This window comes from Apodemus sylvaticus, chromosome X (genome assembly GCF_947179515.1).
Source record: "Apodemus sylvaticus chromosome X, mApoSyl1.1, whole genome shotgun sequence".
In the NCBI taxonomy this organism is placed as follows: domain Eukaryota; kingdom Metazoa; phylum Chordata; class Mammalia; order Rodentia; family Muridae; genus Apodemus; species Apodemus sylvaticus.
This window is the reverse complement of record NC_067495.1, coordinates 101996076-102140254: the sequence shown is the minus strand read 5'-3', so window position 1 is coordinate 102140254 and position 144179 is coordinate 101996076. Positions and strand designations below refer to the sequence as shown.

The 144179-nt window shown below is 43.7% G+C and overlaps 2 protein-coding genes across 2 annotated transcripts; both read right to left on the bottom strand.

Annotated features, from left to right (window-relative positions):
* Positions 1-23054: 23054 nt before the first annotated feature.
* Positions 23055-41106, bottom strand: Prps1 (phosphoribosyl pyrophosphate synthetase 1). Its single transcript, XM_052171401.1, has 7 exons — positions 40857-41106; positions 32172-32355; positions 30157-30255; positions 28611-28735; positions 26832-27005; positions 25469-25628; positions 23055-24008 (listed from the first exon to the last, which is right to left on the bottom strand). The coding sequence occupies exons 1-7, from the start codon at positions 40976-40978 to the stop codon at positions 23916-23918; spliced, it is 957 nt and encodes a 318-aa protein (XP_052027361.1). The 5' UTR covers positions 40979-41106; the 3' UTR covers positions 23055-23915.
* Positions 41107-64367: 23261 nt separating this feature from the next.
* On the bottom strand, positions 64368-133960 carry Frmpd3 (FERM and PDZ domain containing 3). Its single transcript, XM_052171729.1, has 14 exons — positions 133813-133960; positions 130385-130487; positions 127265-127310; positions 112229-112333; positions 107866-107973; positions 105027-105158; positions 102831-102950; positions 97893-98029; positions 97428-97554; positions 95251-95340; positions 93020-93199; positions 79441-79585; positions 69146-69970; positions 64368-67507 (listed from the first exon to the last, which is right to left on the bottom strand). Exons 1-14 carry the CDS (start codon positions 133958-133960, stop codon positions 64368-64370), a joined length of 5406 nt encoding a protein of 1801 aa, XP_052027689.1.
* Positions 133961-144179: the final 10219 nt, after the last annotated feature.

The window sequence follows — 144179 nt, the reverse complement described above, 5'->3', positions numbered from 1 at the left end:
CTCTCTCCCTGACTCCCTTTGTTCTTCCAAATGCCCTTCCTTCTGCTTCCAGGATTTCTAAGCGCTACACATGAGAGATAAAAACATTGAACATTTGCCTTTCTGAATCTGGCTTACTTCACCTGACAATATCTTTGGTTCCATCGGGTTGTCTGACCACACACCATTTTGTTCTTCTCTATGACTGAATAGAAATCTTGTCCCGTATATATACATTTCCTTTATCCATGTATCTGCTGATGACTCCTAGACTATTTCTGTGACTTGGCCATCATAAATATTCCCCAGTAAACATGGACAAATGAGTGTTTCTGTAGTATGCCGACTTAAGTCCTTCTAGTATATCACAAAGAGTAGAGCAGCTGGATCATACGGCAGCTTTAGCTTTGCTTTTAAGTAACCTCCATACTGGCTGCCCTGAATTTATATCCCCCTTTCCTGAATCTTGGCTGGCATTTGCTGTCTTTTTTTCTTGTGCGCCTGCTCATGTGTGTACTTGGATTTTGTGAATTGAACTCAGGTCCTTGTGCATGCAAGGGAAATGCTTTACTGACCGAGCTACCTTTCACCCAGCTTTCCTGATAACCGCCATTGTCATTTGACTGAGGCCGAACCGGACCTAAATGTAGTTTTGGTTTACATTTCCCTGATGAATAAGGATGTTGGGTATTTTCATGTACTTACTAGATTTTGTATGTTTGAGAGGTGTTTACATTCCAAAATTTCTTCCCTTGGTTCTTTCTTTCCTTCCTTCTTTCTTTCCTTCCTTCTTTCCTTCTTTCTTTCCTTCTTTCCTTCTTTCTTTCTTTCCTTCCTTCTTTCTTTCCTTCCTTCTTTCCTTCTTTCTTTCCTTCTTTCCTTCCTTCTTTCTTTCTTTCTTTCTTTCTTTCTTTCTTTCTTTCTTTCTTTCTTTCTTTCTTTCTTTCTTTCTTTCTTTCTCTCTTCTTTTAAAAAAAAACAGATAGGGTTTCCCACAAGAACCAGGTTAGGCTTGAACTTGTTATCTAGCCCAGGGTTATCCTGAACTCTTGATCTTCTTTCCTCCCACTTCTCGGTGCTAGCATTACAAGTGCATGCCACCAAGCCCAACAAAACATATCAATTTAAAATACAACTTGCAGGCTGGTGAGACGGTACTCGAATGTGATCATATGAGTCTGATCCCTGGAACCACATGATAGAAGGGGAGAACCAATTCCCATAGATTCTCTTCTGATTTCATGTACTCCTTGGCACATGCACATTCACACACACACACACACACACACACACACGTGAGAAAATTTTCAAAAGCAATTTTTTTTTCAAGACAGGGTTTCTCTGTATAGCCCTGGCTGTCCTGGAACTCACTCTTAGACCAGGCTGGCCTCGAACTCAGAAATCCACCTGCCTCTGGCTTCCCAAGTGCTGGGATTAAAGGCATGCTCCACCACTGCCCGCAAATTTTCTTAATATAGAGGTTCATTCCCATAATCTCATCAGCACTAGGGAAGCTGAAGCAGAAGGATTACTGGGAGTCTGAGGGCACCTGAGTTACAGGTACAAAGCCAACCACGGCTACACGGAGAGATCCTGTAGATGGAGGGAAAAGGTTGCTGTCATCTTCTCACTTCTGAGCACTGTCAGTCTCTGATGCAGCTGGTGGCTATTAACAGGCAAACAGCGAAACTGCTTCATTGTGAGTCATTCCATCTGCTGTTGCTAATGCTGTTGGAACCTCAGAAAGACAAAGCAAACAGCTAATTGCTGGTCCTATCAGAGCATCGAGCTGGGCTTCCCTTAAACTTCAACTTGAGTTGGGATCTGGGTGAGGTTACCAGTTTGGAAAAGGTATGATTGCACAAAGCTCCCTTCTATGGTCAGGAAACAGAATCATGCAATTGTTCAAGAGCAGCCTGGATTATATGAGACCCTGCCTCAAAAACCCAAAGAATGGTAAGGAGCAGTGACCTGTTCATAAACCGTCAAAGCCAGACGGGCCCTGAGAGATCTTCTAACTTTGTTTTGCTGTGGTGGTTGTTGTCTTTGTTTGCTTTTCTGAATTAAAAACCAAGGGCCAGAGCTGGTGAGATGGTTCAGTTCTGCCTGCTCTTCCAGAGGTACTGAGTTCAAATCCCAGCAACCACATGGTGGCTCACAACCATCTGTCAAGGGATCTGATGCCCTCTTCTGGGTGTGTCTGAAGACAGCTACAGTGTACTCATGTACATAAAATAAATAAGTAATTAAAAAAAACCCCAAGGTCCAGGGACAGAAAGAAATGAATAGAATTGCCTTGCTGCTCAGTGACAGGACCTGGGACAGACAGAAATCCTAATTTTTCAATAGGACTTTCATGCTCTTTTCTGCAGAGTTCTTTGGTTTTTTTTTTTCCGTCCTTCTAACTTTAAGAGTTGTTTTCCCTGGAATATAGTTCCTTTCAAACCTCCGTCTCAGGGTTGCTCTTTTGGATAGATTCTTGTTGTGAAATTCTGCCTGACCTGGAACCTGCAATCCTTCTGCTCCAGCCTCCTGAGAGCTGGCAAGCCATCCTGGCCATTAAATGCATATGGGTTGGGAATTTAAGAAAAAAAAAAATGTCACTTCAACAGAATCTGTGGAAGCTTGACGCAGCTTCACGCTGCCTGCCTTGTCCACTACTGGCCCGGCTGCAGGCTGCAGGCTGCAGGCTGCAACCTTGGGTGGATGGTAAATGATCCTAATCAGTTGGGTGCTAGTGGGATGGCTCGGCAGTTATGAGCACTTGCTTTTTCCAGAGGACCTGGGTTTAATTCCACATGGTGGCCCATATCATTCACAAGTCTAGTTCCCGGGGCTCTGATATCCTCTTCTGACTTCTGTGGGCACCAGGCTCCCATGTGGTGCGTAGACATGCAAGCAGAGCACTCATCTACCTACATCTTTAAGCAAAATTTAAAGAATGATCCTAATGTAGAGCAACGTCCCAGAAGTCTCTTCTACAATGAGGAAAGCAAGCACAATGGTGCACGATGAATGTAGAAGCGTGTACACGGGTAGGGAGGGGACAGTGACTAACACAATATTCCCATCAAAGCCTCGAAGTAGTAAAGGACAATTGAGATAAAGTTTGGAGAGGAGATAACATAGCTAAGCAAGCCAGAGAGGATTGCGAAGAAACCGCTAGAAAGATGCTGTGGGGTTAACAGAGGGGAAAGCAGATAATGGAGACAGACGGCGAACGGGCAGGCAGTCATTTTATTATCCCAACCTCATCTCCCTTCCTAAAGTGCTTCAGATACCTTATAAGGACACACATGATATGGCATAAATTAAAGGGCGGAAACCAGGAGGTGAACTCAGAGCACAGCCAAGCACAAGGCTCTAAATGCATAGCCAAAGGGTGGGCCCAAGACTTGGTTTTTAAGCTTTCTAGCAGCCAACAGGAAAGGGGAAACCTTGCTGTTACACAATTCACAATGTCCAGGAGATAAAAACAAACCTAATTGCTCAGAAGGGCAACTGTTCTCAGTCCTAAGATCAGACAGGAATTCCTCCCAGGGGCCTCGGAGAGGATGCTGTGGGATACAATGAACGACATCCTTGACAACATCCTTCCAATAGTGGCAGCAACAAGTTTCAAAGGACTGTTTTTCATAAGAGCTCTTAGGATCAACTGCTGGTCAGGATCCCAATAAAACTAGGCCGTTAGAAACTAAAAATAGCATGCGAAGGTACAGAACAGGGAATCTAGTGCTCACATGGGTGGGGAAAGGTTATATACAGGCACATGCACACATACAATATCTCTGGAAGAATGAATTGACAATAGTGGTCGCCTGGACAGAGAGAGGAAGTAGAGAACGGTGGTCTGGAACAGGAGAGACTTCCTTTTTGCCCCATACCATCTCATATTGCCTCGATTTCATTAAGCATGGTTTATCTTTTTGTCAATAAGAACATTGATTAATCGTTAAAATAATAATGGCATTCAAGGGTCAGAGGCGTTTTATCCCTGGGCTGCAGGCAGGGTGAAGATGTTCAAATATTAGCTTTGATGTTCAAACAAGGAAAGGAAGTGAGATGGGCTGTCATGCATGCCTGTGTTTTCAACGCTTAGCACTCCGAAGCAGGATAATTGTGAACTCAAAACCAGTCTGGACTGCATGGTGAGATTTTTGTTGAGTAGGGGAGGGGAGGAGACAGGGAGAGAGGGAGAAGGAGAGGGAGGGAAAGAGAAGCAGAGGTGGGAGGAAGGGAGAGAGAGAGAACTCACTGTCCCACTGATTATCTGAGACCCTACACTCAGAAGGCTAAGTCAAAAGTTCCAAAAGTGGATCTTGCCAGAGGTGGGAGAAAAGAAATTGTGATCAGAATATAGTGTGTGAATTTTCAATTAAAAAAGATGCTCCAGAAAAGTCTGGGGCTACAATAAGAAGAAAAACAATATTTATTGAGCAACTTTAGGCATGAGAGGGCTTTTAATCCTTTTCGCTTTATCTCATTTACTCCACATAGTAACCCTGCTAGACGCATTTACCTCAGCAATCTTCCTTGGAGAAGACACAGGAGTTGAGCTGCTTTGTTGTTGCTGCTCTTCAGATAATTGATTTTTTTTTAGATAGATAAGCAAGAAGAAGCCAAACATGCATCTGTGGAGCCTTTTAAAAAGCAGCCGTGAAGGTGGAGGCACCCAGGAACTCCCTGCCTGCTGCTGCCTCCAGAGAAACTTCTTTCCTTTTCTTCACCCAGGCTTGAAGTAGTGAGAGATCACTAGAGTTCAGGCTCTGGATCAGAATTCATTCAAAATTAGGAGAATCCAGCAAAACACTGGATTAAATGCATTTCAAAAAAAAAAAAAAAACAGCAAAGATAATGTTAGCATGGGTGTTGCCTGACCTTGCTACTTAAAAGCTACCTCCATACACAATCTTTGTCTAAAACCTGGTGCAGGTGGAAGAACGGATCCTCATTCCCTGACTAGAATGGAAATCTTTTTTTGTTTGTTTTTTCGACACAGGGTTTCTCTGTGTAGCCCTGGCTGTCCTGGAACTTACTCTGTAGACCAGGCTGACCTCGAACTCAGAAATCCGCCTGACTCTGCCTCCCAAGTGCTGGAATTAAAGGCATGCGCCACTACCGCCTGTCTCAGAGTGGAATTCTTGGTTTGTCATTCCATCTAAGCTGGCCTGGGTTAAGTTGGGGCCATTTTTCTCTGTGCTGCTCGGCGGCTGCAGCCAAGCAGCAGTGTTGAAAGTGCTGTGTCTTGCCAGGGCGCCTCTTTCCTGATCCTTTGCCTAGAGAAGCTGGATCCTTCTTGACATTCTTCCCTTGGCATATCTGGAAAGCTGTCTAGCACCCAAGCCAAGATATATGAAGCAGAAAAAGAGAAGCCGAAGTGCCCGCATATGAAGTCCCAAAGTCCCTACTTAAGTCTTCCTTTTTCTCCCAGTCTTTAAGAACGTGACATTTAAAAATGCATAATGTTCAGTGTCGTTAGCTGTAAGTTCTTTATCTTTATTTTTCAAACCTAGTGACCCTACCCAGGATCCCGACTACTAGCTGAGGTAGTGAGAACAATTTGGAGATTTTAGAAGACTTTTCAAGCACAAGGAGGGGAACAATAAGAACGTTCTGTACAACCCTCATTGTCCTTTTTTTTTTCCTAAACGGAATTGAGCTGACCAGTCAATTTTCTTGCCCAGTTCTGTTAAAGTTTTACTGAGCTTTCAGAACCTTGGCTAACTTCCCTTTTCATGTATTTGCCATCGACACTGAGTTTGTGCTAATGACACCCTCTGCTGTTGGCAGAGGGTAGGGCAGCGCCATAAATCCTGAAGTGGGAGCATTTTTTCCTCTGCAGTAGACCAAGTTTATGAATTATGTCCAATTATTAGGGTAGCTGATGCCCAAAGTCAGGAGATTTCTGACGCCCTGGTGCTACTTAATTTCAGAACACTCTTTTCTTCTTCTCACACACCCTATGTAGTGAGACAGTTTGAAAAGCAACACTCGATTTCAAACTGCATTTTAGACATTAAGTGACAAGCTTTTCCCCTTAATATCCAAATTAGGATCTGGGAACCACCTTGGGGGGGGGGTGTCTCAGTGAAACATGACTGGGTATGGTAATCAATACTGTTGGCCCAAAAAAGAGGAAACCACTCAGAGAAATCAAGCTAGGAAGACAGAGCTCTGCTTGCCTGGACCTTTCTGGGATATTTATTTCAGCATAGCAAGAAGAAAGTGGAATGTTGTTCAGGTTCAAGGGCAGGCCCCAATCTGTTCGGAAGGGAGTGCTCTTCCTATCAGCAGCCCATTCTGATCCCCTAAGGCCTGCCTAGGAGCTGGAGGAAAGCGACGGTAGCTGACCCTGGCCAATCTCAGAGGCCCTGATAAGGACACCAAGATACAGCCACTCTTCCATCCAAGCTTCCGCCCATCTTCTGCCAACCTCCGGAACACAGTTACCACTGGTGTCCACTCCCCATTGTTCCTGAGTAGGGAGGACGGAAGGGAACTAACACTCACTCGGGGGAGGAGTCTTATCGGGTCCTCCACACAATGTTTTATCATTTACCTCAGCCCTAGTAAACAGTACCAAACGACGAGACAAACTCTTCCATGGGCTCTAGGCCCGCTTCCATTCTAGGTGCTTCACCTTAGTTGCATTGAACCCTTACAACCTTAAGAAGGGCCTCTTCTCCCACCTCGGCTTACGGATCTTGAACCGGGGCTTGCGTAGTAGATACTCTTACCTGCTGATGTATCCTGCTTGCCTGCCCGTGTCATTTTCTAACTGGAGTTTAACATGTTGCAATTCTTTTTTGGTTTTTTGAGACAGGTTTCTCTGTGTAGCCCTGGCTGTCTTTGAACTCACTCTGTAGACCAGGCTGGCCTCAAACTCAGAAATCCGAATGCCTCTGCCTCCCAGACTGCTGGGATTAAAGGCATGCGCCACCCCTGCCCGGCCCTCATTTGCCATTCTCACATCATTTTTTACTGAAGTTTCTTTGTGGGGGCTCTTAGCTAAGTCTTGAGTTTTAGCTGACTTTCTCTGACAGTTTCAGTAAGGGAAGTAGGGGATGGAGTACCACTTTATTATCACCCTCTAGGGATAGACATATAGAGTCCCCATTTAGCCTCCACTGACATCCACATTGGAAGCCTCCTCCTTACTCGGGGGTGGGATAAGAGGCCTATGACTAGGTTTCCCATGGCACCTCCCAATTCCTGAAGTGTGTGTGTGTGTGTGTGTGTGTGTGTGTGTGTGAGAGAGAGAGAGAGAGAGAGAGAGTTCCTTGATGCTGTTCCCCACATGGCGTCCACTAGCATAACAGAGTCGGGAGAGTGTAGTGGCCTCTAATGGCAAAAGACACAATGCAATGCTCCAGTTGATGCTCTCCCACTGAGGGAAGGAAACGGTCACCTTATGACTAACTAAGGAAGTTGGAAGTCACAATTCCCCATGTGACCTCCCTTATAGTCATCCTTTGCTACACAACAGGTTCAAGGTCAGCCTGGGTTTTCTTGTAAACCCATGTCCACCTATGGTGGAATGAGCAACATGTAAAAGTCTTCTCCACAGGAGCACTGTGGCACACATCTATATGTGCACACATATGCCATCTCAAGGGATTTAGGGCTGGGAGTGGCGCTTTAGCCGTTAAGAGCACTCCCTGCTCTTCCAGAGGACCCAAGTTTGGTGTCTAGTACGTCTATTGGGCAACGCACAACCTAAATTTCCAATGGATCTGATGTCCTCTTCCGACCTTAGTGAGCAACTGCACACACAAGACATACACTTAGACAAATATATCTACACAAAGGTAACAAAGATTTGTATTATTTGAAAAAATAATAAAAGAAAGAATAACTTGAAAAAAACTATCTCGTTGGCTTTGTCAGTTAGATTGAAATAAATGAATAAGTAAATGTTTAAAATTGAAATAAGCTGAGGATGTAGTTCATGCAGGAAAGTGTTTGCAAGGAGGTGGAGGCAGATCAGGAATCCAAAGTCATCCTTTGTTAATAACCAGTTCAAGGTCAGCCTAGCCTCAAGAGACCTTGCCTCAGAAACCAAAACCAAAACAATGAGTACCATTGCGATGCACAGTTAGTGACCACACCACATAGAGGAGGATGGGAAGAGTCAGGACCATTGTATTGCACAGTCAGTGACCACACCACATGGAGGAGAATGGAAGCAAGAGCAGCAGCCTTTCCTAGCTAGCTGGTAGGATGTGCAATGGTACTTCTACCCTACTAAAGTCCAGCAGTTTCTGAAACCATGCAAGCACCACGGAATCTGTTTTCCTCTGTTGAGACAAGGTCTTGGAATGTAGCCCAAACCATTCTCCAGATCTCAGCAATTCTACTGCCTCAGTCTCCCACCCTGTAATTCTGGGATCATAGGTATGCCCTTCCTTCTTTGGCTTGTGTGTGTGTGTGTGTGTATGTGTGTTATGATGTTACTATCTCTGCCTCCCAGGTTCTGGGATTGTAAGGGTGCATCACCCTAGTTGCCTTATACAGTACTGGGGACTAGTTTCCTCCATGCTAAGTACTCCATCAAGTGAGGTGCATCCCAGACATTGTGGGTTTTAATGTCCAACTCAGTTTTATTCTGGCCATGTGCATGTGTGTGTGTGTTGTATGTACATGTACATACATGTGTGTGTTGTATGTACATGAATATACTGTTCGATCACACTTTACCTTATTCTCTTGAGAAAGGGTCTTTCCCTGAACTTGGGCCTCATTGTTCTAGTTAGGCTGGCTATCAGGAGAACTCCAGGATCCACCTGGTTCTGCCCTCCAGTGCTCTGGACACTAATGTGCTTTTTGATGGAGGTATTGAGGATCTGAATTCATGTTTTCATGCTTACATGGGAAGAACTCTTATCATTGTGCAGTCTCTCCAAGCCCCTTTAAAAATTGGCATATATTCTTTGTACACAGTAATAAGTTCTACAGACATTTATAGAGGCTCTTAAAAAAATAAAATTAAAAAAAAACAAAAACAACTAAAAATGGGCTGGGCAGTTGGGGGTGCATGCCTTTAACCCCAGTACTCAGGAGGGAGACGATCTCTGAATTTGAGGCCAGCCTAGTCTATCTAAACAGCAAGTTACAGGATAGCCAGGGTTAAACAGAGAAAGCCTATCTCAACAAAACAAAACCTAAAAATGAAACTATCATATGACCCAGCTATACAGCTCCTACACCTACCCGAAGGACTCCAAATCAGCTTACTATACAGAGAAACGTGCACCTATCTTTTTAAAAAGATTTCATTTATTTTATGTATATGAGTGTTTTGGCTGCATGTATTTATATATACCACATGTGTTCACGGTGTCCATAGAGATTAAAACAGGGTACCAGATTCCTTGGAAATACTTACAGATGGTTGTAAGCCACCATGTGGGTGCTTGAAATTGAACCCCGGGTTCATTGGAAGAGCAACCTTTAGCCACTAAGCTATCTCTCTCAAGCCCTGGGCACCCAACTTGATTGCTGCACTATTCCCAATAGACAAACCAAGAAATATGTTTAGATATCCTTCAATAGATTGAATAAAGAAAATACAATATGGGAGCTGGAGAGATCAGCACTCACACGGGGTGGCTCACAATAGCTAAGAGCTCCAGCTCCAGGGAATCTGACACTCTCTTTAGACCTTATGAACACCTACTCATAACACACACACACACACACACACACACACACACACACACACACACCCCACAATCTTAAAAATTAAAAGATTAAAAATAAAACATAGTATTTACATATAAGAAAGCTTTGCTTGACTATGAAGAATAATTTTTTTTGTTGTTTTTAGGAAAATGGACTTGAGATCATTGTATTAAGCTGTCATAGTCTTTGTCAACTTCACACAAATGCAGACATACTTGGGAAGAAGGAAATCTCAATTCAGTCATTGCATCGGCCAGCCTGGCCTGTGGGGCATTTACTTGATTGCTGACTCACGAAGGAGGGCCAAGCCCTCTATGGTTGGTGCCCTTGGCTAATAGTCCTGGGCTCGATAGGAAAGCCAGCTGAGCCAACCATGGGAAGCAAGCCAGTAAGCAGCATCCCTCCATGGCTTACCTTTCAGTTCCTGCCTCCAGGTTCCTACCCTGACATAGCTCAATGATGGACTGCAGTCTGGAAATTAAGTCCTCCTAAGTTGCTTTGGGTTAGAGTTTTATCCCAGCAACAGAGACTCAAAGTCAAAGTATAAGCCAAACTTCGAGAAATCCTGCATGTTTTCTCTTATTTGTGGGCCATAGGTTTCGTAGGTACATAAAATCGTGCATGTTTATAGACCATAGAAGTTTTAGTCTCAGTCATCACAAACTGGTAGCATACATGTTCATCAGCAGGTGGATGCTTGGCCAGACTGTGGTGCACTCACATCATCCAGCTCAGCATAAGAAAAGAACAAACAAGGCGGGCAGTGGTGGCACACGCCTTTGATCCCAGCACTCTGGGAGGCAGGGGCAGGTGGATTTTTGAGTCGAGGCCAGCCTGGTCTACAGAGTGAGTTCCAGGACAGCCAGGGCTACACAGAGAAACCCTGTCTCAAAAAAACAAAATCAATAACAAACAAACAAACAAAAAACCAAGAAAAGAACAACCAATATACACAACTACAGACAATCAGGAGCTGGGATGCAGCCTAATGTGAGCAAGGCCCTGGATTGAGTCCCTAAGGTTAAATAAAAACATAAGCAAACAAACAAATAATTCTATCATCAATTTCAATGATTATATTTAGAGTTCAAGAAGTGGGCAGAGGTGGCTCTAAAGAGCGAGACAGGGATCTTTGTATTTTTTTTTATTTTGAGGCAGATTGCTCTTTGTAGTCCTTGGTGTTCTGAACACATTATGTATATTAGGCTGGCCTCAAACCCACAATGATCTGCCTCTTAAATGCCAAGATCAAAGGTGTGCCCCACACTGTCACCCAGCTGTGTCGCTCATTTCTTTTTCTTTTCTTGAGACAGGGTTTCTCTGTGTAGCCCTGGCTGTCCTGGAACTCACTCTGTAGACCAGGCTGGCCTCAAACTCAGGAATCGGCCTGCCTCGGCCTGCCTCGGCCTGCCTCTGCCTCCCAAGTGCTGGGACTAAAGGCGTGCACAACCAGTGTATCGGTCTTTTTTTTTTCTTTTTTAATATTTTAAATGTCTGTATTTTCCTGCCTGTATGTCTGTGTTCCATATGTGCCCGGTACCCACAGAGGCTGGAATAAGGTGCTGGATCCCCCCTGGAACTGGAGTTACAAATGGTTGTGAGGTATCACTATGCGAGTGCAGAAATCAAACGGAAGTCCTCTGGAAAGAGCAGTCAGTACTTTTAATCACTGAGCCACCTTTTTGGTTCAGGTATCTTGTATTTTGCTTATGTCATTTGCATAGTGTACAATAATTCATCAGATTAGTTACTATTTAGCCAAGAGTCGATCAATGGAACTACATAATATCAAAGTTTCCAGACATGGTGGAACATACCTTTAATCTCAGCACTCAGGAGGCAGAGGCAGCTTCATCTACAGAGTAAGTTCTAGAAAGGCCAGGGCTACATAGAGGCATCCTGTTTTGAAAAAACAAACAAACAAACAAATCTTGATCTCAAAGAATAGAATCAGCAGGGCATGATGCTTCCTGCCTGCGACTGAAGCTGGTACAGGAAGATTGTCAGTTTGAGGCCATTCTACACTACATAATCAGGTCTAGGCCAGCCTGGAATACAGGACAAGAACCTGTATCAGAAAAAGAAAAACCCAGAAGAAACCTAAGCCCAGAATGTCTCAAAACCAAGGGTATAAGACAAACAGGACAGATTACCTGGGCCGAGTGTGGGATTAGGAGGGTAGTTAACAAAAAGGGACCAGCACAAGGAGTCACTTCTATTGCTCTGAAGCAAGGCGACTTTGGTTGACAACCATTCACTGACTATTTTTAAAAAGTCAAGAGAGGATTGTAAATGTTCCCAGCTGAAGTGATGCTAAAGCTAAGAGGTGGTAGATGTATATAGCTCAGCCTGCTCTGACCGCCACCCCTGTCTATCACCTCACACCTGATAAATAGGTATGACGATTATATCCCAGTTAAAAAAGGAAAGAATGTCTGTCTTTTGCAATGACTTCCTGTTTGTCAGTCCCCATTTGGTTCCCGGTGGCACCTTCTAAGTGTGGCTCTTGACTCTGTCAAGCTGTTACTTTAGATTATCTTTCATTTCCTTGCTGCTGCCATGACTTCAATCTTTCCTGGCTTCCACATGCACGGAAACCATCGTCACTGTGATGAGATGACAGGTTCTGAGAAAGGCTTCTTAGCCTCCCTTCCCAAATTTCTTTGTGACAGTTAGCTCCAACATTTTGAAAGGAGGGACATTTCCCTTCCTTCAGAGCCTTCTCCATTGGCTTCTGTTTCTCCTTTTCTAGTAAATGTCTCATAACCTCAATTTTTATCATACACACTTAATATATGTATGTACACCTGTGCCCTAGATTCCCTTGGTTTTACAACTTCCCTGTCCTTCCCAGGCACTTTCTGAAGTCCGGTATGGTTGGATACACTCATACATTTGAGAAGCAGAGGTAGGAAAATGAGTGCAAATTCATTCCCAGATATATAGTACATCTCAGGGCAGCCTAGGTTATGTGACATCCTGTCTTTAAAAAGGCACAGAGTTCGGTGATGGCGCAGGGTTCAGGAGCACTGACTGCTTTCTCAGGAGATCTGGGTTGGATTCCTAGAATCTCAATGGGGGCTCACGACCCTCTATCTGTAACTCTAATTCCAGGGGATACTATACCCTCCTCTGGCTACCGAGGACACCAGGCATACAAATGTGCATGCAGGCAAAACACCTGTAAGCATAGAATAAAACAAACCCATAGGTAGAAAAGGCAAAAACAAATAAAACTGATAATCGCTGAGAATACTTAAGGCTGGCCTAGTTCGTAGCTTAACTTCACCTTCATGAATATCTGTCTGTATAAGCTACCTGGGCAAATATGTACAGCTGTGGTTGGTTGTCCCAACACTCTGGATGCACAGGGTTGCTGTCTTTCTCTCTCTTGTCCTTATTAGCAGACTCTAAGTCACAACCTTCTTGACTCGGTTCCCCAAGTGTTGGGACTGCAGGCATACAGTATCATGCTTATTGTTAGCTACAGCTATTGCTCCCTCAGCTCCAATCAATCTCTGGTCCAAAATATTTGGGGATAGAAATTATCCTACGACAATGCTTCTCTACGGAGCACAGTGCCGTACCCTTCTACAATGCCAACACTTGGGAAACTGAAGCAGGAGGCTTGAGGTTTCGGGCCAGTCTAAGCTAGCGGCATGAAAGCCTGACCAATCCAAACCGAACCCACCAAACCAACCAACCAATCCCAAAACACCAGTGGAATGCTGTGTAGCAGTTTTTCCTCTGCCATAAAACCTTCCATCTTTTAGAGAAGGTCCTTAAACGTAGGAAATGAGACACTCAAAGGCATCAGAAGTTCTGGAAGCTGACTAGATATGGCAGTCGGCTCCTCCCTCTGCAAGCAGGACTGCTGAGAGGCACTCTCGGACCAGCTGAGCCGCCTAGATTAGGCTCAGACCAACCTGGCTTCCTTCAAGAGTCAGAGACCAGCTAAACTGTCTACAAGTGTCAAATTAGCCACGCTGCCCGAAAAAGACATTCTCCAACACCTTAAGCTGTGTGCACGCTGTGCAGTGTGCTCCAGAGTTCTAGCTTTCGTGAGCCATGATGCATGCTGGGGTGGGCTTTTGTGACCCAGCTATTTTTTTTTAGCCAGTTCTGTTCCTGTAAGTAACCCCTGACCCTTATTCCTGTAGGTAACCCCAATAAGTCACTGATCCACCAAGTTGAATTTTGGTGTGTCCTTAAGTTGGCCTGTCATTGGTTCCCTTTCTTGGATGAGTAGTTTTTTTTTTCATGTCTCCACAAATATAGTATTATATAAGAGCCAACAAGATGACTCAGCTTATTGCCTGGCAGTGTGATGTGAGCCCCCAAACCCATGTATGCTTGCTAGCTTTAGGCAAACTTGACAACAACCTGGAGTTATGTTAGAAATGGGAACCTCAGGCTGGAGAGATGGCTCAGCAATTAAGAGCAAGGACTGCTGTTCTAGAGGTCCTGAGTTCAAATCCCAGCACCCACATGTAATGGAATCCGAAGCCCTCTTCTGGGTGTCTGAAGACAGCTGCAGTGTACTCACATACATGAACTAAATCTTAAAAACACGAAAGAAAAGGGACCCTCAAGGGTTGGACGGATGACTCAGCAGTTACTTCCTGCTCTTGTAGAAGACACAGGTTCAGTGCCTAGCACCCATGTGGTAGCTCAAACCCATCTGTAATTCTAGTTTTAGACGATTTGATCTTTATGGGCACCAGGCATATGTGTGCCACACATACATGCATGTGAACACTCGTACACATAAAAACAAAATAAAGCTAAAAAGAGAACCTTACAAAAGGCTCCTTTCCGCTCTGTCTCTGTACCCTTTCTTCCTCCCTCCCCACTTCTCTCTCTCCATGGTGACTTCCCTGGTCTCAGTCCTTGGGGCCAATGAACTTGCACGCCCAAGAGCAGCTTCCCAACAACCCTGCATTAAATATAAAAAATAAATAAAAGAGCAAACTTGATAGAGAAAATAACCCCTACCAGATTAGCTTGTTGGCAAGTCTGTGGCATATTTTCTTGATTACGATGTTTGGTATGTGGGAGTGCCCAGCTCTCCATGGATGGTGCCACCCATGGGCTGGTGGTCCTGGATTGAGTAAGAATGCAGGCTGTGCAAACCTTAAGCTAGCAAGCAGCATCTGTCTGTGGCCTCTGCTTTAGTTCCTGTTCTGATTTCCCTCAGTTACGAGCTGTTACCCAGAAGTGTAAGCTGTTCTTCCCCCAAGTTGTTTTGATTTTCAAGACAGGTTTCTTTGTGTAGCCCTGGCTGTCCTAGAATTCCCTCAGTAGACCAGGCTAGTCTCAAACTCACAAAGATGCACCTGCATCTTGTCAAGATTAAAGGCATGTGTGCACCGCTACTGCCCAGCAACCAGGGTGTTTTATGGCAGCAATAGAAACCCTAAGACACCAAGTAGGCAAAAATTATACTCCAGATACACACACCATGCACACACATACAATAAAAATAAATATAAATAATGTGTAAAAATTCAAAGAGAGTGCTCGACTCCTAGCGCTATTGTGAATTCTGAGAGAAAAGGAGTTTGAGGGGGGAAATTAGAAAGGATGTTGACTTGGAAATGAGTCTCTATCACTGATGGAGAGGATCCTCCGAATGGAAAATAATCATGGAATACAGATGAGGTCCAAGGCTTAGATAGGGCGGAGAATCACACAAAAAATGGCAGTGAACAGCAACCCAGAGATAGGGAGGCAGAGCACGGAGGGATGTTGACAAAGTGCCAGCTGATGGAAGACGGGTGTATGTCAAAATAATTGTCTCCAGAAGCAGGAAGTTTTTCCTGATTCCTAAGGTTTAGGTATCTCCTCCAGGGTTCCCATAGCTCCTGGTTTGCCCTTCATCATGTTCCTTATGATGGTTAAGTCCTAATAATCTATTTAGTTATTTGTAGACAATGGCTTCCTAAACTGTGGGTCTTGTGATTAAATTTGGGGTTGTGAAAAGTCTGACAGCAATTGGTTAGGGAACATGCAACAACCCTAAATGAATTCCAACTCAAAAGGCCAGTGAGCCTGAGGTGCTCCTGGTGACACTTGTCTGTGCTGCATTCTGTACCCTGGCTGTAATCTTGGCATAAAGTCCATGAGCGCACTTTCCCGGCTGCACAGGCCATTATGCTACACGGTGCCAGCAAACACTGCCTGAACCATTCTGACTCAAATCTCAGATTACCGTAGGATATGAATTGCAGTGTTTTTACTGGACAGTTTTCTGTTCTTACAGAAATGCAAAGGTATAAGAATGAAGAACAGTGTTTTAATAATTTCCTGCCCTCATTCCTTAGAATATTAAGTATCATATTAGGGTTTCTTTGGATGGTACTGGTCAAAACACTTGATTTAAAAAAAAAAAAAAACAAAACAAAACTCCTCTTTGAGGCTGGAGAGATGGCTTATCAGTTAGGGTCACTGTCTGTTCTTCCAGAGGACTAGGGTTCAACACCCAGCATACACATGGTGCTCAAGACCATGTGTAACTCCAGTTCCAGGGAAGCCAATGTCCTTCTCTGGCCTCAGACTGCACCAGACAAACAAAGAGCACATGGAAATATATGCAGGCAAGCAGCCAGATTGTAAAATCAAATATTTAAAAATTAAAAATTGCTGTCTAAATTGCTGACATGAGTCTTATAAAACCTTTTAAAATAAAATTGGCTTGGAATTAGTACAGAATTTCAGGCAACCTCTGAAGCGGTAGTAAATACAGTTCTATTGTAAATACTACATATTTAAGGAATGTGGCATTCTTAGTGTGACTAATGCAAAGTATAAATATCGATCACTCCTGGAAAACCTTAAAGATACTCTAGATTCTGCAGTACCAAATATTTAATCAAGTTTAATTCATGTAAAATAAATGAGCAATTCATTATTATTTAAATGTTCCTTCATCTTTAATAAATAATACACATGCCTTTGATACCCAGCACTCTGGAGGCAGAGGCAGGCAGATCTTTGTGAGTTCAGGGCCAACCTAGTCAGAACAGCCAGAACTATATATAAAGACCTTGTCTCAAAAATTAAATAAAATTATAAAGAAAATTTGAAATAAATTTGACTTATTCGTAGTAAATATTTGATTTATATACTGATTTATACCTATATATGCAGAGTCACCTAGAACTACTTTTTCAGGGTCCATCAGTGGAAAGGAAGTTTAAATGACCTGCTGTTAAGTCATGCCATCCACCATCCTGCCCAATGGGTAAAGTCTGGGTATAAGTGCACCTGTCAGTCCTTGCCAGAGAAGCTTCTTCTTGCAGTATATAGTGACTAAACACAGAAACTCACAACTGGTCAATGTACAAAACTGAGAGACTGTAGAATACCTTAAGCAGGACATACATATCCTACCTCTCCCCAAAGCCTGTGAATCTTCACCGAAGAGGGGGTCAGAAAGAGTCCAGACACAGGTGGTAGGTAACTTCAAGGAAGCAATGTTTCCAGACCCAACAGGCAGATGCACATAGGAACTTAAAGTGCTTGTGACACCATCAACAGGTGCTGCACAAGCTCAGGGAGGCCAGACAAAATCTTGGCATAGTGTGTGTGTGTGTGTGTGTGTGTGTGTGTGTGTGTTTGTGTGTTGGGGGTGAGTGGGCATGAAACCCTACTAGCTGAAGAGTGGCTGGCATTTTATGGCTGCTGGGAGAAGGAGGAGTCAAGTTTTCATTAATAGTGTGACCCTTGGCATATCAGTCACACACTCCAGGATAGCGCCTACACAGAGGGAAATGCAGTGTTTGATAGTGGACTTGAATTACTTGTAAGTAATAAATTGCACAGCCACTAAAAATGTTTTAGGCCGATTTCTTTAAGTTCAAAGTCAGCCTGTTCTACATACTGAGTTGCAAGACAGCCAGGACTATGTAGAGAGACTCCATCTCTACCATCCCCTTCCAGGAAAGAAAAACTTCAAGATGGGTGGGTAATGAAATGAAGAGTGGTGCCTCACATGCTTATCAGCCAGCACACAGCCTATTTGCGACAATAAGTTGAGCTATTCACCTGGGGTATTCTCACTCAGTGAGCGTGCACTGTGTTGTTACCATGACTACCAGGGCCCTGGAAAGCTAAGAGCCTCTGGCCATAGCAACTCCAAGTTGTTCTGTCTCTTCCTTCTCTAGAGCCTCTGCTTTACTCCCCTAGTGACAGCAGTTTCTGTTGTTTGGTTTGGCTTGTTTGAGACAGGGTTTCTCTCTGTATAGCCCTGGCTGTCCTGGAACTCCTATAGACCAGGTTGGCCTCATACTCAAGAGATCTGCCTGCCTCTGCCTCCCAAATGCTGGGACTAAAGGTGTACACTACCACTGCTCAGCACATCCCTTCAGTGTTGTAAATGTGGCCAATTATGATCTTGAATTCTTCCTGCCTTTACCTCCAAATTGATAGGATGATAAGTGATTTTCCCCCTATGTTCAAAGCCAGGGCCTTGTGCATGCTAGGTAAGCACTGAGCCAACTGAATTATGCCCACAGCCTGGAAGTTTTAAATAAGCAGAATACAGTTGCTCTTGTCACAAAAAGTGTATGGGAGACAATGGATATGTTAATTTGTTACACTCACTACAGTAATTTTATAACATATATATTTTATAACCTATTTCTTTTAAATTAAATTTTTATTTATTTTGTGTGGAAGGACTTATGCTATGGTCTATATGCGGCTGCCAGAGGACAATTTATGGGCACAAAACAGCTTGGGAGCAGATACCTTTACCTGGTGAGCTATCTTGTTAACCCTATAAGATCATTTAAATTTTACATACATTTTGTTTTTGAGACAGGGTCTCACTATATAGCATTAAATGTACTAGAACTTGCTATGCAGACCAGACTAACTCAGAAATCTGCATGTGTCTGCCTCTTTCGTGCATGTATTAAAGGTATGGGCTACCACCCATATTTAAGCTGGCTTAAAAATAACTTTTAAAAGAAAAATTAAGGCTGCGCGGCGGTGGCACATGCCATTAATCCCAGCACTTGGGAGGCAGAGGCAGGCGGATTTCTGAGATCAAGGCCTGCCTGGTCTAATCGAGGCCAGCCTGGTCTACAGAGTAAGTTCCAGGACAGCTAGGGCTATACAGAGAAACCCTGTCTTGAAGAAAAAAAATCCAAAAAGAAAGAAAGAAAGAAAGAAAGAAAGAAAGAAAGAAAGAAAGAAAGAAAGAAAGAAAGAAAGAAAGAAAGAAAGAAAGGAAACAACAAAAAAATTAAGCCAGGCCCTGCAATCCAAACATGTCGGGACCAGAGAAAGGATTGCCAGAATTTGAGATCCTGCCTCAAAAGAGCTACTTCCCCCTAAAGAAAAACAAAGGGAAAATTTTTTATAATAATGAAAAAGCTATAAATAGATAAAGAGATATATATTAACATGGTTCCATTGACCTTCGTGCTTCTACCTGACATATTATTTCCTCTATCACTTCTTCTGTGTCTCTCACTGTGGCTACCTTCTTGCTTCCCCAGCACTGAAACACTGGAATTGCAGGTGTATGTCACCATACCTGGGTATTCTTAAACAAGGACTCTCAGGTGAACACAGATTTACACGAGCAATCTAAAACTCAAGACACGGACGGTGAGATGAATAGACATCTCAGCCATTCAGATGCTTGCTGCTCTGGGCAACCTGTAACTCCAACTCCAGGGGATCTAATGCCCTCTTGTGGCAGCTACGGATATGTGCACGTAAGTATGCAAACCAATGTGCTCCCACAGGTTCTGGCGCCATAAACATCTTGAGTCAAAGGTGGTACCACATGCCCAGAATCATAGTGCTCAGGAAGCTGGAGTAGGCAGATCTCTGGGAGTTCCAAGCCGGACAGGACTACATAGTTAGTAAGACTGTGTCTGAAATAAAATAAAGTTTCAAAAATCTTAAAAAAAAAATCACTAAAGGGAGTTAGGATGTGGAGACCAGTCTGAGCTATATAATGTGTCTTAAAAAAAAAAAAAACCTTCAAAAAATGTTAAAGAGGAAATCATTAGCTGTAGTGCATGTCATTAACACCCCACCCTCCAACCCCACTGTCTCAACACTAAAGTAGCCTCTTGCTAGATGCAGAGGTATCCTGGAACCGACATATATTTTGTGCTACTTGGTTGCAAGAAGCAATTGGGAGAAAGCAGCAAAATACTAATAGGTAGAAGACTATCAATTCTTGGCTTGGAAATGTGACAGGAATTAATGTCAAAGGTGTGCCTGCCTGTCACTGTGTTGTCCGTTCCTTCTCCCACTTGCGGTTATAAGAGGTCAGCACATAGATGACTAAGGTAACATTACCACAGATGATGCCCTGAAGAGGGCTCCAAAGATGCATGACCTTCTTGTATCCAAACTTGAGGCCCTAATATGCATGGGCTGCAAAAACCCTGGGGGGGGGTAATCTTTCATCATAGCAATTTATGAGCAAAACTTCAGGAAGCCAATCAACTGAGGCCTTGGTAAAGATGGAGACAGACTAAGACTTAGGGACTGACTGACTGCACTTCCCCTCCTCAAGTAAGGGTTCTCCACACAGAGCACTGTCTCCCAATGGGCTCTAGCCTGAGCACTGGGCCTGGGTGAGTGCGAAGCTACCTTCGGGATCCCAGTTCATTCTGTGTGGGCATTTGGGAGCACCTATCACTGGATTCCCTTCTGCAGACCACTTCCTTAGCAGGGAGGGGTAGGAAGGAAGCCAATAGAGAGCGCCTTTCCAAAACTCAATTCTAGGTATTTCATAACAGCCCTCAGTTTTAAGAGTCATGTGCTACTAACTGACTCTAATACTTTGAATAGGGAACACCCTTTTTTTCTGTGATAGAAAAGATGGTTCAAATTCATGGCAGCCTTCCTATCTCAGCCTCAAGACTAGGCATGCGCTCCCATCCTTGCCTCCAGCGGAACACTTCCAGACCTGGAAAGAGAACTTGGGAGTAGGAGCCCCCAGCCTTGTCTTCCAGAGGCATTGGCTTTGCAAGTTGTTCAATAGCATAGGCGCCTTTTCTCAGATTCTGGGGATAAAGGTGAGTGAGAGCAGAAAACAGAACCTGGTAAGGCCTCCTGGATCACAGGCTTCTGCAGAATCCACTGCCAAACTAGGAGCAGTAGCTCTTACCTGCAATCTAGTACTCGGGAGGCTGGACCGGGATTGCCACAAAAATTAAGGCAAACCTGAGACACTGTTGTGTTCTAGGCCAATCTGAACTATAGACTCTGTTTCTAAAACCTGAAGCAGATAGATAGCCAGATGGCTCAGTCTCAATGCATGATGACCTAGTTTTTAATCCCCAGGACTTATGGGACAAGAATATATTCATCAGCAATGCATCATTAAAAACAAAATAGACTATAAATTCACTGTTGGGAGCTGGGAACAGGACACATACACTTCATCCCAGCACTCCAGGGACAGATCTCTGTCCAAGTTTATAACTAGCCTGTTCCTGGCCAGCCAGGGCTATAGTGAGATCTTGCCTCAAACATGACAGACCCCCAAAACAGTTGTTGGGGCTAGTGGATATAGGCACTGGCTGAGGAGCCTGGCTGGATTCCTGAGACCCACGAGGTAGAAGGACAATTTTCAAGTTGTTACATGGTGTCTCATACCCACATGAGACATAATTTTAAAATAAATTTAAAAGCCCATCAAACAGTTGAGCACAAATGCTACATGGCTTTAATCCCAGCACTCATGAGGCAGATTCAGGAAGATCTCTATTAAAGGCAAGCCAGGTGACAGCCTATTTGAAAACAAAAACAAACAAATGTCCAAGTCACTGAACTACATGGGAACTACATTTTTCTCCCACTGTTGATGCTTGCTTACAGCATTTTCCTCAATATCCCAGGTGGTAGCATTATTCCAGGCCTAGTTCAAAGTTAAGAATGATGCTTTCTCTAGATTACAGAGTCCTACAGTCTAGGTCTTAGGTCAAAAACCCAGAAATAAAAACGATCCTTAACATTTTAAATTGTGTTGCATGAGATGTAATGCAATTGCATAATCCTGTCCAGGGCAGGCATACTATATATGCTAATAACCTATTATTACATCAGCTGTCTCTTACTTTACTTAATGGTCCCAAGGTACTATATAGTGATCTGGGCAATTTTATTAGTGGAACTGTAATTGTTCTTACCAGTGCCCAGTTTATAAATATCATGGGTATGCTTATGTAGGGGAAAACCTAGTTTATATATGGTTATATAATACCTATGGTTTCAGGTATTCAGTATGGGTCTTGGATAGTATTATTTGTGGCTAAGTAACTACTGTATTCTGAAATGATGAACCTTGACACACTGATCCAATACTTCAGGAAGCAGTAGCACAATTACCTCCCTGGGCTTTTTTCCAGAAAAAAAAGATGTCATATCTTTCTCTAGTCCCTCTTGACTCACTTGTCAAAAGTCTAACTAACTCCGGGCAGTGGTGGCGCATGCCTTTAATCCCAGCACTTGGGAGGCAGAGGCAGGCAGATTTCTGAGTTTGAGGCCAGCCTGGTCTACAGAGTGAGTTCCAGGACAGCCAGGGCTATACAGAGAAACCCTGTCTCAAAAACACAAAAAACAACATCAACAACAACAACAACAACAACAACAACAACAAAAGTCTAACTAACTCAGCTATCCCCATATTCAACAAAAGCATAATGAAATAAAAAGTAGATCCAGAGGTGGGGCGTGGAGTGCATACCTTTAAGCCCAGAAGCAAAGGCAGGAGGATCTCTAGGCCAGCCTGGTGTACAAAGTGAGTTCCAGGTTAACTAGAACAGTAACAGAGAGGAAACCCTGTCTTCAAAAAACAAACAAACAAAAAAACAAAAAACAAAAAACAAAAAAAAAAAAAAACCCAAAAATAAAACCAACCCTCCCCGAAAATAAAAAAAGTAGATCGAGGTTTAAAAGAACAAAGGAGCACTCTCCACAAAGGTCTATAATCAGTGAGTCTCAAAGAAAAATGTACATCCTTATACAGTCATGTACAAAGAAACTCACTTAAAATCTTGGAATGCATTATAATCTATGTTTAAAGTCTGCATGCTTACAATCTCAAGTTTTATTTAGAAATTAAGCACTGACCAAGGAGGGAAATTACCACATAAGACAAAATCAGCTCAAAAGAAATAGGAATTTGGATTTCCAGGAATAAGTAGCAGAAATCCAGAAGGAATTAATTATGCTTCCTATAATTCATGTATACCGCACAGAATTAATTAGTTCTAATTCTCACTAAAGCGCAGATACTTTTAAGTCTTGCTTTTTGTTAACAAGGTGGCTAAAATGGTTCAGAAAGATAGATATGCTGACCAGTGAAACACCTAAGACAAACGGCAGCAGGAAAATCATTAGACTAGCACACCCAAAACTGCACACAGGACAGACATTTTATTAAGTTTCTTCTACACAATACAATAAGTTCAATTGAGAAGTCAAACGGATCCAAAGAAGATAAAAATTAAATACTTAAATTAATCAAAAGGCACTACGACACCACCTAAAACCCACCACCTCAGAGGTAGTAGGCTAAGGAAGATCGTGCTACAGCAAGTTATCTAACGTGAATGTTAGCAGTTACATAGCAAGAAGCAAGTCTGTCTTACAGAAGATTTTGTTACAATGATCACTGAGTCCAAGATATTTGGCCAGGAAAGGGTCAAGATAGCTAAAGGTAAAGCCAACTGGAAAGGAATGGGTATGGAGAATCCAAGCTATAGTTAAACAGATGGCAATGGATCAGGCTTCTTCCTCCCAAAAATTAATTACTGCATTGAGCCCCTGCCTTCATTACAGGGTGCTCAACAGCTGAACTATGCTTAAGGATGCTCAGGGTTCTTGCTATAGACCTCTGAAAATGTATTACACATGGTCTGGCTTTGTTGCTAGTTACTCTGAATGACGAAAACCCCAAGGCATTCACACGCAATGGAGTATGAGCTTTGTCAATCACGTCCTAAGGACCTTGTTGAATACTCTCTAACAGTCTTTCAACAGCTGAGCTCAACTTAAAGCAGTAAGGCTCACAAAATAAACAAGAAAGCCAGGATGCAGGTCAGGCATCCTAGCAGTTAATAGCAATCTGTCTTTCTCCAATTTAGGATCAATTCTAACATAGCTAAGGTGGGATGTAAAAAGCTATACTGGAGCAAGCTGGGTCTTCTGCTGAACTCACCAATACCAAGAAAAACAAGGGGTGGGGTTGATTTATTTTCAAAATGCTTCAGAAGTTATTATAAAGGAACATGGCTGAACAGGTAGGACACAGATTCTCCATTGTGGGTTCTCCTGATGGCTTCTGCAAGGATCATAGAGATGTCAATCACCTAGAAAGGAAAAAAGAATGCACCTAGGTTAGTCTGCAAGAACAGAATTCATGGGCCTAACTGTAGCCTATATGAGCAGCCTGGAAAGCAAACTTAACTAAGGATCTAGCACTCAACTCCTCCCTTTTACTAGAATCATTAGAAAGGAGTTAAGATGCAAACCTTGACTTATTAAAAGAGTGATTCTGTACAGGCCAAGTGCATTCCTAGAGCAGGTGAAGAGATGTTTCGGCAGCTAAGAGCACTCACTGACTGCTTTTCCAGATGCCTAGAGCTCAGTTCCCAGGACATGTCAGGTGGCTCACAACCACCTTCAACTCTAGCTCCAGGGAATCTGATGCTCCTTTGGCCCGCTGCAGGAAACTCCACATGTAATACACACACTCAAACATACATACATACAAACTAGCCGGGCAGTGGTGGCCCACACCTTTAATCCCAGCACTCAGGAGGTAAAGGCAGATGGATCTCTGAGTTTGAGGGCAGCCTGGTCTACAGAGCAAGTTCTAGGACAGCCACGGCTACATAGAAAAACTCTTGTCTCTAAAAACAAATCAACTTACAAAAAGAACATGCCTATTATTCTAGCCCTTGGGACACTAGGGCAAGAGGATTGCAGTAAGCCTTAGGCTACCCTAGTCAACAGTATGCCTTGTTTCAAAAGACCAAAGCAAAAGAAACAGCAACAACGAAATTTGGAATGTAAACAAAGAATATAGAAAATAAAAATATTTAAAAAAAAAAAAAGAAAGAAAGAAAAGAGCCTAGGGGTGTGGCTCAGCATTTAAGACTGCTGCTCTTGCAGAGGGCCTGAATTCAGTTCCCAGCAGCCATATGGAAGCTCACCACTACATTGAGCTCCAGTTCCACAGAAGCAGACACATGCAAATAATTTTTAAAATGGTAATTAAGTTTTACAAATATACAAAGCTGGATGTGGCCTGGCATACTCTTGATCCAAGTACTTAGGAGGCAGAGGCAGCTGGATTGAATTTAAGGCCAGCTGGATCTATAAACCAAATTCTAGGTCAGTCAGGGCTGCATAGTAGGACACTGTATCAAACAAACAAGCAAACAACAACAACAACAACAACAACAACAAAAAACAAAGAAGGAAGCTAGACTTTTAGGCTAAAGCATAAAAGTCCAAGGCCTGCCTGTGCTCCAGAGTAAGTTCAAGGCCAATCTGGATAACATAATGAGACCACATGTTAAACAGTACAAGGTAGGACTCTGGCTCCAGTACTTATTGCCAAAAGAAAAAAAGGAACCAAGGATGGTTTTAGAAATTCAGTGGTAGAATGCTTACCTACAGAAACAAGACTTTGGCTTCGTTCCCAGATCAAAACATAACCAGACAGACAACCCGAAGAAGCTTCAGTATTAACATATCCAACTTAATATGTTACCATCTGCAAAACACTTAATGGAAGTTTGGTTTTGGATCAGTTTCATCTCACCTGGATTTTGGAGCAGTGCTTCATCTTGTCCTCCTGAGGTATGGTATTGGTAACTACTACTGCTTCAAAGCATGCATTGTTGATTCGAGAAATGGCTGGGCCAGAAAAGATTCCATGTGTCAGGATAGCATAAACTCTGGTAGCTCCAGCAGAGAGAAGTCTGGAGGAAAAAGATCTGATTAATCTGACATCCAAATACAGAATCCGAATTAGGAAGAAGGAAGAGTATTAATTTGTCACAACAGAATATCACAGACAAGTGTGACTCACAAACAAGGCTAAGATCATGTGTAGACAAGCATCTTATGTGCTCACAGGACCTTCTAGTATACAGGTAAAGAAAGTATAACAAGCATTTTCTTCTAATAAGGTTACCTTACCTATTGTGAGGGTTCTGCTCTCAAGATCTCACTAAGCCTAAATACCCCCAGAGTAATTTGCAAAACCACACCTGGTTTTACAACATATGAATTTTAGGGGGACACAGTTCTGGCTTATTAAGGAATAAAGTCTGCACTAAACCTTATTGTGATAGAACCTATAAAAAAAATCCCAGGGGTAATCTCTATGTTCTATTTCCTTTCTGGGTGGTAAAAAGAGAAATGCCCTTCAATATGATCTGAAAAACTATATAATAAAAATATGTATGGTACCACAAGACTGAAACTTTACAACCCTGAATGTAAGCTTAACCAGAAATACTTGAATTTGACTGTGCTTGCTGCCCCGGCCTGCTGACCTGAATTTGATCCCTGGGACCCATGGGGTAGAAGGAGAGAGCCATTCTGACTTCCACATGCTTGGCAAGGCATGTGCACATATGCACACATACAAGATAAATATATGTAAAGGAGATCTGGGGATTTCTAACTCACACAACAATGCTAGCAGTGTAGAATATTGTAAATGTAATTAATGTCATTGAATTAAATAGTTAAAAGGGCAAACTTTACCATATAAAAATTGTTCTGACTGTACTTGAACTTAGGATTTTGGACTTTATAACCCAGGTATAGAATTTTGATCTTTCCCTGGTCTAGCAGTGTGCAATCAAAATACTGTCTCACCACAGCTTCCGGGTAGCCATGGAATCAGGAGGGGAGACAACCCAGTTTGTGGTAGATTGTGATACCAAGAAAGGACTTCTAAAAGTGTATGTGATGGACTTAACTTTTGATAACTTGTTCAGGATAGCCTGGATGTAAAAGCAGTGTCTGTTTATAAAAATGAAAAATCTGAAATGAGGAATACTTACTAATCTATTTTAAAATATCCCAAAGCTACTACTTACCCCTCAGTTGTGTTCCGAAAAGAAGCAGCACAGCAGTAGTTTAGCTTTTAATTTCTAACTAGCTGTACTCACTTGTCAGCAGCATGACAGATTGTACCACATGTGTCAGCCATGTCATCCACAAGTATAGCCACACGGTCCTTCACATCTCCTACGAGTACCATGCGGTCCACTTCATTGGCCTTCTTCCGCTCCTTGTGAATCAAAGCAAAATCCACATTCAACCGGTCTGCAATGGAGGTCACTCTGTAAAATAGGAAATGTTGAAAGTTAAAGACAAAATCCAAGGCAAAAGTGGCTTCCAAGGCTGGGATGGGAGTGTCCTTTAGTGGTAGACAGTAGAGCTGGCATGCACGAAGCCCTGGATTCCATCACTCGTGCCCACTTATACAAAATAATGGAATGGTTTTCCTGGGGGAGAATACTCCTTGAAAATAAAACAGATCCCAGAGCTAGGAAAATGCAACTATCATTGACATCCCAAAACACAAACATTATAAACTGGATTTTGTGGATTAATACCTCTGTAATACCAACAGCAGTATAGGAATATGATATTCAAACTTATACCAATTCATTGTGTGGATAGGGTAGACATACCCTTCACCAGTCCTGGGAAACAGTATATACTAAGGTATAGTAGTTAGCTAATTAAAAGCAAAAGAGAGATCTTATTAGCTAGTAGAGGGAGTGCACAGATTGTCCCAATCTCCATCACGGAAGACTTGTGAGTCTAGAAGCAGTGACACGTGAACTGGAGGCTAGGAGGAGTGGAGTAAAGCCCACCCTCTCTCCCATGATGGTGCTCAAGACTGCCACTGATGGGAAATAGCAACTGTACCTGGACACCAACCTTGAGAGTCCTTCTAGAAAGAAAATTAAGCCAATTAACCGGGCAAACAGGGCATGTTATTATATAGCCAAAATTATTATATCAAATAAAGAAAACTTTTTTTCAAAAGCAGGTTAGAAGGCAAATCTGACAACAAAGCACAACATGGTTCACTTATGCAGAAAGTCATTCGGTGGCTTTTGCTCCTCTTCCTCTCTTTCCCCTCTGTCCCTTCTCTCTCCATTCCCCTCCCACTCTCTCTTATATGCTCACAGCTGGCCTCTACTCCTCCCTCCTTCCCTCCCTCCCTCTCTGCCTTTCTCTCTACTGTTCCTCAACTCTCCCCATGCCCTAAATAAACTAAAGAAAGAACATCATTCAGTGTAAATGACAATAGGCTAGCTATGTGACATTTGTGCCCAGGCACCACTGTATAATCCTTGTCATAAAGAAAAGATGGTCTAAGCAACAGCTTTGCAAAGAGTATGTAAAGGTTACTTTAAAAAATGTTAATTATTCCATTCCTTTACATCTCAAATGATATCCCCATTCCCACTTACCCCTCCACAACCCCCCCATCCCACTTACCACTCTGCTTTGCCTCTATGAGGGTGATCCCCACTCATCCGCTCCAGTATCCGCCTATGCTAGGAAGAACAATGTTACCTAACCAGACCACCAGAGCTCCCAGGACTAGACCACCAACCAAGGATTGTATAGCTTACTTATCCATTAATGAATATCATTCATTGCAAATGAAATTTCCTACCCTTCCTGATAAAGTTCAGTAGCTTTGCTTTACTAATGTGATAGTCAAACATAATGCAATGGCTATTTAATTTTTTTTTTTTTGAGACAGGGTTTCTCTGTGTAACCCTGGCCGTCCTCAAATTTGCTCTGTAGACCAAGCTAGCTTTGAAATCAGAGATCCACCTGCCTCTGCCTCCCAAGTATTGAGATAAAAAGCATGTACTACCACTGCCTGGCACAATACATTATTTTTAAGGTAATAATCATACCTCTTGGCTCCACCAGCATCAGGTGAGACAATAGTACAGTTTCTCCACTCAGATATGTTCTCCCTTATCCACTTTAGGACAGCTGGCTCTGCATACAAATTATCCACCGGGATATCAAAGAAACCCTGGAGAAAGAAGCTGGATTAAGTTTCGTCTTATCTTTTCTTTTCTTCCATTTATGAATGTCTAAAAAAATAAAGTGGATCTAGATAGATGGCTCATCTGACAAAGGTATTTGCTGTTGAGTCTGATGCCTTGAGGAGCTTGCCCCCTGGAACTCACATGGAAGAAATGACTACTAAAACTTGTCTTCCCAACCTCCCTAGACATATTTTAGCATATGTGCACCCAATCAACAATCAATCAATCAATATAATAAAGGGGGGCTGGTGGGATGGCTCAGCAGGTAAAGGAGTCCAAGTTTGATCCTGAGGAGCCACTTTGTTAAAAAAGTCATACAAGTTATTTATTCTTTTACCTTCACACAGCATGCATGTATCCATGTGCGCATGCGCACACACACAATACAAATGTTAAAAGAAAAACAGTAACTTATGTAAAAAAATACCTTACTACAATATTCAAAGTATTGGAAAGGTACCCCCAAGGTGGTAACTATGAAAACAGAGCCTCTTTCCAGGCAAAATCAAAAATGTTAGCCCTTAGCCAACTCACACCTGACCATAGGAACAGAAATGAGCCCTGACAAAGTCAAATTCAGTCAAGTACTATGAACTGCCAAGCCAATTAGACTCCCAACTTACATACACTGTTTATGCCACTTGGTGTGTGTGCTGGTCCATCTGGTAAAGCAACTAGAGTTAGTATAGCCCATAAACTCAGGGACAACTATTTATGCTGAATGACTATACAAACTGGAAATCACGAGACATGTGCTTTAATTCTAGCTTATACAAATGAGTTGTATTTCTCAATTAAGTTACATTTTTATAGAATGAGTATACTTCTCTATCCAATGTATGTCACTGTGTTGCCAAGAGATCCAAACGGTATTAACTGGGAGTTTATATTTTTAAAGCAGGTTTTACTCTCTCCTTGCCTAGGGTCTTCCAGATGCTAAGATTATAAGTATGTACTATCATATGCAGCAGAAAGTTTCTTTATGTAGTAGAAAATAAATGTGGCAATTGATTTCCCTTGCTCTGGGCTTGTATGAAAAATCCTTCATATCTGTAGCTCTAAATTAGGAAGACTGATTATTCTGGGGGGCGGGGGGAGATCCTGATAATAGCTACCATTATTATCAGCTACATCAACCAAGTATCATAGACTTAATATTTTATAACCATAATTAACGAACATATATTATGCTCAGAAGTAACCTACCAGGGTTATAAGGTTAATGTGCTAGTATGTTTAAATAGAAGCAAGCAGACTAGTTCTAGTCCTAAAGCCTATACTCTTCCCAATACCAAACTGTCAAACTTCTTGCTTCATCTTTCAGCCTCCAGGCTACAGATGTCCACTACCATGCCTGACTGTCCTCCCACCCTTTTAACTCTCAGCATTTAGCTTTAACTCTTACCTGAATTTGAGATGCATGTAGATCCATGGTGATAATATGATCCGCACCTGCTACAGATAGCATATTTGCAACAAGCTTAGCTGAGATTGGAGCCCGGCTCTGAACAGAAGGAAAGGGAAAAACAAAAATCAAAAAATCAAAATGAAAACAATTCATTTGCTTGAGAAAGTAGCATTATCATGTACTTATATGGCATAGTTTCAGCGGTAACTATTTATATTAAATGATTACACAGAATAACTAGTTCTAACTTATACATACAGTTGTATTTCTCAATTAAGTTGTTTCTCTTTTTATAGGACAAGTAAGTATATCCCTCTCCCCTATGCATGTCATTGTATTGCCAGAAGATCCAAATGGTAGTATAAGCTGGGAGTTAATACTTTAAAATTCATGTATCTGCTAGTTTATTTACAGAATGACGTATATAATAAAGCTTTGCAAGTCTTTTCTAATGAATCATTTTTACAACTGATACATACCTAGGAAGAATGCTAGATTTTTTGTTTATTATGATCAAGTATAAAGAAAAAAGCAGACTTGTCTTATAGTGCCACAGGTATGTTGAAGTTAATAGGAAGCTGACCTTCAGATGAATCAGATTAAACAATTTTTACTGTGATATTGGTCTTTAAACATTGACATGTTAGGTGGCATAAGTACTGAGTATGTATGCATTAAAATGTTTCAATAAAACAGTTTTTAGAGATAGTGTGAGGACTGAGCTTGATTGATCACAGTAAACACTTGAATAGATTGAAAATGTATTCATAAGAAAACAGCCAGGAAGCCAGACAGTGGTGGCACATGCCTTTGATCCTTGTGACAGAGGCATGCAGATCTCTTGTAAGGCCAACCCGGTCTACCCAGAGAGTTCCAGGACAGTCCGAGCTACCTGCATAGGGATACCCTATCATGAAAAATACCAACAAAACAAAATGAAACAAAACAACACAAACTACTAAAGGCATCAGTAGAAGGATGGGGTCACCAACTCACCTTCAAAAACTGACCCAGTATTATTCCTGCCTAAAAGAACTGCAGAGGCAAAAATGGAGTAGAGACTGAGGGAAAGAAGTTCCAGTAACAAGACCAACTTGGGATCTAGCCCATGCACAGGTACCAAACCCTGACACTGTCACTGATGCTATGCTGTGCTTGCATACAGAAGCCTAGCATGGCTGTCCTCTAAGAGTCTCTACCAGCAGCTGACTGAGACAGATGCAGATACTTATTAGCCAACTATTGGACTGAGGTCGGGGACCCCTATGGAAGAGTTAGGGGAAGGACTGAAGGAGCTGAAGGGGATGGTAACCCCATAGGAAGAACAACAGTGTCAACTAACAGAGACATCTGGAAGCTTACTCTCAGACACTCAGCCACCAACCAGGCATACAGGAGATGGTTGGAGACCCCCAGGACATATTTAGCAGAGAGCTGCCTTGTCTGTCCTCAGTGGAAGAGGATGCCTCAGGGTGAGGGGATACCCAGGAGGAGGCACCCTCTCAGGTGAAGGTGAGGGGAGATGGGGAAATAATTTTGCAGGGGGGGACTAGGAGGAGAAGCAACATTTAGGATGTAAAATAATAAAAAAGTAAAGTCATACACTATCCCTCACAATGCCATTTCACAGCATTTACTGACAAATGGATTTCTGTGGAATTTGAATTAAACTATGATACTTTATCTATGAAAATAATATTTGTCTTCTAAATGAAAGCTGAAATACTTAAGTAAAATACATAATATGTATGTACTGCTTTTAAAATCAATTATATGGCATTTATGTAAAGATAGGGAACACTTACGAAAATATCATTTGGGAAGGCACTCACTATTAAACTACCAATGGTGAGAATCTAACAAACATGTAAATATATAACTGATCGCCAAGGATTTGGTGACTTTGGACAATGTTCCTCTTTCTGAGCTGAAGGTATAACTCAGTGGTAAAACACTAGCCTAACACTCAGCTCTAGGTCTGATCAGCACCAATTAAAAAAAACCATTCCTACCTTATCCTTCTTATCTTGGCGGGCATAAGGGAAGCATGGGATGACCGCAGTCACCCGGCTGGCTGAAGCAATCTTGCAAGCATTAATCATGATTAGAAGCTCCATTAGATTGTCATTTATCTCACCACACCCACTCTGAACAATGTAGACATCTTCTCCACGAACACTTTCCCCAATTTCCACACTAAAATAGAAAAAAAATGAATATAAATAATAGATTTTTCTAAGCCACCAGTCATACGATCAGCATTAATATATGCCAACACAGTCCTACGATCAGCATTAATATATGTCACCACCATCCTACGATCAGCATTAATATATGCGATTGATGGATTACATACAGCTACATGTGGATATTGATCACGTCAGACTTTGAGAGAGGACCTAAGGGCTGGAGAGATGGCTCAGTGGTTAAGAACACAGTCTGCTATTTCACAGGTCCTTGAGTTCAATTCCCAGCAACCACATGGTGGCTCTCAACAATCTGTAATGGGATCTGATGCCCTCTTCTGGTATGTCTGAAGACAGCTACAGTGTACTCATGTATATGAAATAAATATAAAAAAAAAAAACAAAACAAAAAGAGCACTGAAGGAATCTGTATACCAGATTGTTCAGTCCATTATAGTTCACTATACAAATATTCTGAGTTTATAAATGTGACACAGGATGAAAAAGATTGGTTGAACTTACTTTAAAGTACTTACAAAGATGTAATTGCACTGTTATTTTTTATGGTGGCCATCAGATACAGTACAAAATCTTCTATTAATTGTAAGTACTATAGTCCACACATACGGAAAGGAAGAAAATCCTCAGAAATGAATCACCACTGTTCTGTAAAGATGCTGTAGAGAAGACAGTACCTTCCTATCATAGTGTAAGTTTGTTAAAGTATCAAATACTCAAGCCAAAGTAAGTATTCTACTAGGAATATGTAAAGATGAATGAAACAGATGTGGGCCCTGCCCTCTTTCTGTGCTAACTACACTCTGAATTAAGCAGAAACTCTTGCTAACTGCTACGGTCTGGAGGGATGAGATTAGTCAGTCTATAAGAACATGAATTGGCTGGGTGTGGTGGCACATGCCTTTGATTCCAGTACTTGGGAGGCAGAGGCAGGCAGAGGCAGGCAGATCTCTTTATGAGTTTGACACTGGCCTGGTCCACAGAGTTCTAGGACAGCCAGGGATACTTAGAGAAACTATGTCTGGAAAAAAACAAAACAAAACTACAAAACTGGGCCAGTGTTGGTGGCAGACATCTGCAATTCCAGGACTAAAGAAACTGAGAAAGGGTGATGGTGATTTTAAAGACAAGATAGCTACACAAAAAGAGACCCTGTCTGAAAAAAAAAATGACAGACTTAAGTGCAAAATGAAAAAAAAAATCAACAAAATAAAAGGCTAGTTTACATGAGTGAGAAAAAAATACCATTGATAACCCTCTAAGATAGATAAGCAATGAATACAACTTTGTAGATAGGGAGGTAGGAGGATATGGGAGGACTTAGGTGAGGAGAAAATATGATCAAAATATATTGTACAGCCAGGCAGTGGTGGCGCACGCCTGTAATCCCAGCACTTGGGAGGCAAAGGCAGGCAGATTTCTGAGTTTGAGGCCAGCCTGGTCTACAAAGTGAGTTCCAGGACAGCCAGGGCTACACAGAAAAAACCCTGTCTCGTAAGAAAAAAGTTAGAAATATATTGTATGAAAAAAATTAGGGCAACAAAACTAGCCCCAGCTTAATCTGAGAAGTCTACCAGCATTTAAACAGAATTAATGCTAATTTTACAGTCTTTTCCAGAAGTGGATAAGAAGGAAACAGGTTCCAACTCAGTTTTAGTGAGGCCAGTGAGTATTACTCAGATACTAAAGCCTGATGAAGGCAGTAAGTATTAAAAGAAAACCACTGAAAGAGGGCACGAGGAAAGCAGATGCAATCATCACAAAGCAAATAGAAAAGACCCTTTCGGAAATCAGATTGCTTGTCAATAGTGGTGCTTTAGACATCTTTTTTGTTGTTGTTTTCTTCTTTGCTTTTTAATTTTTTTATTTATTTTCTATATTTTTTGTTTACAATCCAAAAGCCTTCCCCTTTCCCAGTTCCCCCCTCCCCATATGTCCCATAAGTCCTCTTCTCTCCATCCATTCTCCTATATTTCCCCCTCCCTTTTCTCTGTCCTGGTACTCCCCTACAATGCTGGATCAAGCCTTTCCAGGATTAGGGCCCTCTTGTTCCGTCTTCATGGGAATCATTTGATATGCTAATTGTATCTTCAGTATTCAGAGCTTCAGGGCTAATTAATATCTACTTATCAATGACTGCATTCCATGTGTATTCTTTTGTGATTGCGTTACCTTGCTTAGGATGATATTTTCCAGTTCCATCCATTTGCCTAAAAAATTCATGAATTCATTGTTTTTAATGGCTGAATAGTACTCCATTGTGTATATATACACCACATTTTCTGTATCCATTCCTCCATTGAGGGATATCTGGGTTCTTTCCAGCTTCTGGCTATTATAAATAAGACTGCTATGAGCATAGTGGAACAAGTTTTCCGTCTTGAGACAGGGTTTCTCTGTGTAGCCCTGGCTGTCCTAGACTTGCTCTGTAGACCAGGCTGGCCTCAAACTCAAGAGATCTGCCTGCTTTTGCCTCCCAAGTGCTGGGATTACAGGCGTGCACCATCACTGCCCAGCCTCTCTAGACTTTTATCAGTGTAAATGTACTTATTGTTACATTGTACCATAGCTTTACAGGAAAATTATAGTTTGCAGGAAAAATAAGTCAGAAAGTTATAAAACATCGAGTACAACATATATTTTTCTCATTTTCCCCAACTGCCCATAAATCTACAACTCAAAATTCAGTTTCCTGACACTGGAAATAAAACTCAAATTGATTTATTTTTTAGAGGGGGGGACAATAAAGGACTCATGTAATTCATGATGGCCTGCAATTTACTATTGAGCTGAGGATAAGCTCAAACTTCCGATTCTCCCTTCTGCTACTACCTCCAAAGGCACTACCACACATGCTTCTAAATTCAATTTTGATGGCACACACTTATAATTAAGACAGAGTAGACTGGGGGCAGTTTAGGATAGACAGTGAGCTCCAGGGCAGTCTGGGCCAGTTTATGACCCTGTCTCAAAACTAAACAAATAAATAGTAAAGAAAAGAATATAATTGTGTACCATTATACCTGCATATACTCAAGCAAACCATTACTGCATCTCTCAATTAAAGCTGAGGTAACGGAAGTATAGAAAAAAAAATGAGAGACACTTCTGTGGTCAGTCAAAAGAACCTGCTTTAATTCTCTATTTTCTGAGAAGCTATGTAATGCTATGAGGAAACCTGGGAAACTTCCAATTTCTGTAGTTAGCATAAGAAATTGTCCACTTCTAAATCAGGTTTGGTGGTATACACTTATACTTCTGTCCCTGAGGATATTGAAAGCCAAGGCCACATACCTTGTCTCAATTTTTTTTTCTCCCTGGCTTGTCATACACCATTCAGTCTTTTTATTTTAAATACAATTTTTTAAGAAAAAGATTTATTTATTATATGTAAATACACTGTAGCTATCTTCAGACACTCCAGAAGAGGGAGTCAGATCTCATTACAGATGGTTGTGAGCCACCATGTGGTTGCTGGGAATTGAACTCAGGACCTTCGGAAGAGCAGCCAGTGCTCTTAACCACTGAGCTATCTCTCCAGCCTCCTCCCCCCTTTTAATATTAATATTCCTTGGATATATCCTTTCATTTCCTGGCCTCTATGCTTCTTGACAGTATCTGGAATGGTTTTTTCCCCTATAAATACTTACCCAATTCCTTCTCTGATAGTTTTATTAAATTGTATTCAGATAACCAATAATAAAAAAGAATGTAGCTAAGGTTGTAGCTCAATTCCTAATTTAGGTTGTTTCCCTAGTATTTAGGAAGTCTTGGGTTAGGCCGGGCAGTGGTTGCGCACGCCTTTATTCCCAGCACTTGGGAGGCAGAGGCGGGCAGATTTCTGAGTTCCAGGCCAGCCTGGTCTACAGAGTGAGTTCCAGGACAGCCAGGGCTACACAGAGAAACCCTGTCTCGAGAAAACCTGCCAGAGCCTTACAAATACAGAGGCAGATGCAAACATCCAACTATTGGACTGGGCATAAGGTCCCGAATGGAGGAGCTGGAGGGGTTTACAGCCCCATGGGAAGAACAATGATTTCAGCCACCCAGATGCCCCAAGACTCCCAGGGACTAAACCATCAACCAAGGAGCACACATGGTTCCAGCAAAAAATGTGGCAGAGGAAGGCCTTTTTGGGCATCAGTGGGAGGAATGATTCTTGGTCAGGTAAAGGCTCAACAGGGGCCCCAACAAAGGGAAACCAAGGTGGGGGGGAGGTGGGAATGGGTAGGGTAGAGGGGCATATACATGGAGGCAGGGAGAGAGAGGAGGGGGAGGGGCTAGGGTCTTAGGGGAGGGGGATATCGGGAAAGGTTTACAATTGGCAATGTAAATGAAGAAAATATTCAATAAAAAAAGAGAAAAAAGGGCTTGGGTTAGATCCTATCCAGGTATAAGTGCAGTCTTTAATTCCAGGACGAGACAGGAAAATCAGGTTATAAGGAATTTGAAGACAGCCTGAATTCTGTCTCAACACAAATCCTAGTGTGTGTGTGTGTGTGTGTGTGTGTGTGTGTGTGTGTGTGTGTATATGTGTGTGTGCATTCATTGAGTACCTGAGGCAAGAGGTTCACAAATCTGGAGTCAATCTGTACTAAGCAGGTAAATTTGTCATAAAAATAAAAAGCATTAACCAGGCATGATGACACATACTCCGAGGTATGTGAGACCAGACTGGGCTACATAGTGAGACTCAATAATTATCATCATCATTGTCATCTTTAAATGGCCAGGACAGGTTTAAAGAATGTCAAAGAATTATTTTCCAAGTTACTCAATGTAGAATGCCCCAAAGCAGCAGTGAGTTTTAAAAAATGAGTATTTTTTACTTATTCACTTTATATCCTGCTCACTGTCCCCAAATCACACCCTCCCACAATCCTCCCCCCATTCTCCTCTGGGTGGGTGGGGGCCCCTAGATATTCTCCCCACCCCAGCACTTCAAGTCTCTTTGAGGCTGGGTGAGAAGCAGTGACTTTTGAAAAGGAATTCCTCGGGTCTTTTTGTTTTCCTTTTTAGAGATAGTGTCTCACTGAGAATTCCTGGCTGGCCGGATCTCCCCGTATAGCCCAGGTTGACCTTGAACCCAGAGATCAGCCTGCTTTATCTGGCTGAGACTGGAGGTGTGCTTTGTGTAACTCTCACTTTCCTTGAAAGACTCCCTGATTTTTTTAAAAAGTGTTTCTGTTTTTGTGGCTCATGTAGTCTAGACCAAGTATTTCCAACAATTGAGCAACTTCAAACAAATGGCTAAATCTGTCTGTACTCCTCTAGCACCTCTTTGACCCAGATCTCTGTTCTCCTGGGGGAGAGTAGATGTTGGGGGCACTGATTTCTGAGGTCAGCTTTGTATTATGCGTGGTATCAGAAGTTCATCTCTGGAGGGAGTTTCAGTAAAGGACAGAGTATCAGTATCGTATGCTTCATAGATTCACTTCCTAGTGTCAGGGTGTTTGGTTAGGAGTTAGAACAAATACAGTTTCACAACTGACCCTAGAAAGTCTGATAGACTTCAATTCCTCAAAGCATTTAGACACCAAAGTGGGTGTGGCTTCTCACCTTATACAAAGCTTCAAATGAGTCAATAAAAACCCTACAACATTATTATATTTTGTATTTTCTTCTTTATTACAGTGTAAAGTAAGTACCATGGAAGTCTCTAAAGAGCTTTTATCCACTACTTATGCCTCTATCCCCTAAGCTGCTAGAAGACAAGAGATAAGGTAACTTCTTGGCAAAATTACTATAGTCCTCAGTTCTATAAGACTTATAATATCGATTTTAACAAAGTCCTTGCTTTTGTAACTACAGAATATATATAATACAGTCTCGCTTTGCAGCCTGGATCTACTTCTGTAAATAGGCTGGCTTCCAACTCAGATCCTGCCTGTCTCTGCCTCCCGAGTGCTGAGATTAAAGGTGTACGACATTGCACCTGCTTCAAATCCTTGGACAGCCTGCCTTATCTACTATCTACAGAGCTGGGAGGTCAGCCTTATCTACAGAGTGAGTAGCAGGACAGCCCAAGGCTAAGAAAAATCTTATCTCCAAAAAGCAAAAAGAATCCAAACTATTCGGAAGTCAGGCGTGATGGTGCAGGTTTAATTATACCAAGGAAGCAGAAACAGTTTAGGACAGACATAGTAAGTTCTAAACCACTCAGGTATACTCTCTATCCCGCTAAAAACTCACCAACTCACCCAACTGTTAACAATTTTTATAAATTTTGCTTAATAACCAACATTTCAGCCATTTATGAAAGCTAAGCTTAGAGCTAAAACTTATATTTAGGGTTAGAGAGCCTGTTTAGCAGTTAAGATCACAGGCTGCTCTAGTAGATTCTGATTCCCAGCTCCCACATGGTAGCTCACAACCATCTGACTCCAGTCCCAGGGATCTAACACCTTCTTCAGACCTCAACAAGTACCAGTCATGCACAATATACTTCTATGCAGACAAAATAACCATACCAAAAAATAATTTAAAGAAACCATAAAAAGCATTATTATCCAAGTTGCACTTAATCATGATTAATCAGTAGAAAACTACGTGTTCTCTTCTTCCATGATCACCACCACAAATATAATCCCAGTTTCTGGTATGTTTCATTCTGCAGAAGGCAGAAGGATTAACACACAGACAAAACAGTCCTCACATTCCGCCCCCTGAAAACATAGAAGACTTAATGACCAAAGTGGCTAAAGAAAACCAAATTAAAATACAAAAAAAGCTTTCTTATCCCCTAGCTACACTGGTCTCAAAGTCTAGGGCTGTTGTACTTTCTTTACTGAGGCCCACGAGTACTAATGGTCAGAGAGAAAAAACAGCAGCTTGCACACTTCTTTTGACTAAGGTATTGCCTGGTTACAGAGGCTATCAGTGTTCGAGCTACCATTTGCATCACAATTAACAGCATACTAATCCAGGAAAAAGCCAACATTACAGATGAACTTTAACTAGCTAATACGCACATGCATTCAGAAACCATTTCAAAGTAAAAATACAAAACATTTAGAAATAATCAGAAAGAATAAAGCTTATGTAATTTAACTGATCATTGGTTTAAAAAAATTGGCCCCTAACAAATGACTGTAAGATTGTAGGCTGTGGAGGGAGTGATGGTCCACGTCTGCAACCCCAATACTAAGCAGGTAGAGAGAGAAGCAAGAGGATAAATGTCAGAGTCCTGTAGATTACCCTTCAAAAAAAAAAAAAAAACCCTAAAAACAAAATTAAAATAAGCCAACAAAAAAGCATTGTGGCCAGTGCTCTGGTTTCATCTATTACAGGAAAACATTACAGTTCATGAGATCTAGAGGATTCTGTATACAGCTGGAAGGGACATTGAAAGAAGCAAGTAATCAACCCTCTCACATGGTCCAATAGTGCATATGGACAATGACTGGGGCTAGGAAGAGAGTTTTGTTAGTAATATTTCAGAGACCGTTTCACTATGTAGTCCTGACTAGTGTAGAATTAGCTAGGCAGACCCGGCTTGCTTCAAACTTGTGGTTGGCTACCCACCTGCTTCTTCTGCCTAGTGATATGCGACAGCACACCAGTGCTGGGCGACGAGTTTTAAGAAAAGCATCAAAAAGAAGACATTCAAATTTCACCTCGCTGTTTGAGCTACCTGTTCCCCAGCGTTATTTTGTCACTGAACACTCACGTGTAAGCCGTCCCCTAAATCCTCACGCACTTAACGCTGAGAAGCAGCTACAATGGAGGAGGGCGGAGCGCGTGTATTATCTCTGCTAGTAGCTGCACTGAAAACGGTCAAAACCTCGAATTCTACAACTAAGGCTTCCCTAATTTTTCGGGATGACTTAAACTGAGATGCTGAAGATCAAGGATGCTGAGCTAAAGCAACCACTTTACCCCATCTACTGGATTTAACTTAAGGGTGGTTCGATTCCTCGACAGACGGGATAGGAAAAGCCGACAGTGTGCCAATCTAAGGGACGTGGTATTTTCGCGCCCTCAGAACACAAGGTTTCCCAAGACCAAACCAAAACGCTACCATTTCCAACCAAAAAGCTTTCCAATTCTAGGAAAGAGACCACGATGGAGCTTTGAACGCGATAGGCTCTCTGATGTACACCAGTCGACGCGCCGAAAGCGAACCAAACCCAATCTACTGGCTCCACAGTGAAGCTGACAAGCCACGTGTCCCCATGCCCAAAGGTAAGCCCGTACCCCTCCAGACGTTCCAGGAGGCCATTACCCCCCCGACATTAGGTCCTCCATCCCCAGTCTCCAAACGCAGCGGCCTCGCCTCCCCCCTCCATCTTGGCTCCACCTAACCGCGGGCGGGGAGGATGAAGGAGACCCTCCCGGGAGGTAAAATAACGGAATAACCCGCGGGGCAAGCTAACCTCAGCTGCCCCTTTCTGCCCATCCTCTGCGCCCGGAAAACACCACGGCCACTCCATCTCCCAGGTTGCCATTGCCTGGGCAGGTCAGGTACACTCAAGATGCCAATTGCGTCCTTACCAGGTCTCCTGGTTGCTGAATTTCTTAGTCACCACCTTGCCTAGTTCCAGGCCCAGGCGGTCAGCAATTTTCTGGGATAAGTCCTGGTGGGAGCTCCCGCTGAAGATCTTGATATTCGGCATCTTGGGCAACTACCCAAATGTGCTCAGTGGTCGCCGCCGACACTGGAACGGAAGTCAGCAGGCAGTCTGAACACCAACGGTACCGCGTTGCTACTCCGCCATCTTACATTCCCGCCCAGCGCGCGGCATTAAATTGCCTAGGGGGCGGGATTACAAAGGAAGTTCTCCACCCAGCCTTTCTGGATTGGCTGGGCCGGGGTGAGGGGCGGAGTCTTCCGGTAATGTTGCCGCCCAACCCCTCTCTTTGCTAATTTGTTCAAAGGCATGAAAGGGGTTAAATTAAAGCACGTTTACATCACAAAGATATCCACAACGCAGGCGCATCCCTAGCCTAAGGGCTTGTTTATCGACTCTAATTACCAAGTGTACTTTTACCTGGAATGCAAGCCCCAGGGGAAAGTGACTGAAGGTGAGTCACCCTGGGACAAAGCAAGAGAAAGTTTTGTTCTTATCAGGAATCTAGTTTGCTCAATTAGGGAAGGAGTGTGACTTTTCCCAAAAATCTGGGTGGTAAAAATTCCCAAGACCTGGAAGAAGAAAAAATAAAGTATTATCCATGAACAGCCCTGAATCAGCATAGTGTTTAAGTCTGCCACAATCACAAGGTAATCTTGCTAACGTAGCCTTTTACACACGCTAACTGGTCCAGTGCAAACCTGTATTTTAGACACCGTTTTCTTTAACAGTATTCCAGACAGCCATGAATTAGATGTAAAGGTAAAGTCACACAATTGTAAAATGAAAACTATCAGTACCAAGCTGATGGTGGTGGTGGCGTACACCTTTAATCCTAGCATTCTGGAGGAGGCGGGCAGGCAGATCTATGTCAGTTCTAAGCCAGCCTGATGTACAAAGGGAGTTCAGGGTCACCAGAGATATATAGTGAAATCTTGTCTCAAAACAGCAACAATCAACAAAACCAAAATAATGGATATCGGGTATGGTGGTACATGCTTATCATCTTAACACTGAGGAGACTGAGCCAGGGGGATCATGAGTCCCAAGCTAACCTCATATACACATTGAGACTGACTCTGAGCATGGTGGCTCACACCTTTAATTTCAGCACTCGGGAAGCAAAGTGAGATCCAGGACAGGCAAGGAAACCCAGAGAAACCCAGTCTCTGGGATTAAAGGCATGCAGCACCACTGCCCAGGCAGGTTTTGAGAGGTGGGCCCATTGGAATTATCAGCACTTGTGAATTGGGCTTATCTCTATGAGTTCAAAGCCAGCCTTGTCTAGTGAGTACCAGGACAGGTAGAGCTACATTGAGAGGCCCCTGCTCTCTCTGTGTGTATTATTGCTCTTAAAACTCTTGGCAAGGAGCTAACCCAAACCACTTTTGGAGCTGAAGAGATGGCTCAGCGGTTAAGAACAAGTACTACTCTTGCAGAGGACCTATGTTTGGTTCTCAGCACCCACAGCCAGGTGGCTCATAACTGCCTGTGATGTCTCTGCCCTCCAAGAACATCTGTATTCATATGACACATTCATTGAAAGATAATTTTTAAAAAATAGAATCTTAGAAAAAGTGGGGCTGGGGAGGTGACTCAGTGGTTAAGGGCACTAGCTACTTTTTCAGAGGACCTGGTACTCACATGACAGCTCACAACTGTGTGCAATGCCAGTGTCAGGGGATCTGACAGCCTGACACAGACATATGTGAAGGCAAAACACCAAGGCACATAAAAAAAAAAACAGTATTTTTTTTTAAAAAGAAGACTTTGTGAAGTATAACAGTTATAGGTATGTTATGGTGGATTCTGTAAATTTAACACAATTTAGAATAAGTGCTCTGATTGCCTATATATCAGGCCCTCTGGAGCATGGTGACGTAAAGAGTGAACAAGGCACAATCCTCTTCCCCCAGAAGACATAAGATACAAAAGAAGCTTTAATAGCCTGGTGTGGTGGTGCACCCCCAGAATCCTAGCACCGGGAGGTAGAGAAACAAAGTCAAATTGAGGATCTAGAAAGGATCTTGCAGGAAATGGGTCCCATGAGACCCATGCTGGTATTCTGAAGAGAAATAGCGCAACAAAGCAAAAACCAAAACCAAAGAGGAGGCTTGGCAAAGGGCAGGCATGGTGGATGAATGCATAGAGCAGAAGTGCGGAAGGGAAGGTGTGTTGAGAGCTCAGGAAAGATGAGCAACAGGAGGCTTGTATGACAGCTATGCTGTGCTTCTTGTTACTAAAGCCGATGTAGTCTCAAAACTGAGCATGGTGGCCCATATCTATAATCCTGCAGGCAAGAGGATTATGAGTTCCAGGCCAGCCTTAGCTATATATAGTAGTGGGACCCTGTGTCAGAAGGAAGAAAAGGAGGGAAGCAGCAAAAGAGGAAAGGGAAGAAACAAAAGAGCAGAGTCAAATAAATTAGGTGTGGTGCATGCGCTTAATCCCTGAAGCAGGGGGATCTCGAGTTCTTGGCTTCCTAGCAAATTGAACACCAACTTGAGTTAAATGAGACCTAACTCACAAAAGAAAAAGGGCCAATCAGATGGCTCAGCAATTAAAAGTGTTTGCTATGAAAACCCATGTAATGGCTATTCCTGGTTGTCAAGTTGACTATATCTGGACTGTACTAGAATCCAGAAATGGAAGGCTCACATGTGATCCAGATCTTGAGGCTGGAAGACACAAGTTTCTGGCATGGAGATCTTGAGGCATAGTGGCTATGAAAAGCTTAGGCCCAGGCAAAGGTAGTACATGACTTTAATCCTAGAAGATCAAGGCAAGGAGAGCTCTGAGTTAAAGGTCAGCCTGGAACAAAACAAGTCCCAAATCCAGGGGTAGTACACACCTTTAATCTGGGCCAAACCTTCTGCTGGAGATATACTTACATATGGACATTGGAAGAAGGAAGATTCAATCCTCTTTGCCTGCTTGCATTTTCTTGCAAGCTCATCTGTTGGAATCTACTTCTACAGAAGACCAGCTCAGACAACTAGCTTCATGGAACTGAGCAACTACTAGACTTTTGGACTTCCCACTCTCAGCTGGCCATTGTTGGGGTAGTTGGACTACAGACTGTAAATCCTCACAATAAATACCCTCAAAGGAGAGAGACATTCTGTAAGTTCTGTGACTCTAGAGAACCCTGACTAAGACAACCTGAAACTGCATTTTTATCCCCAGAGCTCGGGGTAGAACTTCCAAAAGTTGTTCCCTGACCCTCACCCCATACAAATATGTCTGGGCATAGGTTTGTACATTGAGCATAGTGCTCATGGAGGTTGAAGACACTGGGTCTCCACGGAGCTAGAATTCCCGGCAGTTGTTAGCTGCCCAGTGTGGGCAGTTCTGGGAATGAGACTCTGGTCCTTGCAAAAGTTCATTTAACATCTAAGCCATGTCTCTAGTTCCTAAAATTAAAAATTAAAAAATAATTATGAAAATAGATATGGGTGTTACAAAGGTAATTTATAAGTATTACTAATGACCAGGGTGGTTGGACATTAAGAAAAGTTTTCCGAGTTGGAGAGTTGGCTCAGCAGTTAAGAGCACCAACTGCTCATCTGGAGGTTCTGAGTTCAAATCCCAACAACCACATAGTGACTCACAACCATCTGTAATGAGAGCGAATGCCCTCTTCTGGTGTGTCTGAAGACATCTACAGTGTACTTACATATAATAACTAAAAAAAAAGAAAAGAAAAGAAAGAAAAGTTTTCCTATTTCTTCTCAAGCCCGATTTAATCCATTGAAAAGCCCTTTTTAAAAAAGAACTAAGGTGGCCAGGCAGTGGTGGCACACTTAATCCCAGCACTTGGGAGGCAGAGGCAGGTGGATTTCTGAGTTCGAGGCCAGCCTGGTCTACAGGGTGAGTTCCAGGACAGCCAGGGCTACAGAGAAACCCTGTCTCGAAAAACCAAACCAAACAAACAAACAAACAAACAAACAAACAAACAAACAAAACAAAACAAAACAAAAAAAACCCAACCAAACAAAAACAAAAACAAAACCAAAAAAACAAAAAACAAAAAAACCTAAGGTTTCCTTGAGGGGTAAAACAAAACTCAGGTCAAGATTGGAGGTACGTGCTTTTAGTTCCAGCACTTGGGACACTAAGCAGAAAGATTGTTAGTTTGAGGCCAGCCAATACTACATCTCAAAAAACAAGGAAGCAGACAAATAAACCAAAAAGCAAGAGCAAAAAAACAAAAAACAAAAAAAATCCTGTAAACCCCGTAATATACATGTCTGTCTCTTGCTGACAGTAGCTCATAAAACTAAGTAGTGAAAGATTTTGGATGGTTTAGATGGTGAGAACGGTTGAGAGCTGGCATCCTTATGAGGGGAGATCTGATCTCTGACCTGGAGGGAAAGGGCAGTGCAACACATTTTATTCTAGAAAATGCCGAGGGGTCCCCTCTAGCCTACATTTCATATTTCCAGCAAAGCACAGGGCCACTGAGAGAATTGTATAAACAGGCTTCCTTGAAAAATCTCTAACCACCCCCACCCAAAGGGGTGTTTTGTCTGCTTTCACTTTCCTCTGAGTGGCAGATACCAAGGAGAGTTTGAATCCCTCCCTCTGCTCCATCATCTCTTTTATAATCTTGTTGCTGCTGTTCTTTTGAAATGGGGGTCTCAATGCACAGCTCTAGCCAGCCTGTAACTTTCTGTGTAGCTCAAACTGACTTTGTACTCACAGAGATCCATCTGTCTCTGCCTCTGGAGCTCTGAAATTAGTGTGGATTATTATGCCTGGGAGTTCTTTCAAAAATATTTCTGTTATACCCTTTAATAATGTGTGTGTCCCTTTGTGTGTATACATCTACATGAGAGCAGGTATCTGTTTGCCAGAGGTGTTGGACCCTCCCCCCTGGAGTTGGAGTTCCAGGAGGTTGTGAGACAGCTGACTCAGGGGTGTGCTGAGAACAGAACTCAGATTCTGTGGAAGTGCTCTTCCAGGCCTAGGCATCTTGTAGGCATCTCTTGAGAAGCTTTGGATAGAGTATAGCTGTCAGCCTCTGGAGTACAAATCCAAATAAAACGTGGCCTTCAAGCTGAGCCCAGTGACACAGGCCTGTGTTCATTCTGCAAACTCGGAAGGCAGAGGCCATAAGATCACAGGTTTAAAGCCACCCTGGACCACATGGTGAGTCCTCATATAAAGCAAACAAACAAAAACAAAACCCCTCTACCACCACCAGAAAACTAACACCAGGGCTGGGGCTATAGAACACTTGCTAAGTATCTGAGAGGCCTGCAAAGTAAAACAAAGTAAAACACCACTAAACATGCCACTAGGGGCTGGGGAGAAAGATGGGTAGGGAAGAGTGTTATCATACAAACAGGAGGATCTGAATTTAAACCCCCATTTTCCATGCAAAAACCTAGACATTTGTGATTAACCCCTACATCAGATGCAGGTCAAATGGCAGAGCTCATTGGCCACACACACAAACCTTACTGGAATGGTGAGATTCCTGTTAAGTGAGGAGAGCCCCTGCCTTAAGGCAGCTAGGCAGAGGGTGATAGGGATAAAGACACCTGAAGCTCCCCCTGGAGTTTACATGTGTCCAGTGATCATATGCACCCACACAATGATGTATATAACCATACACACGCAAACGCAGCTCACATACAGATAATGTTAAGTTGGAAACAATCCCATCAAGTCAGAGCATGGCCCTTTCCCTTACAAAGCTTGCCAAACAGATTTGTAAATGACCAACATTAACAGCAGAGAGTGAAGAAAGCAACTTGTTACACTTTGCAGGACTAGGAGGGGTTATCGAAGAATCTTCCTTTTCTGATGTGGCTGTGGCTCTATGGTACAGTGCGTATCTAGCATGAACAAGGTTCTGGGTTCCATCCCTGAACACATACCCCACCCCACCCCCACACAAGTGTGATGGCCTTCTCCTGCAATCCCAGCATTCAGGTGAAGGATAAGGACATGACAGCTCAGCTTTGGCTCTATGAGATTCTGTCTTTAAAAACAGGCAAACAAATTAAAAATCTTCCTTTTTGGAGTCTGGCTCTTTGGTCCTAACATGCTGGCCTTCTTCCAGAATGTACTGTGCTCGCTGGACTTTGGAGTTACCTTCTGGTGATAATTTCCAGCTTCTTCTGGTATCAGCCTTCTTCCTAGGTTGTTCCCATTTCTAGATCTTGCCTATATCTGATTTCTCTCACTCCTGAGGCTGACCTGACCTGACCATTCTCAGCCATCTTAATTCAATGACCAAACCAAGGCGGATTGTCTTACGTTAGCAAACATCCCAAACTGGATGTGGTGGTACATACCTTTAATTCCAGCATTTGGGAGATTGCAACAGGTGAATCTCTGAGTCCAAAGCCACCCTGGTTTACATAGCAAGTTCCAGGACAGCCAGAGCTACATAGGGAGAGTCTATCACCAAAACAATAAGTAAAACCAAACAAACAAATAACAAAGAAGTAAACATCCCAGGGAGCTTTCAAAGGACAGCGCCACAAACATTTGTGGAAACAAGGGAACTTCGATGACGCCTTTGATTTTGTTTTCTGTTGGTCATCTACTATTGGGCATATAGCCTACACTCGGGAGTAGTTTCTTTCCTCGGTGAGACTCTCTTAGAAAAAAATGAATTTACATTTGCAAGTGGTTATTATATGGAGATAGCTTCTGGTTTAGGGATGGGGGCATATGTCCACTTCTCTTTCAGCCCTAGGACCTATTTTATTTTGTCACTAACTCTCAGAAGCCTATTTGTTTTATCATGAGAGACAGAAAAGGGGTGGAGCTAGATGTGAGTGGGGGTGGGGAGGAACCGGGAGAAGGAGGGGGAGGGGAAACTAATGATGTTTATGTGTTACTTAGCACAATGTCAGGCTCTTTTCCAGAGACCTGAAAGTCCAGGTTCCATCCCCTACAATGGTATGCGTGGGGGAAGTAAAGAAGTCTTTTTCTTGCTGGGTGGTGGTGGCACACTCCTGCGAATCCAGCATTTGGGAGGCAGAGGCAGGCAGATTTCTGAGTTCGAGGCCAGCCTGGTCTACAGAGTGAGTTCCAGGACAGCCAGAGCTACATACACAGACAAACCCTGTCTTGAAAAACAAAAACAAACAAAAGTCTTTTTCTAAATAACAACAAAAATCATGGTCTTACTCTTTTTCTTAAAATTCTTCCTGTTCTGAAAGATTTGTCTCATACACCTAGGTTTTTGTTTTTAAATTAAAAAGTGTTGTATCTCAGTTGAATGCATTTTGTTCTAGGTTTCAGGTGAGTTCATTTCTCATGTGTATGTGAATCATTGTGTGAGGTCAGTTAGTATCACAGGCAGGGAGAAACATCTCAGGATTTAAAAGCTATACTTAGGTGAAAACAGCAGGAACAAGTGAGCTTTGCAGTTTGTTCTGCTGTTTAACTTTTATGAACTGAAGGATTGTCCCGGGATCTTACTGACCTATAGAATGTTTGAATGATGATAGAAGGACTTACTTGCATTAAAAATGCTGAAATGTCCACTTCTCTTTCAGCCCTAGGACCTATTTTATTTTGCCACTAACTCTCAGAAGCCTATTTGTTTTATCCTGAGAGACAGAAAAGGGGTGGAGCTAGATGTGAGTGGGGGTGGGGAGGAACTGGGAGAAGGGGGGAGGGGAAACAGTTGCCAAGTGGGGGGTGTCACAAACCCTTATTTATCCCAGTTCTTGGGAGGCAGAGGCTGGTGGATCTTTGTGAGTTCAACACCAACTTGGTCCATAAATGGAGTGCCAGTCCAGACACAGCCCACAGAGTGAGACCCTAATTCATCAGTCAACCAATCAGTCAGTAAATAAATAAATGTTTTTTTTTTTTAAGTAAAAAAGAAAAGAGAAAGAAAACCAGGCTCTGAAGATTGAATTAAAAAAAAAAAACCTGTTTACAGAAAAATAATTTTTTTTGAAGACAGATCTTTAGTAGTCAAGATCTGTACTGAAATTATTATCTTGCTTAAAATATCTTAAACTTTTGATGTTCCTGCCTCTACAAGTGCTGGGATTATAGGCGTGGGCCACAACATTTGGTTTTCTTTGTGGCTGGGAATTGAGCCCACTGCTTCATGTATGCAAAGCAAATACACCACCAAGTTAGTTTTATCTCCAGCTCCTACTGTGATCAGGGTTTTTGTTTGTTTATTTTAAGCCAACCGAGGGAGGGAAGGAGGGTCGGATGTGTCTATAACCCCAACGTTTGTGATGAGGAAAGATGGTCTTTTTTTATATACATATTTTATTTTCTATATTATTTGTTTACATTCTAAAAGCTTTTCCCTTCCCAGTCCCCCCCCCCCCCATATGTCCCATAAGTCCTCTTCTCTCCATCCATTCTCCTATCTTTCCCCCTCCCTTTTCTCTGTCCTGGTACTCCCCTACAATGCTGGATCAAGCCTTTCCAGGATTAGGGCCCTCTTCTTCCTTCTTCATGGGAATCACTTGATATGCTAATTGTATCTTCAGAGTTCAGAGCTTCAGGGCTAATTAATATCCACTTAGCAATGATTGCATTCCATGTGTATTCTTTTGTGATTGTGTTACCTCGCTTAGGATGATATTTTCCAGTTCTAACCATTTGCCTAAAAAATTAATGAATTCATTGTTTTTAATTGCTGAATAGTACTCCATTGTGTATATATACCACATTTTCTGTATCCATTCCTCCATTGAGGGATATTTGGGTTCTTTCTATCTTCTGGCTATTATAAATAGGGCTGCTCCGAACATAGTAGAGCATGTGTCCTTATTGCATGCTGGGGAATCCTCTGGGTATATGCCCAGGAGTGGTATAGCAGGGTCCTCCGGAAGTGTTATGCCCAGCTTTCGGAGGACCCGCCAGACTGATTTCCAGAGTGGTTGTACCAGTTTGCAACCCCACCAGCAGTGGAGGAGTGTTCCTCTTTCTCCACATCCTCCCCAACACCTGCTGTCTCCTGAGTTTTTAATCTTAGCCATTCTGACTCGTGTAAGGTGAAATCTCAGGGTTGCTTTGATTTGCATTTCCCTAATGGCTAATGATGTTGAGCAAAATCATCAAAAGAGACTCTGAGGGACACTTCTTGCTGGTCAAAGGAAAAACACACCAAGAAGAACTCTCAATCCTGAACATCTATGCTCCAAATGCAAAGGCATCCTCATTCATAAAAGAAACTTTACTAAAGCTCAAAGCACACATTGTACCTAACACAATAATTGTGGGTGACTCCAACACTGCACTTTCCTCAATGGACCTATCAGGAAAACAGAAACTAAACAGGGACACAGTGAAACTAATTGAAGCCTTGGACCAATTCGATTTAACAGATATATATATAGAACATTTCATCCTAAAGGAAAGATGGTCTTGAGTTCAAGGCCAGTCAGCTGGGGCTTCATAATGAACTTCAGGCCAGGGTGGGCTACATAGTGATATCCTTTACTAAAGCAACAGCAAATGTAACCAAACAAAAAGCTAACAGACCCTCTTGTTCAACCCATTATTTATAACTTGTATATTTAGTGAAACCAGCCTGGTCAACAAAGTGAGTTCTAGAGCTACACAGAGAAACCCTGTCTCGAAGAAAAGATTTTTTTAAAGCCTATAATACACCTAGACCACTTATTTTATGGTAATATTGATGGACCTGGTTTGTAGCATAATTGATAGAATGCTTGCTTATCATGTAGAAGGCTCTGAAATTCATCCTTAGTACCATAGAAACCTCGTACCGTGGTAAGAGTCCTGTGATCTCAGCCCTAGGATGTAAAAGCAGGAGAATCAGGTGTTTAATGTCATTCTTGTCTCCATATATGAATTTGAGGCAAGCTTAGGATACAGGAAGCCGTGTCTCAAAAATAATAATCAATCGAGGCTGGAGAGATGGTTCTGCAGTTAAGAGACTTGAAGGGGGGCCAGAGTTCTCAGCATTCACGGGGCTGCTTCAGTTCCAGGGGATCCACCTCTTCTGACCTACCGTGGCCGGTGTGTGAATAAGGTATATCCATACATATAGTCAGGCACCCTAATATATGCATAAAAACAAAATAAGTATTAAAAACAAAACTAAGCACTCAACCAAGCAAATACAAAGATGTTGATAGCCACAGAGAAGGAGCTAATGTCCATAACCACACAGCTAGTCCTTGGAAGAGCTGCAAGGAGAGATGTCTGGGCTTGGAGAGTTAACACAGTGGTTAAGAGTGAGTTCTGAAAGCTGGGTGGCGGTGGTGCACGCCTGTAATCCCAGCACTTGGGAGGCAGAGGGAGGCGGATTTCTGAGTTCAAGGCCAGCCTGGTCTACAGAATGAGTTCCAGGGTTTCCAGGAGAAACCCTGTCTCGAAAAAACCAAATCCAAAAAACCAAAAAACCAAAAAACCAAAAAAAAAAAAAAAAAAAAAAGAGTGAGTTCTGAGCTGGGCGGTGGTGGCGCACGCCTGTAATCCCAGCACTCTGGGAGGCAGAGGCAGGCAGATTTCTGAGTTCGAGGCGAGCCTGGTCTACAGAGTGAGTTCCAGGACAGCCAGGGCTATACAGAGTAACCCTGTCATGACAAAACCAAATAAAAAAAAAAGGGGGGGGGGTCTGTGTAACCCTGGCTGTCCTGGAACCTGGAACTCACTCTGTAGACCAGGCTCGCCTCGAATTCAGAAATCTGCTTGCCTCTGCCTCCCAAGTGCTGGGATTAAAGGCGCGTACTTATCACCCACAATTACCTCTTCTTTCTCTCTCCTCCAGCGAGCAAGATGCCCACAGGAAAGAAGGCCAAGGGGTAGAAGGTGGACCCGGCCCCATGCTGTCATGAAGAAACAGGAGGCCAAAAAGACGGTCAATAGGCATTGAACAGGACATTCAGCCCCAAAGAGATCTAGCGCGCTTAGAGAGTTGGCACCACTACACCAGGCTGCAGCAGCGGCAAAGAGCTTCCTTTAGAAGCAGCTCAAAGTACTCCCTGCAAGCGGCTCAAAGTACTCCCTGTCTTTAACCAGTCCACCCAGGGCCTGGACAGGCAAACAGCTACCCAGATGCTTACGCGTGCGCACAAGTACAGGCCGGAGACAAAGCAGGAGAAGAAGCAGAGGCTACCACTGGCCGGTGCTGAGAAGAAAGCCGCTGGCCCAACTAAGAAACCATGCCTTGGTGGAGAACAAGAAGGCCCAGCTGGTGGCGATTGCCCATGATGTAGACCTCATTGAGCTGGTGGGTTTCCTGCCTACCCTGTGTCGAAAGATGGGGGTGCCCTTCTGCATCATCAAGGGGAAGGCCAGGTTGGGGCACAGGAAGACATGCATCATTGCTGCGGTCACACAGGTTGCCTCGGAACACAAGGGTGCTCTGGCTAAGCTGGTGGAAGCTATTGGGACTAATTACAAGGACAGATAAACAATGAGAACCGCCTTCTCTGGGGAGGCAACATATGTGTTCTAAGTCTGTGGCTCGCATTGCCAAGATGGAAGTGGCAAAGGCTTAAAAAACTCGCCACTAAACTGGGTTAAATGTACACTGCTGTTTTCTGTACGTAAATATAATTACAATTTTTTAAAAAGTGAGTTCTGATCTTGGAGAGGACTTGAATTTGGCCCCTGGCATCAACAAGTGCCCGCTCCCACCTGCCTCTGTGCGTGCCTGCTCTCATGCTCACGAAAACACGTTTCTTTAATATTCAACATGTATACAACAAAATAAAAGAACCAAAGTCTGTTTCTGGTCTAGGGCTCTTCCAGTTCTGTTTCTGAACTAAGCTAGCCATGGGCCAGCACTACAATAGCTGCGAATCAAATGGGTCTCTTCCAGCCAGGTGTGGTCACTCATACCTTAAACCGTGCCTCAAAACAACAGCAACAACAGCAGCAGCAGCAACAACAATAATAAAAATCTGTCTTTTTCACTGCTCCACAAATGAAATCTGTCATTTTCTACCTTGTTCTTTGGGTGGGGGTCGTGTACATATCCACTGTGTTAAGCTAAAGAGAGGGCAGGACTGCCTGTCGGCTTGGTGGCCAAGGGCATCTAGCAATTGAGACTTGTAGGTCATAACTGGAAGTAGGAATTGCATTTGCTTTTGAGCACTGCAAACACCTTGTCCATACTCAAAAGTGGTTGTCAAATATGTACAGTAAAGGGTGAGGCAGACAAGAACATGAAATCATTTTTATTTTTAGGACTTAGCATTTTTGTTATCTTATTTTTTTAATTTTATTTTATGTGTATAGAGGTTTTCCCTGCCTGTATGTCTGTGTATCAGACACAATGTATTTATTGTATGTTAAGTATTTCCTCCTCATGCCCACTCCCTTTCCAAGTAAAAGATTCCCATAGCTCTTGTTACAAAGGTCACAGGGCATGCATATTAGTTAAAACATCAGATTCTAAGCTGGGTGTGTGTGTGTAGGCTAATAATAACAGCTCTAGATAGGCAGAGGCAGAGGCAGAGGCAGAGGCAGATGGATGTCTGTGAATGGGAGGCCAGTGGAGTCTACACAGTGTCAAGTGCTCTACATAGCGAGTTCCAGACCAGCGAGGGCTGTGTAGTTAAAAAAAAAAAAAAAAAAAAAACAAAAAACAAAAAAAAAACAAACAAACAAAAAAAAAACAAAAAACTTCATCTCAAAATAAATAAATAAAATAAATAAAAAAAAAAAACCCTGCACTTTGCTCTTTGTCCCAGTTCCCAAATGTCTTATTTAGTTAATCTTGTGGCTCACAACCTAATGAAAGTCTCTGTTTTTTGGTTTTTGGTTTTTGGTTTTTTGTTTGTTTGTTTTTTTTTGTTTGTTTGTTTTTTGTTTGTTTGTTTTTTTGCTCAGAAAGAGAAAATGCCTATCTTCCCTCTAAGCTGATATCATTTTCTCTCAGAAACTTTCATTAGAATGTTATGGAGAAGTCAGAGGAATGTCGGCAGCCTGGGGAAATAGGAGTAGAGAGAGCAATCAGTGGTCCTGAACTGAAGCTGAATTTGCTTTCTAGGAAACTTGGCAATGATCTTAGAAACAGAATTTTCCCCTTTCCCCCATAATTCCTTGAAAATCATTATCCTGCTAACATTTTGAATAAGGCTATATAGGTTGGTAAAGCGCCTAGATGAAAGTGGAAAAGATTAGAGATAAACCCTGGCAGAGTGGGGAAACTCAAGAAGTTGCCCTCCGGGAAGCTGATACTGAGTTGGAGTTTAATTGGGTACAGTGGTGCATACCTACAATTGGTGAGGCTAAGGGAGGACGGTCACAAGGTTTTTACCCACGTGGTCCAACATTTCCTCTTCTGGGTTTATAGCTGGAGAAGTCAAGTGGCCATACTGTAAGACTACCTGCATTTCTGTTTTGCTTGCAGTCCTGTTCACGATATCCAAGATATGGAGCCAACCTAGATGTCTATCACTAGACAGATGAATAAAAATGCACTGCACAGGCACAATGGAGTCTTATTCAACAATAAAGAATAAGGAAATTGTATTGGCTGATTTCGTGTGTCAACTTGACACAGGTTGGAGTTATCACAGAGAAAGGAGCTTTAGTTGGGGAAGTGCCTCCATGAGATCTAGCTGTGGGCCATTTTCTCAATTAGTGATCAAGTGGGGAGGGCCCCTTGTGGGTGGTACCACCTTTGGACTGGTATTCTTGGGTTCTATAAGAGAGCAGGCTGAGCAAGCCAGGGAAGCAAGCCAGTAAGAAACATCCCTCCATGGCCTCTGCATCAGCTCCTGCTTCCTGACCTGCTTGAGTTCCAGTTCTGACTTCCTTTAGTGATGAACTGCAACGTGGAAGTGTAAGCTCAATAAACCCCTTTCCTCCCCAACTTGTTTCTTGGTAATGATGCTTATGCAGGAATAGAAACCCCAAGACAGAAATTATGTGATTTACAGAAAAATTAATATACACAGAGATCACCATGCTAACTGAAATAAGCCAGACTCAGAAAGACACATGTCACACAGTCATACTCATATGTAGAAGCTAAAACAAGATACTTTACTACTTACTGCCAGCAGTGGTGGAGCACGCCTGTAATCCCAGCAATTTGGAGGTAGAGACAGGCAGATTTCTGAGTTTGAGGCCAGCCTGGTCTACAGAATAAGTTCCAGGACAGCCAGGGCTACACAGAGAAACCATGTCTCAAAAAAACCAACCAACCAACAAATCTCTTTACTACCAAAAGATTAAAAACTGAAACAGTGATTGCCAGGAGTGGGGAGTGAAGCTGAAGGAGAGATGGTGGTTAGAGGTTCCATATAGGTAATATGTAGGATAAAGAAGTTTAGAGATCTTATACACAGTATGAAGCCCATGTAGTTAGTAAAAGTATACTGGGGCCAACAAGATGGGTCAGTAGATAAAGGTGCCTGCTGTCAACCTGAAGACCCAAGTTCAGTCCCCAGGATGCACAAATTGTCCTCTGATTTCTACACATATGCTATGTTATGAGCATGCATGCACATACATGTTTTTAAAACAGTAAATAAGAACTGATACAGTAATAAAATATGCTGTATCAGAGAGGTAGGTTTCATTTACCAGTCACACACTCGCATGCATACACACACACACACACACACACACACACACACACACACACACACAGTGAGTTCTTGGGGCTGGAGAAATGGCTCAACAGTTCAGAACCCTTGCTTGGTTCCTTATTGTTTTGGCCCAAGTTTGAATCCCAGGACCCACACTCGGCCGCTCACAGACACTTATATGCCAAATTTCTTCTGAACTCCCCAGATGCTCACACACACACACACAATCAATTTTTAAATGACTGTTCTCTTTTTATCTAAATTAACACCTCTCCCTACTTTGCTTTTCTTTGCAGTGTTGAGAATAGAACCTAAAGCCCTTCTGTGTGCTCGGCAAGTGCTTTGCCAACTGAGCTACCCTTTTCTTTTTTTAATTGCTTATTTTATTTATTTACATTTCAAATGTTATCTCCCTTCCAGGTTTCTCCTCTGGAAACCCCCTATCCCATCCGCCTCCCCCTGCTTCTATGAGGGTGCTCCCCCACCCACCCACCCACTACCACCTCCCCACCCAGGCATTCCCCTACACTGGGGCATCGAGCCTTCACAGGACCAAGGGCCTCTCTCTTTTTAGTGATGTCCAACAAGGCCATCCTCTGCTACATATGCAGCTGGAGCCATGGGTCCCTCCATGTGTACTCTTTGGTTGGTGGTTTAGTCCCTGGGAGCTCTGGGGGTACTGGGTGGTTCATATTGTTGTTCCTCCTATGAGCTACCCTTTCAACCCACCCTTTTCCTTAAGCATCTGTATTGAAGTAGGTTAAGAGATTCAAGTCTCCGGCTGGAGGCGTGGCTCAGCAGGTAAGAGCACCAGCTGCTCTTCTGAAGGTCCTGAGTTCAAATCCCAGCACCTACATGGTGACTCACAACTATCTACAATGAGATCTAATGGCCTCTTCTGGTGTCTGAAGATAGCTACAGTGTACTTACATATAATAAATAAATAAATCTTAAAAAAAAGAAATTCAAGTTTCCTTTAATTATATAGGCATCTAGCAAACAGCAAGGGAATGAAGAAAGAGCAGGGGTATGGGGGGGGAGGTCAGGGAAACAAGTCAGGGTGTTGGCCAGAGGCCAGGGCAAGCCTCCGGTCTGCCTGCCTGCTCCTGAAAGGTGGTGATACTCCACTGGTCAGCCCCAGAGTCTCTTGGTTTCAGGAGAAAGGCTTGGAGGGTGCAGGATGTGCATGTTCCATTTGAGGGGAACTGACAGAAGCCAGTTTTGCCTGACAGGAATGGATATTTGAAGGAAACAGGCCCTCAGTCTTGTTTGGGCCAAGTTTCTAGTTCCAGGCGCTTAGTGGAAGCTTAATTAGTTTCTATGGACCAACTGCAAACGGGGCAGCTTGATTTGCACTTGTTAAGCTTGCACAGCCAGCAATGAGGATTTTTATAGCTTCTTTTTCTGCACCACCTCATTAATCCTCACAGCCGCAGAGGGAGGCTGAAGACACAGTCATCTTCATTTTAAAGAAGAGTCCCAAAGAGGTGAAATGTCTTGAACCCCATCATAGAGCAAGTCAGCCACTGTGCTGAAAATAGAGCCAAGCTGTGATTCTGGGGTTAGGCTGCAAGTCATCCCTGCTTTGTAGCAAGCTCCGTCTTTCAGGGGACCAGTATCACTTTACTCTCTGCCCAGGCTGACCTCTGCTTAAGTACATTGTAGAGCCGGCATGAAGGCTCCCCAGCATTAGGGAGGCTAAAGCAGGGAGGTCAAGAATTTCATGCTATCCTGGGTTGTGTAGACTAAGGGAGATCTTGTTTCAAAATCAAAAGTGTGTAATAGGTAACACTGGGGTATAGAGCAGTGGTTCTCAACCTGTGGGTGGTCACCCTTTGGGGTATTGAATGACCCTTCACAGGGCTCTCCTGAGACCATTGGACAACACATATTTACATTACTATTCATAACAGCAGCAAAATTATATTAAAATTAAGTAGTAACGAAAATAATTTTATGGTACGGGGGTCAACACAACATGAGGAACTATATTAAAGAGTTGCCACAGCCAGGAGGTGGTGGCACACGCCTGTAATCCCAGCACTCTGGGAGACAGAGGCAGGCAGATTTCTGAGTTCAAGGCCAGCCTGGTCTACAGAGTGAGTTCCAGGACAGCCAGGGCTATACAGAGAAACCCTGTCTCGAAAAAACTAAATCCAAGAAAAAAAAACCCAAAAAACAAACAAACAAACAAAAAACCCAAAACCCCCAAAACAAAACAAACAAACAAACAAAACTACTGGTCTACCTACTGAGTGCAGAGAAAGAGGCTTGCTTTGTCTTAGCCTCTTTCCGGGCTCATCCCTCTAGCCCCTGTATCTCTGAAGTTCTTGCTCTCTACTTGGGTCCAGATTTTCAGAAACAGGTGGCTCAGTCCTAGACAGCCTCGCCTTGGGGTCTTTGCCATGGGCTCATCTCATTCATCTGCTAGAAACAGAGTATATGTACCATTCCTGTCAAAGCATGGCTAGGAGTTGAGAAGGAAGAAGGTGGACGTCAAGTAGTTAGGTAGGGGAAAGTAGCTGGAGTTATGTGACACATTTGGGGTGTATTTGAAATGCTCAGTGTCCTTTAAAAGTTGCAAAGTAACCAAAATGAAAGCAAAGGAAGAAAGAAAGAACAAAATCTGTCATAGTTTATGTCTTTCTCTATGATTTTGTTATCATCATTTTTTAGTATTTGAGGAGTGAGTTGTTAGTGGTGTCAGAGTTTCATGTAGCCCAAGCTGGTGAGCTCCTGCCTCCACACCCTGAGGACTAGATTATAGATATGCTCCACACCCAGCTTTTTGTTTCCTGTTACTTTTGGCATCATGATATCTTTATTTAAAAAATAGTTAATATGTCATACAAATGATATTTCCTTTTCAACTCTTTTGAGATAATCTCTCGTGTTAGGAATAGGAGCCACACTGCGCTGCGTGGATATGACAGCCAGCATACTGTCACATACGGACCCTTGGAGACTCAGAACCTAGGTTGAGGATCATAAGTGTCTCTATAATGGGCAGATGGGACAGGGCAAGGGACTACCTGGAAACTCACACGTGTATTTTGAGTGTGGATTTGGAGGACAGCACTACTGAATTCATGAAAGAGCATATCATAAGCCTGAGCCACCCCTGGCTCTGTGAAAGGCAACTAGCCCAAGCACAGGCTGGTGGAGAGAGGTCAGGGGCACATTGGCTCCCAGCATTCTGCATTTCACACTCTGGCTATCCATACCGGTTGCAGTCTGCCTGGACTCAGGGCATTAATTGCATGCCATTTTCAGACGAGTGTGACTGCAGTTATGACTCAGGTGACTCAGTCCTAGACAGCCTCGCCTTGGGGTCCCTGTATCTGAGGGAAATGCTTCAAAATGTGGGACCAGGCCAGGCATTGGTGGTACACGTCTGTAATCCCAGCACTTGGGAGGCAGAGGCAAGCGGATTTCTGAGTTCGAGGCCAGCCTGGTCTACAGACTGAGTTCCAGGACACAGCCTGGGCTACATAGAGAAACCCTGAGCCAAAACAAAACAAAACAAAACAAGCAAACAAATACACCAGGCGGTGGTGGCACACACCTGTAATCCCAGCACTCTGGGAGGCAGAGGCAGGCGGATTTCTGAGTTCGAGGCCAGCCTGGTCTACAGAGTGAGTTCTACACAGAGAAACCCTGTCTCAAAAAACAAAAAACCCAAAACCCCCCCAAAAACCCCAAATGTGGGACCAGGCTGAGTACTGTGGGTAGTACTCTGTGGAAAGAATAGACTGGGTAGAAAAATTGACTGGATACTATCTTCGGAACCTTGAGATAGTGACTAAACCTTTCTAGGATTCAACTTTCTTCGCTGCAACATGGAGAGAAATGACTGTCGCCTTCCTCATCAGAATGTTGTAGAGACTGAAAGAAAGCATGCATATAAAACACTTAGGTGAGTATCTAGCATATGACAAATGTTCATACACAGTGTTTTTTTTCAGTTTAAGGGGAGCAATAATTTTTGGTGTGTGTGTGTGAGAGAGAGAAAGAGAGAGACAGAGAGACAGAGAGAGAGACAGAGAGAGATAGAAAGAGAGACAGAGAGAGAGAGTACATGTGGGGCATGTCTTCACAAGGGACTTGGAACATGGGTGTGTGGGTGCCTATGGTAGTGACTGGCAGTACCAATGTCAGTGAAACAAGCAGTCTGCCCCTGTGAGAAGGTATACTGTCACCGTCACCATTCCTACCTAATTGTGACTTGCAGCAGGATGGGGCTTTCCACCTGAGAGATCCTTGTAGACCCAGAGCAGAGCCCTCAAACTCACTTCCTCCTGCTTCAGGGAGGATGCCCTCCTAGTTCCAGATGCTCACCCACAATCTGGCTTTCAGGCTGCAGGATGAGGAAAGGGATAGCTATATTTCCCATCCTCTTTGGCTTCCTGGAGGTATTTGCTCCTATGTTATAAAAGTTCACCCCTTTCCAATGCTGGCAATTGATTCTATCCTATCCCTTTGGTGGCAAAAATTCTGGCCGAGGCAGGTCTTTTCAATTCATAGCTGATGAAATTGCCTATTATTCACAATATCTTGACAACAGCTTGAAAAGATGCGACTGTGCCAGCCTCAGCAGCACTCTGGGCTCATGCCAACAGTCTGAACCCATTTTCACACACTTGGCTGAAGTCAGAAAGGCAAGGGTCAGGCTCTGGACGAGTTGCCTTGGGTGGTTGGAACATATCAACCAGAGATGGCTAGGAAGATGCTAGTGGGAGCACGGCCTCTCCCAGTGCTCCATGTTCCTGCAGGGTCCTTGGGTCTCCAGAAAAGTGAGACCAATAGTCATCTCAGGAGAGTTTCCGAACCTTAGGGAAATACTTGCTGAAACTCAGCTGAATTGATGGGACACTTGCTTCCAACACCTGTGTTGTATTTTCAGACAGGGTTAGCTATACATCCCCCAATTCACCATTTAAAACTAGGCTAGCCTTAAGTTTGGGGTTCCAGCTTCCAGAGTGCTGGGTCCCCATGCCTGGTTTCCAGTTCCTCTCCTGTCCTCCCCTCCCCTCCCCTCCCCTCTCCTCTCTTCTCCTCTCCTCCTCTCTCCTCTCCTCCCCTCCCCTCTCTTCTCCTCTCCTCCCCTTCCCTCTCTTCTCTTCTCTCCTCCCCTCCCCTCTCCTCCCCTTCCCTTTCCTCCCCTCCCCTTCCCTCCCCTTCTCTATCTCTTTCTCTGACAAAAGGTCTTATATGTTCCAAGCCTAGCACACACCTACTTTGTCAGGATGACTTTGAACTGATTCTTCTATTTCCATCTCCCAAGTACTGAGTTGAGATGATATGCAGACAACCTCCACAGCCAGTTTTTTAAAAGTTTTTTTTTTTTTTTTTATTTCTCTGCAAGGCTCCCCTCCCCAGACTGTGTGTGTGCCTGTGCGCGCATGACCCCCACACCCCATGCCCCTCCCCACGGCTCTGTACCACTGTGCCCTAATTCCCCCTGCACCCCTATGACTCCCAGACCCCGAGGACATGCAATAGTGTCCACAGAGGCAAGAGGTAGGTGTGAGATTCCTTGCATCTGTAGCTGCAGGTGACTGTGAGCCACCTGACATGAGTGCCTGCAACTGCTCTCAGGTCCTCTGGAAGAGCAGTGTTGTGCTCTTAACTGCTGGGCCAGCTCTCCAGTCCCTATGCCTAGTTTTTATGCGGTGCTGGTGATTCATCAAACCTGGGGCTTTGTGCATACTAACAAGTACTCTACAAACTATAACTCCAGCCATAACTGCAGCCCTCCCCTCTTCTTTTAATATTGTATAGAAGACTGAAGGGGTTCTTTTGTGATCGTCATCTAATTTGGCATCCATTTACACAACAGACCTTTGGAAGACTTACTTTGTGTTTGCTCTTTGTGTGCAAATATCCAAATAAAGAGCCAAGGAAGTTCATCAGGCCCTAGCAGTATAATTGGTGCGCGCGTGTGTGCGTGCATGTTGGGGGAGGGGTCTCAAACTCTGAATTGTTCATTGGGTCATTTTGAGTGTCAACTAGCTTCATTTTATATGAGCATTCCAGGAAACTCAAACCTTGGTTATGGGTTAGTATATCTAAGAGGCAGCATCTAAAGAGTTCTGCTTTTGGGGTCTATAATTTCACGTCCCTATGCATTGGGGGACCTGCATAGTGGCCCAAGCTGACTTTGTAGCCCCTGGCTCCTCCTCTCTCAAGCATTTGATTCCAAGCCTTTTAGCCAGGACCTTTGCAGACATAATGAAAGTAAATCTTTGTGAGAAAGTGACTCTTCCGGGCCACTGTATGTGATGTCAATGAGGCAGAGGGGCTGGATGGAGCTGAAATTTCCAAGTCACATGCCTTAGAGTCATCATTACCCAGGAGGATTTTCTTGTACCTCATCATGAGTGAGTGTGCAGAGAGATAACTTGCCTGCATTTGCACAAAGGCACCTCAGGGACTGCTGGGGACCTGTGTTTGATGGAAGAAATGAAGAGAACAGGAGGAAGTAAGGCATTCTTAATGTAAATAGCTCTGAAAAGCTAGAGAGGTTGACTATGTTTGGAATCCTGATGCTTCTATCCTATCTAAGTCAACCCCACCACCACTGCAAAATCTGTTAGAGACGGTTGCAGGGGATTCTCCATCCCAAAACATCAGAAGACCAGACTAACAGCTGGCTTCAGAACCGGTGCCCTAACTGCCAGACTCTCTGGTACACTAGGAATGGAACACCTTGTCCTTTTTTTCTAGCTTCAACCCTTTAATTTTGAGGTCACCGCTGTGGGGGCCAGGTAACCCAGAGGTCCCATAGCCAATAGAAACCGGTAAACATCTTACCCTACATGGCAGTTAGGTGTTTTCCAAGAGAAGCAAGGAGGATCCTCTGTGTGTCGGAGGGGCATGGGAGAAGTGGGGTTCTTAGCTCCCATCACTTAAGAGCCCCCATGTCCCAGGGGGTGAAGGCGCAGATGGAATAAAGGACTGCTACCAAGCAACAATTAAAGACACAAGGACATCCAAAGAAAGGCACTTCAAAGGCTTATCGGGAGAGTACGATGAATAGATTTATTCATTCTTGTTTGAAAAACAAGACATAAATTAGTGTAATATATAATTTATATATTTATGTAGTATATATACTATATACAGACATTAGAAAATGTATCCTCTCCATGAGGCTGAGGGAGAGGTGAGTGGCAGCGATGAAATGACAACAGGCAGGGTCTGAGTGGCGAAGGTGTAGGATCAAGAAGTTGGGAGAAGAGGAAGACCATGCCAACGCTCTGAGGGCAGTGGTCGTGGGGGACTGGGTTCCCCACTGGCTGCATCTCTGGCCCATTAACCATCTTGGTCCTGGGGTAGGAGGGGCAAGGAAGGGTGGGCTGGCTTCTGTAGAAGGACACGCCTTCTCCTTGCTGGGAGACCTTGCCACTCAGGAGGCTCTATTGCGCTAGGATCACCAAGGCTAGGCAGGGGCTTCGCACAGTGTACATCTTATAAAACTCACATAAGAACGACAGATTTCACACGGGCTTCTCACACAGTGATGGAAAAGAGACCAACTCTGGCTGGGAGGGCGTGGGAAACAAGCAGCTATGGAGGAGAGGACGAGAAGCAATCTATACAGAAGAAACATTGGCTTTCTTTGTTCCCTACAATGGGATAACTGTAGGAACTCCGTGTCTTCACTCCCAGAAGGGCTGGGGAGGAGGGGTGGTGATGGCGGCAGCGGCGGCAGCGGCGGCAGCGGTGGCAGCGGTGGCAGCGGTGACAGTGGTGGTGGTGGTGGTGGTGGTGGTAGCAGCGGCAATACATGAGTGTCAAGGAGGATGCTAAACAGTGTGAATTCCCTTCCAGATGGTTCCAGAGAGGGAGAGAGAGGTACAGGACTGCACCGGGTAAGGCGCTCAGCTTCTTTTCTTAGAGAGACAAATCCACAGGGTCAATACACAGCCAAAAGCATATACTCAGGATTAACATATCACGCTAGCTTCCAGAAGTTTAAGATATAGTCATCAACACCCCACCCCTCCCCCCTCCCCCCCACCCCCCATCCCAATCCATAGCTACATCAAACTCCTAAGGACAGTCTATCTGGTAGAGATGTTGAGAGGAGCCCACGCCTCTGGCAACAGCTCCTGCACAGGGCTGGACTGAGCCGCGCAGGCTCTGATACCTGCGCTGGGTCTTCCCAGAGCAGACATTTTTACCAGGTACCTTACCCAAAACAAGCGAAGTGATCTCAGAGGCTTGCTCCCTAGTGGACTGAGCTACCCTGCCCATCAGTGGCGGGCAGGGCACTTTGGGGATGGCTGGTGTGGAGCTACTGAACCTGGGGGCCGAGGGCTCCCAAGGCTGCCAACCGGTTGAGCCAGCCACTGACAGCCGGACATGGCTGTATTCTGCGCATATCCAACCTGGGCACTGGCCCTTGAGGTGGTGGCTCCTGCCGAGTACAAGGGAGCCCATGGTGGGTGGGCGCATCTGGAATGAGCGCCCTCTCTCTCATTGGCTTGGCGCTGTCTGTCGCCTAGCCTACCGCTACTACCACTGACTGCCCTCCTTGGGGCAGCAGATGCTGGGAGGAGCTAGAGGTCTTGGCTCCCCCCTCCGGTGCCCATCTCAGAGCAGGAGGTGAACTTGATGTCACCTATCAGCCCCAGAGAAGAGATAGATAAAATACAGCTCTGTGGTGGGCGTAATGGCAAGGGACCTTTGTCCTCACAGTGACGCCCAGAGGCCAGGGAAGGGTGAGGATCCTCACCCAGGGCAGCAGCTAAGCCTGCAGCCCTTAATAGAGAGCCCAGTCTAGGGAGTTAGCCTTGGAGACTGAGAGGCTCTTGGACCCTGACTGGCCCAGCAGAAACACACACTCAATCACGAGATACGAAGCTCAAACTTGGGGCCGTGGGTGGGGAGGGGACAATCGTGGGCAAGTGCCTGCCCTACTTAATAAAGGTTTTTAAGGAGCGGGTGAATGTGCTCATAACAGTCGATGATGGGGAGCCCGGTGAATGCCCTGTGGCTGCTGGCAGCGGTGGTGGCGGCAGCGGTTGCTGCTGCTGCAGCTGTTGTTGCTGCTGCAGCTGTTGTTGCTGCTGCAGCTGTTGCTGTTGTTGCTGCTGCAGCTGTTGCTGTTGTTGTTGCTGCTGCTGCTGGTTAAGGTTCCGGGCTGTGGATTCCTCCGCGGCGCGCAGCAGGAAGGTGTAATTCCTCACGACCTCTTCTACTTTGGCCAGCAGCTCCTGGCGCTGGGCCTCAGAGCGCACAATGAACACGAGTCGCACGAAGGTCTCGATGAGGCTGCTCAGCACCTGGAAGCTGCCAGTGATGGCGGCCAGCATGTGAGTTGGACTCTTGTCCACATTGGCTACCCGGCGGCAGGAGGCCCGGAGCTCCTTGAACTTGAGAGCTAGCTCAAGCTTGTACTCAGAAATCTGAGAGACGTAGGGCTTGGGAGCACGGGCCTCGGGGCTGGCCACACACTGCCGCAAGACGGTTAGCAGCTCATTGGTGTCCAGACGGGCAGCCAGGAAGCCGTCAGGGAGGCCATAGGCGTGGGCCCGCAGGGCATTGATCTTAGCCAGGCTCCCCTCAAAGGTGGATACCCGAAGGTCGATCTCCTGGGTGTGGGGGGCCTCGGGGCTGCTGCTGCAGGTGGCGGCATCCAGTACCTGCAGGGTTCTGCTCACCACAGGCACCACCTGCTCATCCAACTTCATGCCAGGCAGAATCTTCATGGGGATTGAATAGGAGAGCTCATCTTTGCCGTCGCTGGCATCGTCGGCCATGTCGCACTTGCGGTAGTAGAAGCAGTAGCGGATGGAACAGCATTTGCTGCTTTCGCTGTCTTCATCCAGATCAGCCGGCCTCCGGTATACCTCCTCTGGCAGGGAAAACACAGCCGTTTGCCTGGGGCCTTTGCTCTCAGGGGCCACTTGGACGTAGGAGGGCTCTCCTAGAGTCGGTGACTCTGCACACTTGCCTTTGGGACCCAAACCTAGTGGAAGGCCTGACTCTATCTCCTTGACCTCTCTAGGCAGCATTCCCAGGGGTGGGTGTGGGTAGACATCTGAGGTCAGCGAGACCGTGTCCCCCTGGTCCAGCTCAGTGATACTGTAGCGGCGCATCAGTTTCCTGTAGTTGGGATCTCCCAAACACTCACCCCCTGAGGCACACGTGGTCAGGCACGAAACCCCACTTTCAGGGTCTGACCGGCACTCACGGGACTCCAGACTGGTGGAGCGGATACGTTGGATGTTGATGGGACTATTAAGGCTCAAGCCTGGGCCAGCCTCTGGCTGCCTCTGGGTAGGGGGGACCCTCTCCCTCTCCCGGAAGCCAGGCGCTGGGGTCTGGGCAGCCTGTGGCCGTCCCCCTCGGCAGATCCGCTTGCAGTCACAGCTGCGTCTCTGCTCACGAGACATGCCAGGTCCCTGTTGCACAGGGCTACTGCGTAGCTGGCAGCTGCAGCGGCCAGGTGCTGGAGGTTGCAGGTACTCTGTGCCTGGAAGTTCCCCCTGGCTTGGTGGCTTTAGAAGTTCCTCAAGGAACTCCAATTCATACTGCTTTACCTTCTGCAGCTGAGCCTGCCGCTCATCTGTCTCTTTCTTCTGGCGGGTAGGGAAGGTGGCAGAAAATAAGTTGCGAAGTCTGAAAGGCCCTCGGGATGACTTGGGCTTGGTGGAGCCTTCCGAGGCCGAGTGGGCTCCATCCAGGGTTGTTTCAAGCTTTCTAGAGGGCATGGTGCTAACCTGCCGGCTGGTGGCCAGAGGCCTCAGGGGGCTCTGGCTTCTAGGTTGGCAGCTGGGGCTCTGGCCTCTGGCCTGGCTGCTGGGGCTTGGCCCACGGGGCAGGCAGCTAGGGCTGTGGCTTCGGGGCTGGTAGCTAGGGCTGTGGCTTCGGGGCTGGCAGCTTGGGCTCTGCAGAGCCATGGGGTAGCCAGCCCGGGGAATCAGGCTGCTCTCTTCAAGCTTGCTGCTTTTGGCTAAGCTCTCCAGCTGCCCTTTCTCCCCCTGGCCAGAGACCATGCTCGGCTTGTTCAGGGGAAGTTTAGCACCCTCTGGCCCACCCTTGCCTGCCACCTCCCCAGTCGCTTGCTTTCCCATGGAGTCTCGATTCACTCTGGATAGATAGCTCTTAGGAGGGAAGCTTTGAACAGGAAACCTGTCCTCCGGTGGGGAAAGGTGGAGGTTGTCAGCCCTGCTGCTGCCTGTGGATGCTCGAGGGCTGGCAGAGACCTCGGGGCCCAGCTGCTGCTGAGAATTCCGCGTGCTCTCTGGAGCACCAGGGCTCATTTTAAACTTCAGATTCTTGCTGGCACCGCTGCCCATCAGGCTAACCTCTGGCCTGGCCATGGTGAGCTCAGGCCTCCCCATGCTAGCCTCTAGCCTTCTCTCCCCCCTGTTGGAGGGTGTGGCCGAGGCTGTACCAGGAGTGGCTAGACTCTTACTGTGGACCACCTGCTGGAGGGCAGCTGAGATTATGGCTGGGGTCACATTGCCTTTTGGGTCCAGGATAAGCTTAGGGCTCAGCCTGACCTCCTTGGGTAGGTTTTCTCTAAGCTCTGAGACCTGCTCTTCACCGAGAGATGGTGTGGCTGACCTCAGTGACATCTCTAGGCCGGCCCTACTGTGACTTGGCCCTCTGTCCTCAGGAACTGGAGGAAGCAGGCTCAGATTTTTCTGCTCACTAAGCTGTGGGGACAGTGCGGGGTGTACAGCCAAGGAGTATGTTCTGTCTCCCTGCACCTGGGCTTCTGACTGAGGTATCTTTCTCCGAGCGCCAGTGGGGGCAGGACTCTGGCCAGTGACAGCTGGCTGGAGGGATGGGTTGGGATCTGGGGGCCCCAGAGCATACGGGGCAGTGAGAACAGCCTGGGCTGCACAGCTCTGAATCCTGAAGGGCAGGTCCTTTCGGGCCAGAAGGCTGTCCTTGTTGAGGTGCTGGGCCAGGAAGTAGGTGGTGTTTTGGTGCTGCTTCATGGCCGACATCATCTCTGACATATCTGTGAGCTCTGATGAGTTGGTTTCATGGCCTGAGTCCAGTGATGACTCAGGAGTGATTGTGGCCAGCACAATCAGACCTAGAAGAACAAGGATGAGGCTTGTGAGGACATCGAGGCCGGTTTTCCAACCGGACCTAGAGTGTTCATGGAGAAATGTTAGGTAGCAGCAGTATTTCAAGCTGGGCAAAAGTGGTCAAGCCTGAGAAAACTCTACGCCTGAAGAGGAGAAGCCAAGAAGAGCACACAAAGAGGAACAAGATGGGAGAAGGGCATGGGAAAGGTTGGAGTCCTAAAGAGGAATACCGAAAAGGAAGAGCTGGGTGGCTTGGTGGGAAATGAACATGCAAACCATCATGCCAATCAACACCATTTTTATATTCAACGGCTAGGAAATTTCTGTTAATTGTCTTGAAGAGAGCTGGCAAAAAGAGGTGCTCTTCTGTTCCGCCTCATCTGGCCAGGCCTGGCTACAGTCCTTGCAGCTGAGGCTATTCAGCTGAGCCTCTCCTCTGGCAGCCACGTGGGCCTTGGACCTGAAAAACGATCAGTTTTGGAGCACCAGATGATGAGGGAAGACAGATGGCAGCCTGGGTTGGGGGCAAACATGCGGGGGTTGCCCATGATAAGGCATCCCTTATGTATAGCAAAGACGGCCTTCCTTTGATCCCAGTCCCTTTTCCTGCTCTGTCTATCCTTGACCCTGACTCACATGCTTGCGAATATTCCTTGTGCTTCTTTATTGATTTTGTCATTCTTGTTGCTATGTGTGTATGTGTGTGTGCTTTTCAGAAAATGGATTTGCATGCCTCTATAATAGAAAACAGCAAGCATATTGCATGGCTCTATTAATTACTAAATATCAGGAAGTTACTGATTACTGAGTTCTCGCTGTGTGTGAGGTAGTGCTTAAGTATTTTGTCTGAGTGATGTCATTTAATCTTCATGCTGTGTGATGCGATTACTGTTACAGGACCAGTTTTGGATGACAACAGCGACCCACAGAAGTGAATGTCTTGCCATGAGTTGCACTGCCTGTGAGCGAAAGAATGTGGCGCATCTGCCCAAGAGTTTATGTGGGGCTGGTGAGATGGCTCAGGAGTTAAGAACACTGGCTGCTCTTCCAGAAGTCCTGAGTTCAATTCCCAGCAACCACATGGTGGCTCATGACACCTATAAAAGGATTTATTGCTCTCTTCTGGAATGCAGGTGTATATGCAGACAACACTCATATATAAATACACTTATAAACATACACATGTACATATACATTTTATATTCTCAGATAGCCTACCCAGCCCTGAGTAGAAGATGGTTCTTGGCTGCTTTGATCACAGGTCACTTTGGAAGTTAGTTGGCCTTTTGGAGGATGCTGATATTCTTTGTCTATTTTCTGTGTCGTGTTTATGTTCCTGTTCCTCAATCCTGACCTTGATTTATAGCTGTTATGGCCCCAGTCCTTGGATTTCATCAACAAGAACTGTCCAGAGATATAGAATCATGAGGAATAGAGCTCTAACTAGAGCCAGATCACTTCTTTGCTCCATAGTTTAGTCCCCCCACCCCCACCTACTGTGAACTATTGCTGCCCATTTATTGCCTTTGATATATATACCAGTCACTTAAACAACTGCTTGAAAAGAAGCAGTGCCGCCTTGTGGCCATTCCTGGACAAGAAGAAGGAAGAGGGTAAGAGGAAGGAGGAATGGGCTAAATTACCTGCAGTCTGTGGCGGTGGTGGGTGGGGTCCATCCTCTGAAGCAGCCAGGGCTTCCAGTGCCTGCAGAGTAGACACGAGAGCATCATCCAGCTCCTGGGCGTGGTCTCGCACTGTCCGAGTCTGTACACTGTCAATCAGCGTTACAGGAATCTCATCATACAGGAGTCCACGCAGGTGACGCCCTTGCTCCTGACTCTGAACAGCTCTGCGCTTGGGATCATCCTCATCAGAGCTGTTGTCTCGGAACCCAGGGGGTGGGGCAGCGATGGCAGGCAACAGAGAAGTTGTCTCATCTTCCTCTTCCTCCTCTTCCTCACTTCCGGGTGGTGGGAGGGACATTAAGTCTACCATGTTGTCCCGTGAGGAGGAACCAGGCCTCCCACCTTTTCGAGGCCCCATTTGCTCCTGGAGTTTGACTTTGCAAGAGTCACAGTAGAAATTCAGAGCTTCAGCCCCGAGGGAATTGTCCAAAGTATAGGACCTGGCTCTGCTGGCACAAGGCTCATGGTCTAGGCTGGCTGCATCAAAGTCATCCGGGATCACCTCGTAACCTTGGCCAGAGCTTTTGGATGTGGGGTCAGATTTGGTCCGGGGCCTGGTTTCTTCAAAGAAGATTAGGTTCTCGTTGACATCCGTCCTACTTTCTTGCTCCTTCCTTTGTTCCCGCATATGAAGGTAGCAGAAGCTGACAAGCTCAGAGTCGGCAGGCGGGGTCGTGCATCGGCTCGACTTCCTAGGGCTGGTGCCCACGCTGCCCACATAACTACTCTCCTTTTTTCCCAGGTGGCCCCCAGTGACAGGGCGGTGGCTACTGTGCATGTGATCTAAACCCAAAAAGAGAATGCACAGATGAGCCTGCTGCGGACGATTGTAGCAAAGCCCCAGTGTGACTGGGTGACAGATACCAAGAGAGAGCTTTGCCTTCGTGCTAGAAATTAGGGGCAGGGGAGCCGGCGGACCACTCCACTGCTGAGACTGAAAGCAGAGTGGATAACAGATGACGGCCAGAGATGCAAAAGCCTCATCACCTCTGAAAAGGGGAAAAGTCTGGTCTGATAATGTCAGGCACCACAGGATTTCCCCACAGATATGTCTGGTTTAAGAGTCATTGTCCCCACCCCTTTGTGAAGCTATACATACTGCCAGTACTCTGAAGCTGCTGTGTTACCTTGAGTCTCTTCTAGTCCAAGAAATTGATATGAGAAATCACTGTGTTTACTGAGAAGGTGTGAAACTGACGAGTAAATCTGAGCATGGCAGCTCACACTTAGAAGATTCATGGCGAAGGACTGCAATGTGTTTGAAGCCAGTCTAAGCTACGCCGCAGACTCCAGCCTGGGGCTATGGTTTGAGCCCTCGTTTCAAACAACAACAACAACAACAACAAAAACAAAACAAAAAACAAAAAACAAAAACACCCCAGACAAATGAAAATCAAAATTAAACAGACAAACCCCCAATCTGGCCAGCACAATTCCTGAGAGTTTGCATTTCCAAAATGCTTATTGCCAGGAGCCCAGAGATCCTAAAAGGATAGTTACCGACTGGTCAAATTTTAGGCATCTGAATTTGTAGTACAAGAGGTATGGTGGATGCGCTATATGGAATGAGCATGGGACCCGATTCTTATGATTCTTCAAAGCTTCCTACTGTCCTGTATCCATGTAAAGTCACTACAGGTGACAAAATGCTCTTATCAACAGCTCTTGATAGTAGATATGTACATCTGAGCCCTGTCCCCAGCAATTTTATCTCCAAGTGGCTTCCCTATCAGGCTGTTTGGGAGCTCATCTCGCATCATCTACGAGACTATATTCAGACAATGCCAGCTTGATGTGCTATTAGCAGACTGACAGACAAAAAGCCAGCACAAAGTTGAGCATACGGGCCTATGCCTGTAATGCCAGTTCTGGTGAACTGTAGACAGGATGATCAGGGGTTCAAGGTAGTTCTCAGCTATAAAGTGAGTTCAAAGCCAGTCTGGGATTCAAGTGACCCTGTCTCAAACAAACACAACAAACAAAATAACAAAATCAGCCATGATAAATTCCATATAATACCATTCTATTTTCACAAATCAGTGTTTGCAAAATAGTATCAGTATGTGGTCAGGTGTCAGTATTCCCATTTAGCAAAGGACGAAACAGACATAAATGGTTATATGATTTCCTTAAGGTCATATAGGTTGCACCTGGGATTGAGTCTAGGTTAGAGAAACTACAGATTTCATATAGTGAATCATCATGGTGGCCAAGATATTGGAAAACAAGACTTGAAATGCTTTCGAACTCCCATTTGACAAGGCCAAATCAATGTGTCAGTGTTACTTTTCACTAGCACTTACAGTTAGGACAAGAACACAGTACTGGCACCCAACAAGGGAGTTCCAGATGCATGATGTAAAAACCAGTCTGAATTGAAAGATGTCTATGCAATTCAACCTTAGTTAGAGCCTCAAGCATACCACTTTCTTGGAGACATAATCTTACCATTTTGCCCTGGCTAGTCTGGAATTCATAATGTAGGCTGAGCTGGTCATAAATTTGTGGTGATCCTCCTTTTCTAAGTGCTGGGGTTGCAAGTCTATAACACCACACCTGACTCTAATGCTGTACCTTTTTATTTGAGATAGGGTGTCTTATAGCTTAGGCTAGCCTCTAACTCACTATGTTTCTGAAACTGGCCTTGAACTCCTGGACCTCTTGCTTTTACCTCCCAGAATTTGACTGAGGCAGGAAGATCACCATGAACCAGAGGACAGACTAGCCTTGGCTACAGCAAGGCACTGTTTTCAAAGCAAAGAAAAAAAGAAAGAAGAGACAAGAATACATTTTATCTCAGGCTGGGACCAGTATTGTCTTAATAGAAGAAAGAAAGACAACACAATAAAACTACAGATCACTATCTTATGACTACAATGTCTATAATAAATACAGGTACAAAATCTTAACTAATCCTAACCCAGAAACCCATAAAAAGTATTCCATACTAATAATTACATATCAGTGGTGGATTTGCTACATTAATGCAAAGTTGCTTTGACATGAAAAATCATTCTAAAATTCTACTTTTATTCTACGTGTACGGGTGTTAGCCTGCATATGTGCCCATGTATCATTTGAGTGCCTGGTACCTATAGAGGTCAGAAGAGGATATTAGATCCCCTGGAACAGATGGTTGTGGGGTATCATATAGCTGCTGAGAATCAAACTTGGGTTCTCTAGAAGGATAGTCATGGTGCTCTTAATCACTGGCCAATCTCTGCAGCCCCAAAACAAATTATTATTATTATTATTACTATTATTTTGGTTTTTTGGATTTTGGTTTTATCAAGGCAGGATTTCTCTGTCTAGCCCTGGCTGTCCTGGAACTCACTCTGTAGACCAGGCTGGCCTCGAACTCAGAAATCCGCCTGTCTCTGTTTCCCAGAGTGCTGGGATTACAGGCATGCGCCACCACTGCCTGGCTCCCCAAATAAATTATTAATTCATGCAATAATAATAGATAATGTAATATATGATAATAGAGGATAAAATTTGCAAGTTCATCTCAATAGGCACAGAAACCATTTGAAAAAAAACCAGGAGCTTATTGTGATTAAAAACTCAACCAAATAAGGATACATGCTCCACTATGTTCATAGCAGCCCTATTTATAATAGCCAGAAGCTGGAAAGAACCCCGGTATCCCTCAACAGAAGAATGGATGCAAAAAATGTGGTACATATACACAATGGAGTACTATTCAGCCATTAGAAACAATGAATTCATGAAATTCTTAAGCAAATGGATGGAGCTGGAGAATATCATACTAAGTGAGGTAATCCAGTCTCAAAAGATCAATCATGGTATGCACTCACTAATAAGTGGATATTAGCCTTGAAAACTGGAATACCCAAAACATAATCCACACATCAAATGAGGTATAAGAAGAATGGAGGAGTGGCCCCTGGTTCTGGAAAGACTCAGTGTAGCAGTATAGGGCAAAACCAGAACAGGGAAGTGGGAAGGGGGTAGGTGGGAGAACAGGGGAAGGGAAGGGGGCTTATGTGACTTTCAGGGAGTGGGGGTCCAGAAAAGGGGAAATCATTTGAAATGTAAATAAAAAATATATCGAATAAAAAAAAAGAAAAATAAACTCAACCAATTGAATCAAAAAGGAAACTTCAACATGATAAATGTTATTGAAAAAGCCCCCACAGCTGGGCTTAGGATATAGATAGTAGGCAATTGCTTTGCATGTGTGAAACCCTAGGTCTGATTGCTGGCACCACATTAAAAAAAGAAAGAGAGAGGGGCTGGAAAGATAGCTTAGTGGTTAAGAGCTCTGCTCTTCCAGAGGTCCTGAGTTCAATTCCCAGCAACCACATGGTGGCTCACAACCATCTGTAATGTGATCTGATATCCTCTTCTGGTGTGTCTGAAGAGAGCAACAGTGTACTCACTTACATAAAATAAATAAATCTTTAACAACAAAAGCAAAGAGGAAAGAGAGTAAGAAATAAAATGTTTATGGCGACACATGGCCTGAAATCCCAGAAGTTGAGAGATGAGAGATAGAAGGATCAGGAGTTCAAGGTCATCCTGTTAACTTTAGCTATCTAGAGCAAGATCAAGGCCATTTTACTATAGATAAGACTCAGTTCTCAAATGAGGTAAATTAAATTACATTTTGTGGTGTTTGTGTGTGTGTGTTTGTGTGTATGTGTTTGAGATGGGGTCTTTCTACATGGCCCTGGCTGTCCTAGACCTCACTTAAATAGGTCAGACTGGCCTCAATCTCAAGAGATTTCCCCCTGCCTCTGCCTTTTAAATGCTGGGATTAAATGTATGAACACCTGGCATGGAAAACAATTTTTAAAAGTAAAATATGTAGAAGTGTTTGGTAAATTATTAAATATTACACATGACCAATATAACCACTGATATCACAAGGCCAGTGGAGGGGGGAAGAGGTTCTTGGGACTTTATAGGTGAGCAAAGAACTCAAGTTAGGAAATTTGGCCTAGGTTGTGGGGTAACTTCAGTGGAGGAAGATTTCACTTCTTTTGTGTTTGTTTTGGGACATGGTTTTGCGTAGCTCAGGCCAAGCATGAACTTGCTGTGTAGCAGAGGATGGCTTTGAACTCCTGGTTCTTCTGCTTCTATCTCGTAAGTATTGAGCTCATTGGCATACATGCCTACTTTTGCTTGGTTTAGGATTTCACTTATCTCTGACTCATAAACCCCTGTGTGTTTACTGTACCCCTCCATCATCCCAGAATTATTGATGATGATATTACTGTTGCCAGTTTGTCATTGTCCGTTATACTTTCTTTTGAGATGAGGTATCATTATCTAGCACTGGCTGGCCTGGACCTTGCTGTACAGGACCACATTGGCCTTGAATTCATGCAGATCTGCCTGCCTCTGCCTTCTGGGCGAAGGCATTAAAGTTGTATCCCACCATGTGGAACCTAAAACATACTGTTTATAAATCCACATCAGTAGAAGAAAATCCTTTTTGAACTCATGGTTCTGTGAAACTCTGAGCTCAAAAGTTCAGAGGATAATTAAATGATGTAATAGCCACAAAAAGAGTATCAAACACTAAATGCAATTTTAAAAAAGAAGAGCAAGACATATATACTGAATTCTGTAAAACATTTGAGAAATATATTAAAGATTCTATGTTCGTGGGCTAGCAGGCTTCATACTGCACACAACTTATGATGGCAATATTTCTCAAACTGATCTACTGGCTCAACATAATCCACATCAGAATCTCAGCTGACTTTGTGGAAAATTGGTAAGTCCATTATAAAATTCATGTAGAATCCCAAGTACCTAGAATAACTAAAATCCTGAATAGGAAGAAAAAAATGAAGATAATTCATGATTTCAAAGTTGGCTGCAAAGCAGTAGTAATAAAGATACTGTAGTATTGATATAAAGATAGGTGTATAGATCAATGCAATAGAATTAAATGTGCAATAATAAACTATCATGTTTATGGGTAAATGGTCCAACTTAAAATGGATTTGAATGGGTATTTCATGAAAGAAGATATACAAAAGGTCAATGAGCACATGAAAGATGTTCAATATCATTGGCCATTCATGAACTGTGAATAAACATCAGGAGTTGCTTCTTCTGACCACTATGATGGATGTAATAAGACAGGTAATAACAAATACTGATGAAGTTATACTTCTCGACAATTGATGGTAAGAATATAAAATGGTGGGGTCATTTTAGAAAATAGGCAGTTCCTCTACATAGATTCAACAGAGATATCATTTGACTGACTGCTCTACACCTAGGATTTTAATGAAAAGAAACTAAAATCCACAAAAATCTTCCCAAAATGGGACATGAATGTTTAACATCATTATTCATAATAAGATAAATGGTAAAAACAACCTAAACGTCTGTCAACAGATGGACTGATAAATAAAATATATTCTATACAGTAGCACATTATATAACAATTAAAAGGAACAATGTATTTCTATATGATATAAAATGAATGACCCTGGTATATTTTTTATAGTGTTGTGTTATTTGGTCATAATCATGATATAGAAGCCTTGTAAGAACTATATTGTCTTTCTGAATCATAAAAAGAAAGAGTGATATGCTCAGTCTAACTTGTTGCTGGGTGTTTTTTGGGGGTGGGTTGGGGCAGGATCTCATTTTGTAGCCTAGGCTGGTCTTGAACGTGTAATCCGCCTACATCAGCCTTCTAGGTGCTGTGATTAGAGACATGAATCATTGTACTCAGCTTGCTGGCTTATATGCACATGAAAACTAGTGAAGTCTGCATATACACATATATGTATATAAAATAAGAGTATTCTCTTCAGCACAGCAAACTATTCCTAAACATGTTAGAATACATAGTTTCTCTAACTGGGGTCCTAACTGGGATCTCCAAAGCCTTATTTTCTTGTGTTACCCAGCAGATACAGGAAGCTCATGCCTGGGGAGAAATTGCAGCTGCTTCTGGATCCTTCTTCCTGTCTTCCTTTTCTGTCCTTATTTCTTCCCACTACTTAGTGTGTGTCTGTGTGTCTGCCTGTCCTTGTGCGTACATGTGTGCATTCATGTATGCATTCATGTATGCCATCATGTGCATAGTGGGAATTGGCTCTCACCTTCCACTCTGTGGATCCTGGAGGGTGTGACTTAGGATTTCTAGCTTGGTGGCATGTGCCTGTCTTTATGGAGCCATCTTGCTGGCCCTGCCTCTGGATTTCTTGCTGCCTCAGTGTCTCTTTGCTTCTCGAATGCAGGTGCTATTATGACTGCTGCACTTTCTCCATGTCAATGACAGGCTACTTTACTATACTGGCACCATCCAGAAATTATCTGTCCAAATTTTCCCCACTAGACTGTAAGCTGTGTGAAGGCAACCTCCCCAAGAATCACAGCTGCTATGCCCAGCTGTATTGCCAATGTCTGTCACCATGGGTCCTTGAGAAACAGCTGTTCAGTGAATATCGTGAAATACTTGCTTTGGGGAAGTACTGTGAGGGAAAGGCTTCCTTCCTTCTCTCCCTCCCTCTCTCCCATTCTCCTGCTTTTCCAGGTTTTCAAGACATGGTGCTCCTTCCATTGTTGCTAGGTTAACAGGATCACTTTGGCCTGGTAGGCTGAGCACTGGGCTGGGCTAGGTGGTAGGCAACAGCTTCCATGAGGCCACAAACAAACAAACAAACAATCAGCCCTGGCCAATCTTCTTCCTTTCCATGGAGGCCATAGCTAGAGTGGATTGTGGCTTTGGTCCCTGGGAAAAACCCAGCTGAAGGTGTGAGCACACCTCTTCTCTCTATAGTCCTGGTGTCAAGGCAGACATTGACCTTGCAATCTTTGTGTCTCAACCTTCCAAGAAGCCAGGACTAATATGCCTGTGCCAGCAGGATGGCTAGATGCCTGTCTACTATGGCTTTAGCTAGAGGACTGGAACTTCTGTTCTAGAATGAAAGTGAGATCGGAAGGAGAAAGTCACCTCAGCCTTGGGTGGTGATCTTAAAGGTCTCCAAGAGCTGGAAGGCACTGGTAACCCACAGCAGCTTGCGCTGAAGCCTCTTTGGAGGCACTCCTCTACCCTTAGGGGGCTCGAGAAAATTCATTAGCCCGGCACTTTGCTGAATTTGGGCCAAGTCAGGAGGGTTACCTTACATAGCAAGAGCATTCTGTTATGGGTTGCTGTCAACCTGGCACACAGCAGTTTAGAAGGCCAGGAAACAGCTCCCAAACACCTAAGCAGCCTCCATGGAAGTAATATCAAACTCAACTTCATATGTTTCTTGTCAGAAGAGGAAAGAGAAACAGATTTTTTCTTGTTGCTATCTGCCTCTGAGCTGATTGGTTCCATTTTAAGGAGAAGCTGTGTAAACTACAGTGGTCCATTTGTCTCCTAAATGGAGACAGAGACCCATTTGCTAGGGGAACCCCGAGCTTCTGCCACTCTGCACGTGTGCAAGGAGCCTCTTGGGGACTGGAGCCTTGGAAACAGGATGTGAAAGTCATGTCTAGCTCCAAGAGAAGCTCACAAAGCAGGCCTAACTTTGAAAAAAACAACAGGGAAGCCATGCAGAAGGCGTTCAGTGAGAACTCAGGAACACGCGCAACCCGTGTCTTGGGTTCAGTGCCACAATCTTCATAGTAAGGGGGACACTTGCAATCATCATTGGCTAGGGTGCAGATGGCATGGCAGATAACTGTCCCACAGAGCAGGACTACATAACCATGCCTACCTTTCTCTCAAAATGGTCTTGCAAATAGCTCTCACTGTTCTGCCTGCTCCTCCTTCCTTGACTGGCTCCAGGTTCGTTCTTCTGACTTCTCCTTTTCTATGCCCCCCCCCCCTCCACGACTCTATTCTGTGCTTGGTAAGAGGTACAATTTACTTGGATGTGATTAGCCAGAAGAGGACCACAGGTGACACTGAGAATGCTAACAATGGTTTTTGTTTCCCCTAACATTTGGCCATCTGTAAGTTTGCAAAGCACAGCTGCCTCTTTGAGTTAATCATCTGGAGCCATGCAAACTCTCACCCCCCTAGTGTCTTCCTGTTCCAATTCAGTTCCTTTCATCTACTATGATGACATCTCTTCCTTTGGGACCACCAATTCTTTCCCAAATCTGCATGGGATGAACTGCCTTTCAATTGCTGTGAACAGTGATGTGAGGTCAAAAGTTGGGCTTGCTGTGCATGTGATTGATTTGTTTGTGATAAAGACCAATGTTTAAAATGGGTGATCCTCAGCTTTCCAAGTGCTGGGTCATCTGCAAGGAGTGTATTTCTACTCATAGATACCATAGTCTCCATCAGGTGCAGCGACCAGAAGCCAAGACAGTCTTGCAGGTTTAATAATATCACCAAGTGGAAAAGGTAAGTGGGTTAAGTGCTCAATTTATGACAAGGGTGAATCCTGGGTGTTGCTCTCATTCTGTCTGTGATGCTTGGGGTTAGGAAGACTTCCTGTGCATAGATGAGCCTGAGGACTATGGCATGAAGGATCCAGTTCTCTGTACCCTCTGGGCAGGAGCACCCAGGCTAGACAGCTCCCCCCCCCAAGATCTCTGTTTGTAGCATCACCAGAATGTCTCTGAGAAGTAGCCACATACTAAATAGCCTAACTGGGAAGCCATTTGCTTGGAGGCTGCATTTGCTTTTACTGGCTTCTCCCTTCTATTTTTAGGCCTTCTTTTATGCATTCCCAGTCTCCCCACACACCCCCAGCCTTCAGTGACAGTCAAATTTCAGACACTCAATCCCGGATGTGACAAAGAGAAAGTCTTATTTTAATTTTCAACCTTACTTCAGCAAAGCTAGAACAGGTAGAAATCTCTCCTAGATCACCAAAGATCTGCCTTAGAAGCAATATAATCCTATTCAAGAAAAGCTTTATTTTAAACGTAGCCTTGACTGGCCTTGAACTCTTTCCGCCTCTACCTCCTTGGTAGCTGGCATTGCAATCTTGTGCCATTACAAGAATGTGCTGTCATATGTGGCCAGTGCAATTCTTTAATTGTCTCTATCATGTAATTGTTATTACATCTTATGTACATCCACTGACTCAATCATAGTGTGTTGTCACAGGCCTCCTGTGTGGAACAGGGACATGCAAATGCTCTGTGTGCTTGTCAGTGACATGTGCCCATAGGGTGTGTGTTACAGTTCTGCCTGCTGCCAAACAGGCTGGCGCTGCTGGCACAAACTAAGCTCTAGGGCAGTAGAGCCCCTTGTTTTATGACTCAGAGTCCAGAAGGTCTCAGACACACCAAAATCCGAGGCTGAGCCCTACCTGCCTTTATCATTGGAGGTGGAAGAGGCTGGCTGGCAGGCCTGGAGAAGACCATCTTCCTGGAATCCAGCAGAAGACGGCAGTATCCCGCAATCAGGCAGGCAAAGTTGGTGGCTTCAGGCCACTCCATCAACAGCACCAGAGGCTGTGGAAGAGATGGTTCAAAACATAAAGACTTGAGAAGGTGGGAGGGAGACATCTCTGGGAGGAGAGTAACAAAGAAAAGACATGTTGAGCAGTTAAAAGAATCCTACATTCCAAACCCTACTTGAGGTCCATGGCCAGGCAGTTTCCTCTGACGTGGATATTCCTCTGTAGTAAACACTTCTTTAGGTATCAGCTTTAAATAAACCTTTACCCACACATTTAATGAAGCACCTTTACTGAAAAAGACTAAAATTATGTAACATCATGTGACTGTTCTATGGCTGTATTTGCATTTGTCAGAGCTCAGCAGATGTGTGGACCAGCTGGGAGAGTGGGGGGGGGGGGGCTGCGAATCTAGGCTAGGCTGAGGGATTGCCTGGAATATCCTTGAGTGTAAGCACCTTGGCCGCATGAAGTATTCTTTGCTCCTCTCCATGTGTCCTGACAACATCCAAATGAGTTTCCTGGATACAACACTCTATACGATGGAGTCCTGTGACTTAAGGGACAAAACTTTTCCGGTCTGAGCCCTGCTTGGAAATGACCACTGATTATTTTTTCTTTTGACATTGAATTCTCACTCTGTATACCTCTGGTTAGCCTGGTGTTTACATTACCTTCTCTCTCTCTCTCTCTCTCTCTCTCTCTCTCTCTCTCTCGGGTTTTTTCGAGACAGGGTTTCTCTGTGTAGCCCTAGCTGTTCTGGAACTCACTCTGTAGACCAAGCTGGCCTCGAACTCAGAAATCTGACTGCCTCTGCCTCCCACGTGCTGGGACTAAAGGCGTGTGCCACCACAGCTCGGGTGTTCCCTTTTCTTGCTCTCTCTCTCTCTCTCTCTCTCTCTCTCTCTCTCTCTCTCTCTCTCCAAGTTTTATTTATGTAACACTGGCTGTCCTGTAACTTACCAACTTACCATGTAGACCAGGCTAGCCTTGAACTCACAGATCTACCTGCCTCTACCTGCCAAGTGCTGTGACTAAATGTGTGTACCACCACTACTTGGCTTTTTACTGGTGCTGCTTCTTCTTCTTTTTTGGGAGGAAGGGGGATTTGGATACAAGGTTTCTCTGTGTGGCCCTGGCTGTCCTGGAACTCACTCTGTAGACCAGGCTGGCCTCGAACTCAGAAATCCACCTGCCTCTGCCTCCCAAGTGCTGGGATTAAAGGCCTGTGCCTCCACTGCCCAGGTGTTCCCTTTTCTGATTCTTTCTTTTTCATTGCTCTCTCTCTCTCTCTCTCTCTCTCTCTCTCTCTCTCTCTCTCTCTCTCTCTCCCAAGTTTTCTCTATGTAACACTGGCTGTCCTGGAACTCACTCTGTAGACCAGGCTGGCCTCGAACTCAGAAATCCACCTGTCTCTGCCTCCCAAGTGCTGGGATTAAAGCCTGGCTTTATTGGTGCTTCTTAAAAGAATTTCCTTGGTCTGGAGTTAAGGGTTGTAGGTTAAACAAGTTATGCAGATAATTTTGTTATGGGAATTACAGATCCTATGCTATATTAACTACTATATTCCATGCAATGTCAAAGAAGATTTTAGTATTCCAAAGTCATTTGGCCGCAATGATCCACTTTTTTTTTTTTTTTTTTTAAAACAGAAAAGCTCCCTGTCAACAAGATTCTTGTTATTTCTTTTTCGGTGCTAGAAATGGCATGTAGGACTTCGTGAGCTCTGGGCCAGCACTCTACTGTGGAACTGCTTCTCTGCTCCCAATTGCTGCTGTTTTGAAATCCACATTGGGAAATATCACAATCTGTTGACTGATCCTTGAGTTATCTGCTCAACTGTTTCAGAGATTCCTACAGTGATAAACAAAACAGCAGCCTCCTTCAGATTTCATCTATCATTTTTTTAAAGTGTCACCTGGGTAAGTTGGAACAAATTGAACCGAGATGATAACTTGTAGAGACTGGCTGAGAAGGGAGCCAGGGACTATGAGGAGTCATGACCTCGGGGTTACCAGAGGACTTTCCTTAGGAAGCCAGGTGAGCTGTAGCACGTGTCCATCATCCTAGTGTTTGGAGGTGAAGGCAGGATGATCAGGAGTTCAAGGTTACCTTGGATACCCAGTGAATTGGAGGAAAGCCTGGCCTACAATAAAGCCTTTTTCAAATAGGGGATATGGTTTAGTAGTAGTATGCTTGCCCAACGTGAGCGAGGCTCTAGCTTTGATTTCCAGCACCACAAAATAAAAGCCCTTCCCCCCAATGAAGAGGGAGCATCCCTTCTCAGTTAGGATGTGACTAAAGCAGTCCAGGAGAAAAATGATTAGGACCTTACTAGTAAAAATGAAGGGCTTTCATGAGCATTCAAGAAAACCCAAGCAACTCCTAAATCATCTGCCCTGGGCTGTTCCTATCCCCTTAGGAACAGTTCTGAATCCAGACTAGTTCAGCTGGTGGATGAAGTCTGATCAGTTTTCTTTGCTGATTCTCAGGGACTCAATATATGGGTTGAGTTGAACATATACTAGTTCATTCAGACCAGAGATCAGCACTTGTTTGTATGTTTAATTTTTTGTGTGATCTATTTAAATTTTTTCCTTTATTTTATGTGTGTGATTGTTTTACCTGCATGCATGTCTGTGCACAACATGTTTGTCTGGTGTCCTTGGAGACCAGAATTAGGAATTTGATTCCTAAGAACCAGAGTTATGAATTGATTTTACGCTGTCATTGTGGGTACTGAGAATCAAACCTGTGTCTTCTGGAAGAGCAGCCAGAGCTCTTAATTTCTGAGCCATGTCTCCAGCCAATTTGTATGTATTGCAGATACAGGATCAAGCTAGTTTCTGAATTGAGACCCTCCTACATCATCACCTTCCTAGATATTAGGATTACAGGCTTCCACCACCATGCCATACTGCAGGGTTAGAGTGAAAATATTTTAGTTCTTGCAGGCCACTTGGGTTTTGTTGAAACTGTCTCCATTGTGTGGTAGCTGAAATTATGGGCTATGAAAATAGCCATCCATAGATAATCTGTAAACTAAACAAATGGCTATGATTGTGTCATAATAAATATTTATTGAGACAGGTTGTGGATTAAAGTCAGCTTACATGGCATTGTTTGATCTGTTCAATACACCTCTTAACTTGCTACCTTTTGTTTAAGACAGTGTTTTGCTACAGAGCCTGGGCTAGCCTCAAAATCCTGGTAGTTGTCATACCTCAGATTCACAAGTGCCGGCATTATAGGCATGCACAACCGTTTATGTACAACATTGTACATTTTTTGTTGGGTTTGGTTTTGAAAGAGGATTTCACTGTGTAGCCCAGGCTAGCCTGGAACTCATAATCCTTTCCCTTCAGCTTCTCAGGAATCTTTGGTCAACAGTGATTACTCTCTGCTTTTGACAGTCTTCTCCTGGCTTATGTTTCTGTGAGGTGACACCGTGCTCTGGTTCTGTGATCCCTAAACATCTTTACATTGGTCTCTTTATTTTACACACACACACACACACACACACACACACACACACACACACATATATGTCTACATGATAGCATTTACTCATTTGTGCAGGTTACCAAGGAAGCCACAAAAGATGGAGATAAAATTACAGGTGGTCATGTGGTTATGTGGTAGCTGGGAAATGAACTCAGGTCCTCTGGAAGAGCATCAAGTGCACCTATCCACTGAAGCATCTTTCCAGCCCAGTCTGTATTGCTCTCTATCTGGTTTTCTTGTGTAACTTTCTACCATGTAGAGGCTGCAGGCTTCATCGACAATCCTTGATTCTACCCATGGTGGATCAACATTATCTCTGTGTTGGGATTCCTGAATCAGTGTATCATTTAATGCACCCTCTAGCTCTTATCCTTTCTCAAAACACGTGAATCAAATACCTTTTTTTTTTTTTGAGACAAGGTTTCACCTTGTAGTCTAGCTCGATCTGTATTATGTAGCCTGTACTGGTCCTATACTGCAGCGATCCTCCAGCCCCAGCCTCTAGAGTGCTACCACTCTAGTTTCATTCATTAAGCAGTTTTTGAATATCCAGTGCCAATGCTTGTCACAGTAAGGCATTTGTATTGTCACTAAAGGGACAAGTTAATGACTAATGATGCTTCTATTAAATTCATGAAATACCATGGAGAGGAAAAAGGAACAGTTTTTATACACTGAGAAGAAATGGCTCTCTTCTCATGAGAGGAACCATGGATTAAATGTTATCAAGTCAACTAGAAAATATCATCCTGAGTGAGGTAACCCAGACCCCAAAGGACATGCATGGTATGTATTTACTGATAAGTGGATATTAGCCAAAATGTACAGAATACCCAGGATACACTCCACAGACCCAAGGAAGTAAACAAGAAGGAAGGCCCAAGTGAAGATGCTTGAATCTCACTTAAACAGGGGACAGGGACAAAATAGTGATGAGAGGTAGAGGGAGGGAGGGACTTGGGTGGAGAGGGGAGAGGAATTGAGGGGCAGGATCAGGTGTGGGAAGAGACAGGAGAGAGGCCCAGAGGGCCAGGAGAATGAATGGAAACCTGCAGCAAACGCCAATCCCTAACCCTATTAATGACACTCTGTTATGCTTACAGACAGAAATCTAGTTTAACTGTCCTCTGAGAGGCTCTACCTAGCAGCTAACTGAATGAGATGCGGATATCCGCAGCCAAACATTGGATGGGACATAGGTTACTCACCCATTTATGAAGAGTCGGGAGAAGGATTGAAGGCCCCGAAGGGGATAGAAACCCCACAGGAAGACCAACAGAGTCAACTAAGCTGGACCCTTGGGGACTCCTAGAGCCTGAATCACCAACCAAAGAGCATACAGTGGCTAGACAGAGGCCCCCACCCCCACCCAGGCACATATGTAGCAGAGGGCTGCCTTGTCCTGCCTCATTGGGAGCAGATGTGCCTAATCCTTCAAAGACTTGATGGACTAGGGTTGGGGAGATACGGGGGTGGGGGTGGGGGGCTCCCTCTCATAGGTAAATGGGAGGGAGTAGGGGAGGGACTTTGTGAGGGGGGACCAGGAGATGGGGCATATTTATTTATTATAATAAATAAATAAATAAATAAATAAATAAATATTTTCCAGTCGTTATTAGTAAGGGACTCTGGGGATGTTTGTACCTTCCGTTAATGGAAACATCTGAGTCACAACAGAATGGCCAGCCTTATATAAGACATAGAGAGAGAAAAGACTTGTAGAGGTGTGGATGCTGACAGCTGCTGCCATCATTACTAGGAGGCCACAAGAGTCACCAGGTTTGCCTCAGGGCGTTCATGAACATCGTGACAATTCCCACTGCTATGGCTTTATTTTAGGACCCCACTGACTTCTCCATACTGCTCAAGGTATGCAATGATGTGAGAAAAGCGGGGAGGCAGGCTCTCAGCCCTGCCTTGTGTCTCCGGTCTCAAGTTACTTCATCTGTGTGTAGTTATGCCTCATCTGTAGGTGTCTTTTGTCATCTTATTCTCTGGAAGAGGTTGGGGGTACGATAACTCAAGGATCTCCAGTAGTTCCCTAATTGGCTTTATCTGCCTCTAGTGTCTTCCTATTTCACTCCTTATTACTACCTAAGGGTTCTTTCTAATGCACAACTCTTATTGTATCTTAACACTGTCAATAATGATGGAATCCAACTACCTTACAACATGATCAGGACCTACATCTTCCTCCTACATGAGCCCTCCATCTTCAACCACATGTGTCTTAGCGTGGCTTATATGCCCTCTTCCCATATTACCACTTCTCACCTTACATTCAAACAATGGCGTATAATTTGATTTGCCAAGCTAGTTCATCCCGTTCATACCTTAACCTGTGCTGCTCCCTCTAGCTAAAATGTACCCGCGTTTTGTCCTATCCACCCAGCAAGCCGTGACATGTTGATGAGCCACATCCCGAAGCGACGACAGCTGCCAGCTCGGGCCACTCATTCCAGAATAGAACAACCAGGTCTCTGCCTTTGTGGAGCTTATGACGGATGTAACTGGCAATAAATCATACATCAAATAATCTCAAAAACAAATGTGACCACAAGGCGTGATAAGAACCTGGAAAGGAAATTACAAAGCTACCAGAACAGAGATTATCCTAGAGCAATGTAGGCTAGGCCTGAGTATGTGCATATGTGACATTTGGTTTCAGAAGCTAGAAGACGCTTCTTTGAGAAAATGACATTGGCTGACAACTAGAATATAGGACTATTTTGCCTAGGATGAGTGGCTGATTGATGGAGCGACAAACTGATGGGTTTGCTGACCCTGGGTGGCCTGTAAGAATTCCTTACTGCCGTACAGCTTTGATCTTTCTTTCTTTCTTTCTTTCTTTCTTTCTTTCTTTCTTTCTTTCTTTCTTTCTTTCTTTCTTTCTTTCTTTCTTTCTTTCTTTCTTTCTTTCTTTCTTTTTTCCTTTCTTCCTTCCTTCCTTCCTTCCTTCCTTCCTTCCTCCCCCTCCCTTCCTCTTACTTGGCTGGTCGGTTGACTGACTATGGAAGAATTACTGACTTGAGTCTGACTAACTGGCTTAACTGATTTCTCTTCAGTTTCTCCTTACCCCCCCCCCCCCACTCCAGGCAGTCCAGTATCATCAATGAAACAGAAAGAGGGCTTTAAGAAGGCTAAGCACATCAATAGGTAGCTACAGAAGTAATGCCCATTCCATCAGTAGCTTTTTTCCCAGCTATACAACTGGGCCCCACCGTGGGCTAAGCATGGCTCCTAAAAGAACACAGATGAACTTTTGCCAACAGGAATAAAAGTTGAATTAAGGGGGTGCTGGAGAGATGGCTCAGTGGTTAAGAGCACCAGCTGTTCTTTTAGAGGTCCTGAGTTCAATTTCCAACAACCACATGGTGGCTCACAACCATCTATAATGAGATCTGGTGCCCTCTTCTGGCTTACAGGCATGCATGCAGGATGCTGTATTCACAATAAATATATATATATTTTTAAGACAGATGTTTGTAAAAAAAAAAATGAATTAAGGGAAGGAAAGCAAAGGTTAGATAGGTTTCAGAAAAGTTTGAAAACAGCCATTTACCTTAAAGAGGATTTCACTGATCATGATGCCTCATGTAACACTTGTCCATACAGAAAACACTAGAGCAATAAAGTTAAGCAGGAGAACTGGAGACGTGCTGGGCCACAAGAGATCCCATGGGGCATTCCTTTGATTGTTTCCTTTTTGACCTTATGTGCTTCTACAGTAATAGAGTACCGGTAATGGCCCAGAGGTGTCTGTTTCAGTTTGTTGTCTCCAGGAGAACAATATGTGAACACTACCTCATGTTCTCTCTACTATGAACAAGGAAGCCGGGTGAAAGCTGTAACTAAATATGCCCAGGCCATCTTCAAGTGGAAAATGAGATAAGGAGAATGGAGTTTAAGGCATTAGGCAGCCAGGAGAAGCTACAGCAGGGATTAATTTGACATGCTCCAGCTGTATCTCCTTCCTGGGGTGCCCTGGTATAGAACTGGCTCACTCCAGCAACTCTGACAAGAGATAAAGGATGGGAAGCCAAGGCCTGGAGAGGCAAGGGTACCAGATGGGGGTCCTTGGCTGGTCCCACAGGGGACCAGTCCATTTGATTTCTTTCCTCCATAACACTAGGGAAGGCTAATTGGGCATAGCCAGACAATTTTGGGGTGAGGTAGAATATCACTTTAAAGCAATGGTTCCCAAGCTGGCTGTACAGCAGAGTCACCCAAGAGCTCATAAAGACTTAGCTATCCCTGAATCCACCTCGAGCAATGCTGATTTAAATGGTCTAGGAGGAACAGCAGGAGTAGTCAGAGATTTTAATTGTTTATACATGAGCCAGGTGTTGAGGAGAAAGGCATGCCTGTGGTCCCATCATTTGGGAGGGTAGAGGAGGTAGGATCAAAAGTTCAAGGTCATCCTTTGAGGCCAGTGTGGGTTACATGAGACCCCGTTTCAAAAACACAACCAAAACCAACATCTTTGGGCATGATTTTTTACAGTTAGTCACGCATGGGAAGTACTGCTTCAAGTGAATAATCGGTTTTAGCAGACCCTTCCCAAATATGCTCAGGCCTGAGTGGGACATCTGAGAAGAACTGGACCAGGTTTTAGTTTTAACTTCCATCTCCTCTGCCAAGGAAATTCAGGCAACTGAAGTAGATGTGTAATTGATGTTTCATGGATAATAGTGTACTGATCTTACAACCAGATACTCTCCTGTTTGTTTATTTTACATTTATTGATTCTGTATGTATATGACTCTCTCTGTGCCAGGGCATGAGTGTGGAGGTCAGAGGACAGCTTATAGAGTTTGTATGAGACCTGGGGATTAAATTCAGGTCTCCGGGATTGGGCAGAAAGCTATTTTACATGCTGAACCATCTCACTTGCCCTCCTTCCTTCCTTCCTTCCTTCCTTCCTTCCTTCCTTCCTTCCTTCCTTCCTTCCTTCCTTCCTTCCTTCCTTCCTTCCTTTTGAGCTAGGATCTCCCTATATAACCCAAGCTGGCTTTAAACTCCTGATCCACCCACATTCTAGCCTCCTAAGTGCTCGGTTGGATTGTAGGAAGCCATCCCAGTGCACAAATGCAACACACTCTTTTAAACTCTAATACGTGCATTTGTTCATTTCTGAGGTGCCTACACCCCTAATAAGCTATTAGTATGATGTTGTCATTCATCTTTCATGTTCATGTGTGAAAAGATTGAATGCTGTTGTGCCCATTTTGTAGAACAGGAGTTAGTAACCCACACAGCAGACATCACCGATGCCTTTTGGTAACAAAAGCTGGCATCGAATGGCATGCTTATCAATCAAATATCTTTATGATGGCATATGGAAGCTGGGAATGTGGCTCAGTTTGTAGAGTACATGTACAGCTTGCCTGCCATATACAAGACCCTGGGCGTGGTGGCACAGAAACTGTAATCATAGCACTTGGGAGGTAGGGGTAGGAAAATCATCACTTCATGGGTTATCTCAGCTATAGAGCAAGTTTGAGGTCAGCCTGAGATACACAAAACCCTGTCTCAAAAGTAAAATAAAGAAAGGAAAGAAAGGAAAAAGAAAAATGTAATGAGTACTTGCTATTTGAAAACTTCGGTGGCATTAATTTCTTATTGTTGCTGTAGCCCGTGACTCCAAATTTAGTAGCTTAAATAATATACATCTAGTCCTTAAAAGTCTTGGAGGTCAGAGGTTCAATACAAGTGTTATTGGGTTAAAAGTCAAGTGCAAGGTGGTCTGTGTCACTTTTGATGGTCTAGAGTTGGATCTGTTTCCTTACCTTTCCGGCTCCTGGATTCACCCACACTCCTTGGTCCTTGGCTTCTTCCCTAATTAAAGGCTAGCAAGGGCGAGATGAGTCCTCTCATTACATCTCTCCAACTTTCTCTCCAGACTCTCTCACATAGACCAACTCTATTGACTGCATTAGTCTCACTTGACTAATTCATGCTAATCTCCCTATTTTAAGGTCAGCTGATTAGCAATCTTAATTGCATCTGCACTTCTTATTCCATTCTGTCGTAGCATATTCACAGGTTTGGAGGATTATGGAATAGACATATTTAGGAGGGGATTATTCTGCCTATTGTATGTGGCAAATCCTATTACAATTTATAATAATGATGACACCTAGTGGATAATTTCCCCCAAGTTTTCTTTCCTTTCCTTTCTTTTCCTTTCCTTTCCTTTCCTTTCCTTTCCTTTCCTTTCCTTTCCTTTCCTTCCTTTTCCTTTTCTTTCTTTTTTTCTGAGACAGGGTTTCTCTGTGTAGCCCTGGCTGTTCTGGAACTCACTCTGTAGACCAGGCTGGCCTCGAATTCAGAAATTCGTCGGCCTCTGCGTCCCAAGTGCTGGGACTAAAGGTGTGTGCCACCACCCCCCCACCTTTCCCCAAGTTTTCTTTTGCATTATGCTAGTTGTTTCTAGGACTCTGTCATCTACCTGACTCTTGCTTGCAGCTTACTCCTAAACTGCCACCTTTTAGCCCCATCTACTCAGTACAATCTTCGATTTATCCCAAAAGGTAGTGCTATCTCACCACCTAGTCACGATGTGTTGGAGCTCTTTACATTGGAACACCATACTTTCCTGCACATTGGATATGTGCAGTAGGCAATAGGGCTGGAAATAAAACACATGCATGGTGTGCAACAAAGGAGAGGACCGCCTAAGCTCATCACATGTTTCACATTTGTTCCTTGGCCTTACAGTTAGTTGCCTTGCTCCCGCCCATCTTTCATGCTGGTCCAAATCAGCCTTCACTCTGTCACCCCTCCGCTCAAGGACCTACAGTGTACTCCTTCAAATCAAGCACATTGAAGCTAAATTTCTCAAACTGGCCTGGGAGGCTTTTAACTGACTTGCTCTGCCTGTCCCAAATCTCTCCAATCTCCTCTCTCCTTATTTTCCTCTCCAGCCAAGCAACTATGCTTATCGACCCGCACATATGGTTTGCTTATTTCCGTGTTTGCTCCTTGCCTTTGAACACATCCCACTTCTCTCTGCTAATTCATGCCTATCACTTCAAGATCCAGCTTAAAACACCCTCTCGAGGAAGCCAGTCTGGTTAACTCCTTCTTGTTCGTTTCATTCCATATTCCATACCACATTTATCTATGGCATTTACTTCATACTGCTTTTTTTTAGAAAGAGATTTATTTTAGGTTTTTTTTAATTTTGTGTGTGTGTGTGTCTTCCCCGAGAGGGTGAAACTCATGTGATTCCAGAGTAGGTTCTGTTGTGGTGTCAAGTTGGGTCATGTGTCCTTGTGATTCTAGCCACCCCGATAAGAATGAATTTCTCTGAAATGTTCATTCATGCTTACTGCTACGGCTGGATCATCCCCATATAAGCAGATAGCTCTCCACTCAGGAGACACACACTGACCCTGGTTCAGCCTCTTTCCTCCCAGGCCTCTGGTCATATAGGCATGCTCACTCAAATTAGATTACAAAATCATTTAGAGAAAATGAAAAATTAAATAAATCCTGAAACCCAAGGAAATCAGTATCCACTGAACGGTGGTGACACACGTACGCCTTTAATCCCAACACTCCAGAGGCAGACACAGGTAGATCTCTGAGAGTTTTAGGTGGCCCTGGTCGACAGAGTGAGATCCAGGATAGCCAGAGCCATACAGAGAAACCTTATCTTAAAAAATTTATTTTTGGTAATTTTCAGAGTAGGACCCAGGCTGTCTTTACTTTTAAAAACTTCTTATGGAATTTCTATTGTGCTACTGATGTGGAAAATTCACTCATGGAATATTGAAAGCTGAAAAATAAAACAAAACCAAGCTCTGTTTTAAACCCTTTCTATATCTCCCTGAGCCACACACCCTTGCATGCCCTGCCTTTCCTCCCTTTCCTTACCAGTTCATCTGGCCCTTTACTGAACAACATCTGAGAAGAGTTGCAACCAAATGGCTGGGAAAGTGGCCACAAGCCAATTAAACATCAGCACCAGGCAGGTTCCCAAGCCAATGGGAATCCTGTGAATCACAGGTGGGAAAATTAACATATTAAAGCTTCCTGGGTTTTACAAACACAAAAAAATAAATGATTGGTTCTTTTTAGAAACAGCAAACACTCCACCTCTTAATCTGTTAACTACATGTCCTCCTGGGAAATCCTTTAAGAAGGGAAAGCTGTCCCTCCTCCTGAGTAGCTCTGCCAGCTGGCACGCAAGCCTGCCCCCCAGCCCACAACAGGTCACTGTATTCAAACAGGAGAGCTGTGGAGGGGGTGGGTGACCATTGCTGCCAGACTTGCAGAGCCAGCGACAGCTGCTTGCCTGTCTGAAAGTCTCGATCTGTGGGGAAAATGCTGAGGTTCTAAGAGAGCAGGGCTCTGGGAAATGAGACAGGAACCTGGCTTTGATTGTTCCTCCACTCCCCAGACCTCCTGAGTCGGTGCTCAGACACTCCTCGTCCATAGCTTCCAAAGCTCAAAGTGGCTATCCCACATGTATACTGATACACGTGGGATGGGAGGAGGTGGCTTAAGGCAGCCATTTCTTTGGTGACTGAGGCAGATAGGCAGGGTCTAGGGTGGTCAGATTCTCTAAGGCTGCTCCGTGTATCTTGAAGTTCATGTGAATGTGATTTTATTTTTTACCTTTGGCAGTGCTGGGGATGGAAGCTAGGGCCCCTGCCCAAGCTAATTAAGTGCTCCATTATTGAGCTTCCTCGTCAGCCCCAAGAGCTGGGAAGATGGCTCAGTTAGCAAAGTGTAAGCATGAGGACCCAAGTTCCATCCCTAGCATCCATGTAAACCATCAGGGTTCAATAGCAATGCACCTGCAATCCAAGCGCTGGGAAGATAAAGACAGGAGACTCTCTGGGCCTTGCTGACCAGACAGGGTAGCTGATTAGGCAAGCTCTTGGTTCACTAAGAGAACCTATCTCAACAAAGTAAGGCAGAGAGCCATTATGGAAGACACCTCTGGACTCCACTTGCATGTGCACATCCGCCTGTACACATTGAATGGCCACAATCATTTTGGGACCTGGACTCACTCACTATGTAGCCAAAGCATGCTGTAAAACTTCACCTTCCTCATGGCCTACCAAGTGGCTGTGAATACAGACAGGTATGCCACACCATACCCAGATACACGAATTTTATTTTCTTCCTTTGTTTTTCATATGAGGCCTGAGCTAGCCGCATAGTCTAGGCTGGGCTTGGAATCACTAGGGTGGTAGTCATGCTCCTGCTTCAACCTTCTGAATACTGCAAGTACAAGCACAAGCCACCATGATAGCCATAAATTCAAATGTCTCTGTGTGTGGTGACAAGAATAGTTGCAAAACTATGGCTTTGCTTGTACTTCATGCTCCAGTTTGTTGTGGTGTACTGACTTGGGTTGGCCTGATATTTTCTAGTCCTACATAGTGCTGCGTGGTGGTTTGAATGAGAATCGTCCTCATAGGCTCATAGGTTTGCATACTTAGTCGTTTCCAATAGACAGAACTGTTTGGGAACGATTAGAAGGTATGGCCTTCCTGGAGGAGATGCGTCACTAGGAGGTGGATTTCCAAGTTTCAAAAGCCCACACCATTCCCAGTAAGCTTTCTCTTCCTTGTACCTGTGTCTCAAGATGTAAGCTCCCAGCTACTGCGCCAGTACCATGCCTGCCTGCCTGCTGCCATATTATACCGTGTCATGATAGGCGTGGACTCTAACTTTCTGAAACTGTAAATCCCAAGTAAATGAATTCTTTTATGAGTTGTCTTGGTGGTCATGGCATTCCAGTATCTGAATCACAACAATAGAACAGTAACTATGATGTGATGACTGACTATCCATCTTAGGTGGGCTGGGTCTGAGAAAATGGAGAAAGGAGAGATGAAGACAAAGAGTTCTAGGCAGAAGCCCCTTCAGAGTATCTGACACTAACTTCACACGCTCCAACTCTCTTTCCCTGTCCCCCAGGGGCTGTTTCTGGAGAGAAGCAGCACATCCAAGCAGGCCTCACCTTGGCATCCATGATGCTGGTCTCCACTCGGGCTACTCCTTGGTTCTCCCGGAACAGCTGGATCTTGCTGATCTTGCTGAACTCGGACAGCACAGTGGTGAGGTTGGTTTTGAGGTCAATAACATGACTGATGCCGTGACGGGGTCCCACCAGCAGAGTGGTGGCTGACTGCTTCTCGTCCTAGTGCCCAAGTGTGCAAGGCAGACGACATCCATAGATGGAAGCGGAGGGCAAGTCCAGTTGCAGAAGAGGCAGTGAGAAAGAGAAAACACGCATTATGGTGGTTCTTAGAGGTTGTGTGGGGAGTGGGAGGAAGGGAGGAGAAATACCTGAGGCTCAGTGGCAGGGTCTAAAAGGTAATCATGAGGGGGGAAAGAATGGTCTCGAACCTCCCTAGTACAGGATTCTAGATCCTCAGTCCAAATCACATCTTAGCTACAACAGTAAGTTAAATGAGCTGCATTAGGGCTGGCTCTAACAAAATTGTGAGGTTATGCTTTATTCTGGTGTCTTTGGAGAACTTTCTCTGATCAAGCCTGGAAGTACTTTCCACAGTTGCTGCAAGCCACCCAAAGCTTCTAACCAGTGTTTTTGCCTAACTAGGCAGTATTCTGCCTGCCTTTTACCCATCCTCCACCAACTTGTCCTAAGGCATTCATAGTTGTTTAGGTGCTTAATGAAGGTCTCCCCAGATTTACACTTTCACAGGTGGGCTAGCAACCTTGACTCAAAAGAATGGCCAAGAGGCATCTGGGCAATGGCAGGATGGTGAAAGAGAGATTGAGGGTATGTGTGAAGGGAGGAGCCAGTGGGCTTTCAGTGTTCTACAGATCTCCCTAGTACAAATGACTGCTTCTAGGTCCGGCACACTGGATTCCCTTAAATGGAGCTAACAAAGTCCTTGAAGCCATCAAGCCTGAGCCTTCTGCTGCCCGATTCCCTGCTATTAGTGTCACCCCAGGAACCTCTTATGTCTGCCTACAGGCACTTGGATAAGCAGATTTTCTCCAGTATGCCATGCTAGCTTGACAGCGTGTTCCACAGAGCATGACAAGTACCTGGATCCAATCAGTAAGATGATTTGAATTTCTTTCTTTTTCTTTCTTTTTTTTTTTTTTTTTTTTTTTTTTGCCAGGGTCAACTAGACTGGAGCAGTCTTAGGAACGGTGCCAGCTGAGGCCTGTCCCAAAGAATTGCTGTGCAGTGCAGGTGCTGGGTAGGCAGGGGACAGTATGGCCACTCAGGAAACCTGGGCTAGGGGACTGTAGAAGTATGTGTATGTAGAGGCAAAGAGACAGAACAAGGGTCAGCATACTATGGCCCGTGGGCCAAATATGGCCCATCACCTGTTTCATAGGTCCCAATGGCTAAAGATAAGATTTCAAAACATTTTAAGAGGCTGAAAAGAAGTCAAACGAACCATATTTTTGACACATGAAAATTCTAGGAAATTCAAAGTTTTTGTGTCTTTAGTTACTGGCACATCACAACACCCATTTGTTAATACACTGCAGTTGTTTTCATGCTAAGACAGCAAGGCTGACTAGCTGCTACAAACATACATTTGCTCTATCAACAAAAGGCAAAAAATATTTGCTATCGAGCCCTTTGCAGTCAAGGGTTGTCAAAGTCTGCAATATAAGAAGAGGGGCAGAAGAGGATGGGTAAGAGTTATTGAAAGCAGATATAGTTGGCCCTCAATATCTATAGGGGATTGGTTTCAGGACTCTGTTGCAGATACTAATATCCATGATTGCTTAGTCCCTTATATAAAATGATAGTATTTGCTTATCATCTGCACCTATATTCTTTTGAGACAAAGTCTTACATATCCCAGAATGGCCTCAACCTTGAACTCATAATCCTTGTTCTTCAACCTCTAGGATGCTGGAATTCCAAGCATGCAGCATCACATCTGACACTAATGTATCCTTTAAAATCACCTCAAGATTACTTACAAAGCCTAACACAGTGCAAATATTGTGTAAATAGTTGTTATACTGTAATGTCTAGAGAATAATGACAAGAAAAATGTCTATACATGCTCAATAGCAACACATTTTTTCTTAGACTATTTTTGATTTGCAGTTGGTTGAATCTATAGATATACTGGATGCTTTGAATATGAGAGCTGACTGACGTTGTCCCTCCAACACAGAGCTGGTTCCCCTCCTCCCCGTCCCACATAACACACATACTTTGCCCATCCCCCATCCCACTGTGTCACTGACCAGGCCTACAGTGTTGAATAAAACACCAGTGAAGGTCGGAAGTTCATTCAGAATTCGAAGGTACTGGAGCTTTGCTTGAATTGCGGAACCCTGTGGAAACAACCCATCCTATAATGAGAATCCAGAGGAGCACAGAAAAGAAAGCCCACATCCTCCAAGGGGAGTCTCAGCGTCCTATGGCAGATGCCAGCCATCAGTCTACTCCATAGGAAGGAGAAGGGGTCTGGGTAAATCTGGAAGTTCCAGTTTGCACGGTTCTCACCTTCAGTATTCCACCTGCCTTTCTAAGCCATCGTCAGACATCTTGATCACACCTAAAGCATCACTTGACGCCGTTTGTTCTTGCATTAATTCTAGCACTTCCCGCCAAACTCTGACATCCACCTAATCTACGCATCTCTCTTAAGATCCTTAGAGCCCCATTGACACTACCACATACAATCTTGGGGTCCCACTCCACGCTTTCATACTGAGCCCCCTCGAGTCTCAAGTCTGTTCTTTAGCTGGGCTTCCAGGTCTCTGGAAGCAACTGAGCTTGTCTGGGGCAACTGAGCCAGAAACCCGTGACAGAGGACTTTTCCTCTGTCCGCTCACATGAGGGCCACCAGTCACCAAATCATGTTTATTTTACCCCCTGATTTTCTCTTGAATGATCTATCCATATCATCTGCCCCATACCATTGCGTTGACATTCCTTCCTATGTCACGGCTTTGGGTACTGTTTCTTTCCCTCAGTTACTTCCACCTAGTGCTAGTCGGAGCATCCTAAAACATAGTAAATTTAGTCACATTGGCTTCAGGCTTCAACTCCTCTGTGAGTCACTGCTGCTTATTAGGATTACATGTAAGCCCTTTTCTATGGCACAGAAAAACCCTTCAAGAACTGGCTCCTGTGAACCTCCCTACCCCCATCCCCCTTCTCTACCTCGACCATCTCCATGACTCCAATATTCTGTAGCTTCATATAGACTGAACTATCACTCTTTTCCCTGCTGCTCTGACTCTCATTTCTGGGCCTCTGTAGAGATGCATCTCCTAGCTCAGGGAAGTCTTCCTTTCAGTCCTGCTTCTAGCAATTCATCTAGATAAGCTCCTAATCTGCCCATCTTTCAAGTTTCAGTTCTGGCACTAAATATACCAGTTCTTTCTCTCCTAGCCTGGGCTTGGCAACTGTCTCTCCTGAACAGAGTGCCAGTGCCTGCTGCTTTGTGTTGCGGATGATAGTTTTATTTCTCTACTTAACTATGCCTGACTCAAGGGCTAAAGCCAGACTTTCTTCAGCAGAGCACTGAAGATGCATAGGGAAAAAAAAATCTTTGCTATGGAGATGGTGGTGAGCACTGGTGCTCTCAGTCAAGGGGGGTGGGAACCAATCTGATTAAACATGCACAGTAAGGTGGGAATGGCTTAGCTCTCTGGGGAAATTTGCATCTTAAAAGGGAAACTAGTTGGTAATTCAAGAAATCTGGGATGGGTGGCAGATATGGGGGTGATTGTGTCTCCTGACTACATCTGCATGCTGAGTCTAGTATTTGTCACCATCCTCCAGCCTCTTGGGCAGGAAGCACAAGCAGATGGAGTGTTAGCAGCCTAAGAAGGCTCAGCAGGGCCAGGGGAGGTGGGGAAAAGGAGCCCCTCAAGAGGCAAAGACTTCTGTGTCCACTTCATGGAATGCCGAGGATAGTGCGGTAGTGGTCCCACTTTTGTGTTGGGTTTTTATTTCCTTAGATTTCCTCCTCTAGCACTGGTGGATTAGAAAGCTAGGGGGGGGTGCGCAGTGAAGTCACTCTCATGGAAAATATGTGCATCCCTTAGGGGCCAGTGCCTTCCACAGGACAGGTGCTCAATTGGTACTAATTGGGGCAAGATCCCAAGAATGACCTTCCTCATTCATTGCTCCTTTGCTTCAAGGACACAGTGGCTTGCAGCGACCTATTGCTAAGCCTATTTGGGCTAAGTTTAGATTTGGAGCTAACTCCTTTCTGTAACTGCCCCACCCCTGGCCAAGCTAGATATGTGCCTGAGTCAGGAAGAATAATGGCATATGCCCCCAAGTAAGAAAGAGCTACAGAGTGTGCACTTGAGTCAGGAGTAGTGGGGATCCCCAGAGTACCACCCAGGACCCCTCTGAGGCCTTTAGTATTTGAACATGGTGCCCAATGGCTTCCTCTGGGTACCTTGGTGCTGCTAGAAGGATGCATTTGGTGGGCCTTCAGCTGTTGAGAGAGAGACTTCCGAAGGTTCTTCTCTTTGATGCCCTGCAAGAGGGAGGGGGGAAGAAAGGGTTCCAAGCCCCACTCCTTCCTAAAAACAAAAGAAAATCAGGATATTAGTGAGAGACACAAAGTGGGATCAAGGGAGGGAGATGGTCAGAAAGAATCTGAGTAACTCAGAGAGGTAGAGATGGAGCAACGGAGACTAGGAAGAAGAGAAAGAAGGAGAAAGACAGGCAAACTGTTGATCTTCACACAGCAGAAACTATAGCTCTGAAGTATGGGACTTGGATGGGGTAGACCTCAGGAACTCAAATTCCTAGCCCCCATAGAGTGCCCATGACTTTGACAAACGGAGCACAGCTCAACAATTCCACCTTCTTACACCAGGCTAGTTGTTCCCGCCAGAAGGGCCCTTTCGCAACTCACTCCACATTCTTGAGTGTGATCTTCTGACTAGGCCGAGTGGCTGAGACAGTGATATAGATGTGAAGGGCAGCAAGGCCCAAAAGCATCTCTGGCTTAGGTTCCATTCCAAAGCGTTCTCGGATAACATCATTACGACTCTGTGAGAGAGGGCAGACCAAATCCATCAGTTCAAGGACACATCCCTTCCCTTACAGCTCCCCTTAGACCCCAGAAAAGAATCATGCTACCAGCAAGACATGATAGATAAATGAAAGAGGGAGCTACTGCCCTTGGGGAAGAGATAACAGGGGAGCCTTGGGTCACAGGTACACTATTTGCTTGGTTCAACAAATATTAGACACTTCTTAGTGGCAGGTCACATAACAAGACACAGTGGGCAGAAAAATCCAGGTTACCATGCAAGTGGGACCTGGCTCATTCCCTTTCATCCTTGTGTTATAAGAGACACCTCACCTTTTTAGGGGTCCTGTACTCAATCATGAGCCATACCAGGCTCTTCTACTAGTTTAGATGAGAACAAGGAGAGAAAGACACTGGGGGAGTCTCTCTGTGGGACTCTGATCCAGAAGCCCAGGGTGAGTGGTTGATTGCAGAGATGGAGCAAACATTCTGTTCCTTGAGGTCCAGAGGACAAAAATATTGATGAGTCAATATTCCTTATACTGGCTTAGAAGGAATACCTAATAGTCGATAGTAAAGTGTATGACAGTGTTCTAAATTCTAAGGGTCAGTATCAATGACTAGCTATCAATGACTCCACCTTCACAGTTGTCCTTTGGTTGAGGTTGTTACACAAGGGGCCATGGGACTAAAAAGCCACAGTCCTATCACTACAGCAAAAGAAAAGACACACACACACACACACACACACACACACAAAGAATACTTCAGCTGAGAGTGCTATCTCATGCCTAATAGTAGCTCATCAAGTAATTTGGAGGCCAAGGCATGAGAATTGGAAGGCTAAGTGCCTAGGCTACACAGTGAGTTCTATGCTGACCTGGTCAAGATTAAGACTGTACCCAAAAAGGTGAGTGAATGAGAAGAAAACTGACACTTAACATTTATCTATACAGTAAATCTAGTAGAGTCTATAAAAATCTACTAAAACAATTCACTGAGTACAGCAAAGTTACAAGGCATAAGATTACAATAAAAGTGTATTTCTACATGTTACTAATAATCTAAATTATTTCTGGGTATGATGGCGTATACCTATAATCCCAGTACTTGAAAGGCTAGGGTAGGAACATGGATCTCAAGTTCAATAGAAGCATAGGCTAAACAGTTCCAGACCAGCCAGAGTTACAGAAGGAAACTGTGTTTCAAAAACAGCAGCAGCAGCAGCAACAACAAAATAAAAATAATTTATAATGATATCAGAATAAATTATAATTAGAAATAAACCTGTCAAAATATGTGAAAGTTATATACCAAAAACGTAGAAAACATTACTGAGAAAAATTAAAGACACCAGTTAATGTAGAAATACTTTGTTCATGGACTGGAAGACTCAGTATTGTTAAGCAATCAATTCTATCTTAATCAATCTACAGCTTCTGCACAATTCCAATCCAAATCATGTTAAGACTTTTAGTAGAAATTGACAAACCAGTTCTATAATTTCCATAAAAAAATGCAGAGGACCTAGAATAAAAACAGTTTTCAAAAGAAGAACAAAGTTGGGGACAAACACTACTTGATTTGAAGACTTATTGTAAAGTTCTAGCTATCAACAGAATGTGTTTTTGGTATAGGGATAGACAGGTAGATCAGTGGAATGGGATAGTAGTTGCAAAATAGATCTACGGATACATAGATAACTCCTTTCCCACTATGTTTAGGTGTTTTATTACTTATAGACTGCTTTTGAATAAAGGTATGAAGGCAATTCAGTGAGGAAAAGTTAGGGTTTTCAATGAGTGGAGCCTCAATATACACACACACTTACACACACACACACACATACACACATGAATACACACAGATGCATTAGATGGCCACATATTTCCTAGATATGACACTAGAAATGCTATCCATAAAAGAAAAGATTAACAAACTTGACTTCATCAAAATTCAAACATCTGCTTTGTGAAAGACACTGTTTAGAGACCAAAAAGGCAAGACACAGACTGGGAGGAAATAATTGCAAATAACATATCCAACAAATGACTTGTTTCCAGAATACATAAAGAACTCTCAAAACTTGATAATCAGAAAACAAATAAGCCAATAAAAAGGCAGGCAAATGATTTATACAGACATTTCATCATGGAAAATACACAAAAAGTGAACACATAGAAATTATCCAATACCATTAGGTACTAGGATAATGCAAATGGAAAACTTAAAGAGGTACTACTATACACTATTAGAATGATTAAAGTAAAAGGAAAAGACTGACTATACCAAGAGTTGATAAGATTGTGGAGAAGCTAGAACTACTTCTATACCATACATGATTGGTAGGAATGTTAGATGGTGCAGCCACTTGGAAAAATAGTATTAACATTTTTTTTTCAGAAACTGATCACACCATTCTGTTATTAGCTATTTACCCAAGAGCAAAGAAAGCACATGTCTATGTAAAGACTAGGACATGGCTACTCATATATGTTGCATTTGTAATAGCACAAATCTGGAAATAGACCATCAACATGTGTAACAAATTCTGTTACCATGAATACTACCCAACAAGAAAAATGAACTATTGATACAGTCAACAATATGGATGGACTTCAAAATCTTTATAACTGAGGAAAATCAGCCAGATCAAAATAAGTATACATATTGTATGGTGTAATTTGCATAAACTCTTGGGAATGAAAACAAATCTATAGTGACAGAAAGCCAGTCAGAGGTTGCCTGGGGGATGAATTACAAAGGAGTCCGAGGAAATGTCAGTGAATATTGGATATGTTCAATATTTTCATTGTGGTGATGGCTGTGGGTGAAAGTTTATCATAGTGTTCACTTTAAACATGTGTAGTGTGTTATGTGTTAATTGGACCCCAGTTTAAAAAACTGATTTCTTAAAAGGAAAAATCCATATGATTTCCACATTATCACAAAGTGGAGAAATATTCTGGGCATGAGCTTGTCATCAAATTCCAAAATATTAGAACCAAGGCAATACACAGAAGTTTGAAGGAAGAAACTCAAGGCAAACAAAATGAGAACTAAACTGTACAACTCATTGTCCCCTTAGAGGTTTGGCAAATGAACTTGAAGCTGAGAAATATTCCTAACATCTTAGGTTGCCAGAAAGGGCAGAGATGACAACCACAATGTCCCAGATGTCTGTCACCCTCGGAGACAGATGAAGTTTAAGTTTTTTTATCTCATCAAGTGCTGCATATGTTCTGTGGGCACCTAAAACCCAACATGCCCTAAAAGGAACTTATTTTATCTCCAAATTCATGGTACTCTATTCACTCACATCTCTCACTGATACTCAGCAAATCAAAACCTTTAAATCTCCCTGGAATCCCAATCCATACACAACCAATCACAGCCCTGATTTTGGACATCATTTTTCCTTTGGATGATGACCAGATGATGCTCCTTTTGGCATTCTTACCTGCTTCTCAGCATGATTTCTTTACCTTGACTGCACATATCCTGGATAATTTTTAAATTATCTCTAGGCCTTGGATCCCCTGAAACTGGAATTACAGATAGTTGTGTACTACCATGGTGGGTACTGGGAACTGAACCCAAGTCTTCTGGAAGAGCACCCAATGTTCTTAACCACTGAGCTATCACTTCAGCACCCTCCCAAGTAATTTTAATGTGCAGGCATGCCTAAGGAACTACTCTCCTGAAGTAGTTCCACTGTCTCAAAGGCTTTGACAAGGAGAGTTCTAAACTCTCATGGAGAATTGAATGTGATGGCACCTGCCTGTAGACCCAGCACCTGGCTCTGGTCTACCTGGTAGCAGGAGTATCAGAGGTTCAAGGTTATCTTCAAGATACACAGTGCATTTGGGGTCAGCTTGAGATACATGAGACCCTGATTTGTGTGTGTTTTTTTTTTAATTCCATTGAGCGTGTTAAAACAAACCATTGGGATTAGGACTAATCATTTGCATCTCTAACTAGTATCCAGTTGATGATGCTGTTGGTTCAGGGCCCATATTCTGAGAAGCACTGCCCAGATTCCAGAATAAACTCAATTCTCTTCATGGCTTCCCAAGCATTCACTCCCTGTTCCCTAGCTCTCCAATTTCATTTTCTATTGCTTCTTACATCCTGTACTGAAGCTGCAATAAATCACTTGCATTTTTTTTTGTCTGTATGCCTTTGAAAGTGCAAGGGCTCTTGCTCGGAATATGGCCTCTCTTTTCTACTTACTACATAGCAAACATTTACTTCACAGCTAAGGGTATACACATATCTTTTCTTCTGTGACACCTTCATTGTCTTTCTCTCATGTAGGTCTGGAAGACTGCTTCTTGAATGTCATTGACACTGAACTCTGCTGAGGTTTTATTTATAGATATATGAACTAGATCTATTGAAAGAAGTCTATTCTTCCTTTGCCTCTGATTGTCAAGACTTTACCCAGAGTGTGGCTTCAAATAAATGTTTCTGGATGGAGTAAGGTCAAAATCATCTCCTTACTCAACCTAGGTATTGGAGGTTGAGAGTTTCTGACCCCAAAAGAACTTGTCAAACCTTGGAATTCTGTGGAAGTACCAGAATTACTGGGGTTGTTTGTTTCTGAAAACTGATGGGCTCTGGGTAGACAAGTAGAGAGAATTTTGACAGTCAGATTCAAGTCACCAGACCAGCCAACTTGACCATGGACCTTCCGAAGGGGAAAGGGCCTTCAGAGCAAGCTAAAGGATGAACTTACATAGTAACTTCATTGTGATTGCAGAACAGCCTGCCTGTTTGCTTGTCCATCTATCTTTGTGTTCCCAAGCCAGATCCTACCTGGATATATAGGTACTCGAAAGCAGCAGGATCTCGACGTAGCAGCTCCACTGGGTCCTTGGGAAAGAAGCTTATTCGGAAGAGGCATTTCATTCCATGGTAGTGTGTCCGTTGCACGACCTGAGACCCAGTGGGGAGAGTGTGGGGAAGAAATCATAGAATCAATGACTGGAGGGGGGGGCTGGCAGGCAGCTTGTCAGCTTCTTAAAATAGTGCTTAAGGATGAGCTATTGTTTCCTACTCTTGTCTCAAACGTGGCAAATTCATATCAAGCATTCTCTCATCCTGGGTTTTATTTTCCCTAGTTTGTGTTATCCATGGACAACCTCAGTCTAAAATAGGAAATTCATAACTTTTATTATAGTATAGCTTTATAATTACTGTGTGTTTTATTGTTAACTTATCAATGAAACTTTTATTTTTTAACAGGAACTCACTTTGTAGATCTGGTTAGCCTGGTATTTTCTATGTAGATTGGCTGGCCTTGAACTCATAGAGAGCTCCCTTCCTTTGTTTTCTGGGTCCTAGGATTAAAGGTGTGTTTTACCATGCCTGGCTATGCCTAACACTTTTTTTTCATCACTTATTAAGGACATGGTCTTTATCAAGAATGGGGTCTATATGGTAGCTCATGCTTACAATCCTGGTACTGGTAAAGATCATCGCAAGTTTGAGGGCAGTTTGGGCAAGACCCTGTTGTCTCACTGCCTCTACAAATGAACTTACTCTAAGTGCCAAGATGGGAGTTAGGAAGAGAGGGCTCCTGAGATTTATCAGCTTCTCCTTGCAGACATGCTTAGTGTCTAACAGACTATTTGATGCTTAAAGAGTTCAAATCAAAGAATGTAAACTACAGTTGGAGATACAGATAAAGCATACTGGCAAAATACTGGTAAAATGTTGAAATTTTTATAATAAAGAAGTTTGAAATCTCCTGTGATACAAGAAGCCAAATGGACTCAGAGGATTATTTATTGGGTAGGATAGATGGTGCTTCAGCTCTCTAATCAGATACCACCTTGGATTGTATTTGAGCTGAAACTTGATTTTTTTTTTTTTTGAAAACTACATTCTTTTTCTATGTGTGTCTGTCTTCTTTGTTTTGAGACAGGATCTCATGTATCTCAGGCATGCCTTTCACTCAAACTCACATCCAGTCTAGGATGACCTTGAATTTCTCATCTTCCTGCTTCTACCTCCAAGGGTTGTTGAGATTAAAGTGTGTGTCATCATACCCAATAGCAAGAAGGATCAATAAGGTCTGGTGCATGCTGGACAAATATTATACCAATGAGCGACATCCCAAGCCTTGTTTCTTTGCTTTGTAGCTTGGGCTACTGTAGGTAGGCCTAGGCTGACCTCAAACTCCAGATCTTCCTGCCTAGTTTCTCATGTGTGCTGTGTTGCTGGGCTGGGTTTATGGGTTTTGTTTGGTTTCCACACATTTTCTAAGTGCTCTATCTTCCTAACTTTCCCCCTTCTGCTTTTTCCCACCCTACCATGGAATACTGACTGCCCTACTCATTTCTGTGATGTTTTCCGTTGGCTTGCTATGGGTGAAATCCCATACAGTGATCCTAGATTTTCAACAGTCTTTTCCCATACAGTGTAGCTAGAGGGATGAGATAATTTGTTCTCTTCTACTTTGGAAGATGATAGAGGCCACCTGTTTTTGATCCTATGCAGTCCATTCCTAACTATCATTTGATTCTACTTCTGATCTTTCTGTATCACAGCCTCATCTAAGAGGCCAAGTTTCTTATTAGGAATCAGAAGGGTCTAGTAGGCAGTGTTTCCAGGAAAAAGGAGAGTTGCCAATAAAGACCAAGACAAATGCCTTTGTTGGGTCACAAAGGGCATCAGAGGTTCTTTGGAGATGGATAGTAACCCTCTCAGGTAAGGCTAGGCTGTAGCTCAGAGAAAGATTGATATACAAGTCTTTTGTTCCATTCACAGAAGTACACATACACACATACATACACACCCACATATATACACATAAACACATATAGGAACATACATACATACACACATATGCACATACATAATATGTATACACACATATCCACATACACACATACATACACACACTCCAACTCAGATTGGAACTATGACTTCTTGGAGCTGGCTAACTCCACCATGATAAATTTTCTAGATAAGCAGTGTCATTGATGCCAGAATCAAGGGATGACTTACATAAGCCAGGGGCTGCTTGTCCTGGAGAATGAGAAACTTGTGATTCTGTTCTGGCCCGGTATACTCAAGCACAAGAGCAAAATGCTCAATGTACCTCAGGGAGAGACGGTCCTGTAGAGTTGCCATCACATCCTGAAGAAGGAAAAGAGGCTTGAGAGAGGGGATCTTTTCTGATTCGAAGAACACACGAGGAAATATTGGAAATGAAGCACAATAGTCCTGTGGAAGCCTTTGTGGTGGCCCAGTTACTGAATTATGGGACCAGTAAAGGGCCTCATAAGTGCTACCTAGTGGGCCTGGGCCCTGAGAAACACCAAAAGTTCAGGAAGGGCAAGTGTATGTCCCTGAATCTCCCCACTCTGACATATGGTAAATGAAGGTTGTTTCCTTCCTCCCTCTGTACCTTCATCTCTCCGTCTTCCCACTCTGTCCCCCTCTATTAGATAAATCATTCCATGAATGCTTATGGAGGGCCAGGTTCTCTGCTTACCTCTCTTAAGTCAGAATGTCCATTTGGGTTTGTCTGTCAATGCTTAGGAATAAGCAAAAGTCAAAGCTACATTTCTGTGATTAAGAAGTATACTTATTTCCAGATTCATAATCTAAATCAAATGACTTGAGCTACTGGCAAAATGTTCATTTTGGGCCATAGCTAGCTTTTATAGATGATCAATTTAGCATCTTGAAAAATGTGTCCACAAAGAGGAACAATGTCACGTGTTTGGAGTACAGTCATAGATCTGACTACTTTTGGGCTCCGTCTGCTCTGCTGACCTACTTTTAATACTAGGACGCCTGAGAACATATTCGTGGGGGCTGCTCAAATGTCATTTTTGAGGCTTTTGCCATATATTTGCTGTGGCTTCAGCATACACACTACAGTGTATATGTTTACACAGTCAGCATGTCTCAATCCCCAATGGCTGGAGGGAAGCAGGCTTGGGAGTTCAGAGCTCTCTGATGGCCAGAGCTGCCAAAGCATCCCTTCTGTGTGAGATACTCACTCATTTGAACAGCGGGCTGCAAAGTGCTGGGTACTTGAGAGGATTTCTTTGTGCTATTCATGTAGTTACAGAGGCTCAAGTGTTACCAGAACCCTGGCATAGACAGATGTGACTTTTTTTTTTTTTTTTGCAGTTAAGTTGCATTGAGATTATGAACAGCCAAGCCAGTGATTGTCAACTGATGTTAAATGTTTTACTGCCACGATACCAGACTGTCATTTCATCCATGTTTTTCTTTGGGACAAGTGACTTGAAAGACTGTCAAAGTTCTAATGAATAGCCATGCACCTTTGCTGAAATGCTAAGTAAGACTGAGTGCCAAAGGTTGACGCTGTCTCGAAGCCACAATGGTAGTGGCATTGTGAGGTAAGGAGTGTTCTGAGCTCTATGATTAAGAAAGGTTGGTCAGTACACTTTGGGTATTGACAAATCGGCAATGGGTATATTAAATTTGAAGAAACACTAAGGGAGATTCTGGCAAACTGGGTGGCCTAGTTATATTTCAATGTTTCCTTTCATAGCTTAAGATGTTCCATAGCCAAGAGATCATGCCACAACTTCTTAAGGAGTACACTTGGGTCTTACTTAGACTCCTTAGAGATACCTACCTAGGTCTAAGTCTTCCAAAGAAACTTTGGGCAGGACAATTAATCGTTCAGGATCTGTACTGTCCTTCAAAGGACACTTACCATCTCTGACCTTGAGACACTAAGTGTCAGTAGCATGATATATCATGGGATGAGTCCAAAACACACTTAGATCTTCCTCAAACCAATATAGGAATGGTCAATAAACTCTGGTAGAAAACACTGGTGAGGCCATTCTGAGCACCTGATTATTCCTCCAAACCAGAGTTTTCTGGCTAAGTGTATTCCTTCCCTTCTCCCTGATTTCCTTCCAAAAGGATCTCCCCTTGTAGCACAGGCTGACATCCAGCCTGTAATTCTCTGGATTTAGCCTCCTGAATACTAGGCTTACAGGCTTGTGTGACCATGCCTGATGGGACTATTTATTTATAGGGTCCTCTTGGTCCTTGCATGGGAACCGCAGGAAAACTGTGGGAACGGTTAAGTTTCCTGGGCAGGTGTCAAGCCTGCCCAGCAATCTGGACAGCCTTGGTTGCATAAAAAATTTCGTTCTTAGGAGGGTGTTCTCCTTCTGGCAAGAGTCCAGAAGAATCAGGGATAGATAATTTTGTCCCGGTGCGGAGTTAACCTCGGGAAAATCATATCACCACCTCCACTCTTCAGGACTAAGAGAATCACTAGGACTTTTTGACGCCTGGCTGAGCTGTTAAGAATCACAGTTCAGTAATTGCTCTTCCTGTGAAAAGCATAGCCAAAGGGCTGTGGCTGGACTTCTCAAGTCTTGCTTCAGTGCTTAAGATTTGGTTGTTATTTAAAAAGCAAGACATGGGTAAGCTAGTCTCCCAAGAGATCGCATTTGTTTATTTCTCTATGTAAACTTGTGTAGGTGTTATTGTATCAATATAAATCACTTTGGCTTTATAAATGGCTTAATGACCTTCCCTTTGTTTAGCTCCTAAGAGTCCTGAAGGACCCCGTGTATGAACATAAAGTAGTTGACAAGCAGATGTGCATTCATGTGCATGCACTGGCGCATGCGCGGACACACGCATTTTTACAATAATTAGCACACAGCTGGGCATGCAATTTCCTACTCCCAGCCTCATCTGAGGATTATGTTTGTGCAGCCGTGCACTCTAGAGCATAGAGAGATCAAAAGCAATCTTGTTCCAGCAGTGAAGCTATCGTGAGTGATCTCAGAGGAACACAAACAAACAGGTACCCCAGGTGAGGGGATTCCTTACGTACCTTAACAGTGGTCCGGCCATCAAATGTGAATGACTTGATCTGCCCATTTTCTAGGAAAACCTTCAGGACGTTGGGGATGAGGAGGAGAGCTTCCTTCTTCATCATTTTCTATGGATACACAGGAAAGGTGGGGGAAGACAGGGGCATTTGTAGAAAGGAAAGGAAAGATGGTGATCGAGGTAGGGGGCCAAAACAGGGTGAGAAGAGACAGGGGAAGGACCGAATCATTAATAATGCTATAGGCAGACAAGAACAAAATCCCCAAGATGCTGAGCCATATTGAAATCCACTCCTCCCTATTCTCTCATGGGATATTTATATTCTACTGCAGTTTGAAGCTCTGGATCAGTAGAGACCATTATACACAGTATGAATTACGCATGGAAGGTTTTCTTTGCAGACTACTTTACACACCCCAGTCTATCTCCAGACTTCTTTTCCTACCAGACCCTTCACAATGCTTTTTTTCTGCCACTCTCTGATGCTTGAGATGGTGTTCAAAGCCTCCATGCTAGGCAAATACTCTACCATTGAACAACTTTGCTAGCTCCTCGGGGTCCTTTTCTTTTTTGCTTTTTGGAGTCAGGTTCTTATTAGGTAGCCTCAGTCTGGAACTCACTGAGTGGAGCAGGCTAGCCAGAACTCACAGAGATCTACCTGCCTCTGCTTCCCAAGCGCTGAGACTAACAGTGTGTCCCACCATGCCTGGTTCTTTAAGGCCATTTTAGTTCTGGATCCCTTCTGCTTCTCTAGATTCAAGTCCTACCATCGCTAGATACCTCACTTCTTTCCTGCCTCCGCATCTCTGACAATTCATCATTCAGGGATTTCAGCGTCTCTTTCTCCGAGACACTAAGTGCTCATAGTACACACACACACACACACACACACACACACACACACACACACACAAAACCATTGTGATAACCAAAAATACTTTCAAACATTTCCAAAAGCTCTTTGAAAGTGGGCTGCATTTATTCTGGTTCAAAAGCACTCACTGGCAAAGCCCATTTCTGAACAACTGATAATTCCTTAGCGGAAGCTTTCCTGGAACAGGGGTTCATTTATAAATAGTGAATGTGAATTTCTCAATTAACAAAAAAAAAATCAACGAAATAATGGCCATTTTCCCTGCCTTTCTCTCTCTGACAAGCTCCTATTCAACTTTCAAAATCAAGCTTAAACAAATATTTTATAAAACCGTGAATCTAGTCTTCCCATGTTTTTCTATAGCAACCTATATACTCCTTTCTTAGTCTCTCTCTCTCTCTCTCTCTCTCTCTCTCTCTCTCTCTCTCTCTCACACACACACACACACACACTCATTTTTGGTTTTTTTGAAGAAGCATTTCCTCTGCATAGCCCTGGCTGTCCTGGAACTCATTCTGTAGACCAGGCTAACCTTGAACTCATAGAGGTCTGCCTGCCTGGCTCTGCTCAAGAGTGCTGGGTTAAAGGTGTGTGTCACCACTGCTCAGCAACACACACATTTTGTGAATGTGACAGGGTCTTCCAATGTTGCCCAGGCTATCCACAAACTCACAACTCTCTTTTTCCAATGCCCCAGTGCTTAGATAAATGTATGTGCTACCTAGGCTGGCTTCTTTTTAACGATCTGTATACTAGGACTACAAACATGTATCTCCATAGCTTCCAGCAATATTTCGAAGAATATTTGTCATTTAGAATCAAACCGTAAACTCAGAGCACAAAGACCGCATTCAGTCATCGTTATGGTGCCAGCAATTAATAGCATGGCCCACACATAGTTGGTGTTAAGTAAGTGCCTGCTAAATGAATGAACAGTAAGCGCTTACTATATGCTTACTTGAATGATTAGATTTGCACAAGAAGGATGCACACATTCCTGGGCTAGCATCGTCTGTTCTATGGTTAATTGCAGTGTCTAAGTGGCCAGATCCTTTAACTCAGTGGCAGCCACAGAGCCTCGACTGCATACTTAGCTAACCCTGAGCATCCAGAGAGCTACAGCAAAGGTAGAGGTCCTAAGATGGCCCTGGCAGGTGCAAATATCTTTAATTCTGACATTGGGGAGGTACGGGCTGCTAGATCTTTGTGAGTTGGAGGTCAGCCTGGCCTACGTAGGGAATTCTGGGATAGCCAGGGTTCACAGTGAGATTCTGTTTCAGATAGATAGATAGATAGATAGATAGATGAGTCCAACTTGAATTCTTGCTGCCATTCCCTGTCATGGATGAAGATTATGACCCTCAAACAAAGTACCTGGTATAAGGAGGGCAAGGCTTCTGTGGAAGGCCAATTGGGTTCTGAGTTTTGAATGAGATAGATGAGCAGAGAAGCCTGAGTAGAACACTTCAGATCCAGCAGCTGTTGTGGATAAAGCATCAAAGATGCAAGTCCCGAGCTTGGGTGTGGCTGACAGTGATGGGGAGCCAGGAGGCAAGTTGGATGGGATCCAACCAAAGAGGGAAACTACGGATATCAATTTGGAAACGTGCGGTGATGATGTCCAGGCCTTGCTGATCCTAAGATGCCCACTCTTGCCAGACCCAGAGGCCCAGGCTCCTCAGGCTGACGATGCTCAACGGTGGCAAGTTTTATTTAGCACACTGGGTTGGACTCAGATAATTACTTAATTGATTTTGCTTAAAAATAGAGTTGGCAAGGAACGCCCACAGGATTTATTTTTGTTCTGGCTGCTTAATAAAGCCTTGGAACACAAGGGGAAGGGGACGGTGGGGCAGGCTGGAGTCACCTGGACTTGGACTCTGCAGGTCTGAACAGACTGCTATGGTCCACACGGGCAGTAACTGAGAGGGATGGAAGATGGATGTGTTTTCTCTCCTAGACAAAGACTCTCAAGTCAAACTTGGGGCCTGTCCGGGAGACAAGTGAACTCTGGATAGGTCCTAGCTGCCCCGGGGGCAGGCAGTTGCTATTCTGGTTGAACTGGAGATGACTCTTCACTTTGCCTGTGGCCTGTGAGGTATGGAACTTGAAGGCTGGGGGCAAGAAGAAGGAAGAGAAGGAGAAGAGAAGAGCACTAAAGGAGGGCAGGAGCTCTTTAGTCTCCTTGACTGTGATTTTGAGGCGGGATCAGATCCATCTGTCCATATTTTGCAAACTCAATGCTTATGCCCTCAGTGTCTCACTGGTGACTTGGACCTTGTGATGTGCTTCACTCTGAGCCACAGGGGCTCAGTCCCGTTCCCTCTGCTCTCTAAGCATCAGTCTTTTAACCAGTTAACGCTTTCTTTAACTGTTTCTCTTGGGATTGACATGGGCTCCTGTGTTAATTCCTTAGACAGACTTCTAGGTGTCCTTTGAGCTTCCTAGTCGTTCTCCTTTCATCCGGGTGGCTCTACCTCAGAGACATACAAAACCTGCCTGGCATCCTGCTGCTGTCTCTGCTCAGTCTGGGACTGCTGCTCTGTCTCTCAACAACTGCAGCTGTGTCTTAGTACATAAATGATCAGGCTTCCTGACAGCCCATCCCATCCTACAAAACCACACCAGTGCCCACTTAATCTCTCCTCCCACGAGGACATCACCAAATCCTCTGGGGGAGTTCTGGGCTAGGTTTCATGACGACTGGACACACTGACTTCTGCTCTCCACCTACCTCTTCTCATCTGCATCTCTCGGTAGATGGCTTACTGCATGCATCCCTGACAAACAGCAAGAAACCTGTGGGCTAGCCAGGAATCCCTAGATTGGCACCTGCATGGCATGGGCTGGCTAAACTTAGCTGCTTTTTGAGATGATATCATACAGCACATTTGCTGTAGTCTCAGTCTATACCTCTTATCCCCCTAACCCTCACCCCAGAGGACGGTTGCCAGTGGCAAGGAGCAGGTATTTCTTTTGGATCCCTTCTGGTGCCTGAGAAAAAGCTAGTGACTTAAAGCAGAATCTATATCATTGCTGCTACACAGCTACCCATCAGCACAGTCTTCTTCAGTCAAGATGTGGAATTGCAGGGCCACTTAAATGTGAAGAGAGTTCAATTTCACCAACCACTTGTTCTCTGGGTCTTCACAAAACCGTTACTTTCTCCCTGCTTTTATCAAGCAGCCAAAAGATGTTTATGGAACACTTACCCTGAGTGTACACTGTTGCGCTAGGGACGGAAATTTCTCTAAGTGCCATGAAGATCCAGAGGGAATCAATATGTTTTATTTCCTCTCTTCCTCCCAATCCACTCTGGATGTCATACACTCCTCTCTCTCTCCTCAGTACCCACTCAGTCAGAGCACTAGGATCCTTGTGCTGCAACCCTTTCATAAAAGCATCCACTGCCAGAAGCCCCTGATTGAGACTCAGTAGCTACATTGATTCTGCCCAAAGAGAGAGGAAGGAAGCCAAGACCAGCACTTACTGCATCTGTTTCTCCAATTGCCACCTGCTCAGAGAATCGGACCTTCCCAGGATGGGACCTCAGCTTGGCCTTCTTTGCAGCACTGATGAAGGCAGATTTAGGGGACTGAAAAAAGAACAAAGGGCTGGTGAGTTCTCCATTCCTTTGTAATATTAGAGTTAAGATTGTCTCTCTCAGTACAACTGGATCTGCTGGTCCACACCCATAATCCCAAGAACTCAGGAGGCTGAGTTTGAGACCAGCCTGGACTACCACCGTGATACACTATCTCAATAAAGAAAATAGAAGTACAGAGATATTTTGGCTGACTGATCGATGAGGTCAATAGACAGGTATGGATTACCTATTAAGCACAAGGCAAGTGCTACAAGGCAATGTGCTAATTGTCTCCCCGTATGATTGCTGTGCTGTGCAAAAGCTGGGCATGAATTGAATTTGGATAAATTGAATCCCATTATAAATTCTCTAAGCCTAAGGAGGTTTGCAAAAAAAAATCTTCAGTAATCATATACATTAAATTTTTACATATTCAGTTATCCTAATATGAGATTGACTTGAATAGTAGACGTCGTTGTGTGTGAATACAAACTTCCCAGAGGATTTCCAGAAATAATCGTATTGTCTCACAGGTACGCTCCTAGAAAGGAGACTTATAACAAATATTTTTGAGATCTGAGAGAGAGGAAACAAAGCTTTCCAAAATGACTCATCCATACTTTCTGAACTATAAGGAAGAGGGAAGATGAGCGATTTAGCTCAGCACCCCTGGCTTTCTACTCCCAAATGCTGCATCACTTTGTGTATTCAATTCTGCATGAAATGTCCAAAGAATCAGGCAGTTTCTCTTATTCTTGAAACCTTTCCCAAAATTCAGCAGGAAGCATGATTAGCAAACACTGTAAACTACAGTTAACCCTTGTTACCCACAGCTTTTCATCTGTGCATTCAACGAAGCACAGATTAAAATTACATGAAATATCAACAACAATAGCGAACCCTTGGTCTCTGCTGAACATGTACATTTTTCTTACCTCCATTTCCAAAACAACACAGTGTAACGACTACGTATATAGCATTTACTGTGTATTCAGAATCTTAAGTCATCTAGAGATGATTTGAAGTATTTGCTATGATAATAAAGAATTTGAGCACCCCTGGATTTAGGTATCTATGTGGACACCCTGGGCCCAATCCCCTTATGGAGGACAAGTGAAGTGTTCTTCTGAGTCTAGTCTTCTGCTGAGCTGCAGACAGCCTAGCAACTAGGAAATGCAAGAGTCATGCTGAAGTCTCTTGTCTTTAGGAGGACTTATTTATGCATTTGATTAATTTAACAGTGGCTTATGGAAGGTCTGGTAATGTTCTAGGTGATGAGGGATACAGAAACAAAATTGACCAAATTTCATGGCCTTGCAGTATGTCTATTCTATCAGGGACAAAGAGACAATTGTAAAAAAAAAATTTTTTTTGAGACAGAGTGTTGCTATATATTCCAGGCCTTGAACTTGTGATACTGATACTTTTGTCTTAGCTTCCCATGTGCTAGAATTACAAATGTGCAGCACTGTGCCAGGCTAGTAAATATCTTTTTTTTAAAGATTTTTTTATGTTATTTATAAGAGCACACTGTAGCTGTCTTCAGACACTCCAGAAGAGGGCATCGGATCCCATTACAGATGGTTGTGAGCCACCATGTGGTTGCTGGGATTTGAACTCAGACCTCTGGAAGAGCAGACAGTGCTCTTAACCACTGAGCCATTTCTCCAGCCCAATAAATATCTTTTAGGTAGCACATAACTACAGTAGTATTCCCTTCTGTAATTTTACTCTCTTTTTTGATATAGGGCCTCATAGAGCCCAGACAGGCCTTGAACTCGCTATGAAGCCAAAAATGACCTTGAACTTCGGGTCCTCCTACTCGACTATCCAAATTCTGGGATTATAGGCACGTGCTATCATGACTATCTTGCATTTTCACCTGTGATTTCAGTCACTGATTATTAACTTTAGTTCAAAACAATTTGTTCTAGAAATAAATAAGTACATTTTCAATAAATTTTATTTTAGTACATTGTTATAATTGTTCTCTCTCTTCCTCTTTCTGTCCTTCTTTCTTTATTCCCCTGTTTTTTGAGATGGTTTTTCTTTGTAGCCCCAGTCATTCTGGAACTAGCTCCTTAGAGCAGGCTGGCCTTGACCAAAGAGATCAATCTGCCTTTGCCTCCCCAATGCTAGGATTAATGGGGTGTGCCACATCTAGCTCTTTAATTGATTTATTTCATAACACTATTGTTATTGCTCTCTTACTATGCCTAATTTATAAATCAAACCTTAATATATATATGTTTTTCACACACATATGAAAACTGTGTGTATGTGTGTGTGTGTTTCAGTACTGTGCATGAGGTCTTGGAATATCCTTGCAGATAAGGGAGGACTACTGTAAGAAACAGAAGCACGGTAAAGGACTACACAAGAAAATGGCAAGAATGGCCCAAGTAGGATTATATTTTACCAGTTTTCAAAACTCCAATTACATTATCATTAACTAGTAAAACATCTTTGCAACATATCTAAAAAGTAATGTATTCCACCTATCTGAACAACACTTCAGGGCTGGAGGGCTGGTCCAGTGGTTAAGAGATCTGACTGCTCTTCCAGATGTCCTGAGTTCAATTCCCAGCAACTACATGGTGGCTCACAACTATCTGTCATGGGATCAGATGCCCTCTTCTGGCATGTCTGAAGACAGCTACAGTGAACTCATGTATATAAAATAAATCTTAAAAAAAATACCCACAAAACTTTGTTCTCTGAACAGCATCTCCCCATCCATTCTTCTTGCCACTAGGTTTTGGTAACCACAATTCTACTTTGCCTTTGTAACTTCACGTATCCATGAGAGCATGAGGTCTTTGTCTTTCTGTGCCTTGCTTATTTCATGTAACACAATGCCCTGCAGGTTCATCCATGTAACAAATGACAGAATTTGATTTTGATTCTCCTTGCAATGCTGGAGACTGAATCTTGTGAGTTTCCTTCGTTTAGAAACACGCTAATATTCTGTTGTATGCAGGTACCATATTTCCTTTGCATATTCCTCTGTCTATAGACACTTAGATTGATTCCATATCTTGACTATTGTCAGCAATTCTACAGGAAACATGGGTGTGAGTATCTCCTCAAGACACTGGTTTCAATACCTTTGGGGACATATGTATAGGTTACAACCACACACACACACACACACACACACACACACACACACACAAACACATTCTAGGTGAGGGAGAAGTAGTTTACATATTATAGTTAGGGAATACCTATCATGGACACAAAAAGAAATAAAGCAGAGATATTACGTGTCTATCTGGAGAGAGAAGCTTCTGGACAAAAATAATGGTAAAGTCCCCAGGGTAGGCATAGGATTGAGGTGTAGAGGAAATCCCTGTACATGGAATACAGAGATGGAATGGGGACCAGAGGGCATATGCTCTAAGAGGCAGCTGAGAGCTGAGTCATGTAGTGCCTTGGAAGTCATGGTGAGAACTCTGGAATTCATTCCTCTGATGAGTTTTAAGTAGACAGGGTTTGATGTGTGTGTGTATGCCTCTGGCTGCTGTGAGCAAAACAGAGTGTAGGAGGTCAGTGGTCAGACCAGTTAGGCATGTCTAAATGCAGTGTTTGTGATTGCAGTGAGAAACTTAAAATGTAATGCTAGCATGGGCTAGGATGATAATAATGAAGATGATCAAAGTGAGTACATTCTGGAAGTATTTTTGAAGACTGAACCAAGGTCATATACTTATGGGTTACATATGGGAAGTAAGAAAAAGAGAAGTCCATAGGAAAAGCAGGGTTGTTATTTACTGAAAATGAGCTCTGAGGGGTATATTAGGTTTGGGCCATTTTAAATGACCTCTTCTATGGTCCTTGCCTTGCCATAAAGCCTGTGAGTCCTTCAGTCAGGAATTTCTTTGTATTAAGCCCCCAAAGGTTCATACTAGCTGGAAAAGCAGTACATTATGCCATTATTTGCCATTTACACTGTGGCCAGGATTCTTTTACTGGATCAGCTGCAGGAGGGCTGGTCCCTAAGATAAAGACACATCAGAAACAAATTGTCCTCATCATGTCAGCCTTGGGCCTAGCTATGTCTGATGGGGTCAGCAATCACATCTCCCACAGAATACAGATTATGAAAATTCACTTGTTCTACCTGAGTCCAGCATAACTCTGGCAGTGGGTTTTGGTTCTGGCTGCACAAAAGAAATGCTTGCAAGAGCTTTTAAAAGCCTCCAAGGACCAGGCCCCAGGCCAATTACAGAAGTCATGGTGGAGCATCAGTGTGTGTGTGTGTATGTGTGTGTGTGTGTGTTGAAACAGGGTTTCATGTCCAGTTATTTTTTTAAAACCCTATGATGGTCTTAAACTACAGCCAAGACTGAGAACCATCAAGCTAAATGAATATTAGACTTCTCATTGTGAGGCACAGGAGTGGGAGCCAATGTGTCGGCAGCAGACAATATAAAATCCAGGGCTGGAGATCTTTGCAGAAAGCAATTACTGTAGTGATTGTGGTGACTATTCAGGAGGTCAATGCCTTTGTTTGTTGCAGAGCTGGATGTGCAAATCCTGGGTGGGAGATTCAGGCAAAAGGAATGGGCAAGAGAGAGCTGGAGCTCTCTCCGTTTCGGCAACTCTGCTTGACTCAGTTTCCAGTGAGCTATTTTTCACTAGTGCACCATAAACACAAAGCTGGTAGACTCTTTGTTCAACCTGATAGCCTTCCATCCACTTCCCTTCTCTACAGACAAATGCTGTCAGTTTTCTCCATGGTATGGTGTGGAGCAAGGCATCCTAGGGATATGAGTGGGTCATGCAGTTCACCATTCGGTTTTACATGCAAAACAGGGGCTCAGAAAAGGAGAATAGGGAAGCTTTAGCGTATTTAAAGAAGCAGAACTCCAATGTCCTGAATTCTGAGTTACTGACCATCTTCCCTCCCTACAGCAGGCTGAAGTTGGAAGTGTACTCCTGACCTTTCATTCACAGGTTCTGGATCTAGCTTAGTCCGAGGCAACAGATTTGATCAAGGAACATAGTGTTTTATGTATATATGCACTGTGGAGATGTCAACAGTTTTGATGTTCCTGCGAGAATCTAAATCACATCCAGTCCTCGAAACGTTTGTTATCACCACAAGAAAAATACTCAGGTATTTGCAGCTGCAAACCCACAAAGGAAGTAGAATGGCCAGGCTCTCAGGGATTACCATCATTTCGCTGTGTCTGTTTCAGAGCTATTTTCAGCTTGTTTATGCCTCATTCCTCATCGACCTTTGTCTTCTCAGTCTCAAAGCCTCCGTCCTATTCTCAGTCTTCAGTCTCCGCTGCTGATGGTGACTCACTCATTGCCAGCTGCTCTCTGCTAGATGTCACAGAGTCATGTCTAGCCTGATGCTTAGATACAGGTGAGAGGTCTGATTTTCAGACTGACACAAAGTGGCTCTAAAAGGTCTCCCTGACCCCAATGGAAGAGTTAGGGGGAAGGACTGAAGGAGCTGAAGGAGATTGCAACCCCATAGGAAGAACAACAGTATCAACTAACCAGACCCTTCTGCAGAGCTCCCAGGGACTAAACCACCAATAAATGAATACACATGGAGGGGCCAGCCACACATGTAGCAGAGGATGGCCTTGTTGGACATCAATGGGAGGAGAAGTCCTTGGTCCTGTGAAGGCTCGATGCTCCAGCGTAGGGGAACGCCAGGGCTGGGAGGAGGGAGTGGGAGAGTGTGAGGGGGAGCACCCTCATAGAAGCAGGGGGAGTGGGGATGGGATAGGGAGTTCCTGGAGGGGAAACTGGGAAAGGGGATAACGTGTGAAATGTAAATAAAGAAAATAATTGATATAGAAAAGAAATAGAAAGGGAATTTGAATTTACATTGGCAGTCTATGGAAACAGTAATATTTTAAGGACTGAGTTAAATCATAGTATACCATAACAAACTTCCTTGATACACACAGAAATCCATTCCAAACTCTTTCACACCATAGACACCCGAAGTGAAAACTTCTAGTTTCTTTGGAAAGTCATTTATGTCAAATGATGTTTTGCTGGGGCACACAGGTGAAAGGATGTCTTGCTATAGCAGACATGTGAAAGGATTCGTGATGAAAGAGTACAAATCTGACCCCACAGACAGTGGGAGTGGGAGCATTGGTTTGATTTGCTCAACCTTGCTATTCTTTGCTAACTACAGGCATGTATTGGCTCTGCTTGTGGTAACTCCATTGAGAGGAACTCACCAAAGAACAGCTCCTGAGGTTCCTGCAACTTCTTGTTACTTCAGTGGCCTTGGGCCAATTGGCCAGCCTTGTGGCTTCTTCAGGATTGAACTACACAGCTGCTGGTTCAGGTGTCTGCTTGCCTAGAGGACTGGTCTGCAGCTGCTAATTCATATTTGGTGTTTGTTATGGGACTGAGCTGCTGACAAAGAAGACTGAGCTCACTCCCAATGAACTATTGCTAAATAGGTCCACTTCCCCCATATTCTAATAACATTTCTCTTCCACTACCTCTGGAGGGTGGTGTGCAAGAGGAGAGGTTTAATGTTTATTAAAATAGGCTGCAAAAATTTGTCTACAAACACCAAAATCTCAGGTGCTGAATTCCCTTAAATGAAATCTCATAGATTCATCTCTGTACATCTTTCTGCATTCTTGAAAAACTTTTTAACTCACTTTTGATAACTAATGCAAATGCGGTATAAATTGTTATGCTGTTATATTCAATTAATAAAGAACTGTAAATCTTCAATATAGAAAAAAAGTTCTCCCTGTCTCATGTCGTCTTCAAAGCTTAGCTGTGGGGCCTGAAGTCTATAGTATGAGGGTGATCTCTTTGACTTAAAACACTGAAACATGCAAACCAATGCTTTAGGGCCCAGTGAATGACAGGCCTTCCTGGACCAAATCTTGTCTATTCCATGTTTTTGTAAATAAATTTTGATTTGCAAAGTCATGATCTTCATTTATGTACTTCCTGTGGCTGCTTTGCATTTACTGTGTTTATTTTACAAATACTAAAATATTTACTATGTAGTTCTTTACAAACATGTTCACACTTTTAGTAACATCAGCATGTACTAACTCACTACTTCTAAAAATTTACCCCCAAATAAGAACCACTGGAGAATGGCTATTAAAATAAAAAAGCTTAGGCCCATGCCCACACCAATTAGAAATCAGAATCCCTCGAAGAGTGGGGCCCAAGAATCTATGCTGATGAAGATGTCTGAACCCATTAAACATAGATTAATTGAGTACCTTAAAGCTGAGACATCTGAGCTCTTTACTGACCCTATTTCTCCTCCTAGCATCTGGGAGTGTAATTTTGCAACAAGCACCCTTTCTGGCTAAGATGAATTTTGGCTTGAAACACGGGACTAGAATTGTTAAGTACCTCTGGGGCCACTGCAAGCCCCTTGAAGCAAATATGAAGGCAGAAGCTAGGTGAAATAAGGAATTGAGGAGAGAGCCTGCCTTTCCCTCAGGGCTGAATTCAGCAGCTGCTGATTCTCTGAGCATTTTTTAATTTGGTGGCTCCATTAGCACAGATTTCAGGGCTGTGATCACTCATATTTTGGTTAAAGTCAAGTATATAGGGCCAAACATTAATATTTCATGGCAAGGTAGGGCTCCAGTCTTGCAAAATTTTATTTTATTTGATGCATAGTAGTTATACATATTTAGGAGAGCCACATGATATGTGATGCATGTATATATTGTGTAATGATCAGACCATAGTAGCCAGCACCTCAAACTCTTGTCATTTCCTTGTGCTAAACCTATCATGTATTGCACTGTATTGCAATATACATTATTATTAACTATAGTTACTCTGTGCAATTGAATGTCAGAGCTCATTACTTCTGTATAACTACAGAATCCAAAAAATGGTTGCTGTCATAGGAGTAGGGAAGAAAACAGTGGCTACCACAGGCTCCGAGGGAGGGCGAGGGGAGTTGGGAACAATGGGTTAAAGGCTACCTTTTGATACTTGCTTCAGGTTCTTAGCTGAAGCTTTCCTGGTTTCCTGATTGGCCTTTCTGTTGCCTCATTGTCTTTGACACCTGAGCCTGCTTACAATCAATTCCCATAGCAACCGCTGTGGGCTGCTAGGATAAAGGAAGGCCATTCAAGTTACACCAGATGGGAACCACCATGCCTGCCTTTCAGCATCCAGGATAACTTAGAGATGAGTATACCCTCTCCTGGCCTGCAACCTTCCCTCAAACTACGTTTTATCTAGTCTCATTCCACACCTACCTCCAATATCACCACCTATTCCAATATCACTGGTGGTACTTGGTAATTCTGCTCAGCTTCCTGCACAAAGTGAGTTTGTTTCCACTTCTAGACTCACTTCCCACCATCCCCTACTTATCCCTACCTTTAGGGCATCCCAATATTCCTTTTGACCAGCTAAATGCTAGCCCTTCGTTAAAACCTAGTTCCAGCAGAATGTGGTAACACATACCTGTAACTCTAGCACTTAGGAGGCTAAGGAAGGAAGGAGGGTAGTTACGTTTTTAGGCCAGCCTGGGCTACATAGCGAGAGCCCAATCTCAGCAACTAAACAAACAAACAAAAAAAAAAAATGGAAAATAAGACAAAACAAGGCAATTATCATCTGGAGTAGGGAGGATCCTTAGAGATTATTGGGTCCAGTGTTTCCTAAATCCCATTGATCATCAGAATCACCTATGGGATTAGTACACACACTGAATTGTCTGCCACATCCAAGACCCATCGGCGAACTGTCTCCTGGAAGATTTGGCAATCAAACTTTAACATGGCAAGATTCCATTTAGAAGCAGTAATCTCCCTAAACCTACAAAATGCTAAATGCTTGCTTGATATGGGGACATAATATTGAGTATATATTGGGGTCTCCAAGACACTTTCTCAATAGCTTGAGAGAGAAGAGATTCTTTTAGTTAAATATTGTTACACATATATAGTTCTATATAGCTGTAAATACTGAATTAGCGCACGGCAAACAATTGCTCCAATGTTTCATGGAGATTATAACCTTAAATTCTTAAAATAACTCATTCTGGTAGAGTCTATTTTCTTCATTTCAGGAGGAGAAACTTGGAATCATGACTGTTAAGTGTCTTACTCGAGGCCTCCTCACTTCCAGTTTCCAGACTTAGGATTCAAACTCCAATTAAGTGGCCCTATAGCAAAAGCATTTGCCACTCTGCTGTGATGACTACTAAGCCCTACTGTGTTCATCCTTTGGGAAACTCTTTCACTCTCACTCTTTTCCAGCATGTCTCTCTTCTTACCTCAGGGTTTCACTTTGTAGCTCATATGGGCCTAGAACTATGTAGTGAGAGCTGACCTCAAACTCACAGTGATCAGTCCCAGATTCCCAGTACTTGGGATGCATGGACCAACATGCCCAGTTCTTCTGAGTACCTCTGCATGAGAGCTGACATAAGGAAAAAGAATGTTCATTACCTTGCTTTACCTCAGCTGGGAACCATGTATCAGACAATGCAAACTTTTCATGTCCTGAGCATGGTCACAAGTAACCAGGAAAGCACCGCACCATGGGTATTTTTGGAGGTTACAAATAAAAGTCAAGGGCTGGACAATTTTATGCACACAAAGTCTTTAGGAAGGATGAATTGTACACATATGTATGCAAGGCTGCCATTCAGTTGGGTTGTACTAATTTGGTCATCTTGGTTGTCAGATACTTAGGCATTCTTTTACATAGATTGGTAAGCAATAGCTTCCCTAAGTTTCCTAGGTGCCACTTGACATCTCCCTTGATAATGTTTTATAAATGTAAACCAGATAGAGGGTTAAAAACTGGCCCAACTAGGAAGCTTCCAAGATTTGTTGGTTCCTAAAGGTTTTTATTACTATACCTCCTGTGTATGTGCCTACCCACTTCTATGTTCCAAGGATGTGGAAAGAACAAACCAAGAACTAGTATGTGAGCTATCTGAGGGCAAGAGATGTGGCACCGTGCCTGTTTTATGAACTGCAATATTCCTATCCTACACAAGAGGCCAGAATAGCAGGGATCTGATAACAGTTTCACGAATTAGTGAATGAGTTAGAAGCTCTTGTCAGGGCAGGTAATTCTGTTTGAAAGATACACATAATCAACTAGGTTTTAGAGGAAAAGGACATTATTAGAAGAATGCCAAGTAGTGTAAAGAATAGTTAGAGGGCAATGAAAACTAAGAAATGCACAAGGAGGAGAAAGAAAGCAGCCTGGCCATCACAAAGGGGCCACAAAGTGGAGAAGCTGTAGCATCAGATGTGGGAGGAATGGGAGGGAAGAAGGTGCAGATGGATATGGTGGAAATGTTAGTTTCTTTGTTCTGCAAATCAGTCTGGTACTTCTGAGTTTAGGCTGTCTAGATAGCTAGAACCTGGGCTTCCTTCATTCAACCACTATTTATTAATACCTTTTCTGTGTCGGGTGTTGTTCCAGGTACTTGGGATACAGTACTCAAAAAACAGTCGACACCCTTTTGAGGTGATATTCTAATGAGGGACATAGATAACAAACATGTTAACAGTGTTTCAAGGGAATTTGAGATGATCAAGCCATTCTGGAAAAACAATCTGGCAGTTATTTAAACTAAACACACACTTACTATATGACCCAGCAATCACACTCTTGAGCATTTATCTCAGAGGAATGAAGACTTATGCTCACAAGAAACAAAAATGTTTATAGCAGCTTTATTTATAATAGCCTCAAATTAGATGCAACCCAGATGCCCTTCAATGGTGGATGATTAACTAAACTGGTGCATTCACACCATGGGATACTATTTGACAATAAAGGCAACAAAATATTGCTACACACAATTTGAATGAATCTCAAGGGCAATATGCTGAGTGAAACAAAGCTAAGTCCCAAAGGTTCCATGTAATTTTATGCCATATTGTTCCATTTCATAGTATTGTTGAAATAAGACAGATAGGGAGAACAGATTAGTGGTTAACAGGGATTTCAGATGGAGTGGGAGGAGTGGGTGTGTCTGTTTAAGGGCATCACAAGGAATCTCTCTTTTTTTTTTTTTTTTTTTTTTGTGGTAGACTGTTCCAGTGTCTTGATTGTATTGATGGATGTGTAAATGTACTGCCGATAAATTCACATGAAATTGTGTATATGTATAAGATCAATGCTGATTTCCTGAAGAGGAAAAAGAAAAGTTTATTCTTTTTGGCACAGGGTCTTACTATGTGTGATGACTACTATTGGCTGATAACTTGACTTCATCTAGAATGAACTAAAACACAGGTGGCTGATTACACACCTGTGAGGTTTCTTTTCTTAATGCAATCTTTTGAGGTGGGAAGCCACACCTTCTGTTGGCGGCTTCTGTAAAGGACACGGAAGAAGGAAGCTTGCTCTCTTTCCCGGCTTCTTCTCACTGGCAAGTCCATTCTTTCATTGGCATTAAAGCCTACTTCTTTGAGATTCCACTGTATACTAAAGACCAGCTGCGAAATCTAGCCTCAAGGGTTGAACTGAATATGTATATTCATATATATTATATCTGCATATGTATTCATTCTATAAGTCTGTTCCTCTAGAGAACCCTGACTAATACCTCATGCTGCTTACCTGTCACTCAAGATTTGAAGTGCTGAGGCTGCAGGCCTGAGCCATTGCTCTGATTTCCTAATTTTGATATTACGTTCTATACTTATGGAAGATGTAACCATTACTAACAACAGGCTATAGAATACCCATGATTTCTCCATACTAATTTTGCAATTTTCTGTGGCTACAATTAGTTTAAAAGAAAAGTTTTTAAAAATACAGTTGTTTGAGCTTTGAGGAAAAATTAACCAGTAGCCAGAGATAACGATGGATAGATACTGATTTAGAAATGGGAATCAAGCCAGGCATGGTGGTGCACACTTTCAAACCCAGCACTCAGGAGACAGAGACAGAGGGGATCTCTGAGTTTGACACCAGTGTCACACAGAGTGAGTTCTAGGACAGCCTGAACTACCCAGAGAAACCCAGTCTCAAAACACCAAAAAGAGTTGGGAGTAGTCAAGAAAAGCATCTTCGAAAATGTGACATTTGAAAAGACCACATTAACAGAGCAACCCTGCACCTCTAATCATGGACAGGGCAAGTGGACACAAGATCTCATGTAACTCAGGCTGTCCTTGAATAGACTATGTAGCAGAGACTACCCTTCAACTGATCCTCGTGCCTCTGCCTTCTGAGTGTGGTAACTGCAGGTGTGGCTAGAATAGTAAATTCTAACCTTGCAAAATGCCTGCTTTGAGGGTAGAACTAGTCCTTATTTTCAAGACAGGATAGGTAGGGATTGACTGCCCACTGCTCACTAGGCAACTACACATTGTGCAAGTAAAGTGGGGAGAGGACTATTCTTAAAGCTCATCGAGGGCCAGGGCTTGTTTTTTCAGATGTAAAGAGATGTAAGTAAGTAAGGCCTGTTTGCCTAGGGTATTGTGCATGTTGTTGTACATGTGAGAATGCTATGGGTATGTGTGTATATGCAAGTGTGTGTGAATGAGTAGTGTGTTCACATGTATGTGTAAGTTTGAAAAGAGCTGTGCACCCCTGAGCAAGGTAGCAAGTTCCAGGTTGAATTTGAACCCTGCTTTTTTGATTTGTGAACCTCAGTGCTCCATTTCTAGTTTTACAGATAAACATGTCTTTCATTGAAAACTCTTTCCCTCCATCTGTATCTGGTGTCTGGAAAATCCCACCCTTCTCTCAGGGTCCAGCTTTGGTTCTGTCTTCTTCAATGGTGTGTGCCATAAGTGCTGGGGTACAAGAAAGTTTTGTGACACTAGGAAATGTCATACAGGCTGGAGGTGGAGTGAGGGTTAGAAGCTTTGCATCTGGTTTGTGATTTAAGTCAAGGCTGCTGTAAAGATACACGCTAGTAATGGACACCGATGTAATCCAATGTCTAGGAGGGGGAAATTGGAGCTGTGGCCTTCTGATAGCAGAGGTGTTAGTGTTGATTAGTATGATAATGTATGCTTAGGAAACATTCTACAACTCCAAATCTCAATTTACAGATTAGAAAAGGGGATTCATCCAAGGTCACATGGCTAGCTTCTGAATGTATCAGGAGAAAGTGGAAGCTCTGTTCCAACTCTGTCTCACTATAGAACTTGGCTGGCCTGAAACTGGTTATGTACTCTAGGCCGGCTAGAAATCTCAGAGATCCACTTTTCTCTGACTTCTAAGTGCTAAGATTAATGGTGTGAGCCCGCCTACCCGGCCCAACTTCATTTTTTATTAGATATATTCTTTATTTACATTTCAAATGATTTCCCCTTTCCTGGTTCCTCTCCCCAAGTCCCATAAGCCCTCTCCTGTTCCCCTGTTCCCCAATCAAGCCCTGCCCACTCCCTGGTACTCCCCTACACTGCTGCATAGAGCCTTTCCAGGACCAGGGCCCTCTCCTTCCTTCTTCTTGGGCATCATTTGATATGTGAATTGTTTCTTGAGTATTCCGAGCTTCTGGGCTAATATCCAATTATGAGTGAGTGCATACCATGTGTGTTCTTTTGTGATAGGGTTACCTCACTCAGGATGATATTTTCCAGTTATATCCATTTGTCTAAGAATTTCATGAATTCATTGCTTTTAATAGCTGCATAGTATTTCATTCTGTAAATATACCACATTTTCAGTATCCGTTCCTCCGTTGAGGGACATGTGGGTTCTTTACAGCTTCTGGCTATTATAAATAGGGCTGCTATGAACATAGTAGAGCATGTGTCCTTATTACATGCTAGGGAATCCTCTGGGTATATGTCCAGGACTGGTATAATGGGGTCCTCAGGTAGTATTATGCCCAGTTTTCTGAGGAACAGCCAGACTGATTTTGGGAGTACCAGCTTGCAATCCCACCATCAGTGGAGGAGTTTTCCTCTTTCTCCACATCCTCGCCAGCACCTGTTGTCTCCTGAGTTTTTGATCTTAGCCATTCTGATTGGTGTGGATTAAAGACTTCCACATAAAACCAGACACACTGAAACTAAGAGAAAAGAAACTAGGGAAGACCCTTGAGGACATGGGCACAGGTGAAGATTTCCTGAACAGAACACCAATAGCTTATGCTCTAAGATCATGAATTGACAAATGGGACCTCATAAAATTACAAAGTTTCTGTAAGGCAAAGGACACTCTCAATTGGACAAAACAGTAACCAACAAATTGGGAAAAGATCTTCACCAACCCTACATCAGATAGAGGGCTAATATCCAATATATACAAAGAACTCAAGAAGTTAGATCCCAGAGAGTCAAACAACCCTATTAAAAAATGGGGTACAGAGCTAAACAAAGAATTCTCAACTGAGGAATATCGAATGGCCGAGAAGCACTTAAAGAAATGTTCAACATCCTTAGTCATCAGGGAAATGCAAATCAAAACCAACTTCAATTTTTTTAATGAAATGTTTATGTGGTGCTGGGAGTCTAACCCAGGACACTGAGCATGCTAGACAAGTACTGTATCATTTTCATCTCTAGGCACCCCAACCATGAAAATGCTTCAAATGTAGTACCAGGTCTCACACATCACAGGCCAGGTGCATAGTCTTCATGTGGATGAATAAAAGTAGCACCCACTCCCTGCCAGGGCTTTATGGGAGATAGGCACATTCAAGTGGAGCACAGCAAAACCATGGCCGAAAACAGACTCTAAACTGGGGCAGGGAGCGATTTAACTTGGTAAAGCAGAGGACATGCTGCAGAGCAGAGCTCTACACAGCTCTTCAAAATTGTCAGCCCTGAATATGGGAGTAGATAGCATGTTTACCTTCACTCCTAAATCTGTTGCCTCTCGTGTCTGTCCTACTCTCTGATCCCACTTCCTTCCTAGGTCTCTGATACCCTTTCCATCCTAGGGTGCTATTTTCCATAATGGAGTCACTTCTTCTTAGGCAGGAGGCAGGATGAAGGGCAGATGGCACAGAGGCTCACTCACCTGATGAGTGTGCAGAACTGTAAGAACGATGGATTCCTTAGCACTCCTATGGAGAAAAGAGGGAACAGGAGAGCAGTATATCATGCACTAGGTATTCATCTGGTACAAGAAGCACCACCAGAATGTTCCCTTGGGTTGCATTCAGGTATATGGATTAGGACAGAGGATAATCTGAGGATCAGCATGAATGCCTTGCTTCTCATCATTTGTGGAGGCCGACACAAACCCCATCCGTATTGGTTCATACAGGTGCTCAGCAATGGTATTGGCATTACCTCCGGGCTTGTCATTTCTCAGGTTTTCTTTTCACGTTCCCTCTCACATGCTCTGTAGAAATCACTAAACCTTAGGTACAATTTTATCTGTAGACTAGAAAATTCTCAAGGAAAACGACAGGCCTGAATTATAGAACTCAAAGGGCACACAGCCAGAGAGTCCTGGGAGTCATGTACAATGATTATTGGCAATTTGGTATTTAAGCAAGAAGAGAAACTCAAAGAAAAAACCCAAAGGAGGTCATTTGGTCATTGTGACTCATACTCAACAGATTTGTTTTAATTGAGGGACGAAGAAATGAGAGCCAGGGAGCAACAGATGGAAGCCCAGACTCTCCAGATAGCAAATATTCAAAAGGATGAAGAGTCCAAAACTCTTCCAACAAGAATTATGCCAGCGATCAAAGAGGCTGTGGGGTATGAAAATTCTTTCCCAGGAATATATAATCTTTTAAAATAACTGAGTAAAATGGGAATAGTTTTCCCTGAAGGAGTTTTCCATTTCCTTGTTAGCCTTTTTCAAATGTTTATTTAAAGGCACCCAAGGAGAGTCATGCTGGGTCTGACACCATATAATACACCTAGAATTCCAGTACTTAGATGGCAGAGGCAGGAAGATCATGAGTTTGAGGCCAGCATGGACTACACAGTGAGACCCTATCTCAAATAACACCAGCAGCAGCAAGCAGCAGCAACAGTATGAAATCTACCTTCATATTTGGTTATTCATATTTTGTCTAAGACTCCTGCCTAAGGACTTCTAGTGAACATTTCCCAAATTTGTTGAGGCAAAGTCTATTCATTAATCAGCTCCGAGATCTAGGAAGTTACCAGAGCAAAGAGCTGAATTATAGGGAGAATTTTCAGCAAGCAGTTCATCTTGAGTAGGGAAGGGGCATTTGGTCACCTGCTCCAGTCCTCGCCAGCTATCCCCATTCTGTTATGAAGAAAACGAGTTTTTACAGTGATTTACAGGGCTCTCTACAAGCTGGACTTTTCTTCTATGATGTTTCATCCCTTATCATACCAGACTCCCGGGGCATCTCCCCTGTTCCTCCTTTAGGGAAGACAACAGTACTGTCTTAAGGATCTTTATACTGGCTCTTCTTTAGCCAAGGGCTTTGCTACCTTCAAGTCTGTCTTCACATGTCACCTTCTCAGTGAAGCCAATAGTAGACACTGTTTAAGGTTACATTCTTCACTATTGTGCCCAGAAATCTGACCTTCAAAATCTTTATTTACGTCTTATATATTGCATGTACAATTACTTACCCTGTTCACTGTGGAGTTTCTTTTCACTAGACTGCAAATGCTAATAAGCCAAGAGGTTTTGTCTCTTATTCACTGCTGTGTCTTCAATGCCTAAAGAAGTATCTGGTGCATAGTAGACAATAATGCATATTCATTGAGTGAATGGATGGATGGATGAGCCATTAGCACCTGAGTTATAAAAAGAGCAAGGTTTGCTTTTACACTGAAGAAGCTCCAGACTCCCTTACAAAATTGGACTACTTTGCTCTAGGGTTTGAAGCTATCCACTAGAAGCAAAGAAGGACTTCTGATGGGCCAGCTGAAAGAACTCCCACATGTAACAGCGGGGGTAAAAGGGAGTTCTCTCTAGACTGGTGTAGTAGTGGAGGGTGAAGGGGATAGTGTGAGGAGTAAGGCAATGTAAAGGAGAGTTGAATTTGAAGAAGAGACAAACAAGGGTCGTTAGGGACCAGAGGTATTTGGAGTTACAGGGTGTATATATGACAAAGAGGATCTACTCAGGACAGAACAGTCCAATACCCATCAAGCAGACTGGAGCCTGCTGTACTGTACGCAGAGTGCAAAGTCAGCCTCAGAAAGTCAGGGAGTATCTCTGGGAGCAGCTGGTCTGTGGGGAGTCCCAAAGAGATAGAAGAGAAGTAAAACACTCTGAACCAAGTGCAGGAGAAGACAGATGCAAAGATGAAGGAAGATCACATATAGGAGAGAGAGAGAGAGAGAGAGAGAGAGAGAGAGAGAGAGAACCAAAGTTCTGCAAACTGAGATTAGTTTATTGAATTTACTCCTTACTTTTATCCTGTTTCTTATGAAGAAAACTATGCAAAAGTGTGAGCATGTGGTATGGGACAAGGTGTGTGTGTGTGTGTGTGTGTGTACATGTGTGAATGTAAGGGATGGGCAAAGTCAGAGTAATTACTCTGAATTTATGAATGACTGACACTTTTCTTTCTCACTGGTTCCCATCTGTGAAAGACATTAAGGTGACATGAATATTGAGGACAGAATCAACCAACCAACCAACCAACCTCTCTCTCTCTCTCTCTCTCTCTCTCTCTCTCTCTCTCTCTCTCTCTCGTGGTGTGTGTGTGTGTGTGTGTGTGTGTGTGTATGTGTGTGTGTGTATTGGATTCTCATCAATCACTTGGCTCATCCCACTATACAGTAAGAATGTGTGTGTGTGAGTGTGTGTGTGTGTGTGTCTGTCTCTCTGTGTGTGTGTGTGTGTGTATGTGTGTGTGTGTGTGTATTGGATTCTCATCAATCACTGGGCACATCCCACTGTTCAGTAACTGCCAAACTTCAAAACTCCAAAACAAAAGGACTTGGGTGCAGAGACAAGTTGGGGAGGACAGTGCAGCAAGGCACATTTTTTGTCTACTCATGTCACTAGCCTGTGGTGACCCTTACTGGCTGATAGCCACACTTGTAGTTGGCCAGGAGCTCTGGCTAGAGCTGTTCTTCCTCAGAGGGTTTCTTCCCAGGGCCTTGAAAAATAATGGTAGCCATTTGCTACTGGTGGGACGGGGTGGGGACACTGCTCAGTTCCTGTCAAGGCCCCAGAGGCCCCTGTTACCTGATGAGTTCTATGAACCTCTCCCTGGGGGCTTCACTCACGTCCTCCTCATTAATAGCCACAATCTGGTCACCAGCCAGGAGCTTGTCCTCAGAGGGGCCTCCTGCAGAGGAGAGGAGAGAGGCATGAGGGCTCAGAGCTACTGCCAGGAATATGCACGTCTGGGCAAAAGCCATGGTGCCTGAGGGAGTCAAGCCAATAAAGAGAGAGAACTCCAGGGGAGGCCTGCGAATCATGAAGACTGAGGTGTGGTAGCAGAGGGGTTCTAGTTCTGGCTTCTGCCCATAGAGGACAGAGGGATGAAGAGAGAGAATGGAGTATAGCTCCTTTAGCAGGGAACAAGTCTCCAAGCTCAGACACAGTAAGTGCCTGCCTGGCTCGAAAGAGGAACAGAGACTTGTGTCTCATTTGAGAGGTCTACTTAGGTACAATGAATGGTTTCCGGACTGCTGGAGGTGGGTACAATGACAAGAGCAAAAGGAAGAATATTCTCACTCGGATATTATCCACATTTATTCATACGCTTGGAGAGGGAGAATGGATTTTGAGACTTATAGGGTTTAACTTTTTCCAACCCTGAGGGATACTATCCCTTACAAAAGTCTAAACAAACTACAGGTCCCTTAGGCAGCAGGAAATCTGATGCTGCTTTTCACGGTTCCCTTTCCCATCTCCAAGGGTGAGGTTAAGAACAGATCTGTGGGGAAGCTATGTGCTTTGGTTACAGTGAAGGGTGGGATGGAGAGGTGTCATGGGCTGTGCTGCCTCTGCTAACTAGGAAAATAAGGAGTCAGATCCAGCATGACCTTCATAGTTATCTATGGCCATTTTAATAGGCCAGATCCCAACTTTTCTCTGTACAAAGAAATGCGCTGCCTATTTCCCCTCAAAAACATATACATAACAAATCTGTCAGTCAAGACCGGGTGTGATGGCACGGGCCTATAATCCCAACTGCTAGGGAGGCTGAGACAGGAAGATCTGAAGTTCAAGAATGCCAGGGCTACTAAGTAAGTACAAGGCCAGTCTGGGAAAATCAGCACGACCCTATGACAAGACCCTGTGTGAAGACAGGCGAGAAGTAAGGGTTTGTTTTAGCCCAGCATACATGGGGTTGAAAATGCAAGTACAAAAATAAAAAAGAGTCACCTGAGCATATATCAATGGCTCTGGAGCCAGGGACTCATATGCTGGCACAGCAAGAAGGTGTCACCAATGGAACAGTGAGGGAATATAGTAGGGCATGCCCTGCCAGCTCAGTGACTTCAGGAATTGTAGGCATGTGGTTGACAGTCATACTCTTTGCAGCCGCTGAACTGGACTCCAATCCTGCAGTTGCAATTCACTGTGTGACCTTGAGTGAGACTTTGAATGTCTCCTAGTTGCTTATCTGTTAACTGAGAAAATGACAGTACCCATACATCATAAGAATCGTGGGAAGATAAAGGAGATGATGAATGTATAGTACTTAAAAAGCGGACTAAGCCAGGTAAAGCTGCTCACACCTGGAATCCTAGTACTTGGGAAGTGGAGGCAGGCAGATCAGGAGTTCAAGGCCAGTCAGAGTCACACATCGAGTTAAAGGCCACCTTGGGCTGCATAAAAGCTTGTCTCACCAATGGGACAAAACAAAGGATACAAAATAGATGATCACTGTTGGTGAGAGCTGACTAAATGGTGGTTATTGGATCTTCCATTTGCTTTATTCCTTCTATCTACTTCGGTCAAAACCAAGTATCTTTGGCTAGGGATGTAACTCTGTTGGTGGAGTGCTTAGCCCTTAGGCCATGGGCTTACTCTGCAGAACCACATAAACTGCATGTGGTGGTGCACAGCTGTGATCCTAACACTGGAGAGAGACTAAGACAAGACAAAGTCCAAAGATAGCCTGGGCTACATAGCTTATATCCAGCCATCCAGGGCTGTGCAAGACCCTGTCTCTAAAACAAATAAAAAGCCAACCAAAAGAAAATCACAGTCTCTTAGGTGGAGGCTACTTTACCTATTTCCCTTCCTTCTTCAGGGATGGGATCTGAGGGAAGGGCTTTTTCCCAGCCTTCAGATTCTGTTTACTTGGAAGTTAATGTAGGGGTTCCTGGTGGTCTGTTGTTATACTAACTTTTACCTACACCTTTTTTTCCAAGACAAATTTGATTTCTGATCAGAAGACAAACTCTTTTGCCAAACTGCGTGACTGACTCAGGAGCCTTAGGTCATCCACAAACTCCTGTATTGAATTTTGTTTGCTTGTGCCCTCCAGTTGAAGAGAATTTACAGAAAAATATTTTTTTCCTTTTCCTTTGAGGATAGTGAAATTCATCAAATTTCTGCAAGACCGGTTCGTACTCTGGCTGCTCTTTTTGACTGAGTGAGAAACCATTGTAAACATCTCAAGCCTCAGGCCTAGCAAGGGAGAAATAAAGCTCCTTTTTGTCAGTGCATAGGAGATTCAAACACAACCATGCTCTGGCTCTATTTCATTCATGATGACAGGGCTTTCTGCTTGGGGACAGGTATTCCTTTTCCTATTCTCCTGTGGTTCCTTTCAAGCCCAACCTGCCCCTCACCTACTCAGACAGGCTGTGAGCAAAACACTTGTCCAGCTGCTCCCTAGGTGACTGACCCTGCTATGCCTCAGTTTCCTCATTTGTAAAATGGGAGTGGTGCCTCTTACCTTGCTGACCTTTCTGTGAGGACTAAGCAAAAGGAAATGCAGAACATGGGAGATGCTTCAACAATGGGAGATCTTGCTACTGCCAGTCTGGCCTGAGACAGTTGGCTGTTCTAGTTTACCCAACTCACCAGTGGTCTTGGTCCTATTTCTCATCTTCACTGGCTCATCTTTCTCATGAATAGTCTTTACAGCCTGGAGGTCAGAATCTGTGTGTGTGTGTGTGTGTGTGTGTGTGTGTGTGTGTGTGTGTGTGTGTGTATACATCAGAAAATAGCTTTGTGGAGCTGATTCTTTCCTTCCATGTTTTTGTGGGTTCCAGAGATCAAACTTAGGTCATCAGGCCTGCACAGTAAGTGCTTTTAGGCACTAAGAAATCTCTCTGGCCCCCAGATTCTTGAGGACAGGAGCAGTGTCTTATGCTTCCCTGCAACACTGCTGGGCTTAGAGTTGGCATTCTATAAATACTCGTTGAATTAAATTGAATGGTACTTTCTCATCCAGGGTATTGCATCTCTCCTATGCATATTCAGTGCAAAGGAAAGGTTTGTTTTTGTTTTCTCCAAATTCTCTTAACTGCAGTCTTTGTCTCAGGCCCCAAGTCATTCAATGGTTTGGCATTAGTTGGCAAATCTTTACCTACTCTTGGTAAATTACTCAGTAAGCCCATATACTTGGATGCTCTGCTTTCTTGGAAGATAGGTAGGCACTGAAGATAAAAGCCAGGGGCTGGAAGTACCCTCTGAGGGACACCTACCTGGCCTCACAGATCGAACCACCACAGGTCTCTCACTGCCAGCCACGAAGCCAAAGCCATATATAGGGTCTCGGTGTATGGTCACTTGTCGTAGTGTCTCTGCTGGCAGCTGTACACATTCCATATCATTTGCGCTCTCTTCCTGCATCACATGACTGGGGGAAGGGGAAGATAGGAGCAAAAAAGATGCAAAGGGAACTAAGCCTCAAAACCAGCTTGGAAGACATCAATTATGGTTCTGGCTATGATACCTGGGAGACCACAGCTTAATTTCCTACATGTTTTGGGACCAGCAGAAGCAATGACTACCATCATAGTTCATACTGGAGTAAGAGAGAGGAAGGAGAAGCTACTAGTCTTCAGGAGAAACTGGTGTCATGGGAATTGCAAGTCACACTAATTCTTTATGGTGTTGGGACTGTAGAAGAAGCCCACATGCACATGTATTGTTCTGAAGTTACTGGTATCACCTATCTTAATTGACTATTAACTCCCTAAAGAAATCTACACCTCCCCCAACCAGGGAACAAGCCACAAAAGCAGGCAAATAAGTGGGAAAGGAAATGTGAAGTCATTCGAGAACAAGGAACATCTTCATGAAGTCCTTGTGCAATTTTAAACTTTAATGTCTATTAGGTAATATATAAAAAGGAACTATTTAGGTGGCATATATAAACAAGCGTGCTAATGTTCAGGCCCATTACTTTACACAATTGTATATAATGCCAACTTATTTCACTTAATGGGACAGCTGGAAAATGGCTCCTCTGGGCCAGAAGGGGAGCTTCTTGAGGCTGCTGACAGATCTGAAACTCAGCCAAGGCTGGGGAAGAGGAAACACTTCCCTCACACCTGGAGAAGATTCCGTGTTGTTCTCTTGATGCTTACACCTTAAGCTCCTGAAGGTTACCACTACACAAAGAGCTGTATAGAGAGCTTCTACACCAAAGGCCAGGACGAGGCATACTTCAGGTTGATAGGCCTGGGTGTAGCATTCGGATGAAGAATCCTGAGGAATGTGAGCTCAAGGACAGTAGAGTTTGTGGGACACTGGGTCCCTGGGATGAGGGAGTTAGTAAGACGGGGAATGATGGTCTAGAAGAAGGACAAATCAGGCAGAAATGGAAGAGAGAGGGCCAGAAACAAGGCACTCAGAATCTTAGCAACTTGCATTGGCCCCCCTGTATCCTCGGGATTTCAGGCGTAGCAGATGAGCCTAGGTTCCTTACCCCAGTATATCTATTCCCTAAAATTAAAGGTCTATCCAGGGTCCTTGAAAACAGAGGAGTAGGAGTTAATTAATTAAACTAGTATAAGGTCTGTACTAGGATGTGGGAGGCTTTGACCCTATGAGAATGATGCAATTGTTGACTAAGAAATTCCAACTACTTCAGTGGCAGGTGGGTTCAAGCAGCTAGGTTGTTTATTAGGAATCAACTAATTAGAGTAAGCTTTGGACTATTTGTGGGGGAGATGGGACTTAGAACAATTGTATAAAAGATAAATGATAGTCCAGCAGAGACCTTGCAGCTAGCTCTCTCTAGCACCAGGGCTGATATGAATGCAGCCACATGTACTCTAGCTATACCTAATATGGCCTGGAGACCTGTCTGTTATCCCTTAGGGAGGTAGAACGGGATGCTAGGAAAGGGCCAGCCTCTAAAAGGCAAATCTAGAAGCTGGCTCCCCCCTTCTTCCTACCATAGTAAGACAAATGAATGCTTTCTAACTGAAAGGCGCAAAACAGCTGGAAAGTGGTTTGGCTATTGTCCTGGATAAGTATTTTTTGGGGGAAGGACAGGGGCTCTTTGAGAATGTGACCTGAGGTGCTTTTCTGACTTCAGTTTCTGTTGGTAGGAACAAATTTGGATTTAAAGTGAGCCAGAGAACATTGTCTTGGGTTACCATCTTGCCTCAGCCTTGAGGTTGCTGCTCTAATGAGCCTTTGTCTCTTGCCATCCAGCCTCCAAGACATAAGAAGCCTCTTCCTGGGATGATATAAACTGGTTGCCAGTGTGGGTACCAAGTGTGGCAGAGTGGGTGGCTGAGATCCTATAGGGCTGCACAGACCCAGGTGTGGGCACCAAAGAGACTGCAGGTATGCCAAAGAAGTATTCTGTCCTGTTCTGAACTCACCCTCCCATCCCAACCACTAATAATCCAGCGCCCCCCCCCCCCCCGGCCATTTTCTTTTCCTTCAGCTTTCAGTGGTCCTAGAGGTACCACACCACCAGTACTGATGAAAACAGTCACTCTTGGAGCCAGAGCAACCAATGAGCCAGAAGCCTTTAGTGACATATTTTTGCTTTATTCTTCTTACCCACAATTGTCCATCAATGTGTATTTATTGAATAACTACTCAGACAGTCCATCCCCGAAGACACTGAGAAGCTTTAGGTCTTTGACTATGAAGAGCTACCAGTCTCACCAGTCTAACCAGAAGAGAAAGACAAGGGTCTGATGCATACAAAAATTGAAGTGTGGTTGAGATCAGTAGATGAACTTGTCAACAAATTCAGCCATATAAATTCACAGAAAGGTTGTAAAAGTTGGAGAAGGTGCCGTGAAGGGTGTGGGGATGTTTCCGGATGGCCAGGAAAGGACAGAGTGTGGAAGAGATGGGAACCCAAGCTCTCTCTTTCTCTCACAGGGGATGAAGCTATTCCATCACCAAAGTCATGGCTCCAGGTGAAACTTAAATCACATTTTGTTCGCCATTAAGATTGTTCCAGAGCTGAACTAACTGTCCCTAACTGGATCCTTCTCAATTCTACAAGAATCTGATGTGTCCCAGTGCCTAGGCCTTCCCACACATCTTGAGTCACGGCAGAAACCTCTATTAACAGGCCCAGGAGGCCATTTTAGAATCCAAATGGAAGGTCTTCCTTTCCTCCTGTGGTCTGCATTTTTCAGTGTCTGCAGCCCAGTCCCTCTGAAATTTGCTAAGTGTCTGGAGACTTGGGAGTGTCACTGAAGGCAAGCAATGATGGATGAGAGGAGCTCAGCTGTCCAAAGGCCATATGACTGCCTTCCTGGGGAAACTAGGCAATTTGACTTGGCTCCTGTTCTCTCCAAACAGGTTAACTCTGAGAAAAATTATGAAGCAGCCAGAGCTCATGAGTCCTTCATTGCTTTATTTCTGGTGTCTGCTATTTACTTCCATCCTTTGCTCCCAAACATACAACACCTTCATCCTGTCCCTGTTTTTTACTCAAGGTCTCTAAAGTACCAGCTCATCTTACACTAGGGTGACCCTCTCCATCCAGTGATTCAAGCACAAGTTCTAGCCTTTTCCTTCTGTCTCATAGTAACAACCTTTTAGATCCATGTGCTTCTTTGCATATTGACACCTATTACCTCATTTGAGAAAAAGTACTTTCCCATCCATTATCTCCTCCAAGCTGCTATCTGTCCTGCCAAAGAGGTGAGGTGACTGCCCCCCCCCCACCCCTGCCCCCAGCCCTCAAGGTAGAAGGAGCAGACATCCTCAGAAGCTGAGCACATCCGGGATCCAGCTGGAGCCAAATCTCCTTGGCAGGTCCTGAAATCCCAGCACTACCAGCTACATGCCGTCAGACTCTGGGACCCCTGACCACCCAGAATTTCCATTGCAAGACGGCTCATACCCCGTGAATAGCAGCAAGCCACGTCTCAGCTAGGCCTGGGTACTCAGCATACATTGTCATTAACCTGTCTCTGATCCTGTTCACACTGTGTTGTTGGGGAGAAAGAAATGAGATCATGGTTACAGACAAGAAGCACTTAGAAGGTTAAGCATATGACATGAATGTAGAGGTGACAATATTATGGGTAGCATTATTCAGGGTGACTGACCAGAAGAACAGAGGAAGGGAGCCAAAAGGACCCTTCACCCAAAGTCACACCCTTCATTTTCAAGAGACAGCCTCATAATGCACTCTGCTTCTTCATTAGCCAGCGAGCCCATTTCCTGTCCCAATTATCAGACAATCTGACTGCAATTGAATGTCTTGATTCCTCTGTGGACTAACCTGATCTCCATCACTGGCCAAAGAGAAACCAGGAGCTGTAGTTTGAGCTAACAACTGTTGCTAGGCTGGATGAGGAGGCTAAAGACAGATGAACTGACAGGAAAATGAAATGGTTCTGAGCGAATGCTCTGTCTTCTTATGCTTTGGGGCACAAGGACTAAAATGTTACAGTTACATTGCCAGGCATTGGCTTTTACTTCTCCATCCTTCCTTGCCTTTGGCTCCTTTTTCTTTACATTTGGTTGGCTCCTTGGGGAGTCTTGTCATTCTCCTTGAAACTGGCAGGATTCGGAGCCATGTGGCGCCAATTAGCCCTCTGATTCCAGTAACTGGAGCCTGACTCTTCTGGAAGCTCCAAAGATGCAGCACAGCAGGCAAGCAGCTGGGTCCCTATGAGATGGCATGGACTCCAGGTGGCAGTAACAGGAGTCCCATCCCTGGAGTTCTGAAATAGCCCCTCTGGGGGTAGAAGTCTTTCCCCTTGTAAAGGTGCCCTCATCTCTCATTCTAGCTGGCTGCTTCTTACTATGTATTGCTCTTCAAATTTTAATGTGCACATGGGTCATGTGTGAGTATTACCAAATTATTCTGAGATAGCAGGTCTGTAGTCAGCTCTGACATTCTGACACTTTTCAGGGTGATACCGCTATTGAGTATAGTTTGGTATGTAAGGACATTATCCTTAGACGACAGGAGGATCACAGTCAGGTGGGAGAGTTGAGGTCTTTTTTTTTTTTTTTTTTTTTTACTTAGTCTTGTTGCACCATCAAAGGTCCCAATTACAACACAACTGTTGCCAGGGATGTATAATCCCTGTATAATCCGAGGAACTGGGACACATACGTAGGAATAAGAGTTCAAGGTCATCCTCCTCTACAGAAGGCAGGCGAGGCTACATGAGACCTTGTTTCAAAAATACTAAAAACCATATCAGTAAAAAAAAAAAGGTTCATTATCATCCATCAGGAACACATTAATTTCTGTAAACAAAGCTCTGGACGGCTGACTCAGATTTATCTGAGGAATGCATATGGAGATCTCTAAACATTCGTAAAATGAGACAGGCAAGAGCTAGGAGAAGAAAAATAGGAATAGGTTGATTTGGCCCTACTGGAGAATTTGGTCAGCCAAGGATTAGTTCAAATACTAGAGATGCCAGGGAGTCAGGTAAGTTAGATGTTGAAAGAAAGGATACTGTAAAGTATTACGTGTTTACTGAGGACTTACCATGCTCCAGGGTCTGACTTATTCCCCTCCATCTTTACGGCAACCCCCTGAGCTAGGCAGTAGTATGACTAATTTACAGATAAGAAAACAGACACGAGAGATCCATACAGCCTTATGAGCCACGTGGAACTGCAACATGAACTCAGGACTGCCAATTATTCTATGTTTTGTTTTGTTTTGTTTACAAGAACCCATGGACCTAGCGGATTTTCAAAATGTAGTGAGGTCAACTCAATGGACTGTTCCTTCCAGGTTGAAGTGAGGGCTGTTTCAGTGCTGTCTTTAAGAGCAGCCATCTTTGAAGCCACCATACCACTAAATGACACGAGGGACACTAGGCACAGAGTTGACTTCCTCTAACTCATAGAGGATATATTCTAAGGCAACCCTCTCATCCTATGTTACCTTAAATCAAAGATAATATCAAACTCTCTAGCCATTGTGGTTATTTTCCTTTACTTACATCCCTATGATAAAGTTTAACTTAATAAGTGAGGCATAGTAAGAGATTAACAACAATAAAATAAAAGAGAGGATGCTTTTGTTGCCTTACATCTGTAATCCCAGTACTCCAGAGGTTAAGGCTACAGGATCAGGTGTTTGTGGTCACACTGGGCTACATAATAAGTTTCAGGCCAACCTTGGGTATACAGTGAGCATTCTGACTCAAGAAAAGAAATGAAATGAAGCCAGGCTACCTATAGCAACGCATTTGTGGTGTTTTGAGTGAGAATGGCTCCCCAGAGGTTCATATATTTGAATATTTGGTGCCCAGTTTGTGAAACTCTTTTTTTAGGGACTGAATAGGAGGTGTGGCCTTGTTGAAAGAGGTGTGTCACTGGAGGTGGCCTCCAAAGTTTCAAAAGCCCTTGCCAGCTCCCCCGCCCCACCTGCCTCCAACTTGCAGAACAGATCCAGAACTCTCAGATGTTTCTCCTGCACCCTGCTTGCCTGCCTGCTGCTATTCTACCCACCATGATAGCTGTGGACTCCCCCTCTGAAACTGTAAGAAGCCCCCAGTTAAATCATTTATATTATACATTGCCTTATTCATAGTGTCTCTTCATAGCAATAGAACAGTAACTAAGGTGGTACTAGCTTAAAATTATTTTGGAGGCTTGAATTGTTTACTTTTGGAATTTTTCATTTAGTGGTGTTGGGCTCGGGTTGACTGAAGGGAACTAAAACTGTAGAAAGTGAAACCATTGGCTGAGAGGAGTTTCCTGGCCTGACCATTCAACACGGTTGAATACCACCCGTCTTTCTCCCTTCCCTTGTGGCCTCTGGAGCTCTTAGTCAAGAGCAAACTCTCCTGTAATCTCCATCTCACTCCTGAAACCGCCTGCCATTTTCTCTCCAAACTGAGGCCTGGTTCTTCCCACCTATCCTTCAGGTTCTGTGTAGACAAAGAAACTAAAATCTGCACCCCCAACCCCATGCCTGGAACTTTTAAGTGTTTTTGGTTCCCTTGGGTGCCTCCCTTCCCCTCCTTTTGGATTGGTTAGCTTTGACAAAGAAAGGTGAACTGGCAGGCCCATAGCTTCGGGTAAACATGTTTAGGACTCGTCAGCTGGCAGGCCTGGGGGATGGGGGTGAGGAGGATCTGCTGGCAGAAGGAAAAGTTCACCAGGCCTTTAGCTCAGATCAGGAGGCTGAGGAGGAGCTCAGAGGTTTGCTGTGTTTCTTATGTATCTGCTTGTCGTCAGAGATCTGACTTAGCTCCTAGTTCCTCATTTTTGTTAACTGGAAGCTGCTTATATTTTAAATTATTTTTTGTTTCTTTCTCTGAATCTCACATTCTTCTGGGCCTGTAGAGGAGGTAGGCCGTCTATACTTATCGGTGCTATCTCTAGGCCATTAATTCTTTCTTGTGAAATGCCCCCATCTTCTGAGCCTTCCAGCCTCTTCAGCGTCACCTGCAGACTTTCTATGTAGGTCCCAAGGTTACTGAGGACTTTAATTCCTAATCATATGTGATCTCCTCCTCCTCCAGTCTTTTAAAAAAGAAATCTTGGTACAATATGCATAACACGAAATTTACAAGTTCAGCCATTTTGACTTGTGTGGTTTGTTCTGTGACATGAAAATCACTCACATTGTTCTGCATCCCTCACAACCATCCATCTCCAGAATGCTTTCCTCTTCACAAACAGAAATGTATGCATTTGGCATATTTTAGGGAGTATGATGTCTTCAGGATTCATCCATATTGTAGCCTGTGTCAGCACCTCCTTCCTTTTAAGACTCAAAATATTCTATGTATGCACCACATTTTATTTGTCTGTTGATGGACACTTAGATTGTTCCTAACATTTGGTTACTTCAAATAATGTTGTTGTGAATACAGATGTATAAATATCTGCTGAAGCCTTGATTTCACTTTTGGGGAAGATTATACCCATGTTTTACTTTCTCCTAAAGCTCCTGCCTTCAGGGTTTGGTTGCTCTTTGGAAACTGATTAGATTCCAGGAATCAGACTCAGTCACAAGATCCGATTGATCTTGTGATGGATATATAATGTAAAGGTGTTACTGGGAGGTGGTAGAAAATGGGAGGAGGGGCCTGGTTTGGATGAATGAAGATGTCGGTAGAATGTTGTGGGGAAATTCAATCTTGTCCCTTTTCTGTCTTTGTTGTGACCTTCCTCCATGCTGTCTCTGCTGAGCCATGGACCAATTGTGTCCTGAAGTCTATGAAAGCACGATCCAAAACAATTCCACCCTCTTTTAAAATTATTTCTCGGAAATATTTGGTAGAGCAATGAAAAATGACTAATTCAACTGAGAAGTAGGATTGCTAGATATTATGAAAACTACGATTGAGTTTTTTTTTTTTTTTTTTTTGAGGATTGGCCATAATGTTTCCTACAATGGCTATACTACTTCCCTCTAGATAACACTTTATTTTCTGTTTATTGTTTTGTTTTCATAATAGCTATCCCACTCCTACTTTTGATGTCCCTATTGGTGAATCTAACATCTACAAGGTCGTGAGGATGTCACTGAAAATAACTTCCTCCACTAAACTTACTTCATTATCTTGCCTAGACATTATCTATTACTGTATTAACTCCAGTGCTAACACTCCACTGCATACTATGCTCTCTCTCTCTCTCTCTCTCTCTCTCTCTCTCTCTCTCTCTCTCTCTCTCCCCCCTCGCTCTCCGATTCAATTGTCAGATAAAACCCTACCCTTGATGAACTCAACCACATATACTCTTCCAGTGGTTGGAGGAATCTTCAAACAAACCATACAGCTGGGTAGCTGGCTTTTACTGTTAGTCTAATGATCTCAAATCTGGCATATATTTTCACTGATGTGTGGCCACTACATCCTCACCCTGTAATATGCCTATGTCATAGCACCTCTTCTTTTCTCAGTCTTCCCATCAGTTCAATTTGAGACTTCAAGATGTCTCAATGGATGAGACCCAAAAAGGCAGAAGTTAGCAGATAAGATTACTCTCATCTCACTACCACTAAATTCATAGAGAACCATGTGTATACAACTTTACTTTGCTAAACTAGAGGATGATATTTTCCTTCATCAGTGGAAATGTCACTTATGTTCTGGTACCAACCTGCTTTACCTTATCAAGCATTTCACTCCTTTGAGCATCCACTCTTTTCCTTAAAATATCGACTTCCCAAACCATACTGCCATATTGATAGTATCCTTATGAAAAGAAACCAAACCCACCCACCCCCAGTACACAATCTCTTGGAAGTTACTGATCTATTTTCCTGCTCCCTTTCACAGAAAAAGAAAGATGTCAAAAAACAAAACAAAACAAAACACCAGCAACAAACTTCTACATATACTTTCTCATCTCATTTCCCCTCTTTGACCACTTATCATATGGCTTTCACATCTATCATTCTGCATTTGCTCATTTAAGGGACTCTTCTGTCTTTTGTGGATCTATATCCCCTAGTCTTGCTCTTATATTATGTCTACATGTACTACTTACCCAATATAGACAAAGATGGAAACTCTCTTCCTCTGGAAATACTCTCCTGCTTGTTTTCTGTGAGTGTTTCCTGTTTGTCCTTCTACTTTGGTTGCTTTCCATAGCCTCTTTTATGGGTTTCTTTCTTTCATCAGCACTAGATATTGGGGTTCCGTGACTCTCTGCCTGCATTTCTCGTATCTCCCTCTTCTCTTTCCTGGGGTAGTTCTATTCAGTACCCTGTCTTTAAACACAACCAATGTGTAGATATTGTCTCCAAACTTACATTTTCCTTTCTCTTCTTCAGGAGTTCCCAAACTCTTAGACATTGACATTTCTATTTTTATATCTCTCAGGAATCTCAAACTTAACATGGCTGAAACTGAACTCTTGATTTTTTTTTCCCCCGTCTAAAACCTCATTCAGTATTGTTCATCTTAGTACATGGCACTGAGGCAAGCTGAAAAACTGAGTCCTTCTTGAAGCCTGTCTTTCTTCCTTCATCCTTGACATCTAATTGCTCAATAAGTATTGTCAGCTGTCACTTCAAAACACATCGAGAATCAGTCCAATTCGCTCCATCTCCATGGCTGTCACGGATGCAAGCCACCATTACTTCTCCTGAGGATTGCTGCAGCTGCCTCCTTATTGGCCTTCCTGCATCACGTCTAAATTTGGCATCTATGGGTGTTGCAATAGTTGAGACTAGAGCCAGTCTCTCCCTTGCTTAAAACCCTTCAGACACTCTCCATTGATGGTAAACAGTACTGAAACTTGTTTTCCATGGCTCTTAAGTCCTTTGTTATCCTGCAATGTCGTTCTTATTACTGACTATTACAATCTGGCCCCATTAGCTACTTTTGAGTTTCTCACCATACCAAGTTCTTTGCCCTCTCAAGGCTAGCATACTTGGTATTCTATTTTCCTGGAAATCTCTTTCCTTATTTTCCACATGGCTGATCTTTCATCCTTTATGTCTATTCTTAAATATCACTCTCCAACAAAGGCCTTTCCTGGAAACTGTCCTATTATTATGACCTGTTACTTCCTTTATGAGACTCATCACAATTTGTAATTATGTATTCTGAGGCTATTTTGCTATATACCCTATGAGTTGGGACTAGGTCTCCTGTTTAACAGTATACTTATTATGGTGTTTGGCACATAGTCGGTGCTTAGT

Bases quoted from the DNA above. Each gene is read 5' to 3' on its own strand.
- Prps1 (XM_052171401.1), bottom strand. From the start codon at position 40,978: ATGCCGAATATCAAGATCTTCAGCGGGAGCTCCCACCAGGACTTATCC. The intron at 32,356-40,856 runs GTAAGGACGCAA...TTTCTATTTTAG, and splicing joins TTCAGCAACCAGGAGACCTG to TGTGGAAATTGGGGAAAGTG. The intron at 24,009-25,468 runs GTGAGATGAAAC...TTTCCTTTCTAG, and splicing joins AGCACTGCTCCAAAATCCAG to GTGATTGACATCTCTATGAT.
- Frmpd3 (XM_052171729.1), bottom strand. From the start codon at position 133,960: ATGCAGGAAGAGAGCGCAAATGATATGGAATGTGTACAGCTGCCAGCA. The intron at 112,334-127,264 runs GTGAGTGAGCCT...TTCTTTTTTCAG, and splicing joins CAGTTCTGCACACTCATCAG to TCCCCTAAATCTGCCTTCAT. The intron at 98,030-102,830 runs GTAGGATCTGGC...CCTCTCTCACAG, and splicing joins TCGAGTACCTATATATCCAG to AGTCGTAATGATGTTATCCG.